Here is a 144,179-nt window from a genome sequence, read left to right as displayed (position 1 = left end):
TCCACCAATTTGGCTTTGTGCTGTTTCCTTGAGTCCTGTCACTGGTCACAAGAGTGAAAAGATTGGTACCTGCCCTTTTGGTTCCCCTCATGAGGATGTTGAAGACCACAATGAGGTCTGTCCTCAGCCTCCTCTTCTCCAGGCTGAACAAACCAAGTGACCTCAGCTGCTCCTCATATGGCTTCCCCTCCAGACCCTTCTCCATTGTTCTAATGAATCAACTAAATTCCTTGCTAGTGCAAATTCTTGAAGAGTCAAGAACTGCTGTTTCCCAAAATAGACTTAAACAAAATTGGAACTGATCTTGGTTTCTGGAAATGAACACTGCAGGCAAGGCAATGCCATCATTATTCCAAAAACTCAGGCAGTGTATCAACAGCTAACCAAGGCCTTTTCTCCCAGGTAGAATATCAGTGTTTGGTCTGGAATTGATTTCACAAAGTACTTGTGAATGCAGACCATCTATTGATGCCAATGCATATTGTGAATTCATCTCTGTGTGCTGTTAGAAGAGCCAGAGGATAGTTTTACACAAAAGGTGTCTACATCTGGTACTGTTCATGTGCTCTTTCCCCTTTTCCCATTCAAAATAAAAATAGCAACATAGGGAAAAGTTGGGAAGTTTTCAAGAATTGCTATGAATTACATGAGAAGGAAAGTTTTAGTAAGTCTGGAGATTTGCCATGGACATCTGCCCATTGATTCCAGCAAATTTGTCCTGGTGGCAAAGCAATTTGCCAATAAGTTGAATGAAGCAACTGAGAGTCTGCTTTGTATTTAGGAACAGACTTAAAGCTCCTGTCATACCTGAGGAGGGCAACACCACCTAGGGACAACTTGCAGATGCCCTCTGAGGGGTGTAAAGTGCCCTGTGCTTCCCAATATTCCTTATAAGGGAGGAACTGCCTTAGGACACATAGAGCAGAGAACTGGAGGGACATCTATCCCTTTCCCAGTGGAGGTCAGCACTTGCCCACCCATCTGGGCAGAACTGCAAAGAGCATCAGACTGACTATAGTCAACTTCTTGAAGAGAAAGACCATCGTAAGAAAGAAACTTTAATATCAGTTTCTTGATATTTTGCAAAAAATGTCCTCTTTGGGGGAGTGCAAAGGGAAATAATTACATATAAGACAAATATAAACAGTCACTTGCCTTTGATGCCAAAGGGGTTTTTGTTCTGATTTTCACATTTTGTAGATTTTAGGAACACAGTAGTTGTAGATTTTTAGAGGGTTAATATTTCTAACAGTTTAAGTTTAATGCCTTTCTATCACTACCCCTGTCCCAGAACAGGGAGCTCAAATTCCTTTAGTTAATTAATCTTGTTTAGACTCCTTTCCAAGGTAAAGAGCTGAAGGATATCAGAAGGCCTACAGAATGAAACATAAACATAGGTCAGAGTGACCCAAAAGCCAGGATTGAATGAATTCCAAGAGACCTTTGTGTGCCTGAGGAAGAAGAGTTGATGAAGACAGAGGGTCTTGATGACTCCAGACCCAATTCCAGGGGGTTGGACCAGGGGTGGGACTGGGGCTGAACTGAGAAATGTGTAAAGCAATGATTGGAGGGATCTTATTATAAAAGCCATGGAAACAAGAACTGAGACACATGCATGTCACCCTGTATTCCTGTGGGCTGTAGGCCCTGTGTTATTAAAGGACCTTTACTTTTTATCTTACCCTACACTAACGTGGCTCGAAGTCCTGTTTTTGGTGGGAAGGGTCATTCATGGCATCACCTTGATGTATATTCGTGTGCACAAACACCTGGAAATATCAATCGTGTTTTAGCCAAACTATTAATACAGACTTTTCTGTCACTTTTACAAAAGGAGGACTCTCCCCTGTCTTTAAATAAAACGTATCATTTCTGCCTGTATTTCCTTCAAATGACTAGTCTTTTTCTGAAACCCACTGATGTGACAACAGCATTCTAGATCTGGACCCAGCAGTAGTAAAAAAGGCAGGGAATCTCTTGATCCAACATTAAAACAAACCAAATGCATATCAGTATTTTCCTCAGAACACTATATTTATTTCTATAATGCCCTTTTCTTCAACTACTTTTAGTTTGCAAGGCCATGCAGCTTAAATAATTTGACTAAATTTTCAAATAACATTTCCTGATGCCATAAATGTTTCCCTTGAATACAAAGGCTCCTTACCCCTTCCCTGGAACACTGGTATTGCTGCCCAGTGGGGCTTGTTAGAATTCCCTGGGCACTTTTTCACTGAGAGAAATTCTGGCGATCACCCCATAGTGAAGTACTCAAAAATGAAACCCAGAGAGTTCACATTCCAATAGTTCTTAATGGAAACAAAGCTGGTATGTGTTTTATACTAGCAAATACAATACTGCAAAAACAGAAGAAGGTGCATTCTACCATGGCTTTAATTTCTTCAGTCAAGTTACTCCTGATTTACACAATATCACATGGCCAATACAAAATTTGCCCCAACAAGCAATAAGCTCCTTTGAACTTTGTTTTCAAAGTTAGCAAGAAAAAGATACTACCTTAAAAACAGCTCAAAGCCCTCCAGTTTCTGGCACTGGCTGGGCACAAACCAAACATCAGCTTTGTCTTCCATTTTAGGTGCATGCCTAAGAGTGACAGCACCTCACCCAGCCAACAATCCTGCAAGTGCCCATCACTCTCCAGGACCAGTTCCCACACCGAACAGAGGGTTTGGCGCAGTCCAGTCCAGGAGCTGAGCTTTGCAGGGGTGTTTAGCAGGACCCACCCATTCATGTAGTTTGCTGTTAACAAAAAAAAAAATGGATGAGAAAAAAAAAAGAAAGAGCCAAGTAATATTACTATCAATATAACAATAGGAAAAATTATCCATAACATATAGTAAATGCAACCTTTATTCATTCTGTTGAAGGGTGGTAGACACTTACTAGTTACATCACAGATTTTGAGAAACCTAAACTTGACCTATGCAGTCATTAAAAATGACTGATCATCACTGCTTTTATTTGTGTGCAGGCGGAGATTTTAGCTAAAATTTGCTGACTTCAAGGTCCTGCTTACAAACATGTACTAAGAAGGTGACTTGATGCTTATTTGTTTTTCAGACAATAAATGTAGTACTGTCTAATCTACCAGTGTATTTTAGTAAAGCTGATCAGTGGAGACTCCCTTTGTTTAATGCACATATTTTCATGTTTACCACAGATCTACTTCTTTTTTTTTAGGCTTTCAAAAACCAAAAATACATCTGACTTCTCAAACATCATCAAGTTTGTTCCCATTACTTCACTTTCTCTTTTGCACATACAAATGGTCATTAATCTTTTCCTTTCATTTGTAAGTTCTCCAAATAGTAAGGAAGTTGGCGTAAGTCTGGACATTGCATAGTCAGACTTACAGATATGAAAGCTGGAACAGAGAATGCAGCTGAAGTAGTAAGCATGATGGTACACCAAATAAACAGACATGTTTGCATAATACCATGGCAAACTCCTGAAAGACAAAACTATATAACGTGTCAGAGCAAACAGATGGTCACACAGCGTGTGAGAATATATTTCTTCTGCACAAATTCAGCTGAAGGAATATAAAATAATGAGCTCACAGTTAAAGAATAGATAATGGATGAAAAATAAACAATGAACAAAAAATGTGATTAGCTAACAATTAATTTCACTAGACCTGGTATTTACATTACCTAAATTTGTGATAAAACCAACCTTGAGAGTCTTGAATCCATTGTATGGGCCTGCTGCTGATGTGGGAAGCTTCTGGCTGCACCTGCCAACATGCACTTGAGCAATTCTTACAGAATTGGCTCAGTTTGAAGAAAGAGCACACACAAAGTGGTATGATTTTAAATGTTAAAATATGGTTTATTAATATTTTAAATGTTAAAACCAAAGCTTAAAGGCCCCCTACCATATTTGATACTCCAGTTCCTATGTTTCTCTTCATTTGTTTGTGTAACACTGCTGCAAGCTGACAAACAGGAGTAAGTGTGTTTTAGTGGTGGATACAGAAAGCCCCTAAAGACAGATTGGGGACTTCAGGATGAGAAAGGGAGATGTTAAGGAAAGAAAGCAAAAGGGCTTAAAGACCTCAAGTGAGGAAGTATTCTTGGTTTAATTTAAGGTTATGAGAGCTTAATCAATTACTTCAGTAGGATCAGTATGGAAACTGTGGTTAAAGTGTACTTGGATCTTGTGCAACAAGCTTCATATGAATGTCAGGTATCGTTAGTCCACACACAATTAATGAACAGTACTTTCTTGAAATTGCCTTTGTACTTGAAATTCAACATCAAATTGCTCAGATTATCAAATTACAAACCTCATTCCCATAAAAAGTAGGTAAATCATCTTTCTAATAATCTCTTGAACAATTCACTTAATAGCATAACTGAGTAGAAAGCTGGCTGGAAATAATGAATTTTGTGATAAAAACAAATAAGATAATTTGCTTCTTCCTCATTGAAATTTTGATGATCATTCCAGAAAAAAAAATATGCTTGGACTGAGTAGTTACCTCTTCAAATTTTTACCACAAGATCAATGAAATTAAAGTAACATGATTAATTCATATATATATGTGGGGGGGAGGGGATGGGTGTTTTAGGAATGAAGAGAAAATAATACAGAATATATGAAAATATGGACCAAAATACCATGAAATGTTAAAATATATTCTTTAGACTATTTTCCATTCATGAAGTCGCATGAAGTCTGCCTGAATCCCATTCCTGCATTTTTGTGCCAAGTGTTTCCCTGTACTACACTTTCCACTGGGATAGGATTTCTGTGATACAAACAGTTTGGCATGAAAGATGTGGCTCTTCCAGTGAACCCAGGCCCTGCAGCAGGAGCGACCGAAGGCACTGGGAAGGTATCATAACAACAGTGGTCAACACAAGCTAATACGAAGCAGATCTAAAAGGAACAAAATTGGCTTAGATTTACACACTGATGTTTTCAAAGCTCTTCTGGCAAAAAGTAAGTGCTTTCTTCCCAGCTGCAATTTCTTTTCCAGTAGCAAATCCAGAACTTCAGCAAAATAATTTTAAAACCACTTCGTTTCAATTCCCACCAGATGACAGAGTAATATCTACGAGCTCCCACAAAAGGGCCATGTTTTCCACTTGAAAATTCATGTGCCTGACATGAAGCTGTCAGCTGCTGTTGGAGTGAATGAGTAGAGCTGTCTCTGTTTAGACAACAGGTAGAAGCAGAAGGAGGTGGGATGTGATGGTACTTATTCAGTCAGTGGCACTTTTCTCTGTGAGGAGCCAGTCTGGCAAGAAGCCACAGTCAGTCAGACCCCAGACAACAGATGTATTGTCCAAAGGTTCAGAAATGGAAAAATGTTTTGGTATTCTTTTTTTTCCCCTGATGTTTTTCACTTGCAGAACATAAACATGTGGTGGATTTCAGCTGGCCCTGCCACTGCTGATTTACTGTGCTCAGAGTATAGCCTTGTGACTGGCTGCAATGGGAGGTGCACGCTGATGCTGGGGGCTGGCAAATATTGTAGTGAAGCCTTTTGTTTGGTGTTCTCACCAAATTCAAACCTTGTCAACATCATTGTGCCATCCAAAAGTATATTCAAGGTTTAATTTGGCTGATACATTCTCTGTGTGCTTTGTACACATTTCTTCTCTCAGTTGTTATTTTGGTTAGTGTGGCTGCTTTCCAGGAATGGAGAAATTGATCTCTGGATGCAATTAATAGAGAAAGAAAGGAAAAAAAATACAACTGAATTCACAGTTCATCTGACACTATTGTTAAAAACTTGGAGGGGACACAGTACAAAACAGACAGCACTATAGTTGCCTTCCTTTAGAAGAAATATCTCCCAAGAGTTAATTATGGACCCAGAAAAAGGACTAACAAAAAACCCCAAAACAAAACATGTGGAAGGCATCAAGCCTAAATTTCCAACATAAGCAACACTAATAGACCTTTTCTATAGCCAGGCACAACCCCTGTAATTCTACAAATTAGGCTGAGCCCCTGGGAAGTATGTGTCTGCAGCTGCTATGCAGATGTGTGGGTAGAATATGAAGCAGATTCTTCCAGATGACACTGGATGATTTTGAGGCTAATAAAATTACCACCGATCCAGTGTTAATTGGCAATCTTCCTTATATAAAAGTCATGTATTTTATCACATAGCAAAACTCATTCCAACCAGAAAAGTATCCTCCCATGGATGGGCAGCAAATTTAATTCTCACTCCAGACTGATTCCCATCTTGTAACACTAATTTAATGTTAAGCATCATTCTTTGGCAATGAGGGAAGTTTTCCTTTGTGCTTACTTGGGAACAAGAGTTCTTCCTCAGGAAGCTGGTGTTTGTCAAGACAGGTAAACATACAAACTCCTCCAAGTATGTATCCAATATTTAAACACAAACTTAGTTTCTGTTTATGGAAGATGAAGGAATAGTCCCAGACAACCTACATGGTTGGCTGATTGCCAAGACCAGCTAAGAACGAAATTGCAACCACAGGTCTAAGAGCTGAAGGACTTGACTGTGGCAAGCATAGGTCTGGCATGGAGCCCACCAGATCCTTCAAACACCTTTAACAATATGATTTTTAGAGTCTTATGAGCATGACCAGCCTTTTGTAGATAAGTCACAAATGTTCAGGCACTGAATTGACCCTCAGTGACCTTTACAGAAATCCCAGTTGATAGGAACAGTGACAGCAAAGCAAACACCTCAAAATACTGCTCCTTTATGAGAGTTCATGTGTAGATTCTAAATTCCTCTGCATTTGGGGAGCAAGAATCAAAACCAGACAACATGATGATGGATATATAGGGTCAGCAGGAAGAGGCAAGAGACAGAGGCAACCAGAAAGAAAAAGGATGACAAGGATTGAGAATAAAGAAAAATGGATGAAGGTTGGGAGGGAATGTCACTGGTGTGATGAATTCACAGGCAGGCAGCAGGGGCAAGAGGTCTTTTATCTGTTAGTAAACAGAAGGAAATGGTCAGGTTAGAAAGGAAGCAGAGGTATCTGACAGGAATTACTTTAGCAAGCATTTTTCCTTCCCTCTCTCACCTTTCTGCAGAATTGAAATTTATTTTAATCAAAAAGATATTTTATATGCTCTTTTTGGAACCTAATCAAAGTTGTGGCCCCTAATTCAATGTACTTTTTCAAGTCTCCAAATGTGCTTAAAATATTCCCCCTTTGCTGTAACTCAAATGCCCTACAATCCCATCAAGCTGTGATCTCCTCAGTTAGGATAAACAACATTGTGCCAATGTTTTGATGGTGAAAACCTCCAGAAACATGCCAAAAACTTAAAAGGGAGACACTGTAATTTTGCAGAGGGCACTCCTCCCTGTGAATTACTGTTCTGTTAGCATCCCACCATGCCATTAGAAGACACCACTCCGATACCAGTGGTCTAGAACGAGCTTTCTTAGGGCCTATTTACAATGCAGCCTATTTGCTAAGGCATCTCCACACCAACATAACTATGTCCTTTCTACTACCCAACTACTATAAACCTCTCAAAACTTTACATTAGGCACCATAAAAATCCCAGAGATCCCTGCAATCTTCCATGGAAGTGAACAGTTTAACAGGAACACCCTTGCCCAGTATACACATTGCTAACATCAGACTCATAGAATCACTGAATCACAAAGGTTGGGCAAGACCTCCAAGGTCACCAAGTCCAACTTTCAACATCTCCCTACACAGTTTCCTCAGAGTGTAGGGCATGTTTATCCACTTCCAGGCCAGAGCTACTTAGTGGAGTAATGGCTCAGCTGCAATTTTCCACTAATGGATTAGCTGCAATTTTCCACTCTCAGAGACTGGTGCCTGGAAAGACTTGCCTATAACATCCTGGTTTTAAATCTCTTTTCCAGATGAATATGTGATCATATTTTTAAGGCTTTTTTTCTCTAGCAGTTTAAAACATTACAGGCTCTGACACCTACCTCAGGGGAAATGTACTCATGGCTGATGCCCAACACGGCATTCCGGGCAGCATCATGAGAAAGGATCCCATTCCAAGTCCCTACCTTGCAGAAGATCCTCAACACAAGGCCTATTCTTTGCACCTTCAGAATGAACCTCCTGTCATGTCTGTTAGCACATACTGGAGAAAGAGACACTGGTTTGGCTGCTGGCCCCACTTCCAGCTCTTGGGGACCACTGTCACTAGGAGGACTTAGGCATCAACTTGATGATAGAACATGAGGAGCAGCTCCTACTTCTTCATTTCCCTTTCAAGTAGTGAAGGGATAAATGTACAACTTTACTTGTTGGTTTTTGGCACTGACTCTTTCTTTATACATGAATAATTGGAAGGCTAGATGAAACAGGGAATTGGTAATAAGATATAAAATAGCTTTTTAGGCAGTACATGTGCTTCTGATCAGGCTTGCTGGGACTGCTTTCGCTGCAGAACAAGTCTGCTTTGTTTTTTATTTATTACTGGTAACATGGAGGCAGCTATTGGCCCCAGCCAAAAGTCAGGACCACACTGTTTCAAGTGCAGTTCTGTAAAACCCTAAGTAAAAATGTTTGTCCTCAGAATATTGTACGGGAGGCGGGCAGTGGGAGGAAGGAAACGATATCTCTGTTTGCTGTGGCAACTGACACACCAGGATGTTTGTGCAGGGTCACAAGGGTAGGAAGTCTGCAGCAAAGCCAGAATCTGAACCTGCATTTTCTCCATGCAATCACAACACCAGTGCAACAGGTCCTTCCTCCCTCCCTCTCAAATATTTTTTTCTGACTTCTAACTAAGGGTTTGAACCCAACAGCAACAGCAGCATGGATAATAAGCCTTAAATAGTCATATGGAGAATGCAAGTCAACCAGCAACAGGCAGTCCAAAATTCCAACTACACCAACAGATCAGAAGAGAGCAGTTGTTCCACCAGCTACTGCAGTCAGGCACAAATTAGCTTTATTTACAAGGCCTAACATTGCCTGTTCTAGGTAGCATCTTCCTGAGCCAAGTTTGAAATCAATCCATGAGGCAGAACACCAAAACTGGTTTTCCTGCTGTAGGTGTGAACACAGGGCCAGGTGATGAAAATTCAGACCACCTCTGATGGCAGGAAGAGATGGACAAGTCTTAGGATACAGTTCAGCATCTCTACCAGTTCCACATTCAGTGCTGATACCTTTGTTTTCATTGAAAAGCCTTAACTAAGGTCTTCAGAAATAACTTGTCCTTTCCTAGGGTGCCATGGCAGTCCCAGGGGAAAGCTGTGCAGGTACAGCATTGTCAGGGCTAATGCTTGTGGACTGAGGTTGAGCTTGTGCAGAACAGGTTTCCAGATCCCAGAACAAGAATAACAGCAGAAAAGACAAAGAGCAGAAAGGGAAAAGCAAGGAAACTGATAGCAGAAAGTACTGTGAAGTTGATAGCCTTAATTTACTGTGCATTCTCCTCAGAAGTTACGGAGCATTTGACTTCATTTATTCACAGGTTGGAAATAGAAAAAGTTTATGGGCAGACTAATAGGACAAATCCTACTATTAGCCATAGCAAATTCTACTTCAGAAACTGAAGCTGAGGTGCATATTGCACTATTATTCCCCACTCAGTTATTGCTGCACATCTGTGAAATTCAAAACTTTCAATTGACACCATTTTTTTTTAATATTCCAGAAATCTGATAAAGGACATACATTTGGTGAAATATCATTTAACGAAATTGTTAATGCAGCTTTGTTGCTGCTGGTCTGGGAACCCATATGCTTTTACAAAATGGCCTTTCAGAGCTGCTTATTAGAAGTTTTTGGACAGCCCTGCTCTCTCACTGTTTCAGCTGGGCCCCTGGGCCCAGCCCAGGCCATGGGCATCCCAGCAGTTGCAGGCTCTACAGCCTGGGGAGGGTCTCCACTCAGAAGGACCTGGTGAAGGAGAAGCCAGCGAGGTAAAGAGAACTAGGCTAGAGCTCATTAAACACCTGTGTGGGAGGTGGTGTTTCACTGCAGTTGTACTGCTGGTCAGAAAATCCTGATTTCTCCCAAACTCCATCTTATTCCAGCAAGTTACCAAAGAGGCAGCAGTCCACATTCTTGTTTTCTCAACAGAGGCTGGGAATGAGCCAAATGACAAAAGGTCTGATTTTTTAGTCTGCCCAGTAGTACAGCTTCCAAAGTTCCTCAAAAAGATGGATGAGAGGACTGTGGATTCATTGATTTTCCTGGAGGCACTTTTGGAATTTTTACAGTGACTTGAGAAATCAAAATTTTGATGATTAAAATGTGGCAAAGAGATTTACAGGAACAAACAAACTGCACTGTATGAAGCATCATACAGAGCTTCCAGCCTGAAATTCAGATGAAAAAGGGGATAACATGGTAAAAAATCAAAACTAATAAATGTTAAAATAGTGGAGTATTCTTTGGACCTGTAAAGGAAAGGAAAGGGTGTTTGAAAACAAAAGGATACATTTCTATATTATTCTCAAGTCTTTTCTAACACACCAGGTCATTTACGAAGTTTTACATAAGCCTCTAAAATGCCTTTTCTGAAGCTAATTTTGGCATGCCTTTCCCATTAACCTAAGTGGGAAATGCTAGCAACTTAAAATTTGCTCTGAGGCTATCATAGGGAATATTCCTGCTGCTTCCACCACTGGCTCAACTCCATCCACCACAAAAGCTGTAAGGAGAGAGCTGCAGTAAAAAGAATGTCAGTGACTCTGTGCACACTACAAGCACCTAAATCAGAATGTGCAAGGATCTGCTTCTCAGTGCTGGAGAGCCCAGGGTGAGATGTTATTCAGAGCCTGATTTATCACTTGTGCTTCCAGCATGGGTACCTGGAGGTTAGCAAGTCTTGGAAATACAAGAGATTTTATGGAGCAAAGCAATGAATAGCAGGAAAGGTACCCAGGCAGTATTTACTGTATCGCCCTGGCATGTAAAATTAGGGCCAATATCTGGCTGTACTCTATGTACTCACAGAGTTCTGTGCTACTCATGATTTGGAAATAAAAAGTGAGACTTTTTGGACTTCCCAATATAATTTTTCACCAATATTTCACTAGTTTGACTACAGCAATAGTTGAGATAATTGCTGTGAGTCACAGGTTGATATGCTCACCAGTAAAAACAGTGCCACTGAAACAAACTGTCTCACTCATGCTGTAAGGCACCGATATCCAACGTGAGAATGCAAAGGAAAACTGTTCCTAAACTTCAACGGTTAAAATAGAAGAAAACAAACCCATATTTTTTCAGTAACTATGAGACTCTTCAATTATAACTGCTTCTCATAAGACTAAACAGTTAAGTGACTGATTTAAAATTGTTAATTGTTAATACTGCTATTAAAACAAATGTTTGAGAATTTGTTCTAGTAATTGTAAGAATTTATTCATTGAACCATATCAAAAATGGAGTGAAAAAAATTACAGTTTACCTTTTCACAGCAGCAGAACTATTATTAGAACTGAGAAAAGCCTTTTTAAAGCATGAACTTTTGTAGCTATTTGTTTCCAAGCTAGAAAAAACAGTCGAACAGCTACAGATATAGGACATGATGTAACTTGGAGTAATCATAAAATCATAGAATGAATTGTGGAATGCCCTGGGTTGGAAGGGACCTTAAAGACCATGTAGTTCCAACCCCTCTGCTGTGTACAGGGACAGCTTCCCCGAGATCAGGTTGCTCAGAGTTCCACCCAACCTGGCCTTGAATACCTCCAGGGATGGGGCATCCACAATGTCCCTGGGCAATCTGTTCCAGTGCCTCACCACCCTCACAGTAAAGCATTTTTTCCCAATATTTAATCTAAAGCTACTCTTTAAGTTTGAAGCCATTCCCCCTTGTCTTGTCATGACATGTTCTTGTAAAATGTCTCTCTCCATCTTTCCTGTAGGTGCTGGAAGGCCACAATTAAGGCACACCTAAGCCTTCTGTTTTACAGGCTGAAATAACCCAATTCTCCCAGCCTTTCAATTAAGCCAGGGATCCCTAAAAACACAGATTTCACCTGAATAATAGGGGATATTGGGTTTTGATCCCATGCCCCTGATATTAATTTGTCCCCCATATTCCTGCCAGCAAACAATTACCAGCCAGTCCTAGAAGGCTGATAGAAGTGAAGGGAACTTCATGCCAAGCAAAGATTAGCAAAGTCTATTTTTTCCTGTTTACATTGAGCATAAGCTTTATATAATTATCCCACTGGTTAGGATTAACTGGCCAATTATCCTGGCAAACAATGGGACATTGATGACAGCTGAACAAAGGCATCTCAGAGCAGCTCCTCAACCAGCACCACCGCAGCAGAGCCCCACTGAAACGCCTCAGTTCTGGCTGCCATCCCAACACCAGCAGCCCTGCAACAAGGGCTGCACAGTCACAGGGGCAGTAGCAAGGGAAACAGTTTTCCTAACCTGTCAGCATTTAAGAACTCAAATATTTTTCCTTACCAAAAAAGGAATTGAAAATTTGGAGGTAAAAGAAGACAGACTGAGAGTATGAAGCGGAACAGGTTGGCCTTTGAAATGTTTCCATTAGGTTTTGACCTCCTTCGTCCAAGTGAAAGCAGCATTTCAATGCCGGAATGGAAAATGAGAAAGTGTAAGAATGGGACTGTCAAAGGGCCTTTTTCTTTCTTAGCCCCAAATTCCTATAAGCAACAGCCTCATCTAGCTGAATCTTGGCAACAATTCCAGTCCAGTGAATTGACTCATTTTGTCAGAAAAATTTTGACCAGCGACATTCCTACAGTTGTCATGTAGTCTTTGTTCATACAAGACAAAGGAATAACACATCAGTCCATTGCCATGACTCCGTTTCTAGCAGATGGGACTCTGCTCAGGCCTGGCATGGCAGGCACTGGGATCTGCAGTGGCATTGCTGCATCTCTTGCCACACCAGACCTGAAGACAGTTGTCTTGGTTTGAGATAAGCAACTGCCAACCCCCCCAAGCACAGAGAGAAAAGCCTCCCTCCTAACACCAGGGAAAGGGAGGAAAAGAGAGGGGAAAGAAAAAAAACACTTCAAACTGCATTTATACTAAATTACATATATTTTTCACAGAAAGAAAGAGACAATTAGAAGAGAGTACAAATATACACTCACACAAGTCTACAACAACAAGTTCCCCACCTCAACTTCTTAACGAACACACAAATTCTACTGTCCTAACTACACATTACTTAAGAAGAAGCTTATTCCCCAGGGAGACAAACTCAAGCAGAAAGGAGAGACCCAGAACAACACAATTTACTTTCCTGAGGTACCCTGTGAGCCAGTGGTGGGCCTGGTCCTCTCCATCCCCCCTGGGACAGCATCGTGCGTCCTCCCAAGAGGAGGGCTGAGAAGCGACTGCCTTAACCACTCCCACACTGGTTCCTACTTCCCTGGAGATGATGTCATAATGTGGTATGGAATACAAAGTTACTGGCTAGAAGAGGTCAGCTGTTAGCTCAGCCCAGCTCACGTCAGCTGACAGCTTCGGCCTAATCCAAACTTCAGAGCCCAACTCTAGGCCCACCTGGGTGAACCCATGACACAGTTACCATAGGTGATCACCCTGACTACCAAGTTGAATGTTAGACAAACCCCTAAACCTACCCGGCCTGAGCAGCCGTACAACACAATTTACAGAAATTAAACTGGTCATTCCAAGTTTTGACACTGAATTTTGCACTTTTTCGGCATGTTTCAGAGACATCTGAAAACTGCTCTGAAATGCACTGGTGCCTGCTGGTCCCTTGTTAACCCAAGATTTCCAAGACAACAGAAGCTGAGACAAGTCATAATCTGGCCAGTTATGTCTAGCCCTAATCTTTTCTCTCTTGTACAAAGTAAAGGGAAATTTCTCTTATTTTCTGAACAGAAATAAAAATATGATTGTGTCTGTAGAACACTCCACACTAAATCTTAAAATAAATACTTAGAAATTCAGATCTTTAGACAGAGATTCAATACCCAGAGAAAAATTGATCTTTGAAATCCCCAGCATCCAATTATTTCAAACATTCTGTGTCTATAGCAATACCTATAACCAGCATCTTGAAGGAAATGAGAGCTGAAAATGTCTTCTGACTGTCCAAATTCCAGTTCCATAGGCACATATTCTTCCAGAAATTGTAGAAAACTGTGAGAAGATGATATTTGTCTTTTTGTGTTTGATTTTTGGTGGAATTTTCTAAAGGTGAAGAAGAATCATGAGGACTTTGGAAAAAAATAATTTGGAATCTGTTCAAGTTAGCAAAATACACCGAAGGAAACAAGAGAAAGGGTTTTAGCACCTTCACAGCATTAAGCAGGAAATAAGCAGAGGACAGATGCTTTTTAAGGAATGTGATTCTACTTTTACCTCCCTGTTCTCTCTAGAGACTGGTACACACTTTTTAGTTTTGCCTGGCAGTAAATAATTGGTTTCCTGCCACTAACAACAAGGTTCCTCTCTCCCATCCCAGCCTACCTGGGTCTGGCCAAGAGATCTGGCCATCCACACACAACAGCTCGCTGGCTGCAGAGCCCCTGCAGAGGCATGACAAAAGCACACACAAAAATATTTCTTCTGCTCTTTTCCTGAACTTCTTAAACTCTAGCTGACCTAGAGTGAAATCTGTTTTAATGAGGCCTTGGATAAATCAGTCAAATGAGTCCTTGCTGAGCTAGACAACTGTGCAGAAATAAAAATTAAGAAAAAAAAATAGGAAGAACTCAGTTGTTTGAGAGTCTTAGACAGAAAGGAAATAATATTTCCAGTTTTAATCTTTATTTCACTGTAAAACTAACCAGAATTATTCACAAACTGTCCACCACATGTTGGTGCACCTTGGTTTATGGCAATACTCCTCCAGTGCCACAGCAGATGAGGTCCTGTTACTCCACTAAACTACTCAACACATGCTTCTGATCTTCACTCAGTAATGGTGTCCCCCTCTGGTGGTGACACAAGTCCAGCAAGCAACAGTTAGAACTGAGAACTGGTAAGAAACACATAAAAGTTGGTTTTAATGTAAAAAGAAAGTAAGACTATGTCTCTGTATTCCACCAGAACATCAAGTTTTTATCTCTTATTTCAGTCTGGTACTGCAACGAGAGAAGCCAGAGCTACTGCAGTAGATGTATTACATTACCACTGTTGTGCTTGTCTCTGGAGCAGAAGAGTATTATGTTTAATTGTACTCTAGTAACTTTAAGACTAGTGAATAGAAAAAATACAGAAGACATGAGATGTCTTTGAGAACTTATTAGTAATGTAAACCTCAATCTTCACACACCCAAACTCCTGCAAGTAAGATAAATCCACCTTACCAAAACAGCACATTCTTTAATCAAGTTTTAATTTGAATTAGAGAAACAGTGACAAAAGAGATGAATTTTGCAAATAAAAAAAACCCAAATCTCAGCTCATGTGTATTTAAACACAAACAGTTACACCAAAAGAATCAAAGTTAAGAACACACCTTTACTGTAACATGAACAACAAGTGCTCTAGGAAGTGTAGGAGATAGATCCTCTCTAAAGTTTTATCCTCTAGTTTCTCACAAAGGCTTTCAGTCTTTCATGGATCTTTGGGTGCATCCCTGTGAGATACAAACCAAAACAAACCAAGAGTGCTAGGTCTGTAGCATCAAACTTGTGTTGAGTGGTTTATTTGCAGAGTCTGAAAAGCTTAACTAAACCCTGCCACATTCACTGCTCTTTCAGGCCACAGTTCCTTACACAACTGCTTGTTCTCTCCATTCTTGTGTGTATAACACCATGACACCATGACTTGCAAGACTAAGCACACATTGCCTCACATCTCTCTTGCCTTCTAATATTTCTACATCAGTGGCCACAGTCTCTACCAAATTCACAGCTACACAAACTGCACTTCTTTCATTCTGGCATTTCATTCTATTTTCACAAGCATTTTCAGGAATAAATCTGTGACAAATGAATTTTCTCAAATATTAAGCAGTTTCTGGTTTTGAAAATCTTACCACATTGTTTAGGCAGCCAGCCTATAAACCCCTAGGCAAATTTTCAATACTGTGACAACATAGGAGGCACACTCCTTTGAGTACCACTAGTACATCATTTAAACAGCCACATACATTTTGAAATTAAGTCCTTGGAATTTTTACTCTACCCCCAAGCACTTTTAAACAAAGGGTGCCTACATTTGCTGTACAGAGGTTAGGAAAAATCTCCTACATTGAAAACCACAGAAACAAGAAAAACACCAGTTTGAATGATGAGCCACAGCTGGGAATCATCTTCACCAGAAGGGAATCCCTCTTCCATTCCTTGTATTTTTTATCAAACTAATTAGTGGACTTTACTTCAACAAGAACACTGTTTCTCCCATTTCAGTTTTGTTTGCCTCTAAATTTTGAATAGTTTAGCAACAGTTGGTCTAAGTAAGAAAGTTGCTAAGGGCTACTGTGACCATAAGCACCTCTATTTTCTCTGTGCCTCTTTAACCCAACAGCTCACACCAAACTTTGCTCTTTCCATTACCCGTCACTTAGATACAATTTATTTAGATTAAACAGTCCCAGTCCATAGAACAAGATACTTATCTCCTTTCAAAAGCTCCAGTCTAAAAGCCATCACTGTCCTCAGTCTTTGTGAACTTTACAACTTACTGGATTTTTCTTGAAATGTGTCTGTTCTTAAAAGCCAAACCCATGGAAAAATAACTGAAACCAAATGCCATGTGATCAGGGCCAATCATAACACATGAGAGCCCTAAAATAACAGGAGAGATACTGCGGCGATGCCTGACCTTCTGAACTGTGCATGTGGCTTGAAGGAAAACAGCCCATAATCACATCTTAAATGGTGCATACTAGTAGTTTATTTGTAGCTCTGAAGACCCCAGTTTACAGAGCCATGATTTTAAAGCTCCATGGACCAGCTTCAGATGCCAGAAATTACTTCACTTTTGGAACAAGCTTGAACAAGGTCACAGTTGAACTTTTTTAGCTTATATGGTCAAAATCAGTTCAGCAGGCAGTTCAGCAGGCAGTTTCAATGGCTGCAGACGTTCCCTCTTTCTCCTACCATGTTTCCACCTCAAAAAGGAAAGTATACCAGTGGATTTTCTGTTCTGAACATCTTGAAATACAGAGTTAGTCAGGCTGGCCTGAAACGAGGAGCTCAAAAACTTTTATTTGAAATAGACTGGCAACACAACTTCAACACGAAGGTTCTTCTAGAGATGTTATCAGCCTGCACCCAGATTCTACACCTGCATCTGTATTCAGATATGCACCCAGCCCTTAATTCAAGTAATCATGTCTATCAGTTACATTTAGATCACTCCTGGAGAAAGTGAGCACTTGTAATGCTTGTGACCTAATCATGTCACTGCTGACACAGACACCAGAGCCCTTCATATAGACCCATATGCAGAGCATTATGCCACCAGCATACTGTCAAGACATAGTAATCTTTATGAATATAAAGAATGAAGCCACAATATGTCAATAAACAGTAACTTCAGGCAACAAAACTATGGCAGTGTTGGGTAACAGCCCCTTGGATAACTATCCAAGTTACATATACAGTCAGTCAGGAGGTTCAGTAGCTGTTACTGCTGCAAGCTGAGCTAAATCTCTGTGCAAACTGTTAATGTAAATGCTACCCTCAATGCAACCTAAACACTTGAAGTGGCCAGACACAAAATCAAACTGCAGACACCTACACTTTTAAGAAACTATATTCAGGTTTTTTCAGGAATTAATAGAGGTGTTTCCTGGGAAAGATTTTCAACAGGATGTGCAACTGTGACACCAGGAAAGGAAAAAGCAGAGGAGGAAAATCCTGATCCCACTCTAGCTGAAAGTCCTTCTAATGCCAGCATCAACACGGACAGGATTTTCATTATGAACAGACATTTACTTCATTAAAAATTTTCACAGGAATAAAGAGAAAAGCATTACAAGATCTACGGAAGTTAGTTTTCTCTCTTGCTCCTTCTAAGTCTGGAGACATACCTGCATGCTCATCCTTACAGGATTCTTGCAGCAGAAGTTACCAAAGGTGCTGGTAGAGGTGGGCAAATCAATAGGTAAAAAATACCAAAACTGTGTGCAATTTGCCATTCTCTACTGGACAGGTAGAGTTATCTGAAACAGGTAGTTTTCTGAAAGAAACAGCTTTTACGGTAAAGGAGAGATGTGGCAGTCAGATGACAGAGGAAAGAACAGTAAAATGTCTGTTAATGCATGAGGAATTCAAACATAAAAATGGAAACACTTTTTGTACACAGATAGGATAGAATGGCCAGAGGATGAACTGTTACAACAGTTGATTTTGGCATAGGATCATACTTTACTGTACTACTTCCTTCAGGTGAACTCCTGCCAGAAATGCTGCTGGCCAGAATCCAAACTTTCATCTGACCAGACTCACTGAGCACCAGCACAAACCATTTAAACTAAGATGGAGAGAAGGAGATTAAAAAAATAAACAACCACTTCCTCCAGGTTTCACAAAACAGGCATGCCTCCTTTGTAGGACCTTATTTAAAATCCATGGAAGTTGGTAAACTGGATGTTTCCAACTGTTAACAGGGATACTTTTGTGTATTGGTTTGGGGTTTTACTATCATCCTTACAGAACTCTGATTTCTTTCTTCTCTGTTGGTTACAACCATAAGAGAGATAAACACGTGGAGATAACAGTGATTCAAGGCATAGGACTGACCCCAGATGATGACAGTTGGTACCAATATACTGTTCCACCACCCTGTACTGTATCTTCTGTTGGCAGCATTCATAATGCTCTCATTGTAACACTGCAAGACATTATTTTGCAGAAATGTGACCCTGCAGGGTTAAAAAAAAGAACAGTTGCTGCAATGTCTTTCTTCTGAAGTCTCCTAAGGAATTAACTTATAATGAAATGTCCAATAATTTAATATGACCAGGACATAAATCCTTCAGCTTTGACATCTACCCAGGTGTATGTCACGAAGGATGATTCTGATCTTCTGACAAAACTTCATGTGCCTCCTCTCCCACCCCATCAAACCACCAAGCTACTACCCAACACTTCTATAAGCAGGAAGAAGAAACAGAACCAATACCAACACCCTCAGCTTCAAAAATTATATTTCTTCCTTGTGTTGTACTATTTGCTTCCTTATGAGTCCTGATGACGTACAAAACATAACCACATGCATAAGCTCTGCTTAGCCTTAGTTCTTAATACTCAGCTTTAATTCAGAGCTTGAATAAAGGGACCTTACTTCAGAGAACTGAATTTTAGAATTGTCAAGGTTGGAAACCCCTTTAGGATCATCAAGTCCAACTGTCAGCTCGGCACTATCACTGTAACTCCTAAACCACAAAAACATACCACCCAGGAATTTTTCTCTATGCAAGATTTTAAATGCTGTCATTTCTGATTTCAGCAAGATAGTTTAGCTCCTCTGTAAACTGTGCCTTCTTTCTATAGTCTTGAGTTTCCCATTTAAAAACTGGTCTGGTTTCAGACACAGAAAGAGGATGATTGGAAAACGTTTCCTCTATTGATCTGATACTTCCATAAGTTCTAGAGAGCAATAAACAATAGCACCACTTTTCATAATTCTGATTATATCAATATCTTATGAACTAAAAATTAATAATAATGCAGATTAGAGTTGCATAATGACTATTAACAGACAAAATATGATACCTTTACACACCAAATCAACTAGGTTGGAAGTCATCAAGTCCAACCTTTGACCCAGCATCATCTCATCTACCAGACCCTGGCTCTGAGTGCCACATCCAGGCTCTTCTGAAACACCCACAGGGACAATGGTGACTCTACCACCTCCCTGGGCAGCTCATTCCAATGTCCAATTACTCCCTCTGTAAAGAACTTCTTCCTAATGTCCAACTTAAACCTTCTTTTGAGCAGCTTAAGACTGTGCCCTATTTTCCTGTGAGTTGGTTGGTAGTGGTGTCCCATCCTGCACAAAGATGGCTCAGGGAAGGAAAGACCACTCAGGTTTAACGTGGTCAAGAAACACTTACTGAAAATTGTCACAGTTATGCTTTTTCCTAATAGACACAACACTCCTCAGAGCAGAAGTGCACAATTTTGTGTCAGCATTCTGCTTCATTAACTGCATGTGAAGACGACTTTGTGATTACAGGAACTTGGATTAATTGGCTCATACACTCAACAATATGTCAGTCCTCTCCCTTTACAGCTGGCTCTCTCTTGGTTTCCTGAATATGTTTGGTTTATGTGCACTGCTTGAACTGTCTGGCTGCTCAGACCCAAATCACCCCAAATGAGATTTTTTCTCCCTGTAGCATCTTAATTACAATCATAAAACCGTTTGGATTGGAAGAGACCTAAAAGACCACCTACATCTAACCTTCACTGCCATAGGCAAGGACATCTTCCACTAGACCAGGTTGTTCAAAGTCCCACCCAGCCTGGCCTTGAACACCTCCTGGGGTGGGGCATCCACAGCTTCTCTGGGCAACCTCTGCCAGGGCTTCACCACCCTTGCAGGAAAGGATTTTTTCCTAATATCAAGTCTGTATCTACCCTCTTTCAGTTTAAGGCCATTCCCCCTTGTTCTATCACTATAGGCTCTTGTAAATAGTCTGCAGGAAAAATTACCATGTCAAGAACAAGGCCAAGCAGGAATTTGCAATGCAGAAGCATCTGGTTTCCCTAAAATGCAAAATGGCAGGACAGACTCCTGAAGTCTTTTATATGAATCTCTCTTCTGCTGAGGTCCTTGGATCTCAGCTATCCTGCATGTTAAGTCTTCCTACAGATATCAGACATAAAATGTGCTGACAGCATAGATATCAAAGACGGTATACCTTCCTTTCACCTCAAAAATTAATCTTTTTAGTAATAACAAGTTATTTTTATGGACTTCTGTACCTAGTTCATGACAACAGCTAGGAAACAGAGTGAAAAATGCACAAAAGCAAGCCACAAGAAATGCTGTGGGCTGGGAACATCCCAACAATTTGGGGAGCACAATGAAGGGCTGCCTATCTGTAGCTTCCTTTTGCTTGTTCTATCAAGTAAACAAGCACCCAGAGAATATTTTTTGCAGTTTCCATTTTTTCCCGAACTTTGTAACCAGGAGTGACAAGATACATGTACATATACAAGGGATACCTACATATAAAAGGTGTAGCTGTGCTAGCAGGGGATCCTGCAGAGCATCAGCTAATCCTGAAATGCTGAATGGTGTGAAGTCTCCTGGCCTCTGCTCCCTGGATGTGTGTGCCAAAGGTTAGACACCCAACTCCACAGCGTTGTTTTCATTCTTGGAGCTTGGGGGGACACTAACAAGCAATGCCAAGACAAGACGAGGATTTACAATTCAAAAACAGGGTGAACAATTAACACCTGCATTTATGTGTTTGATTTTTTACAAGCTGAGGCCTGAATATTTGCAGTCTAATGACAAATGTAAAAATTGAGATATGGAATTTGACATTTAATCTTCACCACATATATTTAACACACAGAATATAAGATCTTGTGTTTCACACGTATATCAGATGTGTGAGAGACACTTTGGAAAATACAGCCAGATCCTTTGCCAGATATTAAACTGCTCTTCTCAGCTGCTTTTAATTTTTGGAACATCTTTCAAATGTGCAGATTAGCTCTTTGGTAAATACTTTAGCCAGTCATATATATTCAACATTATAAAGAACAGTAAGGTCAAATTCTTGCTTTCCATAATAGTTTGGTCTTCCCACAACAATTTATACACAAATATTTTGTGAAAATCAAGCATCTGACAATCAAATATCAACTCTTTTCCTGCTTTTGTTAGATTAAAGCACACAGATTGAGATTAACAAAAGTGATGAAAGAAACCTTGGGCAGTGTTGAAAAGTTGTCTCCTTAGAAGAAATGTGCAAAAGTTTAGTTGAAAGCACATACACCAACACAAAACTTTATATGTAAAGTCTTTGAGAAGCAAACTACTTTCCTGAATAAATCAAACAGAAAGCCACAGCTGTATTAGTTATCTATGTAATTAAGACCATGCCAAACTAGTTGATATCTCAGAATTGACTGCACCTTAATGGTTGCACCTTTACCTTATACTGATCTGGTGACACAAGGAGGAAAGGCAAGTCCTCACATTCCCTTTAACTTCCAGTAACCAGCCTGTGCTATCAAGACTTACCTGGAGGAGGCAGAGGAGAAATAAGAGATAAAGAAGATATGATTAGGGGGTTAAGAAGTCAAGTGCAGGAGAGAAGGCCTGGAAGGCATGCTGTGTGCTGCATCCCAAAGGTGAAACATCTGCTTTCAAAGCACTTGAGGAGAATGAGCTTCCAGCAATGACAAGAGAACCTGGAGATCCACCAGGACCCAGAGTTCAACTGGGTGAAAGAAAAATCCCACTCGTTGCTCTCAGCATTTCCATCTAAACAGAAAAACTGAAAATGTCTTCAGAGCCAAACTCTTTGCTGTTTGTCAATGCCCTGATTAATGGATATTTTCTTTGAATTATTCACTTCATGATCTGTTATTATTGAAATCAAGATGAACAATTATATACTATAAAAAACTAGAGCTAATGGAAACAGTAACATTAATTTTCCACTGAGTTAAAAATTGGACAAGCATCACAGACCTTCATTTGACATGAGGATTGTTCTGTTTGACAGGATTGTTTTCAGATTCAAAAGTGCCCCTTCCTCCTTAAAAAGCAAAATTAATGGTACAGGGTGTAATTATATCCCCATCACACAGCAGGCAATAAGGAATGTACATTCTAGATCCCTAAACCCAGAAAAGGTTCTCAAAGGGGGCTGGGGGGGGTGCTTGTGCTAACAATTATGGTACCAAAAATATTGAAGAATCCAATTATATCTCCAGTTCTTTTTCAAGACTCAGTTTACCAAGAATCATACAATGTCCAGTGTATCACAGAGCACCAAGACATCTAGTGAGTGAAAAATATATTGCAAGTAAAATTATTGTATGTTATGTAAACCAAGCAGTGTTGGGTTTAGTTATTTGATGTAAGAAGTCTATGGGATCATTGCTAGAGGTGAATTATTAACATATGATTTTTTTCACTGTACATTTACTATTCTTACAGTTCCCAGGAAAATAAATGAATGGATCAGATGCATCAAAACCCACTTGTGTGGGATCTCATTCCAATGCTCTGGTCTTTTATCAGGTTCTTGCTTTAGTAAAGACCTGTTATCATAAGAACTCAGAAAAATCATGTTTATTGGTAAAGTGCAGGTCTGGCATTAAGCCCTCCCCATTAAACACACACCTGGTATGTTTATCACTACAGACCATGAGTATTTAAATTACAATTCAGAAACTGTGATGAAGCACATGGCACCAGATGCCTGAGCTGTCCTTTCTAAAGGAAACACAGGTTTTCCCACAATTGTATTGAAGAAGTATGACAAAAACCTGGAATGACTTAATTCCTGATTCAATGCAAAGATCCATCTAATTATTTTCCCTATAAGCCTGGCAAACACAGTTCACTTTTCTTGCAACAAATAATGCTGCTGGGGACCAGAGGCATAACACATACATTGATTTTTGACGCATTTTGGTCCTGCTCAAGAGATGCTGCAAACTCTTTAAGGACTGGGGATATTGAGGCTGCTAGTGACTCCTCTGTCCTACCCAAAAACCTATACAACCAAATAGACAAATTTTGTCTTTTTACTTCTAGAACCTGCTTCTCCATCTTCTCCAGCTGACTGTGAATTAAGTCAGCTATGAGACACACTAACAGCTACAATCTGACAGACAGGGGCAACTTATACCTGGAAGGCACTGGAGCCCAAAGAAATAGAACTTTAGTTTTTATTGAACAGTAGTCTTTCTCATAAAAAAGTGCAAAATTGTGAGGTTGTTTCTCAGTTAGTTGTTGGAACATTAGTTTACAAATCACAGCCCTAAGCTTTCTCTATTTTCATAGCATTTTGAGGTTTGGTTTTGTTTGTTTTTAATGAAAGTGAGATTTAATCCACGATTTAAATAAAAAAAGGACCAAATACAAGACTGAGAATAAAGTTGTGACAGTGACTAATAATAAACACAGTTTATCTCCAGACACAGCTCATGCTACAAAAGCTGTGGACTGAAAAGACAGATAGGACAAACCTGATGAAGTAGCAGACCCCTATGCAGTAGATACTCTTCAAGGGAGTAGTTACATACAATGGCAAGAAACACACACTTCTAGAGTTTAATTTGCCTTTCTCAAAGACCATTGCTGCACCCTGAGCATGCCAATATATTCTTGCTGATATAAAAGAACACAGTGTGAGAGTAGTTTACAAGGCAGGGATCTGAAGTTAGACGAGATGAAAGCAAACCCAAATAACTTTAATTTTTCCTTTGTCTCCAATTACTTGTGAGAAATTTTAGGAAAGGCTTATCTGATTTAAACAGATAAACAGTTTCCAAAATTGCCAAGTTCTCAAATTTCTCAAAATTCTTCCACTTTGACACATACCATAACCTGAGGGGAAAATAGCCTTTAAAAATCACTCTTGAAAGTACACAACAGCATAAGCAATTCTTGATGCTGCAAATCAAATTGCATTTAAAATCCATGACACAGACTTTCATCCTTCCCCTCCCTTCTCCAGCAACAGGGAGAACTTGTCTTTCCAGAAAGCTGGATTCTAAACTATGCCTCAAGCTGTCGTGAGTCAAGGTTTCATATTGGATTGGTCGAGCCACTGTTGCTTTTTTGCCTTGTGGTTTTTGCTTTGGATTCCCCTAAAAAACTACCAAGGAGATTTAGGTTGGACCTAATGAGCAGAAAAGTTACCATCTTTTGGAACTGGGAAGAGAGAAGAAAACTTCTACTAAGTAATAACTGCTCTGTACATAGTATTTATTTGTGTGGTATTGGACATGACAACTGGTTAGGATTTCTTTTACTGCCAAGGGTTTTTTTGGGTTGTGTTTTGTTTTTGAAAGGGCGAGCACTTCTGACTTTTAATGTTAGTTCCAGACATTGTCTGAGCTTGGTAAGCTTTTATTACATTTTTTACCTTTTAAAAAAGTTCACATTACCAAAGTGCATTTAGTTGCCTAGCAGAGAACATGCCTTTAACTCATAACCAACAATGACATGGCAACAAAATAAGAAACAAAATTAAAACAAAGTAATAGAAAACATGTCACAATATGGTTTCTAGATAATATTTAAGTGCATCTCCTTGAGACAGTGCCCATCACAGTGATGGATCAGTGGTGCAGACAAAGTACTCCTTTACATGCTGACCATGACCAAAAAACCAGATGACTGAAGGTGTCCCTTCTCACTCAGCCATGCAGTGTAACTCAGCTTCCTACAGCCTCTGTTTCTTACCTGGCAATCAACAGTGCTAATTTATGAAAGCTTGTAGCTTTCAGACATGCTAGAACTTTGGCAGGGAGAAGTTACTTAGCATGTTCTTGATCTAACAAAGAGTCAGAAACATAACTTGGGAGTTTTAAATCACGTTCTTTGATTTCATCACAGGGCAGCATTCTTTACCCACTCTGTATTGCCTCAATGTTAATTAAAGAGTATACTGTGTAATTCTACAAGCTATACACAGCTAGAAAAGAATTCTTTTTTGAGATAATGATTCAAAACCTCCTGATTATTCATTTTACTTCCCTTTTGTGTTATGAAACAGAAGCAACACTAAATCTTAGCCAAATGTTTTTCATATATATCAAAATACACATATTATATAAAGACTATGAGAGTACTTTTGAAATCTTTATGCAAATAAAAATATAATTTCATACATGTTTCTACTCTTGAAAAAGTCCAAAGATAAAACAGAATGAAAATGCTTCATAGTATCAGCAGAAAGAAGAAAACAAACAAACTGCTGGATAGACTTTGTAGATAGTATCGTTAACTCATGAGGTGTGTCTTTTGCTTGCCAGTGATTTGGTCCAGAAAGTCTACATTGCAAACCCTTCTTGTCCAGGACTTAAACAAAATTTATTACTGAAGATGTGTCAAATTAAAAGGAAACAGTGGCACAGTATTGCAGTACTGGCATTACAAATAAAGTCAAAATGCCAATTAATGCTGTTTCTCTTCCCAGCCTCTCTGTGGAACACACAGGGAAACTCAAGTTGCAGTGCACAAATATGAGTCACCATCCACACATTCATGTCCTGCCAACTAGCTGTGTGCAGTGAAACCTTAACTGCAACTCAGATGCTAAGGGACACAGTTGTAAAAATAATCAGGGTTTTAACATCAGTTGAAGAAGTACATTTTCCCACCTCAATCCTTTCCCCCAGATATCATTCAAACTGCATCCAAACCCAAGCTAAAACTGCCCTTAAAGAGCAAAAGTCTAAAATACTGTTAATTCAACACTAAACTTTTAACGTGAAACAATATTTACCATAAATATGTTTAAAAGAGAATTTTCACAGAACTTCTGGAAAACAAACAAAGAAACCTAAAAAATCAAAACATTTTATTTCCCAGTAGTCAACTAGAGATTTCCATTCATTTTTCCCATGGGTACTCAGCTGAGTGACCTAGTAGCCAGTTGAGGATTTATTACCTGGAGCTGTTTAATGCTTTCTGCTGGAAGTATTTTACTTTGCATATATAAGTAAAAATTCATGGATCAGAGACTGAAACTCACATATCTTCTTTTCTAGCCCAGTGGCTCTGGAATCATTATTACCTGTAAACTATTGTAGAAAAATCACAACCATTTCAAAAAGAATCTCTGAGGGAAGTCAAATTCTATGAATTTATTGGCAAGCATAGTAAATGAACAACAAATCACTGATCTAACTGAACTAGGGACAAAGTAGATTAATATTTTAAGTGAATGCACCAAACATTTGAACTGTTTTACAAGATGATTGTGCTTTAAAAGTATCAAAGGCTTAAAGGTAAGTTGCAATGACACTTTTCAATAGTTTTAAAAGGCATAAAGTTGAAGCTTAGTGCCCTTACTCCTGTTTAAGCACTTTAATGCTGAAATCTTATACCTCTGAAGCAGTCTTAGAACAAGCCTAAGAATTTTATGTATGAGCAACACACCCAGACCACCTGAAATAACAAAAAAGTTGGGAGATTTTTTTCAAAAATCTGTTTGTGTTGGAATCTCATGAAATATGATAGGCACATAGTTCATGAATGACGGGGAGGGGAGGGGAGGGGAGAGGAGAGGAGAGGAGAGGAGAGGAGAGGAGAGGAGGGGAGAGGAGAGGAGGGGAGAGGAGGGGAGGGGAGGGGAGGGGAGGGGAGGGGAGGGGAGGGGAGGGGAGGGGAGAGGAGGGGAGAGGAGGGGAGAGGAGAGGAGAGGAGAGGAGAGGAGAGGAGAGGAGAGGAGGGGAGAGGAGGGGAGGGGAGGGGAGGGGAGGGGAGGGGAGGGGAGAGGAGGGGAGAGGAGGGGAGAGGAGGGGAGGGGAGGGGAGGGGAGGGGAGGGGAGGGGAGGGGAGAGGAGGGGAGGGGAGGGGAGGGGAGGGGAGGGGAGGGGAGAGGAGAGGAGAGGAGAGGAGAGGAGAGGAGAGGAGAGGAGAGGAGAGGAGAGGAGAGGAGAGGAGAGGAGAGGAGAGGAGAGGAGAGGAGAGGAGAGGAGAGGAGAGGAGAGGAGAGGAGAGGAGAGGAGAGGAGAGGAGAGGAGAGGAGAGGAGAGGAGAGGAGAGGAGAGGAGAGGAGAGGAGAGGAGAGGAGAGGAGAGGAGAGGAGAGGAGAGGAGAGGAGAGGAGAGGAGAGGAGAGGAGAGGAGAGGAGAGGAGAGGAGAGGAGAGGAGAGGAGAGGAGGAAAATATTTTCCTTATTAAATTCATTTGGGTTATATTACACACTTCCTCTACACCAAGAATGCTGGTAGAGTTTTACCTTCCCATTTTCCTTCCTAAGAAGTACAAGAAAAAATACCAGAAGATATGAAACAAAACTAAGGTCTGGAAAGCCATTTGAGGTTGAAGTATGCACAAGGAAACAAGGAAGTTTCATACAGCTTATGGGCTGGAACAGTACAAACAAGCGCCAGCCAAGAGCTTTAATGTTCAACCCCATGCCAGTGCAGAAGCCTTGGTACTTACCTTAATAAATAAATATCATTGCCTGGGTTTTACTGATGAGGGTATTTCAAGCTGTTGTCATCCACATTTGGCTTGGGATAATTTTGGTACACCCCTGACGACTGTGCAGAGGGTGGCACAGGAGAAGGTGCTGGATGAGCACAGTAACTCACTCATTCCAGTTCAACACTCCATTTTTATGTCATGTGAAATAAATAATGCACCAGAGGTACCATGTTCTGCCCAGTCACAGCTGCAGCCTAAGCTGCCATCCACCTTTCATCTTTGTTTCCAGCATCCTGGCAGTTACATCTGCCATGGAAATTGTTTTTGCAAACTTCACATGTCCTTTTATACATCTGCCATTGTGTTACTCAGTGTGCTGGGAGCTGTGCTCAGCTGGACCAGATATTATAACAGAGAGAGGAATCACTTCTGAACCGTGGAAATGAAATAAAGCCACTGGTGTTAGCCCTTTAAACCAGTGCATTGGCATGAACAACACAGGAGTTCCTGGGACACACCCTCTACACCTCGATCACAATTTTGTCAGACAAGACTGAAATGTGGATTTATAGCAGTATCTTTGAAGGGCTCTTTGAACTTGGGCATATCATGGTCATCATGCTTTCCTCATGGGTACCAATACTGTACAGAGCTTTCAGGAACAGCTATTTAATAATGGATGTGCCAACATAAAGCAAAATTGAAGATCTTTCTTCTTATCCTGATCAACATCTTACCGAAAAGAACCTCTATGTTCTGGACTTCATACCTGTACAACCACATATGGGGTTATTGGATAATAAAACTCATAAGGGTTCTTTTTGTTTTAGTCAGACTGCAGTTAAAACAAAACATTCTAGCATCAATTAATATTTTGGCATTGCTGGATTACTTATTAACAATTTGTTGTCTTAATCCCAAAGCACACAAACTCACATTGTTTAAATGAATTAGCTGTAAAAGTCAAAGACCCACCTGCCACAGGATCTATACACAAAAAGCATTTATGATATTTATCGAGCTGGGCTAGGCACCTATCATTTTTTAGTGCTAATAATACAGAAATAATTTCAGTTTTAACTTCAGTAAAACAAACCAAAGCCTGAGTTCTTTGTAACAGAGTCTTTAACATAATTGAAACATAATTGAATGCACCCTTGCATCTCGCTACAACATAGTTCAATAGGTTTTAAGAACTTCAAGTATCTCACTTTCCAAATGACCCACCCTGCCAATTTTCTGTAAATTCAAATTTGCCTGTGAACTAAATACTTGCAATCCCTGTTTGAATCACTGAGCAAGACCAAGTAAATATTTAAGTCTGTATAATTAAGAAAAAGTCTTTGCATTTTCCAAAAATTTACCTCACTCAACTACAATTTTCAGAGAACTGTCTAATGTCATTATAAAATGTGTTACATGTATAAAAACATGGACACGGCCTTACAAATTAAGGCTTTGCTATCTGAACAGGCTTTAGGTCTGAAGCCTCAAATCCCAGAGTGTGACTGCTTATCCCTTCTTTATCAGTGATACCCCTGGCATATTTCAATTTATTCATATGCTTTACTAGTTCAGGGTGATCAGATTTCCTTTTTTGGTATTGAATTTAAACACAGTTCCTGATGCTGCCCAGGGAACAACACTATGCAACACTCACCCTTTGACCACAGCAATAAAGGGTGAAATGTTCCACATTTACTCACAAAAATCCACCAGTGAAAATCATATCAGGACTACTGACTGCTCTTCAAACTGACTTTCAAAAGGATAAATTAAGGAATTAATTTTACAATTAAACATTACACTGGCACGGACATTATTAGAATCTGATGCAGTTACTGGGTTCAGGTGAAGCCCTGGCTCCACACTGGAACCACTCTCAAAACTTCAACAGTGAAGTTACATTGTGATACATAAACCAGGCTGCTCCCCACAATGTCAGTGACCTCTTACTCTCTGTACGCTCTTCTAGAACTTTTGATCCAGTTTACCACTTGTAGACTTTCAACCCCCAAACACATGTGTGAAGATCCACACTGGAAAGACAATCTTCTTGTCAGAGCACCTAGACAGTAATTTTCAAATCCAGAAAAAGCTCACAGGAGATGGAATCCTTCACAGCGAGGCTGAATGCGGGACTCTATTTCTGACCAACAGATGGAGAAGAGAAAAAGCTGTGAATCCTACAAGGATGCAACAGTCATGGTTTTGAAGTAGTCTATGGAATCTTACAACCAGAAGTTCTGCAAAAACATGAGGATGAAAAAAGCTGATGTCAAGCCTCATGTTATTTTAGCAGCATAGAGATCAAGATGCAAAATCTTGGATTGGTTCCAGTGAGTGACTTGAGATTCTGGAACTTGATCTACTGTGAAATTTTGTGAGTAGAGAAATTTAGGAGAGACCTTAATAACAGAACAGAATGCTGTTTAAGCTACAACAAAGTGTCAAGATTTTATCTTTCTAACATCTGAGAAAGAATGATGTGATTTTTTTGCCACAACAGCATGAAGTTATAGCCTTCCATAGCACACAATCTAAAATCATGCTACAAGGCCAGACCCTTTCAGTGTGTGGTTGATACCTTGTTGGAAAAAAGCCAAATGCTATTACTCTTCTTCAGCAAAACAACTATGTGGATTGAATTAGAGCCAGTGTGTACACTCAGGAGCTATTTTGCCTTAACCTTTTTTGTAATTTATTTGGGACAAACTGTGTTTAAAATGCTATGGATAAACTACAGGAAGGGCCTCATCTTAAAGCCTCTATTATATAAGGGTTGTAAGTCCACTAGGTCTTTTTATTTCACTACAAGCAAATAAATGATAAAACAAATACCAAGTCACAAATATACATGCAGGTAATTATGTCAACACAACTTACTGGTGGCCAGACACTATTTCAGACAACCTATTAGAGAAAACACTAACATGATAGTATGTGACTCTTCAACTATATCAGTCCTAAGTAACCTCTGTAAACTAATCCAAAATAATAATTTCTATCACAGTAAAATGCTGTCCCTTCATCTAAACACTCATGAGCTTCTCAGCTTACATAATTATCAAAATTCAGACACTGATTAGACATCTCCACATAGCAAGTTCAGATGGAGATATTAACAACTAATCTATTACTCTATTAGTTTCACACCAATCTATTGCAGAGGTTCTTACAGAAAAAGCTGGGCACAGAGCTCTACATCCTGATGATAATGAGCAGACTTCTGTGAAGCCTGTGTGCTCCTACTAAACAGAAACACAGTTTGACACTCCAAGCATTTTATAGAGCCCAGACTTCTCCTAAGCGTGTGCAGTAAAATTCAGACTTTGTGAAAGCCTAAACGCAAACACAAAGCAAATAATCTATTAACACTAACTACTGCAAGGTCTTGTTAGCACTTGCCATTATGTAGAAAGAACAGACACAGGCATCTGGTATAAACTGATTTGCTCAAAGTAATGGTACAAGTAATATGTTGAATATAAACTTGGCATGAGATACTTCAGTATTGTTCACAACTTGCTCTGAGAAAATTGAAATACATAATTAAGACTAGAAATAGAATCAATATATTAGAATACTTACGTGCCACAATATACCTTGTGGGGTTTTTTACCATGTAAATTTTATAATATGTAATATACTTTTTAATAATGTCACTTTTAAAGGATAACAAGGTATTTCCCAAAGTGACACAACTATGATAACAGTGAAAAAAGTCTTCTTTCCTTCTGATTTCTTCTTTCCACCATTAATCATAGAATTCTTGAGATCAGAATGGACCTTTGCCTATTCTCCAACTCCTTGTTCAAAACAGGCCTGCTAGAGTAGGTTTCTTAGGGCTGTGTCCAATCAGATTCTGAGAATCTCCAAGGATGGAAACTCCACAATATCTCTGGAATATCTGTTCCAGCATCTGATGGCTCTCCCTTTAAAAATTAAAAATGTTTGCCTCATGTTCAAATGTAATTTCACTGCCTCTTCTCTCACTGGGCACTACTGAGACAGGTTTGCTCTCTTTCTCTCTCTACCCATCAGGTATGTACAGACATTGGACAGACACTACTGAACTTTCTCTCCTTTATGCTGACCAGTCCCAGCCCTCTCAGCTTTTCTGTCAGATGCTCCAATCCCTTAATCATCTTGGTGGCCCTCCACTGAGCTTGCTCCAGAACGTCCATGTCACTCTTTTACTGTGGTGCCCAGGAGTAGATATTGCACTCCAAATGTGGTCTCAAACAGCTGTGGTACAGGGAAGAATTGTTTCCCCTGACTTACTGGTCAATGCTCTTTCTCATGCAGCCCAGGAGGCTGCTGGCTGCTTTTGCCCCATCCATCACCTTTCTGGGTGACTAAGGTGAGGTTGGCTGGCCTGTAGTTCTACAGATACACCTTCTTGCCTTCCTTGAAGACAAAGTTGACATTTTCTTTCTTCTAGTCCGTAGGAAACTCCCCTGATCACCATGACCTCTCAAAGACAACTGAGAGTGCCCTTACAATGACATTTGCCACCTCCTCAGCATTCTCATGTGCACACTACCAGACCCCATACACTCACTGAGGCTCTCAGAGAGACATTGCAGGCAAAGCTGCCCCAGCCTTCACATCCCTGGTCAGTTCTCTCTGGTTCATACATACCAGGACCAGCACCTAAAGAGCCCATCCACTCACCACAGCACTCCAGCACTGTGAGGTATCCCACTGCATCTCTGCATTCCCAATGACATCATAACCCTGGAACTGCACGTAGGCCTTGAATTCCTTCTGCATTAAGTCAACAATTGTTTTAAAAGCTGATATAATTAGCATCTTTGAAATAACTCAGTAATACTGCTGTCCAAAAGAATCACCACATACATAAAAGAACTCCTTCAACAACAAAGAGAGGAAACGAAGAAACAATCCTGTGCATTTTATTGATACTGAGGTACAGTCCCATTTCAATCAATTAAGGATTACTTTTTCTTTTCCTTTTTTGTTTTTTTGTTGATGTTGTTTTTTTTTTACTAAAATGTGACATAGAAAAAACATTAAAAACCTGATTGGTCAGTTAGGTGTAAATACAAAATCTGTTCCCAAAAATGAAAAAAAAAAAAAAATAAGCACAAAGCAATCTGCTTTAGACATATAACTAGACAGAGGTTCACATTTATGGCCCTGTTTGCTCCAAATCATGAGAACAGTTTCTTATTGAACTATAACTTCTTTCTGCATGAGGATCTAATATCAGGGTTGCTCTTGGGCGCAGAAATCACCGCAGGCGAAGATGCACGTGGCTGACAAGATACAGGTCTCCTACTCTTCCTCTTGGTAAGGACACCATCTTCTTTTGGGGGAGGTACATGTATAGGTTTCCAAGGAATGGGGTTACAATATGCTGGGGCTGGATATGAATTTCTATCAGCACTCCCTAAAACATGGAGAAAATACTTGTAACTAAAAAGGAATATTTACACTACAAGCTTTTATCATAATAAACATGCAGTTATAATAATCATCTGGAGTAAAAAAAGACGTAACAGCATCTTCAGAGAATAAAGGTTGTTCACCTGCTTTATACACGTTTAAATATTCAGAGACCAAAATTTTGGTCCCAAAATTATTTCTGTTGTGAATTCAAATAAAGACCAGTATTTAAATTGGAAAAAAAAAATAGTATAAAGCACTCAAACATGTAATGCAAAACTATTTCTTGCTGCTCTTCTGTGGGATGACAAAACATACAAAAATAGTGAGACTTGTGAAACACCACACTATCAACAGCATTCTCTTTCACACCTGGCTTTCAAACAAAAAAGAAACAGGATTACAGAAGCCAGGTTGATTCCCTTGTCTCCTTTTACAGACGGGACTTCTGTCAGACTACTTGTGTCTCAGAACCTCACCTCTTGTCTGAGGGGGATTCATGTGTGCTAAGGTGGCACATACCTTTGTCAACACAAAGACTAACTTTACAAGGATGATGACATAATTGATTTGCTTCAAAGGAACCAGTGATTTGCTCTGGTGATTCCTATGCCTGACAAGAAAAATCTCAAATAACGTAAGTTTCCTCTGAAATGACTAAAGAGGCTAAGAAAATTGCACAAAAGTCTCAGAATATATTTCTCTAACTTATACCACGTGAGGTCATCCCTATGTGCCAAAATTAGATATGAGGCAAGTATCTTGAACAGGCTTCATTTTACACTAAAATATTAGAGGGAAGGAACCACAAACCTAAGTCACTACTTATTTGTGTACTAGAAGTACAAACCTGTAGACTTTCCATATGGGAAATCATAACCATTTAAAACAGGGCGTGGTTTGTTTCTAGCATTTTGCAGCCATTCGTTAAAGATTTTCTCTGATCTTGTTTTCTTCTCCTGTAGCTCAGCTTCCCGTTCTTTCTCTTTTTCCTGAAAAAAAACAACCAACTAAGATATTCATAGAAAAAGCCTTGTACAATATACTCAAAATGGTAAATATTTTTTTGCAGATTTCCAGACTGCTGAATGTATTACAAATACGTCTTCAAACACGAACACGTTTCCCCAATGACGGAAATGACGCATTTTATTAAGTCTGAAAAAAAAAAGTTTAAAAAACCCAACATCCATGTTACTCCAGTGTTTCTGACAAAAAAACCTCAAACACCATCAACAAAAATGCATTAATATACATCTTGCTTTGCTGAACATACCAATATCTTCAATGCGATAACATTGCAACTTTTGGAATTTTTTTTCATATACAACACTGCCATTTGACATCAATATATTTAATACAGGTTACAGATTAAGTAACTCCATTGAAATAAAAGATCAGTTAATACCTTCTCTTTTTTCTTCTTTTGTGCCTCTTCAGCTCTCTTCTTCTGTAACCATTCTTTATACTTTACCTCAGCCTTTTCTTGTAGCTGCATTTTTTCTAGTTCCCTTGTGGCTTTTTCTGCCATTTCTTTGTTCAGCTTTCGTTCCCTTTCTCTTCTTTCCTATGTGAAACATACGAAAGAAACACAATACAAACTGGTCAGTATATTTCCATGAGCAACTATTTTGAGGAATACAGTTAATTTTACTACATCATTACAAATAAAATTATCATAAACCTGAAAAAATATGTAATATTGCAGCCTCCTTTTTAGACATAATAAACCTGTCAGAAAACGCGATAAAAATTTTACTTTCAGGTCTCCTTATACTGTTGTATTTACTATTCTGTTTTATTTATTCAGACATTTGTTAAAACACACTCTCAGTATTCTCTGGGAAATAAATACATGTTGCAATTCTTGACAATGGTCTGTTAAGTTTTACTTGTCAGTGAATCCAGAGCAAACTACAGTTCCAAATGGAAGACAAACTGCCTCCTTCTATGTCATTGAGATATGCAGATTGTTCAATACACTTTAGCACAAGTTGATAGGAAAATAAAAAGTTCACATGAAAATCCAGTTCATGTTTTGTGGTATTCCTAATTTTGTTTATATTCTTTAGTTTATTCACATAGGGGCTACACTTCATTGAATCAATCCACATATTTCTCCTCTCCAAATTACAAAGGCAAAAATGAGAAAACATTCTAGTAGGGTAGGAAAAAAGTGGTAACTGAGTGTGAAATGCAACTGCTACCGGTATGATTTGGAAGACAGAATATACAAAGGTATCATTCACTTCTACATCTTTTCCATGTGTGTGTATCCAAGTGTAGCCAACAATGTTTAGGGGCCCTTTCTCTAAGCAAACAACCACATATCGATGGCCTGTTCTTGCTCTGGAAAGGGAGGCATTTTCATTTGAAGAGTAACAGTAGCTCTCACTTCCCTTCCCTGTAACCTTTAGGAAATGTCTGGAATTCTACTGATTCCATACTACTTCTGCTTGGCTTGCTTAGCTCTTAAGCAGCTGCACACACGTGTAGAACTAAAAATCTACCAGACAAGCTGCGCACATGACTTGGAGGAGAGGCAGAAGACTTAAGATCAGTTTCATGTTTACAGAAAAGAGCTGTTGAAAAAAAAATGTTTTCTTAAAAGAAATCTTTTACTTGCATGCTTCCCTGCATACTCTTCTTGAACAAAGTAGATATGTAGTTTAGCAGAAACTTATACTGACTCAAAATCACCACAGTTGGCAGTATGGATGTAAAATGCCTGCAACCACAGCTGCAAAGTATAATAAATAAATGTAATAGAGGAAAAACACATTCATGAGAAAACCAGAAATACATTCCCATTCCCATTTTACCATTATATATTACCATTTTTCCCATTATATACACAAAAAGGCAGAAATTAGAGCTGTCCCCCTGTCTCTCTCCCCCAGATTTACTGCCCTTCTGCAAAATCCAATTATGCATAATGAATCAGAAGCTGGAATTCTGGACACCAATTCCCTCAGTCTGGTCTAAACAGGTATCTGATGGTTCAATGCTTGTCCCCCATACCAAACTTACCAGTAAGCCAATAAAGTAACACCATACAGAATAAAAACTGAAGCTTATATTGCCCTGCAAAACACTACCCCATTTCTGCCAGAAATGCAGGCAGTTTACAGAACTGCTTGAGTTAGTGTGTCTTGTTCTGTGTTTGCCAACAATAGAAGCATTACTACAATTTTAACAATCAGCAGCCAAACTATGCACTGTGGCATTTCCCCTCTCCCCCTTTTAGAAGTGATGCTTTATTAACTCTATTTACCATCATTTCTGAGGTTCTTCACCTAAAGAATAATGATACTTTCAGTACTACTGTTTTGGTACACTCTCATCAAATATTCTTATTTGACAACAAAGATTTATTTATGTACACACTGCTCACAATTTCACAAAACTATTACAATTAGCTCCTATATTTTCTCCTGGTTTTGTTGTTTGGTGTCTCTTGTGATTTTTTCCATTTTAATGCTACTACATTCTAGCAAATATCATCTGAATCTGGTCTGTAGTATAGGGAAAATGGTCAGATATGAATACACTCCAATTTCAATGCATATTCTGGAATTTAGAACTCCATAGAATTACAATGTCATTGAAGTCTTATTAATATGACTTCACAGCACTGAGACCTGTACATGTAATAATATTATTTACAACTAAGACCAATGAAAAAGATAATTTCATTTTGGGTAAAAAAAAAAAGTTAAGACTATGAAATGTTTTTGTGCTAGTAGAGAGTGGAAACAAGATCTTTCTTAATATGAAACAAATACTTCCATACTTTAAAATGATGAAAAGGAAATTTAGTGTAGTCTAAGTATCATCTTTTTGAAAAAAAATCAATTGTCCAAGCTTTTCCTCCTTCGTTGTGTAAAATTCATCTTAATCTGATTTATTCAGAGCTGTTTCTCTATCTCTCCATTACAAATATTCCCCACATGCATCCCTGAACAACTCCTGTTGCAAGACAATGGCAGTGTGTGACACAGAAGCAGCACTAATGTAGATGAGAGATCTGTGTTAAATCAATGAGTCAAATCGTTGGTGTAGGTGGCTTACAAACATTCCATGTATTTCGTTGTTTGCTGACTTACCTCTGATGTACTTACAAAACTAAGGATCTTCCAAAACTACAGTCTTTAGCAAAGGGTCTTAGCATATAAAAGGCATGAAAACAAATACAGGAGAGAACTGAAAAAAAGTTCCCTTCCATACCTACGGAAATTGTTCAATAATGGAAAACAATCACAAGCAGAAAATAGACTAAAACCATTTCTAAATACTCAAAATAAAATGCAGGGAAGCTTCTTAAATGATGTATCTTTAATCACAATATTTCAGATGGGTTAAGCTATTATCTAGGCCAAGCCAAAGTTAAATTAGGTTCTATGTAAACAGTAATATGCCACGCACACTACCATGAAAGCCACAACTATTGCTAAGTTTTACTTCCAGCGAGACATCCTTAAGATAGGGAGACTCCCTGCAGAATTGCAGACTTAGCAGCTGCCTAGAAATTATTCTGCAGACAAATCAGAAACGCTTCCTCTTTCTCTCACAATCAGAACAGCTTTTCCTTCATAAAGTTAGTGCTCACCACATTCCCAGCTGCTTTAGTAACCTGGTTCATGTCAAGCTCCTGTCACCCTGGCCTTCCCAGCTTCCCCTCATCCTCATTACTTTCCCTTATACAAGTCTATAAAAAATGCTATGAATGTACATTAATATGCACGTTCTTCAACCCTTCTTTTACTTTCCTTCCATGTATATATGGGAGGGAGAAATTATTTGTTTATGCTTGGTGTTGTCAGATTGGGTTTTAAAAATTCCCCTTGATCTTGTGCTCAATACAGACGTGATCTATTCACTAAACCACTAGTAAATTTACATACATTAAAATATGATTACAGGTATTACATAAATTAAGGTATTGATTGTAAAACACTCAATTACTCATTGCAAGAAAGGCTTGTTCTCCTGCCACCCTATCCAAGGATGTAATTAAGGAGAGAGGATACAAATCTACCCGGAGGGTTCACTGCTCTGGGCTATGATCCTATCAAGCCTCAGAACCTAATGAAGTCTGGGCTAGGTCTGTACTTGGGAATCCCCCACCCAACCCAAATCATTCTGTCCCACAGAACAGTGACAGTGACTCAGTGGGCAGCATGTGTCTCACTGAGTCAGTACTAACTACCAACTTTTCAAGAGAAATCAGACCTACATGTGGTGAATGGTCAAAGGATCCTAAAATTTGAAGCAGCATCCTGCTTTCTTCCTGACAGAAGGAGAAACATTAAATAATTTTCCATGAAGGAAAAAAAGCCTAATTGCCTTGGAAACAGAGGCACTATATCCAGCTGGAAGAAAACTAATAAAATATATATATATTTCTGGATTTTCATATCAATGATAAATGAGAGGCTAGAGAGGGTAAAGTGCAGAGATGCTTCTGTTCTGGACTTTCTATGTAGATTGACAATGAGGAGAAATATTTCCAGAAATTAATGTTGTGATTGATATTTTTAAGATATTTCTCACAGCAATCCTTTTCCATTATACGTCTGCAGAATGTGACAACATTTTTCTTTTCACAGATAATGGTTCTATTTCACAGCTGTTTGCTCTGACATCTGATCCACCATATTCCAGCATTAGTTAATGCTGACCAGTGGTGAAATATAGGAAAACTCCACACTGCCAACATCATAATATACATCCAAATTTTCTTGTTTATCCTCATAATCATCCTGAACGTCAACCACATTTAGCAATCTTGGAACTCTGCGTTGTTTAGACAATTGTTATCTTTTCTATTTCAACCTATAACACAATTCAGTCATCAAACCAGCCCACAGAAATACTTCTCTAACCTCTCCAGAACTGGCAAGTGAAAACAACAATAGGCTAGAAAAAAGGTAAGTGAACCAACACTGTGATGCAGTTGTCTCCTGACAAGACTTACTGCTCAAGTTCACATAAAGTCAATGCAGAGCCCACTGCAGTCCAGGCACAGGAGGAACAGGAGTTACTGCATCTTTCTCCCAAACCATCCTCATTTCATGTGGGAACTCAGTGTATGTGATAAGCAGAAAGTTTTAGTGTACTTGATCCCTGGAACACTCTCAGGGTCTTCAGAAGAATGCAGACTCCACAAATGCTGCTGAAACACAACGAGCACTCATACTTTATTCATCTGTCACCCTGAATTCCTCCTCCACAACTCTATCTAAAAGTCATTCTAACACTAACCATGAGAAATGAGTCCATTCTTCTCAAAGAAGTCTAAAGGCAATTAAGATTAATGTACAACCTAAAATAATAACTATGGCATTGGTTATGCATGACAGAAAAGTTTTGTATAAAGACACTCCAGGTTCAGAGGGTGAAAGACCCACAATATGCAGAAGAAAAAATCCTTAATAAATTTATTTCAGAGTCACAAAAAAGTTAGATATGTAAAGACAGACTTTTATGCAAACAGAAAATTTTAATTCTTAAATGCAGTTGGTTCTCAATATTGGAAAGCATTTCTTCTAGAAGCTGCCCACACGAACACATTTCTTGAAAGGGTTCAGTCTTGAAAAAAGTAGACATCTTAGCACCTTTTTCAAGTCCAAACTGTCAGCAAAAGTCATAGTACATCAGGGTCTGCATTAGCAACCACAGCTTTGACTCAGAACAATAGTTCAGCTGTTGGAACACTAACCTAGGACAGGGAAGATCTGGATTTCATTACCTTTCTGCCTGAGGGGATTCCAATTACCATGTCCCACTGAGAGGAGAAGACTCCATCCACCATGGTGCAGGCTGGGATGACAGGATTCTCCACCCTTGCTGTTGAAGTAGCCCCACTCCTCACAAAATAATTAACAACTCGTTGGATGAAAGAAGAACAGCATGAGCAAGCATGGCTTTTGAACTTGAAAGTCATGCTCAAGCTGTTGAACAATCTGGGCTCTTTATTAACAATGCTGAGATAAAGTACACATTAAACAAAAAGTCTTTGGAGTAAGAGTTGGAATGCAGGTGTCTCCTCTGGGAGGAATCACACAGCACACCAAGAAGGGAAGTCTGCTCCAAGAATGTTATTCATTACTATATAGTGTGTTGGTTCTAGGCTTTCATACAACCTACTGCTTTCTGTTTCTCATAAAGACTATCAAAACAACACCACGGTAAATTGTAAGAACAAAATTTACAGTGAAAAAGCATCAAAACAGAATTTTCCCATCCTGTACCTAGTTTCCATTAAAATTTTATTCTTCAGAGACTAAAGGGGTCTTATTGGAAAAAAAAAGAAAGACATTAAGCTGTTAGAGAGTGTCCAAAGGAGGGCAACAAAGGGGGAAGCCATATGAGGAGTGGCTGAGGGCACTTGGTCTGTTCAGCCTGAAGAAGAGACTGAGGGGAGATCTCATTGTAGTTACAGCTTCTGTAAGAGGAGAAGAAGGGCAGCAGACACAGATCTTCTCTGTGGTGAGCAGTGACAGGACCCGAGGGAATGGCCTGAAGTTGTGTCAGGGGAGGTTTACGTTGGATATTATAAAAAGTTCTTCCTCCAGAGGGTAGCTGGGCACTGAAACAGGCTCTGCTGGGCAGTGGTCACAGCACCAAACCCGAGAGAGCTCAAGAAGTGTTTGGATGATACTCTCAGGCACATGGTGTGACTCTGGTGCATGGTCCTGTGCAGGGCTAAGGGTTGGACTCAGTGATCCTTGTGGGTTCCTTCCAACTCAGCACATTCTGTGATTCTGTGAGGCCTGGATGTCTATCCTAGTGCCGCTGTGATATTTTTAATCAATTTTCATTTGATTTTATTCAGAACCAGAAGTACAAAACAGCAAACAACTGGGATGCTACAGACTATTGGACAATGAATGCATATGCTCATGAACTGCCAGGGACTGAACATGCCCAAGTCTCTCAAGCGTTCCCATTTTTGCAACCCAGTGCATATGCTCAGATCTTGTGAGACAGAGCTAAACAGAGCCCCACTGAGATCAGCATTCTGTCTGCTTCTAATCCTGGACTAAGGCATCCTTCTCAAGAGAACTTAAAAAATCTTTTGATTCCACTCTGAAATTACTTTTTGGATGAAGGAATTCCCAATTGCTAACTGCGGTCTATTGAGAATTTCCTGAATCTGGATCCACACCTCAAATATCCCTCTAAACTTTACCATGCTATTTGCCTGTCCACAACAGTACTTAACTAAATCCTTCTTCTGGCTCTACTTTGTGTACAAGATATTACACACAGCTGACACTTTACCCAAAATGCTTGGGCATTGAACCTAGGAAGTCTGAAAGAGTAGGGAACATTGAAAAACCACAGCTATAATGAGCAGAAAGCTACTGCACAAGATGTAGGCCAGTTGCCAGTGATCTGACTACTCAGAGAACAAATCCTGTTATACCTTAACAAAAAAACCAAATCAGTCTTGGAAAAACGTTTAACTTTTTTGGTGTGGTTTGATAATTTTCAATTAAAGCAAGCATTCATTCAGCAAACTAAAAACATGGGTAACCAAACAGAGTGAGTAAATTTTACATAAATTTATTTAAGCATGGTATGTACTAGAACATCTGCAAGCAAAGAAGTATTTACCTCCTCTCTTTTTTTTTGGACCCATTCCTTGTGTTTCTCTTCAGCTATCCTTTTCCTCCTTTCACATTCTTGCTTTTGCTTCATCTTCTCAAGCTTTATATTCATTTCCTAATTAAAGAAAAGGTATACATCTTAAATCCATGATGACCATTACACCAGTACTGGAAATAGTCCTGCAGTTAAAACAATTTAAGCATTAGATTTTGGTATTTTTCCTTCATTAAGACTTTGGAAAAGATAGATGACAGTAAACACAGAAATAGTATGAAATATAGTCAATGGAAATGTATAAATTTTAGAGTATTAAATGGAAATACATACTTCAGTCAGAAAAATCTTAATTTGCAGCAGTACTTTCCTACAATACTTAAAATTTAGATTGTGCACTGCTCTGCATTGTGGCTGGTATCAAAAGCTAAGTGAATTATAACTCACTGGTCATTTTTAGTACCAGAGCTAGAGGAACATTAGGGCTTAACCCAAAGCTTATTAAAACCAAAATTATTGTAGATTTTACCAAACTTTGAAACAGGAGCTTTATTTTGAAGATGAGAGAAGAAATTCCAAAGTATCTTTATACAACATACAGTATATATGTAATCACTTTCAAGTCTGAAGTCAATTGATAAAGCTAAAACATGACCAAATTGGGAAGTGTGTCTTCTCCAACAGTAGCATCAGCACAAAGTGCTATTTTTCAATGAATATTCATACTTTCAAACATAGATAGACGGAATTATTTCCATGAAACTCATTTTATGGTCCCTACACTGCAGCTCATCTCAGAGAGAACCACTTTATCTTATGACACTGAATTTCAATTTAGTAGGACATCAGTAGGAGCCTACAGAAAGCTCAAACACCCACAATACAAACAGTTTGAAAATACAGCTGTTGCTGTATTGAGGCAAAGTTACAGCAATGAGCATCTCCTTTGAGTTCTGAGACATCTGTACTGCAGGGATCCTGGTTCCTGTAAAAGCTGATGGCATTGTAAGTACCTTAGAAGACCCAATCCACTATCCACTCCAAATGTTTATCTACACTTTTGACAATCAGGCCAGACTTGGTGCTGCTGTCAGCAAAAGATCTATAACTTCACAGTTGTTTCTTTTAATTATCAGTTTAGAGTACTTTTTACATGCAAATGTAGTGATAATTTTTATATCAATACTTCATTCTCTTCTGGTGTGTTACAAAAGTGCTGATTTCATTTTTCCCCCAAATGTAAGTTTTTTGTGCTGCCCATGCTGCAGTTTGCCTTATGTTTTCAAAATCTTACAACTGAAAAATAAAATATTTACCTATATGACCATATTCTACGTGGCTTTAAGTAATGCTTGTCCCATGACTCCTCAATACACTGCTGAGAGGTATCTGCTATATTACATTTAGCATAGTGTAAATGTTATTGTGTGATACACAAGAATAAACTGTTTTGGTTCCACAAGAGAGGTCCATACACAAACAACATTTTCTGTATAATGCCTAAAATTGCTTTGGCTCATTTTTTATACTTAAAAATCAAAATAGGGAAAAATGATTACCAAACTAGAATATAAAGGGCAAGTCATGAAACATTTGGTGGATTTCAGCAGATCAGAACATATTTCTCAAGTTTAACAAACTACTTTGGTGTCCTGCTGACCTCTAAAAGACTGTTCCAGAACCTTCCACCAGTGGGTGATTTATAAATAACATGACATAGCCCACATAAAACAGCTGTATGCCATATGCACTTTACAGATAACCACAGGAAGGCTAGGGCATCATTCAAGGTCAAATAGTAAATCAGTAACTAAAGTTATCTAGCTTTTATGGGATTGTTCTAATCATTACCCAATACTTCCAATTTGATTTTCAACAACAGTATCATTTAATCAACTGCAATTACAAACATATTAACCAGGAAAAGATATAGTGGTCTCACTTAATTGTGACCCAGCCCTGGTGTTCAACAATTGCTCATTTGCAAGAGGGCAAAAGAAGGAAAGAGGGGAAAAAATGCTATAACAGGGAACGCTGTTCTGGGAAAGGACACCAAACAGCTGTAAAATTAGATACTTAAGTGGGTAACAACACTGTGCCTTAAATCTAACCAAGTAGCTTGGCATACTTGAACCAGCACACACCCTGTTGTGTTTTACTACCTACATGCAGGCGTGTGTACCCAGGATGAAAATTGAGGTATCAATTACATAAGTATGTTTTAATCTTTTAAACTCGAACCATTGACTGACAGTTGGATAAGCAAAATACTACACAGCACCACTACAATGAAGCATAACATTTAGTAAAAGAGAATGCACATAACATGAATCATACCAGCATGGTCAAACAGAAACACTATGGAGGCCCAAGACACGGAAAAAAATGGACAACACTATTTGTGTTTCCGACAGAGATAAAAAACCTCCTCAGTGTCTTCTATTAGATTTAACATCAAGCCAATTGGATGCATTCACCTCTGCAGCTCTAGCTTGGAAGCGGGCACGCAGTTCCTTCTCCTTGCCAATGAACCATTCTTCCCATGGTGAAAGGTTATCTTTCAAAGGTGAGACTTTCCCCCCCACTACTATTTCAGAGGCTTCAGCCTTCCTGAATTAAAAATGAGAAACATAAGAGAATATTATCTGTAATGTATTTGATTGAAAGGTTAAGCAGTGCTACTGCCTTGAAAAACTACTTTACTTTTATGGGATAACGTGACAACAATGACATAATTTTTCTACTTGCTTAGTAACCTCCTTAATTGATAAATGGCATTTATAGTGCACCTCTGACCATATCCCTTATATTCTACATTATACTTGTTAAATTCTAGCTTGTTAGTGATTTGCCTGCTCCTGGCACACCCCCTGCCCTCCCCTATTCCAAACTATGGAAGAGATTCAGTCGTTATCTTTTAGAAACTGAACAAAAAGAACACCAGTAATATGAAGTGTCACCTTCCTTCTCACATATGGAAACAAAGGAAAAAAGAGATTAACAGTAACATCCTGTCCTTGGCCACAGAGAGGCTCCATGTATCAAGTAGCCTCTAGCACAATGCAAAGCAAGAACAAGTTTTCTTCTTTCAAGTCCCATGATATCAAGCAAGTTCATGATATCAAGCAATCTCAGCATTATGAATCCATTCACTCTAAGAGGTAAAGTTTTTCACCTTAAAAAGCTTTGACAGGAAATGTGCTTAAGAAATGCCAATAGAATACTTGATGATATTACACAAGGTTCTATTAGACTTTTAATAGAATACCTTACATAACTCACCCATAACTTCTTTACTCATGAATAATGCAGCAGTCCTAGCCCTAGGTCAGAAATATCTTTTATAATATTCTCTACATGTACTGGTTCTTAAGTAAGACAGCATATTAGGATCCAAGTCAACACAAACTGAAAACATGCCGATAGATTTCTTTAAAAGATTTCTTCTGACACAGAATTTTTTCTTAACAAAATAGTGAAACTAGACTTCACTTCAGTATTTTACATGGATGTTCGGGCTCTGAAATACCTACCTATATATATACACCCTTCATGACAGTGAGTAATTCTGTTTGCTGAATTTCAGCTACAGAAATAGCATCCAAACAAACATATTATGCCAATGGATCCAGAAATAAATCATTTGAAGATATCTGGATTTTATCAATATAAAAGTTGAACAAATTCACAGGAAACAGCAATACTCCAGTACTATGTTGCAGAGCTATTTTCTGCCCCAGTCATCTTTAGAATACATTTCTGTGATAGAATTTGGGGACAATGTCAACGCTAAGGAGTTTTACCCTACTCTTCTCTGTAGTTTACCCACACGTGGCTGTGCTAACATGACTGCTTGTTGGTCAGGTCGTGACATGTGCAGGGGAACTGATTCACGCTGCAACTCACCTGGAAAAGGTTTGTTTCTCCTCTCATCAGCCCCCAGCCCTCTTTTATACTTTGCTGCCACAGGCATGTAGCAAAACACAACTGCCAAGGACACCCTGACACACAGACAATGTAAGGACAGAAGCAGCACAGGCCAAACACTCCCAAGCCCAGCATTGCCCAACACATCCTGCTGCACCCCAGAGCTTTTATGCTACAGCATTAACAAGGACCAAAAGTTTAACAGAGAGCGCTTTTAAACACGTACACATAAAAAGGGATGCAACTTAAGAATGCATAGTAATACATTTTGTTAGAAAATAACTCTCTGAAAGTTTATTAAAGATAAGGATAAAAGTATTATGCATTCAAATTCAGGAAAAACCCCACAACTTTGTACAGACTTGAGATTTTGGGCAGGGATACTTCCTCAATGCATTCTTTTGCTTTGCATGATTTGCATTATGGCACCTAGTACTGGAACAAAGCTCACATAGTAAACCAACCTTAGAAAAAGTACTAGGAGAAGGAACTAATTAAGAAAAATAATATTTCCTACGTGCTTTCTTGTATCAGTAATTACAAAGTCCAAGCTGTCAGCTTGCTTCTCAAATAAATGATTCACAGTGATAGATTAAAAACATATTGTAGACAAATAAGAAGTAACAGAAAATGAAGCTTCAACAGAGGAAAATACACTCAGTATGAAGACCTCAATATGAATTTAGGAGAAACACCTCCCCAGTACAGTGTCTCAAGCTCTCTGAATGCACCAGAATGCAGGCTGGAAATCTGCCCTTCTCAGTGTGCATTCCAGCCACTGGTCACACTCTTTCTGGCACAACAGTGACGTATTTTGAGTCTCACACACCTTGAATTTCATGGGACTGTTTTCTGAAATGCTAGTATGGTCGCAGCTATGAACTTCCCAAAAAAATTACAACAGACTTAAAATACCCTATTCTCAAGTGCACATCTAATTCAAAATATCTTAAATCAAATTAGACACATTTGGCATTAGAGGTGAAGTCTAATTAACAGAAAACACTGTGATTATCTTTTGCCATACATTCACTTAGGTCACACCATCAAACACAACACCGGTCCACGATGAAAGTATGAAAATGTCTCACATGATTCCATAAAGCTTTGTTTACATCCTTTTGCAAATACTGCATTTCCCACATCGAATGTTTGCCTCCAGCTAATTTTTGTGTACTTTCAAGAGGACAAACAACAACAAAAAGATTCAGAGTGTGTGCATGCATGGGGAGGGCAGTGGCCACGTAAGAAGTGTGTGTTTATTATTATGCTTTTGAGATGTTGGCACCTATCCATGGCATCTCCTATATGAACACTTGGAAGGGACTTAGTACAACACAGAACAGTGTTAGTCAGAAGCAGTGCCTGCATGAGTAAAGTGTATATAGTGCCCATAGTTTAACGAGACTGTGCTAACTCAGGCCCTAAGAGAGGTCATCTCCAGTTGCATCTCACTGCTGCCAGAGAGCACTGCAGCAACAGGCCCAAAAATGGAAAGCTGTTTCAAAGAGCATCTCATGCAGTAAAGACATGTTGTAGCTTGAACAAAGTGCTACTGAACTTCAAGGTACATAAACAAAACTGCTTCTTGGGAAGAAGAAAATTGAGAGGTAACAGAAAGCCTGAAAGGGCCCATAAACTGGATAATACTTTTTTTACTCTGAAGCTTCTCACTACACTTAGAATCATAGAATCAGTTGAGTTGGAAGAGACCTCCGAAATCATCAAGTTCAACCCTTAATCCAACCCCACTTTGATTACTAGATCATGGCACTGAGTGCCACATCCAGTCTCACGTTAAAAACCTCCAGGGTCAGAGAATCCACCACCTCCCTGGGCAGGCCATTCCAATGCCTGACCACTCTCTCTGTAAAGAACTTCTTCCTGGTATCCAACCTAAACCTCCCCTGGCAGAGCTTAAGCCCATGCCCTGTTGTCCTACTGTTGGTTGCCTGAGAGAAGAGACCAATCCCCACCTGGCCACAACATCCTTTCAAGATGTTCAACCCACTTTTGCTGGACTTTTAGCGCCTTTTTCAAGAAATGCCTACAAGTAACGTTCAGTGTGGTTGATATTCCTTCACTGCTCTCCATGGGGGTTTGAGAATCGTGCTAGAGCCTGAACCCTCACTCCACGGGCACTTTCAGCTCAGTTCAGCCTTGCTCGTTACATCCACCACCACTAAATGCACAAGCCTGTGGGGCTTCCATTGCACAGGGTGTACTCCAGAATAAGATAGGTACTGCCTGCTCTTCCCCCTTCTGTTTTAAAGGGAGGAATAAGAACTATTTATTATCCTGTCAAGTTGGCGAGATCCCAAGTAAAAAAGGAGACACGATAAGTTTGCATATCATTGAAAGAGAATAAAATTAAACCACCAGAGCAGGAACTGTGCAATGCATACACACAACACCGACTCTGGACACAGATATACACGCCAGGCAAAAGAGCCCCTCAGTTTCCAAAAACTTTCAATAGGATGACAGCAAAGCCTGTAGCTTTTTATCTGGCAAAACCCCCGATGCTCAGGTCAACAAACCCCCAAAAATACTCAGCTGCCCCCTGACGTTCCAAGACAAAAAAAAACAAAAGAAAAAAAAAAGAACAAAGCGCTTAAAGCACTTATCTACGCAATCAAGTCTATATTTAGATAAAATAATCTTCTGTCCCCAGCGGAGGGAAGGGAGTGCAGGCGCCCGGGGTTACCTATGGCCCGGCGGGCTCCGGGCGGCCGCCGCCCAGGTCTCCTCCCCGCTCGGGGAGCCGGAGCGGGACGCGGGGGAGAACGGGGAGCCGCCGGAGGGGCTGAGGGGCTCCTCGTCCTCGGAGCCGGGGGAGGACGGCGAGCTGAGATCAGTGCCCGGGCCCGGGGCTCTCCCCGCGCCGCGGCCGCCGCTGCCGCTCATGGCGGGGCGGCACCTGCGGGAGCGCCGGCGGTTACAGCGCCCAGCCCGACCCGGCCCGGCCCGCGCTCCCGGCGGCACCCGCGGCACGGCCCGTCCCCTGGAGCCAGGACACGCCTCCCGGCGAGCGAGACACGGTTCCTGGAGCCCGGAGAGAGCGGGACGCGCCTCCTGCAGACCGGGACACTCTTCCCAGGGGAGCGGGACACTCTTCCCAGGGGAGCGGGACACTCTTCCCAGGGGAGCGGGACACTCTTCCCAGGGGAGCGGGACACGCCTCCCAGGGGAGCGGGACACGCCTCCCAGGGGAGCGGGACACGCCTCCCAGGGGAGCGGGACACGCCTCCCAGGGGAGCGGGACACGCCTCCCAGGGGAGCGGGACACGCCTCCCAGGGGAGCGGGACACGCCTCCCAGGGGAGCGGGACACGCCTCCCCGCAACTGGGAGGGCTATCACGGACACGGGTGTGCTAATCCACAATCCATAGGCGCTCGCCACAGCTGTTCTTTATAGTTTTTGGTCATGTACCAGTTCAACAAACAGAAACCTCATCTGCAGGTGACAATCCCACTGTAGGAAGAAGGCAGGTGAACATTTGCTGACAGCCAAGTCAAAGTTTGTAACCTGGCCTTGGATTAAATTGCAAAATCCCATTTTAGTCCCCACAATTATTATGTTGTTTCTGATTTAAAGTTCTTAAAACTGTTGGTTTTCATACATCTCTGCTAGGCAAATGGTGTCCTTTCCCGAATTCTCTCCTCTGAGTTAATTCTCCACTGAAGCTACAACTATTTGTTATAAATAGATTAGATTTTATATATATATATATATGCATATGTGTGTGTATATATATGTATATATACATATATATGTAGGCAGTTAAATGCCTCCCTGACATCCGATCCCGTCAGATCTCGGAAGCTCAGCAGGGTCAGCCCCGGATCAGTACTTGGATGGGAGACCTCCTGGGAAATGCCGGGTGCTGTAGGTTCTAGTCCTGAGGACTTCACTGGCACTGTCCAAGCTCGCTCGGCCGTGGCAGATGAACCTCAGGACCGAAACGGTGGGGCCAGTTCTGTGCACGCTGAGCCTCACCTAAAATCCACTGCGCAGGCTGGAAGGGCACACCCACGTGGGGACAGCCCTTCCCAAATCTTCGTTCGTGAAGCTGAGCCACACACACGCACATATATATAGGTGTGTATATATATATATTCCTACCCTTGTTTGCCACTAGATTTTTTGTCAATATTCCAGTGTGGCTCCAAATCCCATGAACACAGTCCCCTTTCATTGCTGATGCTGGGCCACCTTGACCTCCCCCTTTTTTGCCAAATCTTAAGCAGGATCAGCAACAAACATGTATCGCCAAAGCTTTTTGTTGCCTTCAAATTTCACCAGCCAAGGGGATAACTGCTGACTAGCAGTGGGCAAATTTTTGTAAAACTTTATTGAGTCATTTTGCTGTGGCTGACTAAGCAGAAGCATTACTGATTTTAACATAAGATACAGAACTTTGAAGGTGATTGTAAATTTGCTATGTTAACTACTCTTACCAAGATTCCCCAGAGAAGTGAGTTTAATAAGAAATATATATTTCAGTTGGATAAATGTTAAACGTAAAAAACGCCCAAATAATCATACTTGGAAATTTTAGGATAGGCTGTTTGGTGCTTGGGCTGCAGACCCACAGGCACCCCAGTTCATAATTTCTCTGCCAAAAAGGCTGCATCTCTCCTGTCTCTCAGGAGCACATACCTCTCCCTCCCTCTTGCTCACCAGACCCTTCACTGACCCACAAAACTTTACTAATGTAGCAGAAAAATCTTTAGCCAAGCAAACTCTTTGGTCTGAGCAAGTTAAAGCTCAAGGATGTACCTGATCTTTGCTGAGGTCAAAACCAGGCAAGCACCAGGAATGCACAGCCACAAACTAGAAGGGAGAGGCAGAGGTGAGGTGTCAGGGATTCTCCCCTTTCAGTGGTGGAGCTTCTTTACTTACCAGCCCATGGGAATTGCAGTTTTGGCTGGAGAAGTATCATTATGGTTCCTGTAAGACAAAACCCAAATGTTATTCCACCACTGATCATATGTGCTGGTAACCAATTGATCATCTGGAATGGTTTTCCAGCAAGCTGAAAAAACCCCACAAAAAAAGCCCTGAATGCATCTCTGATCTAAGCATCCCCAAAATATTGACTATATCACTATGCAGCAAATTGATGCTGATGATGCTAAAATAACTCCAGCCACTTGTGGTAGATGTTGAGCCTGATTATCATCAAATAAAGAAGCAAGTATGACTAGCCACAGTGTCTAGCAAATGAATTATACCTGTTAAAATCATTTAAGCTGATGATTTAAGTATTGGAGACAACAGAATATCACTAGAACCTAAGTTTCATGCCAATTAAAGTTCAAGAAGAAATTGTATTGAATTCTTAGAAGTTACACAATCCAATGCCTCAGCTTTGTTGAGCACAAAGCACCTATAGTTTAACAAGAAGTTTTGTCTGTGCTGCATGCAGCTAGGAAATAAAAGTATAGAAGTTGTTTACTCCATGGCTACACAAGCACTGTAAGCAAAACTCCATGCCATAGCAAGCAGGAAAATTTCAGGTGTTTCAACAGGTTGCAGACCAACATAATGTCAAAACATCTTAGGAAGGCTTTAAAACCTCCCTGACCTTAAAGCCCATCTCATACTGAAGACTAATAACAGTCTTAAATGGATAGAAAAAATGCTGCCCCGTCTTGCCTCACTAAATTGAGGGACTCTGGAGCTCACTGCACTGGGCATTTCTTGTTTCTGGTGGAGGCCCACATCACATCATCTGGGATAGCCAGCAACCATGAAATAGATGTCTCAAGCCAAGGCAGAAGCAATCTTGCCAAAGACAAACATTTGAGTTCATCTCTTCCCTCCATTTACTATTATACAGAATAAGAGAATTCCTTGCGATTCAGGAGCAGATATTGGGCAAATAGGTTATATTAACCAACCTTATCATTGTGACAAGCTACCAGTGTTTATGAACCAAGACTGCCCATAGAGAAGGTGGCAAAAGCCAGTTCCCCTTTCAGGGAATTAAAGCATTGCTAGTGGAATAGCAGAAGCATCCACTTTTTAAGAGGTGTGAAAGTATAAAATAATATTGTTATTATACCTCATACCGTTCTGCCCAACTTGTCAAGCCAGCTCCACAGCACTGTGTCCTAGTTAACACAGGCAAGGTATGAGCCCAAACAATGTAATTTTATAAAACACTAAGGATTGAAACAACAATCCCGCAGGTTCAGGTACACAACTCCTGTGGCCATAGCAGGACAGAGAAGCAGGCAAATGGCATATTACAAAGACAATGTTTAATGACAAAACCTTAATTTGGTCAATTGAGTGCCAGAAAGCATCTGCCCTGGCAAGAATTAAGCGTCAACAGTGCTAAAGCCTACAGGCAAAATCAAACTGCCACAATGAAGCTCAGAAGTTGCCACAAATAATTGAGTGCAGTGAATAAATATATACACACATCCCTATGGTTGATACCAATGTGAAAAATCATCTTAATTTCTCATAAAAGAAACTATAAAAACCTATGTTTAGTCTTTCAGTGCTAACTGAACCAACACCATCACAGACTATGGAATAAGCACTTAGAACTACCTAGCAACAGGGAGTAAAATTCAGAGTATACACTGCATGATGTATTCACAGACCTATACCTTCTGTCTGTTTGGTCATGCCAATCAGTGTGTCTGAACATCCAAATGCTCCTGACAAATTTCTCACAAATACTCCCTAACTGCCAACCACAATATTCAAGAAAACCTTTTACACAAAAAATATCAAGAAAGCAATTTTACAGGTAACAGGCATAGAATGAGTTAAATTCTAGGCATAAATCAACCAGTGTGAATCACTAAGTGCCTTGATTTGCCAAGTCTTCTTTATGAAATAGTTCAATTTTAGAAATTCAACTGTAACATGATAAACAATCTCTGAAAACATGAGAGCTAGAAGAAGGAAACTTCTCAGCCCAGCTTGATGACTACTACCCAGATTTAATGAAAAGAATCATATTGGATGTAATGTCTAGTTCCCCACTTGTATTCAGGAACATGAAGCATAAAAATAAACCTATGGGAAAAAATTACTAAATTTAGACAGAAACAGAGGCTTAGACAACATGCCTTAAGCTTGAAGGAGAATAAAAATCTTAGTTTTACTTGCAACCTTAAAGAGTAGAAAATTTGAACCAAATTTAAGAAGTTTTCCCAGATCTTTGTATTTTCCAGTGTGACAAAAAATAGTGGCAGGTATGGGAGTGAGGGAGAAGGCTACTTGGCTCACACTCCCTGTCGGAGCCGAACAAGCACTGCCTATACTTGTCTACTGGCTATTTTTGTGCCTGAATGTGTAGTTCTGCTTGATTAGAGGCTGTGAAACCTGAGACATCCTGGATTGCTTCACTTTCCCTCACCGGATGGCGTATTCTCATCGTGGCAGTACACTGCTAGTCCCAGCCAGATTCTGCTGACTGCAGATGTGTAGCCAACTCTTTCAAGGAGCAGGAATTGCTCTCTTGTTTGGGGAAATGTGCAAGAACTCTATGAAATATATTTAAAATCACACATTTTTTAATCACTAGCAGATTCCCAGTCAACCCAGCTGTTTTATGCAAGTTGGAGATCGCAGCCCTCCTGCTTTTGAACAGCCTTCACTTCTTTAGCTAGTTTAAGCTTCTGCATAAAGTCTTTTACAGCATCAGTTAGTAACAGATTAACTTGCTCACTTTTGGGCTGAAATTTTCAAGACATAGGTTATGCTTTTGTTACTGGAAACCAGTGAGATACTTCATATTTTGAGACCCTCAAATCAAAATCATTTCCCTACAGGAAACATCACAGTGACCAGTAACTAGCATTTCTTAGGTAAAACATATCCAATATTACTGCAGTTCCATGAATGCAACATATGAACGGAGTCCATTCAACACTCCAAGTCCTCAGAGTACCCAACAGTACAGAAAATAGCAATTTGTGATGTATTACCTCATTTCAGATTTCATTTCCTTATTTATTGAATCGTCTTCAACTGAAATCTAGTGCTAAATCAGTCAGACTCTATAGTACAATATGTGAAAGGTAATATTAAAAAAATGTCCTGCTAAAAAAATAAACTTATGCCAGCAGTAAAAGATCAAAAGAGTTCATGTAATTAAAATTAGTATGTATGAAACAAACTCTGCATTGTGCTTTTAATTTAAAATATTACCCTGTAAATTAAAGCCGAAGGCTTAAAAATAGCAATCAAAGTGAAAAGAATTACTGAGGTATCTGTGTAAGTTTGAAATTTCTGAGTAAATTTTTGAATAAACACAAGAAATTCCACTGGAAAGAAATGAAAAGAGGCAAAAGGCATCTAGACCAAAAAGTTGCAAAGCAAATGCATTATTTTTGTAAGAGAATGAAAATGCTCCATTTCCCCAGTGTACTGCCACAGAACAGGCTAACAGCCATCTGTAAGAAATTACTCTTAATAAGGGAAGGTAGGGAATACCTTTGGCAAATTTGTGACAATGTCTCCCTGCAAAAAGCTGCTTACTCAAAACAGCAGATGAGGAGGAAAAACAACAACTAAAATGCTCTCCTTGCACTAATTTGTTCATTTAAAGTCAACAGCAAATCCTTTTTGACTGCTAAATCCAGCATTGGAGCTCAGTATGAGTTGTTTAGAGAGGTCTAGGAGCAAAGCATGTGACATTGCCACTGTAAGAACAGTATCATCTAGCTTTAGACTCTGGAAAACTGGAGGATTTATTTTCTGTGGACATCTAGAAGGCTGTAACATTAGGTTTTACTTGTTTGAGTCTCAAAACTGAAAGTAGGAAGCTTTTGCCTAGCTGAAGAGAGGCTGCTGAGGTGACAGCTCAGAAAGCCATAGGTAACAAAAATCCCACATGTTGCTAACACAACACTGCTTTAAGGCATGTTGTCCCCATATATTTGACCCTGCATTTGGAGTGGAAGTGAGTTCCCAGTAGATACAAACATCTGAATGGTCCCTTGTGCCCTGGCCCAAGATCAGCTTGACCAGCAAAGACACAAACAAAGGTGACATTAAGTACCTGGCAGCTGGATTTGTCTGGGTTCTTCTCCTTATGTGATTGTCCATGGGTGATCAGGCACGTGGTCACGTTGAGAGAGGCAAGTCTGGTAGCACTGCTTCGTGGTGGGCTGGGTTTAGCAGCTGCTGCCTGTATTCTTTCGCCTCTTCCAGCAGCAGACAGAACCTGTGTGTCCTGGAAGACATTGGGCTGACTGCAGGAAGAGTTAACCACTAACAACTGAACTCCACAAACATACTGATGCAGTGAAGTACTGGAACTTCAAATGGTTCACATCTGACCTTTTCAACAGTATTTCAGTGAGGGAATCAATTGTAAAATGCAGAAGAAATAAATTGATTCTCAAGAACATTGTTTGAAAACACAACTGGGTTTCTGGAGGCTTCATGGTTGATTTCTCTCTCTATTGATTATAAATGGCAGCTGACATTTATAGTCCTTTTTTGACAAGTGTTCTTGTTACCTTTGACAGGTTGGCCAGCAGAGGGAATGTGGGACAGACTGACTCTTACAAAATCATAGCTTAAATAAAACCCCACCTCTCAACTTAAAAGAAGTACCAATATGAAAATTATAATCTGTATGATTATCCAAGCCATACTAAAACCATTTTAACTCAAATACAATATATAACATCTTTAATCACAATATTGCTTTGCGAGAGGGCAAACACTTTGCTGAAGGTTTTAATCTTTTGAATGCCAATACTCAGCATTAGTCCAAGATCATAAATCCACATGTAAATTGGTGACTTTCTTATTTTTCTGGCAGTTCTTTCCTGAAACTCACCACATGTAGCCCAGAGCAGATGACACATTATTTATGCTCAATAATTCTACAGGTGCACCATTTTCAAACTTAACTTTGAAAAACAGAGATAAATAACAATCAATATTCATGTACCCTTTATTTGCTTTCAGTGTAACATTCCATGCTAATTTCAGATGTACTATTCATGAGTGTAAATATAAGAATTAACAACTCTGGGTTGGTTTTCTTCCCTTTTACACGTGGATATTTTGGCTTACAAAATTAACAGCATACAGTAAATAATCCTCCCATACTTTGTACAAACTACATGATTTTGATATACAAGGATTCTTTTTTTATTACAGTGACAATATACAACCACATCTATTTACAATGCAAAAAGTATATAAACCACATTTTAAACACTCTGCTACTGGCAGCCACTATTGTTTAGGAGGTAGCTTTAATTAACAAAATGAACTGAAGCCACATTTTCCATCATGGGTTCTATCAAATAACTTACAATACAAAGATAAAAATTAATTGTATGAACAGTATATACAGTTTAATTCTAAAAACAGCAATCTAGCTTTAATTCTTAATGAGAATGTCTCCAGAGTGACTGGGACGGCAGTGGATTTGCTCTTGATTTAGTGTATTGTTCAAGAAACATACATAAATACTTAATCATGCATTCATAATTTTATAGCGATCAGATTTCAAACTAAATACAGAAAAATGGATCAGTGATTGTACTTAAATCATTTGGGTCTCAGGACTTCAATGGATTAAAAAGATTGCACTGATTTATGTGAAAATCAGTGACTTCACAGAGTGTACATTCACTCAGTAAATAACTGGAAAAATGCTTTTCTTCATTGCCAAATTGCTTTGCATTTTCACTCCCTTTGCTCAGTCTATCCATAGGTATTACTGGAGTGCTGTAACATTCAACAGACTGCAGAGTATCAGTCAGTCTTTCTGCAAAGACAGGAGCTGTGTACGCTGACAGCACTGCTAACACCCTTGGATACATCAACATTCTTTCCAATGGTATGACTTGACTGCATAATACTGAAGAAACTTGCTGTGGTTCACCTGAAGTAATGCATCATCACTGGAAAAAACGTGTTCAACCATATTGTTCCTGACAACTGTTTCAGAAATTCTTATTCTGCTACGCTATAGAATATTGTGGATTACAAGTGCTTTACTGCAACAAACCCTTTTTTTAAAAAAATTGAATATTGGCTTAAAATACAAAACAAACATAGTATTCCTATATTGCTGTCACAGTTACGTATGGGAGAATTAATCCCTTTTTTGGCCCTGCAATAAAATTCATCCTGAGATTCAATGCTGAATACACTATACAAAGCTAGCAAGAGAATTTTTTGCTTAATTATAGAAAAGTTACATTTAAAAATAATTTCTATAATATTAAACAGCTGTCCTTTATATTGTGCTTTGGCAGAGGAAGAGGGAGGGGAAATCAACAGAACTTACCTCGCCAACAGCAGAAGCAAAGTACAACTGGAGTATAACATGGAAACACACCATTAGCATGTAAAAACTGTATAAAAGAAACCACTATTGTGTGGAAAGAGTAAAAATATTGAGTAACAAATTTGGTTTACCAATTATTTACAGTCAGGACAATTGGTTTATTTAATTTTTTTTTAAAATGTATGGCTCAAGAAGTTACTGCCCGCTTCCCTTCTTTACAAATGACACTGAACAATGATTACAAAAGTGCTTCCTGCTTGAAAGGTCAAAACAGGCAACAGTCTGCAAAGCATTATACCTCTTTACTGAAACAGCTGATGGCAGAAAGCCTTTTCAGTCTTTAATTCTTGGTATGTTGTAGGCATAACGAACCAAAGGGAACCCTCGGCTTTGGTAGAAACAGGCACGGCCACAGGCCTGCACTTGGTCTGAGCTGTCCGACACAAAGGAGTCGTCCTCGTCTGCATAGTCAGAGTGGGCTGACTGGGTGCCACAGTCCGACCAGTAGCCATCAGGCCTTTGGCAAGGCACCACTGCCAGTGTGGGGCAGCTCTGAGATTTTATTAAATGTTTACATGGCAGGGGCTTGGATAAGAGGAGTGATTCGCAACATTCACACACGGCAATGTTACCCTGCAGGTGGGTGTAAACGCCGCAGTCATAGTAAAAATCCTGCGTCACGCAGCCCCCTTGAGAACTGACAGCCATTGGTACTGCCCCGTTCTTCCTGGTCAGATGGCACCTGAGCAGCTTCCAGTCTTCTTTGAACTTTGGGTTGAAGAACACGTACAGCACTGGGTTCAGGCAAGCAGGCAGCGGGAAAAATATCAAAGTAACAGACTTCATGATTTCAGGGCTGATAGAAATCGCAGTGATCAACGGTGCAAACGAGAAAAATGCAACAGGGCAGAAAAAGATGCAGTTCGTGAAGATTAGCCAAGCAACATGCTTAATTGCGGCGGACTGCGAGTTTTCTGAGAGATCCTCTTTTTCCAAGTTGCAATACAGTTTAGTGTAGATAACAGCCATTAGCAAAAATGCTAATGAATTCAGGAGCACTAGAGTTACCGTGAAACCTAATGCAGGTGTTTCTCCAGTGGGGAAGGGCAAGCAAAGGGGTGATGCTGAGTACTCTGCTTTATAAAAAAGTGGTAAGCATCCTGCTACCACAGCACACAGGAAAGCAAAAATTGCTGCAATCTGAAATTGTTTTTGGTGATTGCTTTTCCCCTTTTTAATGAACTCCTTCGCAGAGAAGCTCCGTTCAATAGCTGCCAACATCAGGAAAAAAATGGCACTTTCTGATGAAAAGACTGCAAGAAACCCAGCAATTCTGCAACCACTGCCCGTTTCCCACCATATGCCAAACTCAGCAAATCTTCCCCAAGAGACAGCATCCAAGAAAGTTAAAATACCAGTATAGACTCCCATAAATAAGTTAGAGACAGAAATCAGGCTTATGAACAGTTTGGAAGATGGCAGTGTAGTACAGGATGCAAATATTGTTAACATGACAAGCAGGTTGAAGAACAAAGCAACCAAAAAAATAAACCAGACAGTAAGTCGAATCATCCAGCTGCCCAGTAAATGTTCACAAGGCTTGAAAGCACCTAGAAGAAAACAAAAGAGAAGGACAACCAGTTTAGGAAAATCTCTGCCTTTACAAGCAAGATTTTGAAAAGGTATTACAAGAGTACTCATTAATTCATGAATAGAGTACACAGCTGAACTGCTAAATAGGTCAGTTGAAAGTAAATTATTCTGCTGAAGCTATTTACTAATTAATTATGCCTGAAATAGTAATTACCACAGTGAATGGTCACTTGAGAACACTACAAGCTAGCTAAATAAACTTAATTACCTTTTAGCTACTCAAAATAGCTTTTATTAGTACCACCTAAATACTTCTTAATTTTATTTAGATATTATACTTCATAAAAAAGGTTGGCAAAAAAATGTAAAAGCAAATGTTCACAACCCACTTATAATGGGAAAGAACTTTTTTAGAAAGAACATGTTCTCTAAAAAAATGATTCACAAACATGCCTTTTGGAGTAACCTTTGGTCAAAAGGAAACATCTGTAAAACAGCCAACAAATTCAATTTAATCAGCTTCAATAAAGACAGGAATTTACCACATGCCCTCTCCTCATCCTTGTCACTGAAACGCACTGTAAGCTTGAAAAGTCATACGGGGAAATTATTTTTTTCTTCTTCTTTTGCCGCCTGAAAATGCTTAAATAATAAAAAAGCCCAACAAGCAAAATAATAGGAGGCAAGACAAGGAAAAAAGGTCGCTAACTATTGCCTACCCTTCTAATCCTTCTAATTGCTATTTATTGCATAGGGAAATCCTACTGATATTAAGTAACAATTAGAAGAGTTTAACCTCTCCTATATCCCCATTAGGCACTGCTAATTGTCCAAAGCACAATAGCTCGGGTTCCCTCCCTGCAGTCAGAGAGCACTTGGACAGCTGAAGGAAAATGTCAAACTGGGCAAAGGCTGAAGCTTCTGAGCTGGATTCAGCCCATGGCCCTGGTTCTGCACAGCACATGCCTTCCCTTTCGGCAGGGGAAAGGAAAGGACAACCCATCCCTGCCACGGGCTGAAACCCAATTGCACAGAATAATTAAATGTCAGTGCGAAAATCTCCCCAGGTCCTAAAGCAACTTCCAGAAATTAATGAACTGAGAAGTCAAAAAATACTATTTTGGTTTAAATAAGCAAGCTTCATTTATGGGGAAGAAATAATGGTGCTCACTGGATTAATGGACCAGTAAAATCAGCAGTAATATTCCTTTTTAGTGTAAGTATTCTCAAGTGACACCCATGCCAGAATAATTAATTTCACAATATACATGACACAACAAGACCTGCTAAGCTGATCTACTTAAAAACAACTTCCTACTTAGATAATTTAAAAATGTCAATTCTATGCCTCCAAGAATCAACTTGAAGCCATTTTTCTATTAGATGTACTTTACACAAACAAAACCCCCCAACCCTTTCCTATCTTTTTCCAAAGTCTAGCTATCCTTAGAGTTAAAACCTACCCTCCTCTCTCACTGATATTTGCAGCCCATGTGGGAGGAGGGGAAAAATTCATGCTTTCAGAAAACTTGAGCTACTTGAACACCACTGTTCAGCAATCCATTCTTGCCATTAGGCAAAGTGGAAGGAAGGTGGATCTACGAGTTGAGCAGTGATTCAGAACTCACATGGTGGGTGGGGTATCTTACTTATGACCAGATGACAGCATGGCACAGAAACTTGTTAGTATGGGAGGGACTGGTGAAAAACAAGACAAATTGTGAACTTGTAAAACAAGCTCTTCATTCTTTTTAGATCTAGTACAACATTTCTGGCATGGGCAAAAAGAGCTGAAAACTTTAAGGATTCAACCCATGTAACACACCATCTGAGTTCTCATTCTGTGAGAAGGAGATCAAAAGCAAATAAGCAGCACTAACAAATTAACTCTCAGATTATGTACAATTACATTAATAATGCATTTGACTGTCTGGCCACAGTTCTTTTTGGCTGTGATCAAGAAATCCTTGTGATATTCTGGATACTAAAGCTGGAGCTAGCCCAAAAGATGAAGAATGAATAATGTAAAATACTTGTTAGGAGAAGAGAATGAAATGAGACTTGGAAAACTCCTGCTCATCCAGAAGTAATTTTACTGGAAGCATACTGTTTCCCCCATCTATGTGTTCCTCTTTATGCAAACAGGAGGGTACAAGATGTGTGGAAGGAATTCTCTGGAGAGGCTGTGGCAAAGGCAAGGAACTAGGAAGCACCACCATAAGTGCCTTAGGAGCTGAGTGGAACCATGTACAGAAATTTGCAGTTTGAGAAAGAGAAGCAGAAAGGCAGAAACAAAGCTGCCTAGAATGGAAATATTCATTGCGAAATCAAACACTTGCAACACTCATAGACTGTTCAAGCCTGAATTGGAGTGTTATGCCAATAGGACTATTCATTGCACAAGTGTCTCTAGCAGTTTAAGATGCTACTGCCTACTCCAACCACTTAACAACAGCCCTCTGCTCGCACTTAATGCAGCTACAGCAGGGCTTGGGAACAGATCCTGTGAGTGTTCTTTATCTGCTGTCCTGCAAAGACATCAGGCTTCGTTCAAACCACCAGTGACAGCACTTCGAGTTAAGCTTTTAAAGCACTGGCTGAACTCTCACTGAAACAGATGAGAATTCATACAGCCTGCTCCACAGACATCTCCTTGGCAAAAATAAAACAGAATTAGGGGCAGTGCATGAAACACAGCAGACTCCAAAAAGTACTACAGTCTTGATTGTTCTGCTTATGGAAAGAAACTTCAGTATTTTTCCTAGCATAGCTCTCCAATAAAGTGCTGTGTTTAAAGCTGAGTCAAATCTTTGTGATTGCTCATCCAAAACAACACTGACATCAAGTGATGTTTCACCCAAAGCATTGTATAATTTAATCTTCTGTGTACAGAATGATTACCAGGAATAAAATATGTAATTCTGCAGCCAGCTGTTTGCATAACACCATGCCTAAAGTTCACAGTGTGACCAAAGCCCATTATAGTATTTACCTGTTGCTGGTGTACAGTGAATAATAGTCTGTCCCAGTTCCTCATTTTCTTCATTTCTCAGAACATCAGCTGTAAAAGTGAAAAACATGTTAGTCATAGAAAGTGAAATGCAGTGAAGCTGCCTAGAACAGAAGTAGTCTTTTGACAGATCAAAGACCTAACAGTTCACCAACACTCCAGCCTTTAACAAGTGCAGTTCTTCTGGTTTGCCACATAAGGCTGAATGCTCAGTGCAGAAATCACTGCAGCAGTTTGAGTTACTACTGCCTGTCCCAGGTACTCACAATGCTTTTTAACAAAGCAATATCTTTGCTCACCAGGGAAAGATCTGTGGACCCTGAAACAGACAGTGGAAGGACAAAGCCTGTCTGAACAGGAAGGCTGAAATACTGAGAACAATAAAGAAGCAATTTGAATTGTTTTAAAAATGCTCCCCCCCGGCAAGTCTTACAGAGTCCAATAAATACCCTTCACATGTTTAGAAAGAACATGGTACTGCTGATTTTTAAGCAATTGCTAAGCACTTCCAGTGACTGCTTTTGTAGCCCTGCAAAGATTTACATTTTTCATAATCCCTTAGTCAAAGACAACACACACTGTTGATTCAAGTCTGGCACAAAACAACACTGCTGGATAAGTACAATGTAACATTTACCCTTCTCACGATCCATCAAGGCACCTTGATCTTGGTGACTGGAATCTTCAGCATTAGAGTTTAAATAAGAATCACAACCCCAAAATGCACAGCACTGGTAAGCGTATGGTACAGAGAGAGACCTGAAATACAGGTAGAACAGTGAAGACTGTTAACCATTGTAACAAAAGTTAGGATTAGCAGCTATTAAAAATATTTAAGTAGCACACTTCAGCCCTAAACTTAAAGCTTCATTTTGTCACAGTTGCCAATAAAAAACTATTTCAATTCGGATGAGGCATAACCATTTTTTACGAGCTCTTGCACTAAGATAAAGGACCAGGTGATGCATACAAGTCTTGTCTGCTGTGAGAAGCACAGACAAAATATTATGATGTTTAGCTCTCTTACTATTCATTCTATGCCATATACAAACCAAATTCTGTTCAGTGTTTGCAGCGTTGCTGTACAAATTAAACTGAAAACCAATTAAGAAGCTAATTAAAGAGTAACTGTTTTGTAAGAAAATTAATTCCCAGACATCTACAAGCTTTTAAGTTACATCTTTCCTTCTCACTCTGCATTTGTGGTACCAAAATAAGATTTTTCATTTTCTTTTACATGTATTTGGCTGAAATGTTACATACTGGCAGAGAAGTAGTACACCTGCACCTCGAGTTGTAAAATCCACGTAAGCAATGAAGTAATAGCAGACCAGAAGCTAATTTTTCTGACTCACAACTACAGTATCAACTATCTGCAGTATTGCTCCTCAATTCTCTTCTTGCAAACCATTTAGGAAGAACACAAGTCTAAAGAATCCCAGAAAACATAAAATCTCAAAACAATCTGCTGTTTCCACAGTACTGCTGAAGCCTGATTCCAAAAGTGACATGGATTCCTTTGCTGGCCTTAGACAAATTAACAGTTGCTTCATCTCCACTTTTTCCATCAGACAGCACAGGAAACAATTTTTAGCTACTTCTTATTGTGCAGAAAGATCTTTGAAATTGGAAAGCAGTTAATCACTGTCTCTGATCCATCTCTCATGAAATCAGTTACAAGTTTCCATTTGAATGATTGTTGTTACTCTTACTATTTGCCTCCAAGAATAAATAGTGTATAGATAAATCATGGTGATAATGGCATGAGACACCTGCCTGTCTGTTCCCATTTTCCACAGTGAAAGACAGATGTACTCAGTTCAATAAAAAATGGAAATCCACCCAAAACACTCATCTCAAGTGAGATGGTGTCTGCCTGGAAAGTAGTGGAGGAAAAATGTAAAAGATACCAAGAAAATTGTCTGCAAATGGCTTCTATGCCAGAACAGTCAGATGCCCTTTTATATATACCAACATTGAGGCCCTACAGGCCTCAGCAAAGGGCTTGATCATTTGTCATGAGTACTATCTAAGCTGTCTCCATTTATTGCCACATTGCATGTTACTGTGAAAATAAATGAGGCACTCTGTGGTGTTATTTACCAACGTACCGGAGCTTTGCGAAGTTCTTTGCTGCCAAAGCTTCTTTCAACTCAGAATTGCCTGTGAGTTTAAGCTGATTTAGTCCACTCAATCCTTCAGTTGGAACTGAAGTGAGTTCATTGAAACTTAGGTCTCTGGAATGTGAATATTAAGACAGTGTTACAACAAAGTAAGTTTGAAGATCCTGTAGCATACATTTCATTGAAGTAGGAAGGACTTTTAAAGTCTCATAAAAGGCTGTGCTCTGGTATATACCCGTCAGTGCAGCAGGCACTCCAAAGAAGTGTGCCCTGCGTATCTTCAGCTAGCAAGGGTCTTCCTGATTGACAGGATGGGTGTATATCAGTTTTAAGCTAAAAATATTTACTAACTCAGCAGTTTAATGATAGAGATGAGGTGACTGCACAGGATAGCCTACTTACAGGTTAACAAGGGCTCCAACAGAGATAAAGGCTTCCTTGTGGATCTGATTAATCCGATTTCTACTGAGGTCCCTGCAATGAACACCAAAGGATTTTAGCAGTTTCATCAAATTTTTGTAACAGCCACTGTACTGAGAAAAAAAGCTAAGTGACAAATATATCATGCCTTTGTCGAAAAACCAGATTATTTCCCCTCTATTCCCAGTCAGCCAGGTGCAGTAGCAGCCAAATCCCTTGGTAAGGCAGCTGTATCCTGCTTCATCTCATCTCTGAAGCAGAATCCAGCTCCAGCTCCCACTCCCTTCCTTTCTGTTGCTAGCAGCACAGCCTGTGCTCCCAAGGCAGAGCCAGCTCTGACATCACCTATTCCTGGCACAAAGGTGACAAGATGACCACTTTGCTGACAACTGCACCTGTAGCAAGGCACATGAGCAGAGGTTGGGGAGACAACAAAAGAACAGGCAAAAGAACATCTGCTTTGATGCATGTCAAAATCCAGCTCCAGCTGGACCACCATGACTTATATATTATAAGGCTCAATTTAAAACACCTGTCAATTTGTGGAAATTTAAATTTTTCTTCATATAGCTACAGATGTAAGGGGAAAGTTTAATTTTGTTTATTCATCTGCTCCTCCTGCGGAAAACAGAGAGGATCTCTCCAATAAAGACTACATAATGGAATAATATAGTTATAATGCAAAACACTGGAGCACTGGCAAAAAAAGTCTCATTTTCAGTCTCCAGATATATATAAAAATACCTTTATAGGCTAGAAAAACAAAACTGAAAATAGAAAGGATTGGGCTGAAACTGGCTGCTGCTAGTATCTCTTGTACTTGGTTTACTCCACCACCTTAGGATCCAGCATACGTGGCCTTTTGCCAGATTTACAGATTTACAGCACCAAATTAATCAGATTTACAGCACCAAACCCTGACATCAGTTACATGGGAATCAAAGCATGATCTTGTTTTACTCAGCATTGCAGTTATGTACACTTACAGGATACGAAGGGAGGACAGCCCTTGAAAGGTGTCCTCTGCAATTTCATGTATTTGATTATGTTGTAAGGAACTGCAAAAGAAAGAAGCAGAAAGAGAACTTGATTAGCTAACTGGGCTGACTTCAAACCAAGGGATAGCTTGGTACCTCCTAATATGTGCATTTAGCCTTATCAGTGGCAGGATTGTTCTCATTTCCCCTTGTAGGCAGACTGTTACAAGTATTTTGCATTAGCTACAGTAATACAACCACGAAGCACTTTTGTGGCACCTCTGCACAACTCATATAATTTAGAAAAGACTGTTAAGTATGGATGGAATTACCTTTAAGCTAAAAATAACACTTTGTGAATGTTGAAGAGTCACACTAAGATTTAAAACAGCTCTACTCCATTCTGCAGGAAGTCTTTAGGCATATTCTAACCACAGGTGCACTTTCATTTTCCAAAATGCAGATTTATGAAAGGAAAATACTGATGCCTCAAGAGCTAGTGGGCAAATTTTAATTCCAGTTCACTAGCTTCCTTTACAATGAACAGTGTGCATGAGCCTGGAGATGTCAAGAGCATTAACAGCAAAGGTCCATAGCCCTGCTAGACTCATTCTGATTAAAGGGAAAAGAGGTAGAAGGAGAAGTAAGAACATGCACAAGTGGAAAAACTCTGTAGGGTCTGTAAATTAAGCTTAACAAGATTTAAAGCAATGAAGTAAGGAAAAAGATGAGTTTTAAGTGTGTCTTACAAGGATGAGAGGAAAAAACCCAACTAACACAAGCATGGGCTGATGGCTGGAGGGAACTGAAGGGTGGAAGAGATAACAGGCAGGAGGGAAAAGACAAATGCTCATTCCATTGACGTGCCTACCAGTACTACTATGGCACATGGGATTGAAGTGTGTCTTTCATTTCTTCTGTGCCACAGGAATAATTAAACATTATCTAGTTGAGGAAAACACACATAGTTGAATTCCCTCCATTCCTCACATTAGATGGTCATATTTTTCTCTGTCCTTAATTTTAGAAATTTACAATCAAACACGAAGCAAAAAAAGTTTCTAGGGACATGGACTCAGCATACTATGGAGTTAATAAAGATAACACTTATTTCCACTTACATTTCTTCCAAGGAGTGGCAGCCCTTAAAACTTGGGAGGTCCTTTATATTGTTATAAGACAAGTCCCTTCAAAACAGAAAATGGGAGAAAGGTGCTTAGTTCAACTCCTTTCTACATGAAACATCCCATCACTGGTAACCATTAAACAGAGTGACAGACAAATCTTCCTGTTAGTACCATTCTGTGGAAAAACTAAGGGTAGTTTAGAGAAAATCAGAGAGAAAACTCCTAGTGTTGATCTCTACATCTGCATATGCACATAGCCTAAAAACATACTGTACAGGTTCCCTGAAATCTGAGAACTGTAATATAAAAAAGCTTATTGATAATCTGCTTTTTTCAGAATAAACTGGATAAATTGCATGTAATGCAGGAATTTGGTGCCAATTTTGATGTAGTGTGCTGGTACCTCCTTAAGCAGAGCTAGGAAAGCTCAGAGTGTTCTCTGAAACTATGGAGCAAGAAAAAGAAACTAGAAACAAGCTAAAATTTCTATTCAAAAGACAAACTGCTGTTTGAAAATAAATCCCACTCCATCATTCTTTCTCCCCATTTTTTCTTCTATAAAACAGAATGTACTTTTTGTCCTTCCTTTTTCAGGATTTGCTTTTGTTCCCCATTTTCCTGCATGTATCCTTCCCAAACATGGTTTGTCCCTACTGTCCTGATGGCTTTAGTTATCAATTTGGGTGTTTTTGCGTTAATTTTAACACATTCTTACTGCTTTTTCTGTCTGGACTTTGTATTGCTATCTTCTTCCTAATCCTCATCTTCATTTCTCTTGGTTCCTGATGCTCTCTCCTGTGTTCCTGGACACAAAACCCCAAAGCACTATAACTAAACTCTTCCTTAACCTGTGAATGTAGATGACTACACTACTGTTGTGTTAAGGATGAATGGTGGCAGAGTGAATCAGGAGATGCAAAGACTGTTCTCTGCAGCACCACCTTACATATCTCTTACCACATATGAAATACAGTGCACCCCTTAAAGGGGACTCCATTTGAGGAATGGAAGGTGTTACATCAACTCTGCCAAAAGTCTTGATATGAAGAATCAAGAAACCAGAATTTCCAACTTTCATAGAACTACTAGGATGAGCAATTCAAAGTAAATCTTTTGCTTAAAGTTTCTTTCAAAGCATTCTGATGCAGATGAAAAGAGAGACACAACATGTATACTTACAAAGTTCGAAGCACCTTTTGCTCTTGGCATAAATTAACAGGAATACTGTTTATCTTGGTCCCTGTTAGAGTTCTGTGGAAAAAACAAAAACAACAAAGTCATATATCAAATGCTTGTATTGTTGATGGCAGATGGTATAACAAGCTTATATAAGACCAGAACAAGGATGCTGTCTCAGCTATCAGGGTGCTAGATTCACCCACCAAATATTTTGTTTGGTTTTTTGGAAGAAAATAGATTTTCTGTTTTTCAGTTCTGTGAGAGGAGGTTAGTACCAATGGTCTTTTCACAGGCTTTTCCCAGCTTACCCTACTGAAAACAAAAAGTCAAGAGGCACCCAGGTATCACAATAAGGAAAGCCATATCATTACATTTATTGACAGGAAGAGAAATATATGCAGCTGCTCTCCAGATCCACAAATTGTATTTCAATTACTTCACAAGAGGCAAACCCAAGAAATTACTGGAATTTATTTCTGTAGAAGATACTTACAAGCTCTCCAGGTTTACAGTTCCTGTCAAATTAGGAAACCACTGCACCATGCTGGCTCCCCGAATGACCCTAAAAAAATACCCATGGAAGTTAGCTGCAAACTGTTGTGAAATTGAATTGTGACATTCAATCTTATTAACAGGTAGATATTTACATTAAGGAGACATTTTAACACTCTCACGGATTTTGTTTAAATTTTACACTTGAATAGTGTGTGAAAGATAGTATTTTCACTGCTTTTTATACTACTTATTTGCTTGATAAATTAATCCTCCATGAGCAAACAACTGGAATTCATTGAACTGGAAAGAGTGATATCAATATACATATGAACAGTATAGTTTTTAGTTCGAAGTCTCCCTCCATTTTGCTTATTTGTCACCCCCTGAACTGATTTCTTTTGAGAGCATGCATGCACTAACCTGCAAAACATTCTCACAATGTGCATCTCTGCTCAAAAAAACACTGAGAACATATTGCAGTTTGTTTAAGTAAGAACCAGAGCATTTGGCCTGGAGTTATACGTGTTATGAAAGGCAATTTAAAAAAAAAAAGAAGATTATAGGGCATATTAACTAGAGCTTCTTAAGAAACTGGTATTTCTAACAACAACAGTGTTTGTTAAAACTTAGTGAAAAAAAATTGTAAGGTAAGAAGGCAGTCAGAAAAATTGAGTTCTTAGCCACAACATTTCATAACCATTTATTGCACTACGTTGTCAAGAGGGTACTTACAGGGAATGCAGGTCTGACAGATTCTGAAATGCTGAGTTCCCCACAAAAGACAAAGGATTATCATACAAATGTCTGGGAAATGAAAAAAATGTTTCAATGGTTGTTCTTCAAGTCACTGTCTGCTAACAGCTAAAAATAGGTGCATGAAAATCACTTACATTGTTCTTAGAAGGGGGTTTCCTGCAAATGCACCATCAGGAATTACAGAGATGTAGTTACTGTGAAATCCCCTAAAGATATTAGCAAAGAAGAAAACATTTAAAAATACATTGCCAGCAAATTCAACCAATAGTCATTTTCTTCACTCTACTCAATTCCCAATCCTGCCAAAACCAAGACTGCAATTAAATAAGGTCAAACTGTAGGAATAACTTTAAAGGTATGATTTCTGTCTACTGCACATCAGCTAAACTGAAAATATTGCATTAGAAAGGAATTATTCCGTCCAAACATGATGCTCTACTTTCACTTTTCTTACTCCTCTCTTAAGGAGAGGACCAGGAAAACATGTACGATCAATGAATACTTAATTCTGCTACTGCAGGCCAAAACCAGCTCGTGATTAAGATCTATGCTAATGGTTCTCCTGAATAAATTGCTTGCTTATGTAACTCCAAAATAATTTTCAACACATTCCCTCTCTAAATGATGATTATATTTTCCTTTAATTATAGCTTCACTTAGCATAACCTAATCTGATCTAGGCTGCTGCATAATGAGACAAACACTCTTAAATCCAGGAATTTGTTTTCTCCTTTTATTTATGGAAAGGAGAAAGAAAACTGGTAAAAAGGGAGAATAACTAATACTCACAACTCCTTTAGACTTGGGAGTGCTTTTATGGCTTCAGGGAACTCTACCATATTATTATAATTTAAATCCCTAGAAGAAACAAAGCAAGAGCATTATAAAATTTTTAATAGTAGTCGTGAATTGTCAAAACAGTTTTTGTTTAAGACAGTCCAATGAAAGTAAAAAGTTCTCAAAACACTTTTAACTAGACCACAGAATAACTTCAACTGAGATTTAGTCTTCTGATGTTTTACATGCTTTATAACCAGCTAATAACTTAGGTAAGATATTTAATATTATCCAGAGGATTATTCATATTAAGTCAAATCTTATTTCCTTATGGCAAAGCTCAATATTTTTCTATACCTCACAGATTTTTTTCAACAGAATTTACATGAAAATTAACTATGATTTCGAACATTATTAAAAAAAAAAGTAGATACAAATGATTACTCTTTATTAGCTTACTAAAAAAGATTTTCTGTCCAGGTTTTATAAAACACTAAATAAGGCATTAGGTACCAGAAGACCCCATAGCAAAAGTAATTATAAATACTGATTAGAAGCACAGAGAAATCTCATACACATCAGTGACAGGGATTTGTTGAATTTTCAGTTAACATGTCACTGTTCTAGCAGTTTTGTCAGGACCCGTCACAGTCTTTTTTTCTGCAAAAGGGACTCCTTAAAAGCAGCAAACCCCATTTTCAGTCTTACATCCACTGTGCCTGTGTACACAGAACCTCATTACTTAACCTGGGTTCTAAGAAAATGACAAGATGGACTAAGCAGCACTTTTGGACTCATCCAAACTCCTCATGTTAACAGGTATTGTCACTGGTTTACCCTTCCCTCCTTCATTAGTTTTATTTAACATTCTCCTAAGCATAACAAAATGCACTGCTCAGGGAGATATCACTTATTAGGTATTCACTGACTGAGCTGAAGGGAAATGGGGAATGTAAGCCAAGCAGCTGAAAGCCATTCCTTGCCCACAGGGCACTCTGGAGGCTGAGGAGGAGCAGTGGAGAAATAGTACACTGGGGCCCTTTTGGAAACCTCCTGTTGTCACACAACAGTTTTGGCAATGTATCTTAAACATGTTTAATCCTACAGCAAATCTGAGAAACAAATATTTGTCCCTTATCACCCATGGGGCCACTCAAACATTTGTGATATATCCACCTGACTCAGTGGAGTGCTATGCAAAGACACACCAGCTAGATCAGGGCTAAGAACATTAGAGCCACATCATCCAGCCTGACATTTCACCCAGGCTAATATTTACCTGCTTCTCAACATAGTTAATTAGTTTTGGTGGAGCACTGCACTGATACCAGCCTTCAGTTCCAAAACCTGAGCTGGACCTAAGTATTAGGAGCATGTGTTGCACAGTGCCTGATTTGCAAAACCTTCATCACACCAGTAGAGTAACCTTGATTAAGCTGAGAACGAGAGGAACACTGAACGAGAAACTATTTTAAGAAACATACTTACAAGGTTTCAAGGTTGTCTAATCCATCAAAACAGTGCTTTCCTATAGTTTTTATTTTATTATTATGAAGATGTCTAAAAAGCAAAACCAAAACAAAGTGAATGATTTCATGTAAACTAACAAATTACCAGCTATCTCTATGAACTCTAGAGAGTTAAGTGGTTTAGAAAAAAACATTGCATGGGGTAGATTATGTAGAAGAATGTCTTTCACTTCCAGACAGAAATGTTATACTCATACTGCAACAGACAACGTATTTTAAATCTTTATTCACTATCCAGAAGTGTGATAAAAATATGATTTAAACATATAAATCAAACTAATTTTTCATATTTTTCATATTAATTCTTTGAGATTTTTAACACAGAAACAGGTTTCAGATAAAACAGATAAATTTTTCTTATTTAATATCTCTGAAAGCTTTCTCTGACAACCATTAGCTTGAAATACTCATTACCATAATGAGATGTCAGAAATATATAAATCAGTCTCACTACCCATGACACATTTGACTTTCTGTTTAGGAGAAAGTCTTGAGCAAACCTTCAGCAGGTTCTCAAGTATACATGGTATCTTATGTTGGCAGTACAGGCTGTTTCTAGACAACTGAGCTGAAACACAGCAAAACAACCATTTTCAGTGTCAACCTAGATTAATCAAAACTGTGACTGAGGAGAACAGCAAAGTAGCCCACGGAATACAAATACTCACAGAACGACAAGACTTGAAAGGTTTGTAAATGCATAGTCAGGAACGTGTGTTATTTTGTTGAGAGCCAGCGTTAGTGCCTGCAGAGAGGGGAGATTGCTCAGTGGATAGATGGGAACTTCTGTCAAGCTGTTGTCATCCAGCCAAAGGTGACGCAGCTGCACCAGGCCCTCAAAACTGTCTTCTGGTATGGCAGTAATGTGGTTGGCATCCAAACGCCTACATTAAAACAGAGAGAGTTCATGTAGCAAACTCACAAACTAGAGATCAGCAAAAATATCAGTTGAAGTCCTATTACTCATTAATATTTTTTACCCAAGTTTGTGTAAGTTTTACTGAAATAACCTGGAGGTTATTCTGTACCACATGCTGCCATTGACAGGGGTGGGAGGAAAGGGTTCCTGCCAGGTCGACATAGCGTGAGGCAGGGGAGCAGTTGGGTATTGTTGTTTCCATGTGAAACATTCGCCTCCTTTCTGTACCCTCTGTCATTAGTATTATTGTTGTTGTTACTGTTCGTTTCATTATCTCGTTCTAGTTTCCAGTAAATTGTTCTGCTCTCAACCCATTATCTTTCCCTTCTGCGCCTCCAGTTCTCCTCTCCAGCCCACTGCAGAAGAAGGAGTGAGTGAGCCACGTGAGGTTTCAGTGGGAGCACCGCATTGGAGAATGCCATTCTTAAACCACAACAGTAACATACATGGAAGGTGACTTGTCTTTCATAGAGAAAGTCAAACCACATGTAACTGCTACAGTTACCAGCTTACCTATGCTATGGGGTTCCACCTCTGCTTCAGGTTTCAAAGCATCAAACAAAAAAACTCCACACCTGGAAAGCTAGATTGCTAAAATGCATGTGCTCAGCTCCAGATGTGAGGAGGCACAGGTGTTACTGTCAGACTCTCACCCAGAATCCTGATCCATGACTGCTGACAAACCTGATACTGCAACTTGGTCAGGCTTTTGCAGTGACAACCGAAACTCTCATGCAGAATGACATGTGCTTTTCCCTCATGCAGCATGTTCTGAACCCATTTGTTTTTTCATCTTCCTACAGTAGCAGTGCAGTTACTTGGACAGCATCACTGCCAATCAGGCAGGCAAAGGACACAGACAGAGACTGGTTCAGATTTGTCTACACTATGGCATGTAACCAGATGCGTTTGGGACAAAAGTGGAAAACCACTCTACTAAAAGCCTGAGCTTGGATTTACACAGATGGAAGCCTCAGGAATGAGCAGAGGAAAGGGATGACCCAGGAGGAAGACAAACATTTATAAAGCAGTGATAGCCCATGCGATTAAAACAATGGAATGTAATGGATCTGAGAAGGTGTAGGGCTGAGAGCACCAGGCAACACTTCATTGTCGTCTGACCTAGAGGCTACCTTCTTTAGGTCAACATACAGCCAAACCACGTCGCTGCACACACAGTAACTTCACTGCAAACATGGAAGAAAACATCTTGCATAACTGTTTTGAAATGACTGCTGTACCAGCCATGGTTGTGTGCTGCTGTCTGGGGAGACAAAAACATATACCCTCTTCCTCTAGCATTGATGCTTATTATGATCCAAATCAGCACAGGTTTGGAGTTACACTAATCATTCACTGTGTTTCTAAAGCCATGATCAGACATGCTTTTGAAAGTCTAGCTGGTTAGATTCAGAAGTCATTGCCTCCAGCTATTCATCTCATCCCATCCCTCTCAGGGCAGGCAGCATGGACCAAGTGACCTGTGTTTGTCCCCAGGCACAGTCACGACAGACTTAACAGCACTGGAAGTGGTTCTGGATCGCAACACTTAAAGGATATGCAGAATTCAAAGGGAGAACACAAGCCAGACCAAAAATTAATGCAGAAGACAAGCCTGATCATGAATTAACACAATCTATTTCTTTAAAATAGACTTTTGTTGTTGTGATGCACATGGTTTACATATTTCAAATTATTAGAGAAAAAAGTCAGCAGCAGAATTTCCATGTAATAAAAAGTAAAAAAATACATCAAATTAAACAACAAATATACCAATACAAGTGGGAACTTACAAAACTGTCTGCAGTCAAAACTCTCTCCCAAGATGAGTGAGGTGCCATTAGCTTTAAAACTGCACATCAAAGAACTATTTCCTATGGTTCATATACTGGCATCCCCTTATCATTTGCACCATGGTCTGACAGGTGTGTATGATATTCTGTTTGAATGTTCTTAAGCTGCACTGACACTAGAACATTTCAGAGAAATTAAAATCTGATGATAATAAAGGGAAAAAGGGGGAGGGGGAGAGAGGAAAAAAGCCTGCGGCTCTGCTTCAATAAAAAAAGGCAACTAGAAATTACCTGTCTTTCTACTCTCCTAAATTCATACAGCTCCCTGAAGATCAAAAGAATTATTTCCCAGTGGAATAAACATATCCGAGTCTTCTAATTTCTCCCTGCCCTGTCCCGCCCCCCATTTGTTAGGGTTTTTTATTGTTTTGTTCTGAGAGGTTTTTTTGTGTGGGGCGGGGGGTGGGGGGTGGGGGGTTGAGGGTTTTTTAAGAGAAGCAGCATACTCAAAAGGCAGGCTTCAATCATTTTGCCTACTTGTCTAGTCCATTTGTATTTCCAGTGGCTCTTTGCTAAATTGCATTTATTCTAGCAGAATTTGGAAAACAAAAACACAAAAAGAAGCCCCAAGTCCTGTTTCTCTTCCCCAATCCTTAAAGAAGAAGAAAACCAGGGGAAGGATGGAAGGATGGAAGGATGGAAGGATGGATGGATGGATGGAACAAGGGAGTCGAACTTTCAGCCAGGAAGAAGAGAGAGGGTCAAGGAGATGTCAGACCCTGAATTCTTAGTTTGCTGTGCCGAGACCTCTGTCCCCCAGCACACGCGGATTGAGTACCCAAGTTAACTGCACCTTAAACTGATGGGGAGGCAGGGAGAAGAACACCATCACCCACCACTGCCATTGAGCAGGGAGGTTTGGAGGGTGAAAGAGAAAATTTTAACTTATTTGTCCATTTCTGTCTCATCCACACTTTTTTGTGTTCCTTCATGTCCCTTAGTGTATGCTTAATATGCTATTGCTATTTTTTTCTCTTCCAAAGAGTCAAAACTTATCCACATCATGTTCAATGCACAAAACACAGCTGGAATGCTTCTTTTTAGTGTGAAAGGCACTTAATGAAGCACTTAGTGAAACAACAGAAAAGCAAACCTAAAATATTTGACAACTTTCACACAATATTAACAATTAAGGACCACACCTTTTCTTTAAGGTGGATAAGGGAATATTTCCTAGCTCCAATAACTAACAAAGTACAAGTAATATTCTTTCCTTCGACTGAACTTTGTACGAAGACTGTGTTTTTCCATTACAGTGTTAAAGGTAAGACTACAGTCTTTAAATTAGAGCTTGCAGCATGTACTTAGTTCCTTAATCTTTCAGAAGTTACTCCAATTCCAGCTTCCCTATAGGCATGGGCTTGTGAGATACCTTTACATTTTAATCTGTAAATTTAGAGTTCACTTGGGGAGCTGCTCACTTCTATTATCTTTCAGGTTCCTATCTTAAAGGTTCTATTATTTTTCAGGTTCACACAAATACCAAGTCTACAAGAAGAAAAGAGCAGGGGGATAATAGACACCTATCCATTCAGCAACTGTTATATCAGTATTCGATATATTGTTAAAACAAAGACATAGCAACTTCAAGGTGTTCAAACAATTATCTCTGCTTTAAGGAAACTAGGACTAATATGAACTCCTACCTCAATTCAAATGAATAAGAGTACCAAGTCTAAGACACAAATGTAAATGAAATTTTGCGTCTATATACACATACACACATGCTGCTTGGGGCAAGTGCCCTGCAGCCTGTGTCCCCTGTGAGTGGCACCTGAGAGGCCTCCAGGACCAGCTGATCAGCCTTGCTGGCTCTCATCTGTGTCCACAGCAGCCTTTCTGAGAGATTTTAACAGCCTTGTACTAATAGCAGGAGTTTACTGCTGATGTTGTTAAAAGACAAATCACTCCCAACTCTTGTGTTAAACCACTTCTACTCAATGGCAATTACTGAAGGACTTTTAAGTGCTCCTTCAAAAACCACAAAGAAATCAATCAAGTAACAGTGGAGTAGATTTTTAAGTTTTGAAGTTGAGTACTGATAAGCCTGGTACCTCGGAAATCCTGCTACAATGGGAGGCAATAACCCCCATGTTAACAGAGGTACTTTAAAACACTCTGCAAGTTTGCTCACTCTGTCAAGCGGTGGCTCTCTCTGCATTACGTGTTGAGAACATCAATAAAAGGATTTGCTTTATTCAAAGACAAATTTACAGCAGCTCTCAGAAACTAATGATCCATGCCAAAACTATTTCAATCACCAGTACTGATGTGCCAGCACATCTGTGTCCTCCATCTAAGTGTTTAAGATGGTACCAGTCAGAGATCATAAAGTTTGCTGCAAATTACCCACAGAGGATTCAGATAATCTTTGCCCACCTGCTGTTTAACTTCCACTATCTCAATTAATTTTCTGATCATTAAATTTCCAAATAAGTCCCCCATGTTATTTAAACATTAGCAATTCCTTAAGCCAGCCCAGACAGTTAAAAAGAAGAAGCTACAAAAAAAATCACAGAAATTCCTGAAGCTCACAATACTCCTACCTCACTTTCAAGTAAATCATAACAGCTTCTAAAGGTGAACATGGCACAGAAAAATAAGACTCATTCAGCAAGTATGTGAAGTATATGAAGCAGTATATTTAAACTGCTGTATATTTGAAGACTTTTCAGCACAATCAAACATGCTTAGGAGAGCTCTTATACATACTTTAAACATTCAAGGAAGAAAAACATATTGAGCATCTTTAAGTTTGTATTGGCTTTGCAGTTTAAAAAGAAAATGTGTGAATTTCTTCCTTTCCCATTCTGATTAATTCCATAGTTTAACACAGACTCAGCCTGATGTCTCATCCCGTTTAACCCTTTCATAACAGCAAAGAGAAAAACTAGAAAAACCTCTGAAGACAACCCATAAAATTTGCATAGCTGAAAAACCACCTGCCACTGTTAAAGGTGCATACTACATATAAAACCATCTAATGCTTAATTTCATCTAGTGATTGCTGTTGATGAACACCTTCCACAGCCTTCCAGACAAGACTATCCTTAAAAATACCTGTGGTCCTTCCAAACTCTATAATCCAGAATCAACAGAAGCCAATGAACACTCTTTAAGAAGAAAATAGCAGAACTGGAACAGAACTGTGTGGTTTTGGTATAAGACTATGTTTGCATTGTCCTCTCCAAATTCAGGGATCTTCTTTTCTGACACATTTCAATATGCTTATGGCTTACATTATGGAAATTGTCACCAACATGAACTATGGCTTAAAAATGGGTAGTTTCATTACCAGCAGAACGTTTCTAGGTTAGATTGGGATTTTTACAGATATAACTTGATCTAACACAAGAAAAAGCTAGAAATGAAAGGCTCTAGCAGATATGGGCTACAGTACATATTTTAAATATGTCCTGACTGAAATATTCCTCCATCCTCTGTCCCCATGCTTTTACCACACATCCTTAAAGCAAGATCCAGCTTTCATTCCTTTCAGTTCCACATTAGGACCATGAAGTTTCCTGCCTGAGCCAAGATGATTCCCAGCCTCAGAAAATAGTTGTATCCCAGTTAAGCACACTCATGCCTCCTGCCTCATCTTGCCTCAAGGCTGCTCCATTCTCCTGAGATAGGAAAACAGACTGAAAAACTGGTTATGATCCTGCAGCAGAGGCTGTGAGAAGATCAGGCTTTTCAGGAGTCAGAACAGCCACAAGGTACAGTAGAAAATGACTGCTGACCACACGCATGAAGACGCCCTTGTAGCTCAGGTGAACACCCACACAAGAAAGGCAGGAGCTATCACAGTTGAGTACCACATTGGCATGATGCCAGATCTCACAATTTGGGAATCTGGCAGAACAGCTAAGCTGCAGTGCTTTGAACTACTGCTGTAGAATGCTCTAATATTCCCTGCATGTGGACATGTGTGCACACATGTTGGGACAGTAACTTGGTCATTCTTGAACTGCAATTGCAATAAACTGTCCCCAGTATGTTGGCAGCTATTGACAGGCTTTCAAAAATGACTCCAGGTTTTGATGGCAAATGCACAGTGGCAATTAGGGCGTTGCTTTGGGTTTTTTTTAACTCAAGTGGAATAAAGTCTCTTTACATAGCATAGTTCCATTGTTTGCCACCTATTGAGGATTGTACTAGAATATTCTGTGTTATGATTTAAAATTCCTATGTAGCTGAATTTTTGGGGAGAATCAGAGCAACTCTAAAAGTTGCTGTAGTTTACAGACCCATTTTACAAATCCCCAGATTCTGGGTCAAAACTCAGAATAAGCAGTGTTACCAAAATAAATCCTTGCAGTCACATTTGCTAAGGCATTTAAAGGAGTGACTTTCTTTAATGGCCCCTTGGTCCTACCAGCTCTGCACATCCTGCTAAGCCACCCATGGCTCCCTGTGTGATGCCTGGATGGCCCATAAACGTCACCATTTCCAGATCTAAAATAGCAAGTACACCACTTCATCCCTTGTGATAATGAAAACATGCTATTGATGCTTTGCAGTGATCGAAATGCATCAAGACTGTTGTTGACATTTGTGAAGCTCTTTATTTGTCAAGTTTTTTTGCTACCAAAAGGGGCAGGCACAAGTGACAATTAGTGCCTTGTCCTTCAGTAGTGCAGTCCCACAGTCCTACCTACCACAGTGTCTTGCAGTGCAAGAATACATCCTGCCACATAAGCTTTTCTGGGGTGTTACACAGTGAGTTTCCACTCAGTAAAACTTTTTAATTTTGCTAAATTTCACCTCGATTAAAAACCCCCTCTATTCTAACTCTTTTTTGGAAGCCAGAATTGAGAAAATACCAACTGCAAACAGAAAATAAAGAGCTGTCATTTATTATTCTGAATCAGGCTGGCTACTCACCAGCTGCAATATAAACATTAGAGATTGTAAAATAAAGTCCTATAACCATTTTCCTTCTTTCCACCCAGGTATGTTTACTGAACTTGTTAATACATATAGTCTGGCAACTGTCTTTCTATGGAGTTAAAAACTGGAGCACATTAAGAGAGGAAACAGTTCTAAAGGAGTTTCACATCAAATTATTATCAGTATACTATAAAGTTTTATGAGCAAGCAATGTGTGTCTTTATGAAGAAAAAAATCCCCCATAACCCTATTTCAAACTGGAAAACTGCCAAAAGAAAGTCACTTCAGTAGAGTTTAAACTTGCAGGTTTGGGGTGGAGATTGTATATTAAAAGGGTAGAAGCAGGTTTTCTAACACATATCCTGAAATGAGTTACTTGTTTTAAAAGAAGGTCACAAAATTTTGGAGTTTTGATCCACACAAATTCCTTTGGGATGGGATTAAATAACTTTTTTTTCCTTTTTTTTAATAAATTAAAAAGCAGCAAGCTGACACTTAGGTTTCCATGCTCAGACACAAAATTCAGAGGACCAGTCCTACATTCCTCTGCCAGAAGGTTCTACCTGCATTACCTGGGGATATGCATAAGTAGTGTAATTATGCATGAGTAATTCAATAAACAAAGTTTTCTGAAATTTGTTAAAATCACAGAAACGCATTCTGGTGAGTTAAATTGCATAGAAAAAATGCTTTACATTTCTCACTACATTGGTCTCAAACCTCAATTTGTTCTCAGATTCCTGCCCATTCTAACAAATTATAGCAGTCTTGTAATACACACAGATATCCTTCTCAGGAACAGAGAAAGGAGCAAACCAAAGCCTGATCCACATCAGTGGATGGAAGAAAACCCATAATGAAATCTTTCTGAGCTTCAGATTAGCTCTGTTGGTTAGAACATGGTGCTAATAACACCATGGTCAAGGGTTTGATCCCTCCATGGGCCATTCACTTAAGAGCTGGACTGGATGATTCTTGTGTGTCCCTTCCAACTCAGAATATTCTGTGATTCTGACACCAGTGACTTCCAGACTGGATTTGTCCACTGTATTTCTAACAGCTATTTGGAAATCTGAGTTGGGTTCTCCTCAGAAATAGAAGTCACAAGAAGCTCACTACTACTTATTAACCCAATTTCCTCCTTTTGCACCATCCTAAAATTGCTATAGTTTAGCATTTGCCCTTGAACAATGAAGGTGCCAGAAACAGAAACCTCACCACACCTTAAATTGTTACCATTATATTTTAATTGTAAGGATGTTTTGGTCAAGTGATTATACTGATTACATTATACAATATTAGAAATAATTGAATCGTTATGTTTCAACAACTAAAGTGTCTGAATTTTTTTTAAATGGCACTAACAATTTTCTTTACTATAATATTAAAAATATATGAATTTAAAATACATATATATGTGTGTATATATATGATGGCTTAATTTATACATTCATTATTTTTCGCTTAATTTAGTCCCTTCCCTTTTGCACATAAAATGATTGTCAAATCAGCAACTGGAGATTTAGTATTTTAAACTTTAATTAGAACAAACATTACTGTAAATAAGCAGACAAAAAAGAATACTCACTGAAAATGAAATGGATGATTCGTGGACAAACATATTTACTAACGCAGTTTCTCTTTTTGGCATCACAGAAATGCTGGAAGCCAGGAAGGAGTTTTTGGGTTTTGTTTTGGAGGTTTTTTGTTGTCTGGGGTTTTTTGTGTTGTTGTTTGGTTTGGGTTTTTTATTACTAAAGGGTTATTCACATCATGCAATTTGAAGGATTTTTATTACAATGCATAATATTTGCACCAAGACCAAGTTCTTCTCTCTTCTACACACATGCTAAAACAAGTGGGTAATGTGGACATGAAATTTGCTGCTTACTGTATTTTCTTCAGATGGAAAAGGCAGGAATATCCAAGCAGCCACGAGAAGGTGGTAGTGGCCAAGATCCAGGCTTAGGGAATGCAGAAAGCACCTTGGCAAAAGTTGCACAGGAGTCTGGAAAGCTATTTCACAGAACTAACTTTTTCCCCCCCACAAAAATCCATAATCTGATGCAACACCGAAAGAAACAGGATCTGAGAGCAGAAAGCTGAATTTTGGCACAGAGGGAAGAGATAATCTACCCTCTCTCTCTGTAGGTAAGCAGAAAGGAGGAAAAATTTAGAGGCCCTTCCCACATCCACCTCCTCATCACAGTGATAAGCATCTACCACCTAGAGAGCTGTAAGTAACTATTAAGGTCTGATTAAGATGCTTTATAAAACATAATAAGCCATAAGATAGTACAAACACATATGAAATACCTTATGAGCAACTAGCAATAATGGCTGAGGTATTCATAACTGTCTGTGAGATTTCAACACCTTCCCGTAAAACTAATACTATGTATGTCTCAAGAAATACTCCTTCCCAGAAACCCCTTTTGTCCTCTGGATACAAAAGACTTGGGCATCATTCATTTTTGCACAACATTTCAAAATTGCTTAAACACCTCAGGACATGCAAGAAGGATGATAGTTTAACTACACCACCACTGCACTTAACAGCAATCTTGTACCTGTGCTCGTGTTTTGAAAGAGTTTGCATTTGGGTCACCCCACCAAAGATTACAAATAAAATTCCTTATGAATTTTACTTGTGAAACTTTGTTCCAGTTGCAATTGCAATATCAGAAACTCCAGGTACATTATTACACATACATGATTATACTTCATAACTCTACAGAATGAAGCTGAGGTTTACACAGGGTGACTGAAAGTGGAACTTGGAGAACAATCCAAAACTAAAAGCAAAGTAAAAATACTTACAAGGACTGCAAACCGCTTAATCCTCTGATGGCCTCATTAGGTACAGTCTTCAGCTGGTTGTTCTGTAGGGTTCTGTAAAAATCCACTGTATTAATAAAGTAGAATTTGACAATCATCTTTATCAACAGTAGAGGTGACAGAAAACCCCATAGTCCTGTTATGGTTTCACAGATTTCTAGTGTACATAAAAGCACGTAGAATTATGAAGACCAGCCCAAAGGCAACAATGAAACAAGAAAATAGTCTACTTCAGTTTTATTTACAACTCATTAATCACATTAATTAAGAGCATTAATTTGCAGAGAACAAGCCTCTGACATTATATGCTGAAATTCCCTTGGGAACTCACTGAAGAAGTTGAGCAACTTAACATTAGTACAAATTTGCTACAATAGATGATATTTTCCTGTTGAATCATTCTATACGTGCTTACAAAACACACAGACCTCTATTTTTTCCTGAAGTTGCATCAATACACAAAACATCAACAATCTAATTTACCAAGTGTCTTCACAACACAGCACCTTTGGGCCAAGCTGAATTAAGCTTTGCTGTTGGGGTTTTTTTGAGAATTCTCTTATGGGACAATGTATTATAGCATAATGAGTTCCTTTATGAAGAGAATGTAAAGAACACCTTATAAAATCTTCCTTGGTTTTGGTGCATAATGGAGTAAAACACAAGTGGGCAAGTATGCTAATTGTTAATTAAGATCCACGTCCCAGATTTTTCAAGAACTGTTAGAATTTCAGGGATCTCCAGTGTTGAGTTATCACAATGGATAAGCCCTTCAAGAGCTTTGACACTCTGCATTCAATTTAGAAAATATCATATTAAGAAGTATTGCAGATGGGCAGTGCTTACAGTGTCTGTTTATGCTTTTTTCTCTACAACCTCAGAATCCACTATTTTTTAAAAATATTTAATGAACTACCTATTACCCTGCTAGCATTTAGAAATATTTACATCATCAGAAATACTACAATTTCTGAATAGAGGTTTTTAAAACCTCAAACAACAGAAAGCTCTTTTTATTCCTAAGTATTGGAGAAAAAAGTTGGCATGAAAATTCCTTTTTTTAATACCAAGCCATTTTCACCTAAAGAAGCCTCAAACTATAGAAATTATGTCTCTCACCAGTAGAGAATAAGTCAAAGGTCAATGTATTAAATCTCTAAGCACTAGTACTACCTGATAAGGCACCTGACAGACTGATCTGAAGGTGTGGAAAACAACAAAAAGCTTTACATGTCCTTTTTAGGATTTCTCCTCCTTTTTTCCCCCCTACAAGATACACTTCAGAAGCAAGTAAGTGTTCTAATTAAATGCAGTAATTACAGTTTAGTCAAGTTCACCAAGGCTCATCTTAACCACTTACAGCAGGCTTTGTAAAAAAATAAAAAAAGTAGGAGGACTATAATTTAGGGGGAGGAAGGGCAAAAAAATTTCCTCCAGCCTACCAGTAAACAATCTGGCTGTGCACTGAGAAAGCATACAGCTAGCTATGAAGCTCGAAAACCCAATTACTTACAGAACTTTGAGTTCTTTCAAACCAGACAAGGCCTTTGGATGGATAAAAGAAAGGTCATTGCCAGCCAGTCGCCTGGAAAAAAATTGCAATAATAATTTCAGTCACAAAATAATACAGTACTTCTACAACCATCTAACAAGGAAAATCACTGATACATCAAATCTTGCAAGCAATTATGCATTTTGCATTCAATTTTGCTACATTAATGATCTTCCAAGGGTTTAACACTTATTTTAATCATTGCACATTTTTAACCATGAGAATACATTACTCAGCCTCATGGACATTCTTTTGCAAACGTGCCAGAAAACAGACACCTCAGAATGATAAAGAATCTTCTTATAGTACTAGGTTTGAAAAGTACATTTACCAACACGATCCTCTGACTTTCAGCATTGCTTTGCTGAAACACATGTTCTTGTACCCACGTGGTTTTAATCTATGCAGCAGTTTCTAAAGAAACCATCAAGTTAAGTAAAAATAGCCAGGTGCTACAGCAAAGCAGGAAGTGTCTCCATGAGAATCCCACGTGTGAAAACAATATTCACAAGCAGGTTGGACATTAACAGTGCTGACAGTTGACAGGATGCCTGTTGGTATGACCAAGATATTATCTTGGTAATATTTCAACTTTTTGGTCAGTTATTTGGAGAACTTTTCAGGAAAGGAAACTAGTTTGGGGTCAGGGGAGAAAGGGAATAGGATTCTCATCCATACTCACTCTCTCCCAAGATATGGTTGGTTTCAAACTTGGACTGCTTGACACTAACACAAAGTAAACTGTGAAAACTACCATGATATTAAAAGTAATAAATACAGGAGAATACACTGCAGAATACAAAGCAGGAAAGCAGAAACAGCAGCCAAAACAGCTGCTTCCAAACAGCTCATTCCTCCTTCCCCCACTCTTTTTTTTCCTTCAACCTTTTTACCTCTTCCCTGACCAGCAGACCCTGTGTGGTCCAGCCTTTGTTGAACTGCTAATAGTTGTATTTTATGAAGGGTGAAGACAATAATGCAAAACACCTGGTAATCCGTAACTGCCAAAAGATGCTATAATTTCAGCCAAAGAACTTGCTTTCAGACTTGGTTTCATATTCAAGACTAAGCAAAAGCAATGTTGGACAAGGTTGTGCAATGAAATCATCTGTGGAAATACTTTGTACAGTCCAATAAGTGTTAATAATTAAAAAAACAATCAATGGGCTTCAACAAAGGTTACAGAATAGCAAACCCCCCCTCTGCTGTTCCAGGGCAATGTGAAGCAAGCCAGACACACCGAGGGGAAAATATTATTTCAAAGAGGAGAATGAAGGAAATAAGGAGAGCAACATTTAAAGTATCAGCTTGCCAGAACATAGCAACGTTATTACATTTTTATCTCAGTCTCAAAGTACATAAAAGAGATTACCCAAAGTATTTAATGCCTACATAAATCTTCTTGCAACAGAATTAATTACTAAATAAAACACTGCCTGATAAAGAGGGTGCTGGCTATGTTTATCAAATCCATTTCTCAAAGGTAGATAATTTTATTTATAAGTGAAGGGAGAAGGGGATGGATTCTCATGCAGGAAGGTGACAGTTGCAGATATGATTTGTTTTTAGAAAACTGTGTTACTCTTGCTTGTTAAGATAGACCTTAGTACTTAGACCTGGTATTTTCACCCCCCTCCCCATTGCCATAGCTATGGCTCTGACATCACTACAGGCATACTTAAAAAACCCCCACATATGATGACTGCTGAGAAGTTTGTTTGCATGGATTGTGTATAACCAAATGGCTCTGAAAACAGAAGAAAAAAAAAAAGATTCTATCAATACTTATTTTTGAAATCTACGGTCTTCAAACAACCTCTGAATTTCAGAGCTGGGATGTGATTTTTCAAATACTTAGAATTTTTAACATCAATGAAAAATTCCAGGTGGCAACTAAACATTCTCCTAAAATTCACTTTGTTGTCAGTAGCTGTCCAAATTAACTTTATTAACTTTTTCTGGGGTGATGGGGAGGGAGGTTTGCAATATTTCATGATTTTCTTTTAAACAATTTCCTATAAAGTTCACTGTGAACAGAACGAAACAGTGATGAAACATGCTGGGTGTCTCTGCTGAGAACAAGTGATCTGTGAAACACATTTATTTTCAAATGTATTTGAAACAGAAAAATGGACAGAGATTTAACTGAGGTTGTAACACAGCATTATTCTGCACACAAACTGTCCTAGCTGATGCTGATTACATATTACACAATTCAAGGAGTGGCAGCCCTGGTAAATGTGTGTCAGGCAGCCCAGCCAAGGTTCCCCATTAATCCGGTGGGTGTGTGGCTTCTCAGGCATCTGCTGTAACTGCTCCCTCTCCCAAAGAGGCTGGGGATTATTAGGTTAGCTTTAAAAAAACAACTAAATACAGTTAGATAGCCTCCTCCAACCCCACTGAGGGTCACCAACAACCTAAGAAGCACTGGAAACAAAATACAGCTGAGCCAGAGCAAGGCTTGCGTGACTTCAAATAGCAAGACTTTACCTACCTCAAGGCAACTCCTGTTTATTCAGCCTTTTTGCAACCAACCAATAGGAAAAAATAAACCCCAACCCTTGCAATCCATCACATTTCCGTTTTTCCTCTATCTGGCAGATTTCCAGGAAGTGTGCAAAGGCTTTACTAATCAGTTTGCCAAATATACATTTATCATTCACATCCTGGCCTTGGGGAGCTGCTTGTGAGGAGGTTCCAATTGCAGCTCTCAAGCAGGAAAAGACCAACATATCACACACTGCTCTCAACATGCTTCCCTCTGCAGCAACATGCAGCAACTGTGAGGATGGAAAGGTTTCTCTTTACATAACCAGGTTTATTTTAAAGAGATAATTGAAAAATTAATAGCATGTAGTGTAGTGCACATACAGCATTATAAATCAAGATGTCATTGAAATCATCCAGTCGGGTTTTCTATGTTACCTCCTTTCAGCAAGTCTTCACAATATTTATTATTAAATATTTTAATAGCACCTCTCTCACACACACAAACACACATGCAGAGTAAGTGGGCTAAGGGAAATCAAAGCTTTACCAAGAGCAAAAATAGCACAACAGAAAGGGACACAACCTTCTTCTCCTTGTAGCAACACTCACTAACCTGCTTGGGAACAGCCCTGGAAATTGCTGCTCTGTGGTGGGACAGCTTCACACTGCCACAAAGCAGCACCTGGAGGCAGCCCTACATTTACACTGTCAAGAGCCAAGTATCCATCCTTCCCTTCATTCTGAGTGGAAATGGTTAGAGACCTGGTCTGGAAGTCTATCTGTTGCTACTGAGTCAAGAAAAGATACAAAGGCAGTAAAGACCTAATCAAATAGACCACTGGAAAGTGTCCTGACATGCCATAGGGACACAAACTTTATTTGCTGTCTCCCACTTCTCAAGGCGCAGAGACACAGCAGCAGGCACCATCCAAAGTGGAATATAAATGACTATCACACTGACCAAGAGTTTTTCTGCTCAGTCCTGACATCCCTTGTTTGGAGAACCTGCCAAGGACTGCAGGTATCCTGAATTAGTGCATCCAAGTTAAACCTTGGAAGTTTCTGCTGTCTTATATGACCACAGTAGGTATCTTTCTTCTAAGTGGGCAGTCTTGTAATTGCTTTGCATTCAATGTGGTAGTCTTCTATTTTTACTTTAAAAAAATAAAAATTGAATGTTTCAATGGGCCAAAATTCCGCAAATCTGGACAAATTCAAATTTACAAATTTGCAGGATAACAGAGTAGGACATATGGAGGACAAAACACTTTTGCTATCCTGTCATACAGTGGGGAGCAACACCCTCTAATCATTATTTTAAGTGACACAGTAAATGATTTCCAGATGTAGAAGACACCTTGTTGTTTACAGACATCAGGATACAATCTGGCCAAGGACTAACCTTCCATGGTATCTCATTCCCAGAGTACACAGCAAGCTTAGCTTCTTGCACTGAATCTACAGCTAAGACTGTTCTCCCTCTTTTGGGAAATTAAAACTTCTGCAATTATGAGCCTGGCAACACGGCTGCATGTTAACCAAGCCAAGTTAATCACTGGTGTCACTCCAAAAATTAGGGAAGATGTCCCAGGGATACATTTTTGTCTGTAACAATTAAAACCATCACTCTCATTATGACAGGATGCAACACAAACTTGTTGGAAACGGTCCTGTTTGTCTTGCACCCCAGATGGTAGTGAACCTCAGGATATTTGAGCAGAATTTTGCCTCCTTCTGTCCTTCTGAAGGTCTTATGCTCATACAGAGAATGTTTTTGCTGTGGATTCTGCAGTGGGTTGTTTTTTTTCATCTTGCTGGTATTCTGGGATCCTAATAACCTCATCTGTCTGTCTTGTCTCCCAATAACAATACAATGGCTACTTTTTCAATGGACCAACTGTTATTTTACTTCCTCACTGAAAATTCCAATAGTGGCACGGACTGCAATCCTGACATGTCATAATCAAGCACCTGATTTATTATTTCTACATTAGCTGCTTTCTGGTGAGACCCAAACCTCCTATTTTAGTCAAGGTTGAACCTTCCATATCCCTCACAGACCATCCATCACTGTCTCTCTGCCCACCCAAACTCTCCTTTTAGGTCTCCAACTTTTACCAACTTATTTTCATTCCATTGGAAAATATTCCACTGCTTCCCCACTTGTATTTTTTTGCTGTCTTACATCAAACTATTTTGCCAATTTTACATGCCTGTCCCTAAGATCCACTTTTTCCAAGTTCTCTGTGCTTCCCATACAAAGTCTGACTTTCTTCAAGTCCTTCCACAACAGAATTAACCTTTGAAAATGCCTCACAGGTAAGAATTGCTGGTCATCATGGATTAAGTTTCCTCAAACCTAAGAAAAGAGCTTCAGTTTCCACCTATTCCAGAACAGCAGACATTTTGGAACAGAATTCTGTTTTTCTTAACAGTTGTTGCATAGTTAAGTGCTACAATTTATTCATCAAGGTTTAAAGCTCTACAGGAAAGGTACAGCCATTTGCAGAACACAGGGGCTCACTGCATCCCCTGTGCAGGGATGGATGGCCTGCCTGGCAATGGCACACACCTCTGCAGACAGCTCCTACCCCAGCTGGGCAGCTGCAGAAGGGGGAGGGCTGGCAAATCGAAGCTGTGTCCCCAGACTAAATTTGGCTTTGCTTATCTGTGATTAGAAAACAGCCCCTGTGGGACTTTTGTCAGCTGCAGCCTAATGCACTGCTGGGAAACCAATCAATAATCTACAGATTACTCCAAATTCTTCTACACCAATTTAACAAAACTAAATGGGTACTTTATTCTGCTGCTGCTGCTAATGGAAAACACATTTGTCTCCTTCTCCTTTTCTTGCAGTAGGTTCAGTTTTATACAACCTCAACCATTATTTATAAAATTCTGAGTATGTACACCAAGACACATCATGACTGAAAAAAAGATGACTGTGACTACAACCAGCACAAAAATGCACCAATTCCATCCAGCAGTTCTTGTCCTGAGGCTTCCCTTTCCAGCATTTACATCTTTCCCAAAGTTACACTGAACTTTAAGGTAGTTGCTAGTTTTCCAAATGCATCCCTTGTCTGAAAAGCTAAAATATCTAAGTAAACTAAACTGATGGATTAAAAAAAAAAAGGCTAAAGCCCATCCATAAATTCTATGGTTAAATTGTCAGGAGTCACCAGCATCTACCACAAGACAAAATACGACTCTATGATATTGCTTTAAATGGACTATCAGAGTAAAATTTTTTTTTGTTAACAGGAAAATAAATTACTATGGATTTTGAAGCAAATAAGTATTTCCAACCATGCAAAATATGCTCTATCATTCCACTTATCAAGCAGTATCTATATTTGGGTAAGACTTTCCTGAGGCAGACCCCACAGGCTACAACACATGTGCATTGAAGGAAATTATATAAACTAAAACAATTATTATACAGTATGAGCTGTTGAAGGTGACTTTGTAGTCCTAACTATTATTCTCCTGCAAAAAAACCCAGAAGTTTGCATTAATTTTGAATATGGACATACATGTCTTAAACATAACCAACTGTGTTGCCTTGAAAACTGGTTAACAGCTACTCTACAGTAGTAATACTGAGTTGTTGCTGTAAGCAACCTTGACTTCTCTCAGTTCCAAAGCAGATTGCAGAATAAATTTTATAAAATATGTTCTCTTCTCCCTACTTGCCTTTGCACATCTTGCACTATGTCGGGGTAACTTTCCTCTGCTCTACCCCAGGCCAGGTAGACCTTTCCCTTGATAACTATCTCATGACACTCAGCTGATAATACATTTCACTTACCTAGTCTGTACAGCAGACACACAGAGATGAAAGCCACCAAGCCTGGTTTTGATCAAGTGGGATGCAACAACTGAATGAACTACAGATTTGTGCTTTTAGCAGATAATGCTGTTTGGATGCTCTGGTTTCCAAGACCATGAAATATGTTGATGGCCAGATATAAGGGTAAAAAAATTACTGTTAATACAGTAAACCCTCAGTGTTGCTCTGGTCTGTTCATACAGCCTTGTGTCTTGTCCTGGCATTTATTTGCTATCTAGGCATAGGCTCTTTTGAATGACCAAGTGACAAGCAAGTGACACAGCAAAATGGGGAAGCGGATTAAATTTACATATATTTGGCAATGAACCTTCTATTACTAGTTTTCTAACCACTTCAGATACATACTGGGTAACTGCAAGACCCAGGTTCTGTAGACAACTTTGTAAGGAATGACCTCAGAGACATAGGAGTAATTTTCAGCACGATTCTTTGATTCAGATTTAGGTCAACTGTTTACTTTTTTCCACTGAAATAAGAGCAATTATGTTAATAGAATCATCTAGAATTTTGCTTCTATATAGGAAAGGCAAGAAAAGAACTTTACAGGAGTGCTGGTTGCTACTTCTGTGCTAGATAAGATCTGCTCAAGCCAATTAGGCAAGAGTACCTCTGTACTAACAATAAAAAATACAAAAATACAAATACCCAATAGGAAGGGAGAAAAGGAGGCAAAAATGACATAACTGTGCCTTTTTATGGTAACATACAGTGTCACATTATGATACTGTGAGGACAGAATGCATTCAGTTACTGTCTCTGAGGATAAGGCATTTACCTCCAACATACAGGATTGGGTTTTTTTTCCTTTTCTATCTGACTATGTAAGGTTTCTGCAGAGCTCATGTGGTTCTCTTTGACATCCAACCCTGGAACTGGCTACCTGCTCACTCATGCACATGCATCTTTTGCCCCACACTCCCATTTCTGAAACCTGAAGGAGGAGAAGGACTGCATGCTGTGAGTACCATTTGGGGAACTTTATCTGGAGAGACCCAGCCTGAGAGTTTCTCAGGCTGCTGCTCAGCCTCCAGAAGCTTCTTATCTGGTTTATACCTTCAGACAGCCCCAACCTGACAGCTCAGGCAGCATAATAAATTCAGGCTTGTAAGACTGGTCTTGAAGTGTAACACTGCAAGTTCAGCCTCCAGGCCATTTAGCTAAGCCAGCTCCTGCATGTGCGTGTGAATGCAAACTGAACACAAGCTCAAAAAAAGGACAGATAAAGTTTCCTTGTCCTCTAAAAGTACTTGCAGCAGAATAACCAGTCTTAGGATCCTTATACACAATCATGCCAACTTTGAAAATTAAGATGTAGAAGCAGAAACTGGAAAGAAACGTCCTCATCTTCTAAAACCAATGGAATTTACTCAATCTACTAGCATCTGTCCCCACAAACAGGAAAAAATATGCAACTGTTCAGCACAGCAAGAACCTTCTAAGCTACAGAAATATTACTCTCATATCAGCATGATTAAAACTCATCCAGAATCAAACTCATTTAGGACTTCCAGAGATAAGAAAATGCTAAGTAAACACAGGTTGGCCAGCATGGTTTTAAACATCATTTAGCATCTAGTGCAGACCAAATAAGTGATGTTTAAAAATATCTTAGCTGACTGTGGTTAATTCTACTTGGGAGTCTTTGCCTGAAGGTTTGTCTTAACTAGAATTTGAAGGTGCAAGTTACAACATGCCAAGGCACTTTCTAAAGCTCCAGTGCACACAAGGCAGCAAGCATGTCTAATGTGTGCTGGCTGGTCAAGTTAAAGCTTAAGCTCTTAACTTGCTACCACACGTGAAATCTACACCTTGCATTTTTTTCATTAAAACTTTACATCTTGGAATTCAAGCTGGAGCAACAGAGGAAATCACCTCCTCCAGCTGTTCAAATATTCAGAGCTAGTAGATGGATGAAGGGCGTTCATGGGCTTCCAACACAACATCAGACAGCTATTTTTGAAAGACCAACAGAAGGTATCTACACTGGCTGTCTTTGTAACAAAGCAGCTGAAGAAAGCGCTCCGCCATTCCTCAGACTCTGCAGCTGGGGTTGAATGGACAAAGATGAGGTGGTAATGTCTCCAATGGTGCCAGCCTGTTGTACCAGAGGATGTTTAACCACCACCACCGTTTCAGTTACCACATAAGGCATCAGGACAACTTTCTTCATAAAGGTTCATCCTTTTCTTTTCTACTGAAAACAAGTCCTTCATCTCTAGCTTCTCACTGCAGACCTTGGGACTACTCATGTTTATGAAAGAGAAAGGAATTGCATCATCTCATCAACATTCTACCTTAAAAGACTTAGCTTTAAAAGACACCGAAAGACAAAAGGAGGTCCTTCTATCAAATGTTCCATGTTCAGGTGAGGAAAGACACAGCATCCTGAACTAAATACTTAGCCTTGGCATAACTCCAAGACATGCCTTATTCATAAAACCCAGGTAATAAAAAAGACATGATAATCCCCTTTCCTCCCCAAGGATAATACAAGTTGATGCTGATGCAGAAATTAGAAGGAAGGTTATCATCTAAATTAAACACTGAAATAGACAATACAAAAGCAAGCAGCTGTGCCATTTCAGCCAGGTGGTCATCTTCAGCTGCAGTTGAGAGGGAAAATAACTCCAGACGTTTCCCTTGCAGATACTTCCTGATTACAACCTTATGGCAAAAAACCACCTCACTTTCACTGCCAGTACACATTTTATTAATCCTTATGTTCCTAAAATATACTTTGTCAATTAAAAGCCACAATCAGAGACTCTGGCTGGGGGAGGGGAGCTAAGGAGATATTTAAGCAAGACCTCTTAAGTGTTGTAATCAGCATGGATATAATTAAATAGCTGAGCAAATACTTAGTAACAATATTCTTTCTTTTCTTTCAAAAATTACAGTTGCATGTGTGTGGTCTCTTGCTCACTGTTGATTCATCTCTCAAAAAGCAGATTAGCATTAGCGTTTCAGAAAAAAGAAAACTTTCGTTGATCTAAGTCTTCTTTTTATTACTTTATTTCCCCAACTATTTTCAACTAGCCATTAAATAAAACTCAAAGTTTTGCCCTTGCCTGATTAAAAAAAAAACCAACAAAAAACCAGTATCTGAAGGTAGTGTCACAGAAGAGAGCCTGTTTTATATTATGTATGAGCAAACAAAACAGAAACAAAACAGACCTCAACAACAGATCTTGGTATCAGCACACATCTGAAAGTTAACTCAGCACTCCTATCTCCTGGTGCTTTCAGGAGGGATTATTTTCCTTGCAGTATTACTGGGCATGATATGAACCTCAAAATCACAATAGTCTGAGAGCATCCTCCCTAAGCCTTGTTGAGAAGGTCAGAATCCTGCCCTGAGGCTGACTGGTTGGGAAATGGCCAGTGCTCCCTTTAGGACAACCACATCCTTCTGTCACAGACAATTCACACACATGGGACAGCTTGCAGTCCTCTACCTCTCATATGGACCAGCAGACAGCCAGCCAAAAGCTTGTCATCTAAACCTTGCCTATGAGTGCAGGGCAAATAAGGCAACAACATTTTAAAGGGTTATGAGTGGAAATCAAAACAAGGTTAAAAGATGATAAAGTCAAGGATACTTCTGCTTTATTCAAGTGGTTCAGGTTTCTTTCTGAAGAAACTTCTGAAGACTGGGAAACTGGGCAAGAAAAAAAAAACATTTTGATTTGCCCTCCTCAATTAGAGAGGGAATGGAAATCATAAAGTTAAAATCCTTCTGACTACTTCAAATAACTAGAAGGGACTTCCACCTTTCAAAAGGCCATCAAACTATAACACAGCCTGGAAAATGGTCTTTGCTTTCTAAAAACACTGCATTATCTGGCTATATTTCCCTCTTCTAGCTTTCTATAAATATTTTAAGGTGTGGTTAGAAAACCACAGCCAAGTTCTTCAAGGATTTTTAGTTTCCATATCATGTTCAGGGCTGCAGCATATTTACGTTAGCATTTTCTGGAGAATACACGTCATTAACTGCTGAGGCAAAACCCTTGGTGGTCTGCTCCTCACTGACTCTGGCCGTTGCCATTTCAATAATTTGCAAATTACTTCCAGATGAGTATCAGTTACACAGACATGGAGAATTTCTATAACATTTATAAATAGTGCTAGAATCCTACAGACATATGATAAGCGTGCTATGCAGCGACATGCATGATGAGGCTGTGAATGGGGTACACAGAGCACACCACCCAATGGGCACATTCCACCCATGGACAGGCTGCAATCTCTGCTTGTACCTGCAAGTAATACTCAGACAGGATACCATCTCAGAGCTGCAGAACCTCCAATTATACATGCAAATTGGATGCTTTTCTGGGGAGTCAGTTGCCTAAACACAGCCACTTAGTGCCATTGCAGATGTCTTCCTCCACCTGGCCCCAGCTGCCATTCACAGCAGCAATCGGTCTCCCGCCTGCGTCAGACCCATCAGGCTGGGCCGGGTGTCCCAGATAACCCAGCACATCTGAAAACAGCATGGGGTGCACACACCGAAGCGTCTGATTCGCTCCCCCTTTGGTGACGTGGAAGGCACCTTTGAATGGAGCAGCCAGATTTTCCAAATCTGGTACTTTGCTTCTTTCATTAGTGTTCTTTTTAGGATTCAGAAAATGATCCTCTGAAGTCTCTCCAGACTACCAAATAATTCATTGCATTGAAGAAATGACAACACTCGTTTTAAGCGGCCCCTGCTGCATTTTTTTAATCTCAGCCGCTCCATATGTGCAACTCAGTTGCCTACATAATACACTTAATTGCCTCCTATTTACATTCAATTAACTTCTGTGATACTATTTTGCAATATTAATTAACTAACTCTACCAGGGGCTAATTGGCCCTAGCATTTGACAACGGCAGGGCTAAAGCACAGTATGAAGATAAAGGTGTCTAGAACTGTCTCCTCGATGGAGGCCTACTAAAGTTCAGGCTGGTGTGGGTACTTACTGCATTCCCATTAGTTTATGGGACTTTCATTTGCTGTAGACATGTCATTCTTGGGAGAACTTGATGGAAAAGTCACTTCTACCACAGATTTCAACACCACTTCAACCTTTTTTTTTATTTTTCATTGGCATAGGGACTCACATCCAGCTTTGTGTGCTGAAAAAGCAACTTTGTTAATGCCTGACTGTCAGAATTCAGATCTGCTCAACTATAAATAAAATCCAGGAAGAAAGTTTGAAAATCATAGAGTAGAGAAGAAAAACTGTGGTTGTACAGTGGGAAGTACAATAGTTGTTTCTGTTCACAACCAGCAAAAATCAAGACTGAAAGATTTTTGTATCCTGTCCCATAGCAAAAAAGGAAGGGGCAGAACAAAGCAAAACCATGTCATATCTGGTGCTGGTCATTTCTATTAAAGAGGGAAGCTGCTTTTATTTGAATCTACTTCATTATGTTCCCATTTAAGATGAACGTGAACTGCAACGAGGGAACCTGGACTTGACTTCTTGGGGTGTTTTTTTGTTTGTTTGGGGTTTTTTTTTCGCCCCACAAGTTACTTTAACACATCAAGTAAGGATGCTAAGAGAATGATTTACAGTTTTTTGATGTTCACACATAATTCTGAGCTTAATGCTAGACTTTTTTTTTCCCCCAGAAAAGCTGGATTTAGAGGTACATGCAGCAAATGGCTCTTAGGCAATAAGCACAACAGATGATGGCTGAAGGCTCTGCCTTTTCTCTTTACCTCCTGACACACCCCAGGGTTTATGGAAGTTACACAATATGCACACCCACCAGTTAGGTTTTATTGCTTAATTACTTATTGGGAAAAAAAATTAAGTCTCCCATAGTCATCTAAGTTGGGAAAAGAGAATTGTTTTATTCAACTTTTGGTGTGAAATATGACTGTGAAGAATTAAAAAAAAAAAGGGTGGAGGGGAAACTACAAATCTAGTCTAACAAAACACATAGACATACTGCAGCACATGTTGTAAAGCACACAGGGAATGTTGGCTAGTATATATTCTGAAGCCAACTCAGCCTTCCTACTCATGCCATGGAGCCTTTCTTAAATTCTGTCAATTACACAAATGCACCCTCTGAAAACCTATTTTTCTTCATGAAGCATTCTCGGCTGTATTGCAAATTTAAGCAATACCTAAAATCAGAGGGAATAAACTAGAATCTGTCAAGCATGAAATAAGATATTGCACACCATTCATCTCACATAAATAAGCTCGACTGTGCTTGACAATTGTACTGACCTGAGTCAAAACTACTTAAGAACCAGGGAAAATGGAGGTATTTAAGTGTATTAGTAATGGTAGCTGCTACTTTGCCAGGACATAAGAGAGATCAAAACTGTAAGGAGAGGGTGAACACCGTATTAGAGCAACCAGTGAGGCTGAGGTGCAAAAAAGAAAACCAGAGAAGCTTTCAGGAACCCAAGCCTTTCCTCAGCAGCAGACAATCCATCTCTTATCAGTTTCTCAATATCTTTGTCCCAGCGAGGTGCAGTGGTTGTATTGGTAGATAACCGGAGTCAAAGGGTGCAGAGCTTTATCTGCAGTTTTGCTATAGGGTTAATTTATCCTTTTGCCTTCTACAAATGGCTTTCACTCTTTGCTTGCTTCCTCATTGGTCAAGTCAGAACAACACTTCCCTACCTTATAAGGGTTTGTCTCTTCAGGGAAACGAGCTGTTCTTTCCCTAAAACCTCTCAACACAGCGTTCAAAGTCCTAGTCTTGCCAAAGTCAGAAAGAGAGACAGCCTTACTTTGCATATTAAATGCTCTTTAATATACGAAATGTTACTTTATCACTGAAAATGCAAGAGAAGCCAAGCAAATTGCAGTAGTTTTGTCTTATCTACTGCTTAGTACTGCAGGTTCTCAAAGCCCTTTAGCAAAGGTTGAACCATTACCCTTACCCTCTCTTCACAGATAAGGAAACAAAGGCACACAAGTCCCTTGCCATATAATAGTATTTACTAAAGTAGTATTTGAATGTCAAAGCTGTCTCCCTGTTTATTGACTCTGAAACCCAATCTAACTCAGGACCACGCTGTGAAAGGAAGCTTCAGCTTTGCAAAGGCATCTCAGGTAAGACTGCAGTTCAGCAAAATAATAGGCACATGAGCCTCGGTGCAGCTCAAGGATTTGGAAGTCCAAGTATCACCTAAGTAAAACAAAAAAAAGCTAAAGAGAGAGTGGGACAAAAGGGGAATGGGAAGTGGAAAAAAAATTCTGCCAGAGAAACTAAGAGCAAGAAGCCCTGAACTACAGAAGTTGAATTTCTGATAGAGGTCAGGATGGACTTGTGGGCACTGCATCTACAGCCTACAAGGACAATGGAAGTCAGCTACTCACTACATGAAGCAACATCTATTTTATGGAACTTATGCAACAGCTATACTGTAGCTCCTTCAGAAACAATAGTAATTACACACCTCTTGTGTTATCTTTGGGTAACACTGTAATTAGTATGTGTCATCACTCTAGCCATGATTAAAATAATTACTGTAAAAAGTCCCTTGTAAGTAGCATTTACTGTTCTAGTTTCCAAACACATACAGGATTATATTTTTAAAGTATAATTGTTTTTTCTGTTCACAGCTCAACTCGACACTGTTTCTCCACCCACCCTCCACTTTACACAGCCATACAATGTCCTAGCAAAACTTTAACATGTGTGAAATACTTACAGTTCTTCCAAGTAGGGAAAGTTCTTGAAAGCATCTTCTGGTAGCCTTGTGATGTTATTCATGCTGATGTCTCTGAAGAAGAAGAAATACAGATTTATCAATAACAAGTAAGGAATTTTTACAGTCTATGAAAAGGATGAGAAAAAGAAAGCACAATCAGATGATATGGTAACAGAAAAAAGTATTCTAGCATCACACAGTAGTATCTCTTTGTAGAAATTTGCATCCTAAACTTTCAAATCACTGCAATTTGAGAATCCAGTTGCAGCCAAGACATATAAAAAGGGAAGTTGATAAAATAAAGTTTTATAAAACCTCTAAACAAAAATAAATACTGTGAAACTACAGCGATGGTGTGCATGGAAGGGGCTGTACAGTACTGCTGCTCCCAGTACTAATTTTTACCAACTTAGATGGGCATACAGTTTTAACTCAGATGATGAAGACTGCTCTAAAACCACAGCATATGAAAAAAATTTAAAAAAACCAAAACAACAAAAAAACCCCAAACAAACAAACAAAAAAACCAACTGTGACCACCCAGCATGCAAATTTTCATCCCACAGCATCATTAGGAAAAAAAAAGAATACATGCATTAGGACTTAATAAATGGCTTCTGGCAAATATGGCTCCTGGAACAACTGACAAGAATAGCAGAAACATGTCCTACCCCTACCACAGGTTTTTTTGTTTGGTTTTCTTTTTTTTGCAGGGGGTGGGGGGGCAGGGGAAGCAGGGGGCATTCGTGCATGTGTGTTTCTTGGGTTTGGTTTGGTTTTGTGTGTGGTTTTTTGTTTGTTTGGGGGTTTTTTTGCTTTCCTTTGTTTTCCTTCTACAAAATCTATGAAAGTCCTCGAGGTAATAGTTTTAAGCAGATTTCATTCTCAGTCCATGAGCAGAGACAGGCCAGCAGCAAGTGCTTACATGACAGGTATGCAGACCTGCTCGGCTTTTTTCTTTATAAAGGAGCACTAAGCGGCAAATTTGGTGCCATCACCTCAGTTCACACCTACACAGCCATCACAGATAATCCAGTCCTGAAGCAAGTTATTACTCAACGTGAACAAAAGCAGCATGAAAACAATTCAGTTTGATAATTAAAGTAATAACTGCCTAACAATTCATGACATAACCCAAGTTCTTACTTTCCACTTTGTTACTGCCTTTTTTTCAATAGTTTTAACAAGCAATTCAGTAAGATTTGTTACTAGAGCTCTGCCTTCTTGCTGTCTTCCACACATTGTCCTCTAGCATCTACATGCTACCTCCCTATGTAATTCAGTAAAAAGAGAACAAACAAACAAAGCCAAAACACTTGTGTTATCACACTGACACCCAACCAGTACCACTGAAGCTCCTCCATGAAGATCTGAAGGGCTGGCGACTTCATGCAGGACAGTAGATGTTGGTTGACACCTAAAATGCTTAAACTTGGAATAAAGTACCAGCCTTTGCCTACTGCTAGGGCAGACATTCTTAGCCCATCCATAGCCACCACTCAGCTGGAATTATCACTGCTTCTGATGACACAGAGAAACATCAGTTTAGACTTTCCCTACTATCCTGGAAGGGCACAAATCCTTCAAGAACTATTTTGTGGTGGAAAAAACAATCACATTCAGGCTATCTTCCATGGATCCCAGACAGGACTCAGTGCTGACCTCAGGAGGTTCTGAGTCAGGCCCCTAAGGAGAGCAAGGAGCACATGGAGGGGTTGGTGCTCCTTCTGAGGAAGTGTTTCAGGACATTTGTGCCTTCTTTCATGCTGTGATGAACCAAATGCCCTGTCCAGTGCTATATAACCTGCCAAAAACATTGCACTAGCTATTTGAACCACTTTTTGCAAAGTTCCCACATTATTTCTCCCATTGCATAATGTCTAAAATAAGTCTTAAAAAATATATTATTTACACTGACAATAGAATTCAGTTTGTAAAAAAAAAAAAATCCATAGTTATGGGGGGGAAATTATTTTTTTCTCGACAATGTCAACTGATGTCAGTGAATTTGTGTTGACATTAACAAGTAACTGGCAACTGGTCTGCTGCCCCAATTTTGCAGCACAGGTCGCCAGACACTGCGCTCTCACATTAAATCCAGAGGCAACTGTTTCTTTAAACTAAATGTTTATTAAATAGTAGTCCAAAACTTCATTCCTCATTTCCCAGTGTAAACCAAGAGAGTTATTCCTCAGCAGCTGTTAGTAGTAGACTAACGTAACTCAAGAGCAATGAGATCAAAATAAGGTCCAGCACAGACAAAACAAACCCAACTGTGAGAGAAGCCCAAGAAAATCCACTACAGCACAAGAGACTCCTTTACTAAGGTCCAGAAGAAGCTGAACTGGAGATGATTTATCCCTGAACTCTACAGCTCACAGGCTTTAAGAGGTGCTTTGTGTCTCAGCAGCAGCCCAGTTACCATGAGATGCTGCAGTTGCTGTGGGGGACATTTTTCTTCTTGTGCAGAAAAGTAAATAAAAGTATCAGATACATGAATCGTCAGCTGCCTGCTCCATGGGAGACTGCAGCTTCTATTCTCTCTACCCCCATACACATTTTTCAAATTGTCACAAATACATGCATTTCACACATCCAGGCTCATTCTCTGCTTCTCAGAGGACTGCAAATCCCCTTCCAGTGTCAACTGGGAAGCATTTATGAATAAGGCAGAAGGGTAAGAAGGGAGTGGAGACCCTAATCCTAAAAACTAGTCACCTGTGCAAGAAAATCACAACTCTCTCAAAAGACTATCCAGGTGATATAAAACCCTACTACCGTACACATGATATTAAATAGGAGTAGTAAAAAATAAGCCCACAGTACATATAATCAGAAAGTACCTTATGAATGTCTATGCATCACTTTGGCAAAGACTTTGGCTGCAGCCACATTTGTTGCATTACATGATAGCTCCTTAGGACAGCTGAGGTAAAGAAACCACATCCACCTGAAAGAAACAGTCTTCAGATTCACAGAGCTAAAAATGCCCAATTTCAGAAGTGTCATATGCAATTCTAGACAAAGTCAATGGAAACCATGCAGTCATACAGCATGGCTGACATCCAAATTCTAGGCAATTTTGGCTTTCTCTGGGATCTGAAATTAGCAAAGAATGTTTTTTTGCCTGTAGCTCCAAGTGTTAGCCTCTACAATTTTAATATGGGAAGTAGATTCTTTAGATGTAAACATGAAATAGATCACCATAATAATAAAGCTTTGAGAACCATCATCAATATCCTCAAATTCTACTGAAATTTATTTTCAGTGAAGCTGAATTTATAGCAAAAATGGACACAAATATGAATTGTGATTGTATTTATCATGTGAATTTTTAGGGACTGCTTACCACGATGCCTTGCTAAAAAGCTGGAATTATTACAAAGTTTCTGTATTGGCCTTTGTAACTCTGACTCAGTAAATAAGCCAATCTTTATAGTACTGATTTGCAAACTTTGGGGAACATCAAAACACCAATTTACAAAGTTTCTTCATGATCACCATACAAGTTTTAAAGCAATTTTTGTTTAATTCAAAACATTATGTAACATCAGCTTTGCTCAGATATATATACACACAGAGATATATAGATATAGGTATGGAATATTTTTCCTTTAATTTCGCTCTACAGAATAGCCTCAAAGAGTGAGTGCATAGGCAGTATATGCTGGTAATAAAATATTAAATAGTTCCTGGGCTTCTGTGGAGTAATGGATAGGGTTAAAAGTTAAAGGAGAATAAGAATTACAGAAGGAGACCCAGCTGCAGCTTCTCAGATGAAACATGGACATGATGTGTCACAGAGGTTCCCTAAACACTGATAAGCACCTGTTACAGAGGATGCACTGGAGAGGGGAGTGATGTGAAGGCACTGGGGCCTCCCTCCATACACGTCCTGCAGGAAGGGGAACACGGTGACACTCTGACCGTGCCATATCTGTGCACCAAGAAAGATGCCAGGGACAACTACCCAGTTAAGCACTTATGACTAGATTCACTCCAATTCCACCTAAACCTAAAGAAATGGTATAAAAAGGAAGAAGGAAAGAAATGGAGAAAATCAGAGGAAGATTTCCACCAGAACAGCTGGATCAGCTGATGGGCTAAACCTGTCTTTCCCCTTCTTTAGGGACACATATTGGCTGAGAAACTTTTGCCATATGTGCTAATTATTGCTTCAAGGACTAGAGGTTGTGTTTTGCTCCATAATGTATTAGTAGATTGTTTTGTTTTAGAGGTTGTCTTTGCTTGCTTTATAGTATTATTAGAGTTCTTTAAGTGTGTTCTTTCAAATAGACCCTGCCACAGACAACCTTGAACCTTATTAATTTGTCACAATTTGGATCAATACAGAGTGTTATTCTGTAAACTGTTAGAGTGACCCCTTTATCAGGTGCTGACATTCTGCCAGTGGTGGAATAACATGTGGGACGACCTGCTGAGGGGTTCTCCCTTAGGCTGTTACCTGGCAGACCCCGAAAAAGGGCAATTAATTACCCTGATCTTGTGAATCTGTTTGAAGGGTTCCTGTGTGGGATACCTGACAGACATCCATGGGTCAGAAATCCATGGGTCAGACATCCATGGTTTCACTTTCCCTGCAGCACTGACAGACAAATCTCCATGGGTTGAGAAAATCCCCCCAATCAAAGGGCCAGGCATAACCCTACCCATTGCACATGACAGCTTCAGTGCAAGAATTTACAAATATTAGGAACAACATGTCACTAAAATTAGAGAGCTTAATAACTACCCTCTAAGAAGTGTACCTAGTTAATTTAGGAAAATACTTTTAATAATACATGCTTAATAGAAGAATTGCAACAAAAATGGACTAACACAATATATTATGACAAAATAATGACAAATAATCCCCCAAAACCACCAAGAAGGCTGTCCATTTAATAAAGATAAAAATTAGCGTTTGCCTTAGATATGTCAAAGAAATCTCCACCGAGAAACTGTCCTAATCCATCTGTACCTCTACTAAAAAGACCTCAGGTCTATGAGCCCAGAGCTCATTTAAGGTCCTAATATACAAAATAAAGTTCTAAGAATGAAAAAAAATTAATACTAACAGTTCTTTCCCAACATCTAGTAGTGTCCTTGGGAATGATGCACAACAGAAGGACCATGTCAGCAGTTGCCTAAGGCCCCATTTCAGCAGGACTAAGCTAAAGGACCCACTGTGGATTGGGGGTTATTACATCCAGATGTAAGTCCCCTAAAAACAGCACACCACCTCCAAACCTTTCAAATGCCAATGCCACAAACACACATGCACACAAAACTCCCAACAAACAAAACACCAAAACCTCTCTACATTTGCCCTAAATTTTACTGGTATGCTGATGTTCAGACTTAGTATCTGAAAGACTTACATTAAGTTTCTTTTTCTTCCAACAACTCTCCAGTATGGTCTGTTAGCCCAGCAAACTACAGCTCTGACTATACAAATTCAGACCCACACTCGTATTTGAGAAGTTTTCCCCAGAAAGCGCAAAACAGACACAACAGCTCTAAGAGAGAAAAAATTACAGCAATGCTGTGGTTTTACACTGTAGATTCATCAAGAAAATGAAGGAGAAGCTGTGGCAGAGCTGCACCTTTCAGCAGCTAGCCATTAACTAGGTTTATCTATACTAAGCAGCCAGGCTAACTCTTTACTCACTAACCTACCTTAACCAAGGTAGAGTTGGTAGATATCCCATCCCTGGAAACACTGAAAGGCATGATGGGGCAAGAAGCTGGCACTGAAACTAAAATGATGAGCTGCCGAAAGCGGTAACCTCTTTAGCAAGAAGAGGCTTCATCTTGGGGATAACATGAATCACAGCCTTATAGTTACAATTAGTTTCGCCATTTCGGGTAGAAGAGAGGTAACACCAGAAAACAAACACAACTGCACTCCCCCCTGCACTGCTATTGCTGCTGTGGCTGCACTTTTGAATGTTAAATAAAAGTTTCTCTCACTCTTTCAGAAGCTTTGCACTTCTTCCAGGAAGGTACTACAGAAAAGAATAAAAATCAACTAAAACTAGTGGCTTGAAGAAACCTGGTGTGAATGTTATTTTACCATCCCAGGCACTGCAGATACTAAATTTTAAAGGCAAAAGGTGAAAAAATCAAGCCATGGTGCTCCTCCAGCAGTCATTTGCTGTCTCCATCCTGCTCAAGTATATCCCTTCAGGTTATTTTGACAACTACTTGAATCTTCATTTCTAGCTTTAGTGAAAGCAGGGAACTTTGCTAAATTAACAAAGAAACAATTTAAAGTTTTTAAAAACACACTAACTAAAAGCCATGATAACCTCTCTCTGTTGAAAAAAGGCATCGAATGAGATTTCTGCTTTCTTAGGAAAATGAAAAGTTGGGGTTTGCCCCATTTAAAGCTGTTGTGTCCATTTTCCTTGAAGCCTGGCATGAAGCCAGAGATTTAATCACTTTTAAATCAACCAGCAGTGAAGACTTCAGAAACATGAACTAGGAAATATAATGCACCTAAACTTATTATTATACTCCTCCTATGCAAGAATTCCAGTTTCTCATGTGAAGTTTTGGTTGTTTGGATTTTTTTTTTAAGGATTCTTTATTTTACCACTAACCAAAGTCAAACTTCCCCAGGCTTCAGGATGAGCAGAAACACTTTGTCTCTTGAACAGCAACTTACTAATTCTCTCACATTTTAAAAATAGAAACTCTTATCTTTCAAAAGTGGCTTCAGTCACAGCTTTCATCAATGGTGTCACAGAAAAGAGAATCAGATGCAATGCAAAGCATGTCACGGTGTCTCCTGCATGCACAGGTAGCCTTCTCTCTCATTTTAAAGGAGGAGGGGAACAATAAATCTTGCATGAGAAGAAAAGCTGCAACAACAAAGAGGGACCACAAAATGGGAAGTATAGACTTCCTGTAGGACAGAAAGAACAACAAAATGATAGATAAATAGCCCAAGATGTAAGCAGAGAATGAAAGCAAATTACCCACAAGAACTCATGGGCATTGAAAACGAAAACAATGCCAGCCTCTCTGAACTGAGGGACATTTACTTGCAACAGTGTTTCTGACAATACTTACCATTCTTCACTGCGTCTCCCTAGCCAAAGGTGTGCACATTTTAAGCAAAGAAACCTTCCTCATTACCCAGCTCTGGTATGCTGTCATGTCTCCTAAAACTCACAGCAGATGCCAGTGATACACCACCTATCCTGTGTCGCAGCCTCATCCCTCAACACTGGGAGCTGCACCAAACTGGGGGCACACTCACCGTCCCACCACACCCACACACGGCACCCAAAGGCAAGCCCACCACCTAAAATACACCACTTTGTAACAAAAGATACTAGCTGAAAAAAAACAGGAAATACCTAGCTACAGAAAAGCAGAATTTTATCTCAACGAAACCAAACTGAGATTGGCTGTTTAAAAAAATAAAATCAACATACACCACTGTGTTCCCCTGCACTTGAGTAACAGCTTTCTACTTTTTGACTCTGTGAAGTTTAGAAAGGATGAGGGAGAAGGAGAGAAAAAGAGAGAGGAGTGTTGGTTGAAGGAAAGAAGATCATGTTTCAACAAGGCACCTTTAAAATCCTATAAAATACTGCCTCTGAGCAAGCTTAACCTGTTTGCTGATAGACAATAGCATGTAATACTGTAGGCTCCATTCAGTCTTTTCCAAGGTCTGGGCCCTCTGCCACTGAGTTATTTAATTATAACACTTAGAAAATTACTTAGGCAGAGCTATCTATATTTGAATAAAGCCCTCCTACCTACTTGTACAAAACCATTAGGTAATAGGTCTTAATCTTATATAAAATTCCCCAGGTAGTAACTGTGATCTAGTTTCAGCAGCACTAGGAAAAGCTGAGGCTGTTAATATTTTTAGAAACGACATTAAATAAGCTAGGATATTGGAAATGCATGTCAACAGGACCCTGGAAAATACTCAGCAGTTACTTTTTACCATTTGGACCACTGATACACAGAAAATGATCTGATTATTTTAACATTGGTGAAGATAAAGACAAAGCAAGATATATTCTTAGAATATGAGAGCAGTGGTTCTTTGCCAATTACAAAAAAAAAAAAAAACAACAAAAAAGAGACAGAAGTATATGCAGCTGTATGGCAATGGTCAGTGCTTCAGATTTGGTCCAGGTCACATCTGTGTTAACCATGAGAATTTCCTGGTGTTGTGGCAGCAGGGAGAGGCAGAGAAGCTGGAGCCAAGAGTGGGCAAGGGGGAGACAAGAAATCAGGGAAACTCAAGGTTAGACTAATATAAGCTGTACTGCAGAGCTATGGTCTTAAAGAAATACATTCAGCACTGAACTCCTTGTAGGAACATGTTCACGTAATGAAAACCAACGTAATTTTCATCCAAATCACACCCTTCAGCAGCCAGTCCCAGGGGAGAGCAGTAGCTGAATTACATCCCTGGTTTAGATCTACCTTTCCATTTAGCCAGTTCCTTCAGGATGAAGATAAAATCACTGAAGGGACAGAAAAAATGATTTTGCATTAACACTGTCCATGTCTCAATTGTATTCAGTATGTAATAAAAGCATGGAAAGCCTAGAGGATCAGCAAGAAAATTCTAATCCAAGTCATTAAATTAAAAAGAAAGGATATGGTAGTAGTGTTTTGCTTTATTTATCCTGATGACAAGAAACAAACAATTCTCTTCTGGAAGCACCACCTCACAACTACTGCTTGGAACAGTAACTGCACTGTGAATCCAGTGAGTGCAGCTAAAATCCAAGGATATACATTACATGCAGACATGCCAACCCCAACAGCAAGAAATCATGAACAGAAAGCAAAGAAACACTAGACAAAGATGATGTTTACAGAAGAGCCTATACTTGGAAAGTGCTTGAGTTTACAGCAAAGTCTGAGTTCAAAATACAGTTTAAATACCATGCTAGGAAATTATTTTTTTACCTTTTGTATACTACCTACATCTATTACAGCAAGGTAGTATTATAAGAGTACAAAACCTATACTAACAAATATGGTAATAGGACTCCAATGTTAGACAAGTATTGTACTAAAAATGTACATTCTCTCCATTTCTGACAAGGTCTCCACAGCTACCAGTGCCCATCTCCCAGTGGGAAGGGCACACTGGGTATGCCAACAGCCAAAACTCTGCAGTATTAACTACTCCTTAACTCCAATCCTTACAACCATGTCAACATATTTTTCTCCTTCTGATATTCATCTACTGTTCCTTTTCATATGGGCAAAGCTGTTAATGATAAAATGGAAGATTTTAAACCAATTTTTACATTAATACAGATTTTTCTCCTTGTGATTCCATCTCTCCCCATCAATCTTAAGCACGTCTCTACTGACTCTGACGTGATCACAGAGACCTCCAAAACTTAAAAAGCACAGAAACATGTTCTGTACTCACAGCCCATTCTCCAGTCACAAAAAGCCTCAGTTAGGTCGTGTTTCATTCATGAGTATGTTTCATTTTTCAATTCTTCCAGGAAACACTCTTGTAAGAAAGGAAATATCCAAATGCTTAAAGCCTTAGTCAATATCTGCTGTAAGAAAGACACAGGTTGCATTCCCACCCAGCAAACACACTCGCCACTTCCTAAGTGCCCGTGTTATCTCACTAATGAGCACAACGTCTTATCACCTGTTGTTTGTACTGCAAGAAGCCAAGGGCCCTGTTCAACATTTCAACGGGATTGGCGCTGTACAAATACACAGTTGGAGACACTCCTTACCTGGAAGAGCTTTCTGCTTAAATGGACGAGACGGAGGGAAAACAGGCACGCAGAGGTGCAGTAAGCTGCCCAAAGCCACCAACAGAGCCTGAAGCCCCTCCAGTTACCCAGTTCTGCTCCCATGTTCTATGTCCAGCTACTACTCACCATGTCCGTTCCAAAACAAATTAATTATCTTTCTTCCCTTCTATCCCCTTGGGTTTTTTTTATTTTTAGCAGGAAAACAGGACAGAAGATCGTTCTGAAAGTTGTGATTTGCTAGATGTATAACTTTCTCTCCATTTGGTAGCAGCAGAAAGACATTAAGATCTAACTGCTATGCAAGCAACTTATATGCAACCTTCTCATCCACTTTTCTGTGGCTCTAACTGGAAAGCGTGTGGCAGCTCACTTGGGGATGAAGCACTTAACCTGCTTTTTCATGGAAACAAACTTCAGATTACCCACCGACCCTGGCTGTTAAAAGGGATTTTGATTATCAGAGGTTTTAGGGAACAGTGGTATAAATAAATGATTTTTAAAACATATAAATCCTCTTGATTCCAGTAAAGCTTTTAGCAGTTTGCTGAAGCAGGACCTACAACATTTTTACAGACAGCAACAGAGAAACTTCAAACAGGTCTGTTCCTGCAACAGAAGTAACATCCCCCTCTTTTCCCCACCATATCTCTAAGTTATTTCCCCTGCCTCCTCCTTCCCATGCTACATCAACCTGTTGTTTTGGTTTTTTTTTTTCTTCCAACACGATGTCTTAGCTTTCTTTCAGACACAGTAACTAGCTCTAATGTACCCCATTCATGTGCCAATCAAGCCATCATCAAGATCTTAGAGAGAACAATACTTGTATGCAAAGCCCTATTTTGAGCTGGTATTTGAGTCACTGCATGCCAGCCATTAAGCAATCACACATACGGTTAATGGCCTATGTTGACACATGGTGGGGAATCAACCGAGAAAAAATTCCACTGCGTTATTATGAAAGCGATCCTATCCCAGAATAGGAATATAGTGCAAATTAACATGCTTTTCTGTTAATTTTTAAGAGCCACACTTTTGGTGCACATTACAGGCTATAAAGCAAGGGCTTGTTGTAAGCTGGAGGAGGAAACAAAGTGTCTTTCAGTGCAGGAGTATTTCTTTTACATAGTTAGAGATTTACATAGTTAGAGATTATTTACAGAAAAGAGTAAAACTACATATTATTCACGATTCCATAATTATTTACTCTGTGGAATACAGTAATGCCAGGGAATTGAGCACAAAAAAATCAAACCATGTGACAGGCACTTTAATCAAGCAGTCTGAGGGCAAGTCCATGGTGAGATGCTCCTGTACCAAGGAGGGTTCATCACCAAATGCAAATAAAAACTTGTGTAAGACCACGAAGAGGTCCACGGACAAAACCAAATGGGAACTCATCCTTGGTCTGTAATCAATTTGCATTCCTGCTACCACCCACACTCCTAGTATGGGAGCTTTTGGCATGGTTACATCACAGCTACCCTCTGACTTTAAAGTAAGATCATCTTCACTCAAAACATGCATTTAAAACCATGCATTACAATCACCGCTTCTGGCAAACCTTGAAATTATTTGTAAAGGCCTATAAAGGAAAGCAAAAGGATCTCTACTTCGTTTTTTTTTTTTTAATTTATAAGTTTCCACACATAGGGAAAAAGAAGAATGCAGCAACAAGCTACATACTTAAAGCTTTAACCAGCTACACCCTGCAGGTGTATTTCTGGGCTTTGGTATTTTTTCTTCTTTTTTTTTCCCCTTTTTTAAATCAGGGGTTAGCTGCCTACCACACAGTATGGCCCCAGAGCAAGCCATATCAGCCCAACTATGAAGAAGCAGACTCCTGTGGTAAGAGGAGAGAGCAGAAGTACTGAAGAAGACAGTAGGAATCTCACACCAAGAGAAAATATAACATGTAGCTCCGCCTGCAATGAAATCAACACCAGGTGCCCTAAAGGAGTTTTATGGCATGAAACCTGTCATGTTTTAAGTAAATACAGTTTAACACTACATTTGCACCTAAGTTAAAATAGGGCAGCATTGTCAGTTGTACCAACTGTCCTTACCACCATGGGAGTCATAGTGAAGGCTAACTATGTCATTTTTAAACAATTCTAACTTTGATTTTTCTTCGCTGAGTTGTCAGTCCCAAGTTCAACACATATCTGAGGTAAAGTACAAATTGCTAAACCTGACACCGACACTTCACATCAAGACAAGATTTTTTCATTACTATTGAGGAAGTTCTCAAGCACTTTTTTTCCTTATCGAAAACCTCCCGTGAACAACCAGTGCTGAAACACCAGGAACATCAACAAAGTATGTAATCTAACCAGTTTAATGAGAACTGGGTCCCCCCGCCCTGCTCCAGTCTCAGGTTTCTGCTGCATAACCACCAACACCTACAAGGCACATTTCATTCCATTTAACAGCTTCAAGGGCAATTCCATAAAATTTAAACGGCCTCAACAGGAGCATCAGGAGCCACAGTCGCCCTTTGGACTACAAGGACACATCTCTCTCCACCTGGCAACACTGTATTTACTAACAACAAATGTTTCACACCAAAAGCTCCTGTTACAATTCCGGATAAAGACCCGGTGAGGTTGAGCAACTTGCCCCAGCAAAGACTCATTTCGTGGGTTTGGGCAGGTTGCTATCCCTTCCCAAACCTCTGATTCAAAGGAGAATAATCTTTCTGCATCTCTGTGAGGAAGGAGGATGTTAATGCTAATCCATGTTTCGGAGCTGTCAAGACAGAGCCCGGCATTTAAATCTGTTTACTGATAGAAAAGTATTGCTATCACTACGCACATATATTCATATAAAAATCTTTTGTTGCAGATTCACTGAGTGTTTTTGCTGTTGTAAAAAGAGAACATAAACAGCTAAAAATCCAGTTTCATAAAAATGCTATCTTTAGTAACCCTAAGTATTTTTTGAATTTTATTCACTTTCTTCTGGTTTATTTTGGTCTTCCAGTCTGTCCCACCCAATGTTTAGAAAGCAACCAGAGCCTCAAGTTTGGGCAAGAGCTACATTTTTAGAAGACTAAAAGCAAATAAGCAAAACAAAATTGGTGCATGAACACAGTCACTGATATGATGAAGCCAGATGACAAAATGTAAATGACTCAATCAATACAAACCTATACACAACAGCTTTAGCATTTAAGAATATTTTTCAATTACATGTAACATGTAACTTGGCTGTAACTAAAAATTATTTCTGGCAAAAAGCACTATAATTATCTATACACTGTGGGAAAACTAAAAGCACATAGTACAGCTTCCTAGTGCCACAACAGACTTCATGGCAGCACCTGGAATGGCCTTTTTAGAACCACACATGCTTTTGTGTAGCAATTTTCAAGGTGTCTTAAATTAGCTGACAAAACACGAGTAGCTTTCATAAGATATAAAACTTAATTTTGGAAATTCTTGGTCATCAATTGTCGCACATTTTAACATAACTGTAATTTCCACTTTATGACATTTAAAGGATTAAAGTCTGCCTGAAGCTTCTCATGCAGGAGAGTTCATGTGTGCCAACAAGCAACCCCTGCATTTCTCCCAGGAAACCGTTCCTTTAACAAACAGAAAAGTGAGCGTTACTGCCTATTGACAAGGACTGTAGATGAACCAAAGAATCTAGACAGCCCCAGTAGCTTGGTACAAGCTTCCTGATCTTTATTCTGGTTTCAGCTGTGTATCTCTTTTTTTTATTAGAAATGGACATTCAAGTCCCTTATAGAATCATAGAATTGATCGGGTTAGAAAAGACTTTTGAGATCATCAAGTCCAACCCTTGGTCCAAGTCCAGTCCCTTCACCAGATCATGGCACTCAGTGCCACGTCCCATTTCAGTTTAAAAACCTCCAGGCATGGGGAATCCACCCCCTTCTCTGGGCAGTCCATTCCAATGCCTGATTACTCTCTCCAGAAAGAATTTCTTTCTGCTCTCCAACTTAAATTTCCCCTGGCAGAGCTTGAGCCTGTGCCCCCTTGTCCTATTGCTGAGTGCCTGGGAGAAGAGACCAACCCCCACCTGGCCAGAACTTCCCTTCAGGTAGTTCTAGACAGTGATGAGGTCACCTCTGATCCTCCTCTTCTCCAGGCTAAACACCCCCAGCTCCCTCAGCCTCTCCCCACAGCACTTGTGCTCCAGTCCCTTCACCAGCCTTGTTGCTCTCCTCTGGACCCGCTCCAGCCCCTCAATATCTTTCCTGAACTGAGGGGCCCAGAACTGAACACAACACTCAAGGTGTGGCCTCACCAACGCAGAGTGCAGGGGAAGAAGGGTCACTGCCCTGGGCCTGCTGGCCACGCTATTTTTGATCCAGGCCAGGATCCCACTGGCCTTCTTGGCCACCTGGGCACACTGTTGGCTCATGCTGAGCTTCCTGTCAATTATGTTTATAAAGACATGGGTTGGGCAACCACCTTAACTTCCAGTAAGCTTTAGAAGTGAATTTAAATGAAAGCTGCCCAAAACATCAGCCAGGATACTCTTAGAGAAGAGCTACAGGTTGAGTTTCTACTTCAACACTACAGGATTGAATAAAGGACATCAAGGGAGTATTCCAACCCAACTTTATTTCCTTTTGTATAACAAGTGCCAGTGTTATTATCAGACTTAGCACAGAGCTAATCATTTCATTTCAGGAAGCACAACTCATGCATGCTTTCTGCCTTGTGAAAAAACACAGCTCTTCTTGGTTACCCTGAGAGCCGGGCTGCTCGCTTGCTCCCTGTGCCTCAGAGTCACCATCCTCTAAGGGTTCAAGAGCCTCAGGCAAGGCTGCCCTGCATCACACTACGCTCATGGGGGGCCTGACTAACTCCACCCAATGTGGGTTGGCAATACAAAGGAATCCGGCAGGAATGGTCCCATCTGCAGGTAATAAGCCATTCAGCAAAAAAATTTGTGAAGGAAAATAATCAGTTTGGATGAAAAGAAACCAACCGAAAGCACAAAACCTCCTCTTTATTCACTATGAAGGAGGAGTGTACTCATAGCACTTCTACCTCCAAAGGTCTGAGGACAAAAGGCAAACTCTCACCTGCAGCAGAAAGATGAGGAACATCACCTTTTTCCTTTCATTTAGTACTGTTATTATGAACTATGCCTAAATGCAAAGAGGCTGCCACAAGCACCCTACACCAGCCATTGACAGGTCTGCTGAGCAGCTGACATGACAAGGCTTCCAGTGTAACAATGATGGATCAACAGAGATGGATCCTTGCTCAAAATTTGCCCCAAACTGTAAGAGACTTTCCAGAATAGAAACACTCGGTGTACCTGATTCTTAATCAGCTGAGTCTCTTCACACATTTAAGTTATAACTAGAGACTGAAACAAAGAAAATTTGGGGGGAAAATAATAAATTTTGAATTATAAAAGAAAGAGTTTTGGGAAAAGAATTAATAATGTACTGGACCAAGCAATAGGGAAGTCGCAGAAGGGGTGATAAGTTTCAGGCACAGAGACACTTTCTGAGGTCCTTAATGGCATGCAGACACGTATTTTGCCATTTTGCCACTAACCTGCACAGGTTGTCCCTCCATCACTGTGGCACACAAAGGAGCCAGCACAGCCTGAGCTGGCAGTCATAAGAGGGTTAATGCACACTGCACACCCATTAGAAAATCCCTACAGCTAAAATCAACTGCAATTTCAAAGAAAAAAAAAAGAAAACAAAAGTAGAAAAAGAAGCCCTAAAAACCTCACTCACTCACACACCCGCATTAAAAGCCAAGTACTCTGCAAGCATGGGGAATCCAGGCCCTCCTACATTCCCATTCCATACCAGCATATTCACAGTCGTTTTCAATAAACATCTACACAAGTCACTGTAAGGAAAAAAAATATCTGTTTTCTTTCATACAATTCCACAAAAATAACTGTCATCACAACCATCCTTGTGGCAGAAGAGTCCATATTTGCCTGCAGTGAAATCCGTCTGCAGCTGCCCTGTGGAAAAGACAGCCAATAATTGGCTTCTTTCACCTCTGTTAACCACGAACAAAAGTGTCATTCAGCTCCCAAAAGGACAGAAGGCACCAATGGATGGTCAGCTCTCTGAGCCAATGGGCTGGAATAACAATAACCCTGTAGCATTTTCTTTTCCCTTTTGTTTAGTCTTTCAAAGCCCTTAATTAAGACCCTCACAAAGCACCCCTACAGGCTTCTTTCAATGAGGCATTACACGCCTGTTTTCTTGTATTTAAGGAAGAAAAGTAACAGGGATTTCTGAAACACATTAAGCAGTACACACAATTTCCATGTATTCACAACTGAAATACTGTTACATTTTAGCTTTTAAATATTATCGTCAAAACCAAGAAGTTCAAGCTTACTGTTCCCAATCTCCGCTGCACATTCCTTGCAATGCCAAGAAAAAAAAAAGATATAAGGGCAGTCATAAAACTGGCCCAACTGCAACAGCTCGCTCGAATCCATCACAAGACAGCAGCTCCCAAAGCGAAGGCAAGTGGAACAAAGCACATTGATGAAACATCCCTGGGCATCCTGACGCAGACAGCTGAGAAAGGACTGGGTAATGCTGAGACTGCTCATGACACATTGGCATTGTTTGAAAATACAGCTGGTGAAGGCTAAGGGATTATATCTTGATGGGTAAGTGGCCTCGTGCACAATTAAATATCTGCTTGCATTTAATATTCATGAAGGTAATCTGTCCTCCATTACACCAAACTGATGTAACACTGATGTTTGTATATAAAGCGTGACACTTGACGACTATCTCTGCTTTTCAGCAGCATAGGCAGACTCTGTTTAACATAAATGCTATAGAAACTTGCAATATTTGAGCCACAAATAGGAAACAAAACAGAAAATACCAATGAAATATCATCCTCACAGATGCAGGCTGGTTGGGGAAAACCTAGCCGTCTAATCCTTTCCCACTCCTAACCAGCCCAAGCAGCAGGATAACGCGGCTGCTGGTTTTGTGGTGCATCCAGGGCATGTGGGGAAGGGCACAGGGGTGGGTGGAGAGCACCAGGTACAACCACCACCTAACAAAGCCATCCATCAGATGCCCAACCATGGCCTGAGGCCTCCAGGGAGCCCCTGCCTCAGTCCATTCTCTTGTAAATGCCCTGCTCCTGGGAAAAGGCAGCACACAGGCAGCTCCCTCACAGGAGGAACAGCCGGGCCAGTCTAGCCAAAAACTACCAAAATCATGAGTAGAGGGTATTTTTTACATCAAAGAACCACAGGCTGAAGCTCTGGTAATCTCTAAAACACTTTCCCCCCGTGAGAAAACTGGAATAGCCTTTTTATGATTGACAGAAGCCCCACAAAACACAGAGAACAGAACAAAGATGATTTCATTACAGCCACCAATCTGAAGGAACACAGAAAGCAATAGTTTAAAATCCTCCTCTCTACACTACCTATGTAACCAGCAGGCAAACTCTTTAACAAGCACCACGTGCCATAAAGTAAAAAATTGCATGTGTCTAGGCAAAAACTGGGAGTGTTCAGCCTGAGAAAGAGAAGGATTTGAGGTGACCTCTGAGGCCTTCCATACCTGAAGGGAGCCTACAAAAGAAATGGAGAGAAATATTTAAAAGAGCATGTAGTGACAAGGCAAGGGGCAGTGGCTTCAGACTGAAAGAGAGGAGGTTTAGATTACCACCCTCACAGTAAGGTGAGGGTGGTAAGGCACTGGCACAGGTTTCCCAGAGAAGCTGTGGATGCCTTATCCCTGGGAGTGTTGGATGGGGGGCTGAGCAACCTGATCTAGTGGAAGGTGGGGTTGGAACTCGATCTTTAAGGTCCCCTCCAACCGAAACCATTCTATGATTTTATGAAAATGCAACTAGGTACAAATCATCTTAGACTTTTTTTTTTTTTAGATACACCAAAGAGCCAGCTTCTTGTAATTCTGTTTCATATAATCAAGGAAGTAACTTGCCTTTCAGGAATGGTAATCTAATGGTATTCAGTGATTTTGCTTTTCAAAGATCAGATTGCCTACTTAGGTATTATTCACCACAATATCTTTCTAGTCTTACCTTAGACCACTGAATTAAGGCCTCAACAAATAACATATAATATCTGTCCTACATGGTGTTCCTTCTTCCTCCTACAAGAAAATAAAATGTAACTATACTAAAAGATGAGGAGTAAAAACAACAATGTCTGCATGCCTTGGTTTGAAGGCTTAAACCCAAGCACACGTTTTTGGAAAGCCTGTTCACAAGCCTTTATCAGAACATCTTGTATCCTGACCTTGACAGAGTTCAACATTGATCAAGGAGGAGTTTGCACTCTAGTTCTGTTACATTATTGACAATTTCTGTGATTATTTACCACAGCATGAAATGCCATCCTAAGTGCATCCAATGCATAAGCTACAGGCCAAATTCATACCAAGCTGGTAAAAATGTTGCAAGACTATATGATAAAACTGCAAAAATATGACATTGCAATATAAAAAAGCAAAGCAAGACACAGCCTGTCCATGCATCCTAAAGCCCATACAGGGGTAAGGTTTTGCCTCTCACTGGTTTCATGGCTCAGTATCTAAACTGCAGAGGTCTAAAAAAATCAAAAAAACCCTAAGCAAACAAGAAAATATAGCCATAAACTAAAACACAAGAAGTTCCACCTCAACAGGAGGAAGAACTTCTTTCCACAGAGGGTGGCAGAGCACTGGAACAGGTTGTCCAGGGAGGTCATGGAGTCGCTCCCTCTGGACACATTCCAGATCAACCTGGATGTGTTCCTGTGTCACCAGCTCTAGGTGACCCTGACTTGGCAGGGGCGTTGGACTAGACAGTCTCCAGAGGTCCCTTCCAATCCGAACAATAATGTGATTCTGTGAAAAATCACGAAACCAAACAACCCTCCAAAAGCTACCCAGACATCAGAGGCACTCACCAGCATAACTTTGTTACTTAGGAATGGCACCCCACACTGAATAGCTGTCCTAACCAAATTTAGTAGGACAGCTCTGGATTCAGCTCTAGCATTAATAAAAATTATAATATTTACCATTGCTGATCAAATATAAACCATTAAAAAATTTGTATTTTTCTAATTTTTAAGGAAGACATACACAAGCATATGAAATCTTTCCAGAAACCCTCCATCAAAAAGAATCTAGAGCCATCACTTGCAATTATAAATAAGAGGTCAAAGAAGCATTTATTACTAGTAATTTCCTTGAAAAGGTTAAGTTCTCTCTTCAGCTTAACTTTGTTCTCAGTACTCAAATGACCACCCCTATTTAAAACTGAGCAGATTTTAATCACTAAATTGTCAAAAAAAATCAGCATACTTAATGCAAGCAGAACATTACAAGTATTTACATGAAAAACAAAGACCTACCACAATAACTATCCAGTCCACACTCTTTACAACAGAGATTAAGGCTTGTCAAGTTTAATCACGTACATAGGATCAATTTTTATATCAACACATCTAATTCATGTGTGAGGGAAAAGCAAGTGACCCACAAAAGGCAATCAAGTAATCTGCCTGTATTTCTGGCCTGCTCATAGATAGAAATAGCACATGCACCTTTCCAGTAACTTTACAAATTGTCCTAGTTCAGCAGGAGGGACCAGTTAACACTGTGTGGGGGTGACCAAAGCTGTGTATTCTACCCCCTCTATTCATTCCCCAAGGACAATGGGCCATTAGCAGCAGCTGCCCAGGGCGCCATTATCACCTTCACACCCACCCTGGGGTATTGTGGCTGCTAAAGGGCCATCAATAGTTCAACAATACCCCCTGGCTCCCAGAGTTAATCACCCATTGTGTGAGTCCCTGCCCTGGGGGAGGGACTGGGTGCTCCCTGAGTGTACATAAGTGGTAGGTAAGAAGACCTCGGGAACCTCTCGTCGGATCCAGAGGAGCAGCAGGACCTCAACAGGAGGAGACCACCGCTCTAGACCAGACTACAGCCATCACCTGCACCAACAGGTTTCTCACTTCTTTTTGCTTTGGACTTGGGGGGAACCAGGCGGGTCTCAGCACAAGGGCTAACAAACCCCTTTGGATTTGTGCCCCAGGGCACTGGGTTATACTGCCAGGTTTTGTGAGTTGAAAGCAATTTCTCTTTGTGTCACTGTATTTATAGTAATATTATTAAATTTTAGCCTCTGACTTATAATCTCTCTCGTGGTGAGTTCATTTTCCCTGCTGGTTCACCTTTAAACCAGCACACATATGAACTCCAAGAAAAAAATTTGGATCCTGCACCCTTATCCTTGACAGAACAAACATGGGTATATTTTTACTTCGTCACAGCTATCCTATAGGCAAGGAACACACTGTAGCTCTTCCAAAAGGCCACTGATCAATGTAAATGGACATTGAGACAACTATAATGGATGCAATGTGGACAAAGCATATCCTTCCTGGGCTCCACTACTAAAAAGTCTGGTTTGTCTTCTTGGTTTTTTCAAAGAAGTCTGGTTTCTTCTACCTAGAAAGACTATGAGTGTTACTGAATCAGTAAACTGGGGCCAGTAAAACTTGCCATGCAGCTTGAAACCTGCTCCTAATACAGACACCTTAGTGCTACTGGCACCCTGTTTCCTCATTAACTACCACTAACACACTGATTCTTCCAATTTATCACCAGCAAAATCATGACAATAATATTTAAAAAAAAATTAATGCCCTGAAATTTGAGAGGGTGAAAAGTGTTTTTACTGAAAATAGCAAACCATAACCTCTTTTTACTTTTAATACACCTGTCTCGGTTTGAGGGGAAAAACCAAAATGTTTTACCCACAAGCAGGGGAGGGGCCTCCTCCTCAATAATCACACCACTCTTTATCAAATTTAAGAAAAGGAATTTTAATACAAGAAGGATAACTGCTATATATATATATATATATATGTAAACAGACTAGTGCAACCCACTTCCCCAACACCATAAGAGGAAAAAAAAAAAAAAAAACAACAACAACAAAACCCAGCAGGTTTTCCTCCGGGAGAAAAGGTTATACTTAAGTGTCCTTGTCACAGCCCGCTGGCTGCAGAGTGAGTTTCAGTCCCTCTCCAGCGAAACAGACGAGCAGTGGGCTTTCAGATGGACTCAGTCTCTTTCCCCTGTGTTCCCCGTCCAAGAAGCAGACAGGTACGAGCAACCAGCAGCAAATCCAAGGCAGGTAGCAGCACGGCAGGAAAAAGTAATCCGAAGTAGGCAGCGGCAAGACAGCCAGGGAAAACCCCAGCAGTAACCAGCAGGGCAGCCTGCCTCCTTGGAGCCCCCACTCCCCCGTTCCGCCAAGACTGAGGAGAATATCCAAAAAAAAAACCTAAAGAGACAAACCTGCCCCCACCCCAGCGATCACAGTTAACTACTTCTTTTGTTAACCGCTGGCCTGGGCAGTTAAGTGGCAGGGGAGAGAATTTACATAATAATCCCAAACTACAACATTATCCACCCCTAAATTCTCTTCCATGCCGATACTCTACATTAAACTTAAATTTTCTTTCAAATAATTAAGTGTTTACAAATACAGTAATATGAGTCGTTTACCCAGAGATAAGTTCCCCTTGAGGTACACATCGTGTCTCTCCATCTTCCTGCATCACCCACCAGGTGGAACCAGATCCTTGAGCAAAGACAACCCCACGAATGGGTTTGCCTTTGCCTGAGGCAGGGTTGATCCAGACTGTTTTCCCTAGCATACCTCTCAGGTGTATTACAGGGACTTTGTCTCCATCTACAGTGTGAAGGGGTTCTGATTGGGCAGGGCCGGCTCAATTGACAGAGCCTCTAGTGTTGACTAGCCATGTAGCCTTTGCTAAGTGTTGATCCCAGTGTTTGAAAGTCCCTCCACCCAACGCCTTCAAAGTGGTTTTCAACAGTCCATTACACCGCTCAACTTTCCCGGCAGCTGGTGCATGGTAGGGGATATGATACACCCACTCAATGCCATGTTCTCTCGCCCAGGTAGCAACTAAGCTGTTTTTGAAATGAGTTCCATTATCTGACTCAATTCGTTCTGGGGTGCCATGTCGCCACAGCACTTGTTTTTCCAGGCCTAGGATGGTGTTCCGAGCAGTGGCGTGAGGCACTGGGTGTGTCTCCAGCCACCCTGTGGTTGCTTCCACCATGGTGAGCACATAGCGCTTGCCTTGGCGGGTCTGTGGCAGTGTGATGTAGTCAACCTGCCAGGCCTCCCCGTACTTATACTTATCCCAGCGTCCACCATACCACAGGGGCTTCACTCTCTTAGCCTGCTTAATGGCAGCACATGTCTCACAGTCGTGGATAACCTGAGAGATAATGTCCATGGTTAAATCCACCCCTCGGTCTCGTGCCCATTTATAAGTGGCATCTCTGCCCTGATGGCCCGAGGCATCATGGGCCCATCGAGCCAAGAACAGCTCTCCCTTGTGCTGCCAGTCCAGATCTGTCTGTGATACTTTCACTTGCGCAGCTCGGTCTGCCTGTTGGTTGTTGAGATGTTCCTCATTGGCCCGATTTTTGGGCACGTGTGCGTCTACGTGGCGGACTCTCACAATCAGCTTCTCTACTCGGGTGGCAATATCTTGCCATATATCGGCAGCCCAGATGGGTTTCCCTCTGCGTTTCCAATTGGTTTTCTTCCATCGGTCTAACCATCCCCAGAGAGCATTGGCCACCATCCATGAGTCGGTGTAGAGGTAAAGCTTTGGCCATTTCTCTCGTTCAGCAATGTCCAGGGCCAACTGCACAGCTTTAAGCTCTGCAAACTGACTCGACCCACCTTCTCCTTCAGTAGCTTCTGCAACTTGTCGTGTGGGACTCCATACAGCTGCTTTCCATTTGCGATTAGTCCCTACAATGCGACAGGAGCCATCGGTGAAGAGGGCGTAGCGTATTTCCTCTTTTGGCAATTGATTGTATGGTGGAGCTTCTTCCGCACGTGTCACCTGCTCTTCCTCTTCATCTGCTAGACCAAAATTTTCACCTTCACTGGGCTAGGTTTCTGAATGCATTCTGGAAAAACCCTGGCCCTACCTTCAAACATTCTGTAAGCTGCAGGGATACAACCCTGCAGAAAAACCATAAAGAGCAAGATATCTCTGGCATCCAGGGAGAATTTAAACATCTCAAAAGCTGTTGTAGCAGACTTGAATGGGGAATGGACAAAGGGTTGGGAGAAGAGATTCCCCTTTGTTCCTTCCCAAGGGTCCGTACTATTATCACTGAATCCCCAGAGGTAGCAGCTTAGGTTGCGGCAGGAAAACAGCCTGGAGAGCACCACCCACATGACATCCAAAGGCATCGAATTCATGGCACCATAAATCCAGAGTAAGAACTCAATAATAATTGCGGCTATTTGAGTTTTGCTCATTGATTTGTTGATAAGACTTAAACCTGCCGCTCCTTTTGGCATGAATTTGTACCAACAAAAAGCCAATATATTATACAGGATGGTCCTGATGAACCCTAAGCTCAAGACCCACATGGTGCCACAAAATAGCAGTTATCCTTCTTTGTTTACAAGCCCCACACGTTGGGCACCAAGAAATGTCTCGGTTTGAGGGGAAAAACCAAAATGTTTTACCCACAAGCAGGGGAGGGGCCTCCTCCTCAATAATCACACCACTCTTTATCAAATTTAAGAAAAGGAATTTTAATACAAGAAGGATAACTGCTATATATATATATATATATATATGTAAACAGACTAGTGCAACCCACTTCCCCAACACCATAAGAGGAAAAAAAAAAAAAAAACAACAACAACAAAACCCAGCAGGTTTTCCTCCGGGAGAAAAGGTTATACTTAAGTGTCCTTGTCACAGCCCGCTGGCTGCAGAGTGAGTTTCAGTCCCTCTCCAGCGAAACAGACGAGCAGTGGGCTTTCAGATGGACTCAGTCTCTTTCCCCTGTGTTCCCCGTCCAAGAAGCAGACAGGTACGAGCAACCAGCAGCAAATCCAAGGCAGGTAGCAGCACGGCAGGAAAAAGTAATCCGAAGTAGGCAGCGGCAAGACAGCCAGGGAAAACCCCAGCAGTAACCAGCAGGGCAGCCTGCCTCCTTGGAGCCCCCACTCCCCCGTTCCGCCAAGACTGAGGAGAATATCCAAAAAAAAAACCAAAAGAGACAAACCTGCCCCCACCCCAGCGATCACAGTTAACTACTTCTTTTGTTAACCGCTGGCCTGGGCAGTTAAGTGGCAGGGGAGAGAATTTACATAATAATCCCAAACTACAACAACACCACACCTACTAACATCAATATTTAAGCTACCAGAATTGAAGCAGAGCTCTGCAATTACAGTGTTAGATTCCACAATAAATAACAACACATCTTCTATTTGCTACCAAATCTGAAAGGTATAAGCCAGATGCAATGGTTTATTTTAACCTTTATTTGAAGGACAGGTAATCCCCTCAACTGATCAGATTAGAGCTTTAAGAGACTACCTTAAGGAAAAAGATGAGGAAAACTTTTTGGCTGTTTTTGAACAAACACCAGGAATATAATGAAGAGGGCAATGTAATCTAAAAACATACATAGATTTCTCAAGTTCGGAAGAGTTTATTTTTCCCATATACATGAAGATAGTCCATTTTACAAATACTGTGTCATTGAACTGGAGTTATTTAATTATTCTATCTTAATTAGAGCATTAAATATTCAAAAGTCCAAAACAAATGGAACTTTTTGCTACTTTTCTTTATATTTACCACAAAATAGCTATAATGAAGTAAGGACTATTTACAGTAAACCTAGTAGAGAGAAAAGCACCCTATTCCATTGACATATCTGATTGAATTATGTAAAGCTTATAGATTAATAGAAGTTTCAAAAGCAAAAGCTTTTAGAACTAGTTCTGTACCAAGAAATGATCAGTCATACCACTTCTAATTGCCACTGACTTCAAATAAAAAAGGTTTTAACAAAGAATGCATGCACTTTATTCCCATTAGTCTTTACTACTTGTATTTTCTTTTCTTTCATCCATACTATGTTTTAGGAAGGACAGTATGGGAGGCAAACTGAGGGACATAATCCTGAGAAATTTCCCCAAGATTAAATATGTATTTCTTTGCTATCACAGGAGCAATCAGTCTGGCAGCATTGCATCACATTCATCTCAGAAGGAGTCATTCTCTTTTGGCATTTAAATACTGTATGACTAAATTGCTGCTAGTAGAAAGTAATGGTTGAATTAATGGATGTTATTTGCTCACTTGAATGTCTTTTCCTTTGTACCCGTATTGCCCGACTACAGTATTGAAGTGCAATATAAACTGGTACTTCCCTGCTGAACTCATAGGGCTTTTAGTTAAGGGAGAAATGTTTAGAGCTTGCTAATTCAGTACCTCTAGTAGTTGAGTTTCTGCAAACTGAAGCTTAACATGCTATTTAAAAGGTGTAATTTATGTTTTCAAGACAGCTCCAGGCACTGCCTTGTTTGGAGTTGCTTACCGAGCAACTCTGTTTCTCCAAACAAACTAATGTGCAGAAGGGTAAAGGGCAGCGAAGGTAATTATTGGAAGGAAATCTCTCTCTAGGCCAGAAAAGAATAATTAAGGCTGTGCATGTTAAATCACACAGGGGAAGTGAACACTGAAATAATCAAATGTGTTAGCGAGATCTATCTACAATCTTCTTGGAAGGAAATTAAGGCAGGGGTAATCTACAGTGGGATTGTTTAGACAACACGACAGCACTATCCCCAAACTTTATTCACCGTTCTTTGTATAAACCTTCACGTTTTCCCTACACAGACACATACACACTCCCCCTCAGCAGACAAAACCTTCAGTAACCCAGTAATTAAATGAATGTGCTGAAACCTAAAGCAGTTAAACTGCATTCTGCAAGTATGGATTCAACACAGTTTACTTATTGCTCATTATTCTCTTCACAGACATTATCTTTTTAACAGTTAAAAATGCTTAAAATTTGACCAAGATTTTCAGTGTTTGAGATGCCTCTTGTACTTCATTCACTACGGTGTTTTGGAAACTGCCTTGTCTAAATGCAGGTAACATATGGCAATGTGTGATAAGTTTCCAGTCCAGTCCTTCCTCAAAAGCCTTGGGCTATTGTGTGAAAACTTAATGAAAGTCATTTGCACTGAAAGGCTGGTGGAGAAAAGCTGTAATAGAATCTCCTCCTTCTGACTTGCATACCTGGGGAAAAGAATCTTTCCAACAACGCACTGTTGCTGCTGATGTTTCTTGGATGATCTGCATATATTCTTTGAAAATTATACTATGTGTTAACTGCTTTTAAAATACAAAGCAAAGGAGGAGCAATATTCTGTATTTCTAACATCCTATGCACTTCAAGGAGTCCAAACCCAAAGAGGGACTATTTCATAAAGAGAGGTTAAGAAGCAATCCCATTTAAGGCCATGCTTGTATTTGTGAGCTCCAAAAGGAGATAAGCAACATTTTATAACATTGATAGATCTTATGGCTTTCCCAATACTTTTGCAGATATGAATCATTAAGAGATCTGATGTCAGACTCAAAAGAAGCATCTGCTGGTGCTGTTCTGCTGCAAGAACCCTTCGACCTCCTTTACCAAAGTTTAAGATTTTATAACTCGCCTCTTAACCCTTTCAGCAAAGAAAGGGTTTAGATTAAGCTGCTAGGCTGGATATCTGTGAATTCCAACAGATTTCCATGCACAGCAGAGCTAAACAGAACTCACCACTATCATACATAAGCCTTCTACTTCAGCATATGAGCGGGGTACTCAAATCCCAAGGCAGGGTGCTACTTCTCAATGCTTTTTCTTTGAAATCAGAGGTGCAAAAGACTTGCAATGCTGAAAATGGTCACACATAAAACTACCTCTGCATATTGACTCGATTCACAGTGACTCACCTGTTTTCTTAAGAAGCTACTTGTCAATTTGGTAGTTTAAGAAGGACACCAACTATTAACTTACTTAGCACATGGGATGAGTGACAGCAGGCACTACATACTTCTTGTCCTTTTTTCTCTGTAACAGCACAACACAACTAATCTATCATCTTTTGAATGATGTGGGGTTTTATAAACACTGAAGAATCCTCAATTTCCCCAGTACTGCTAAGATGTCTCCTGCAGGCAGTTGCAGGCTGGAGATGAAACAGGAGCTGTCTATTCCCATTGAACATGACAAAGGAAAAACTGGTGGGAAGGTCAATTTGCCAGCAAAGTGGCCAACAATATCAATCTGACCCTTACAGCAAAATAAATCTGACTGGACACCATATTCATTGAAAAATGGCATGAAGGAAGAATACTTTTTATGTTTACATTATTATTCCACTATTCTCTGGTTTTGCTGACACTGAATCAACAAGACCAATTGATGTCCTTTGCCTGAAGGACATAAGGAATATATTTGGTGAGACAAATATCCAGGGTATTTGGATATTTATCTGATGTACGTTACAGAATTTCTCCCATTGATGCAGCAAGTTATTAAGGAAAAAAACTTTGTCGTACCTAAGTGAAGATACAGTGACAGTGCAAGCAATCCTACTCTCAAGCAGGATTTCTGATATATTATTGTTGTAGCAATAGTCTTTTTTGAATGTGTAGATTTATTTTACTGGCACAATTACTTTGGAGAGTTGAAGAATTTAAGGAGGAAAAACTGGTCTTGCTGCACGACTCTAAAGGATACTGCTGAAAATAAACAACTACCATTTATTATCCTGAAAACAAATTAAATTCCTGCATAAGGCTCCTAAACATTGAGATACTGTATGTTTTTGTTCTGGAAACTAGAGACCTGTCTTTGCAGTAAGCAGTCAAAAAAAACAACCAACATGCAAACAAACTAGCTGAAATTTAAAAAAAAAATGTCAAGCAAGAGCAAGTCAACTCTAAATCAATGATTGACCTGGATATTGAAGAGATGTAATGCCTCCAGTAAACACTTAGCACAGAGCCAGCAGATATGCCCTTGGAAAAGACATGGATTTTCTACACCTAGTAAGACGCACACTAGTTCTGTAAAATATTAACAGTTTGGTCAACATTAGCACATCCATTTCTTTTTTATTTTTTTTAACCCAAGTGTTAAAACCAACAGCAGTAAAAAAATTATCAAAAGGCTGTGTGGGCCCAAACCACCAGTAACTGCATTCTCAGAGTAGCCTTCCTTACACAGGACTATATCCTTTTCTGTCCTCAGCTCAACTATCTCCATCTAATTCCATGAAGGCCACCAATATCCCATGGGGACACCCAGCACAGTGAGCATTTAATGCCTCAAGAGAGCAGCTACTCTGAATGAAACTGCAGCTAAAAGATGAACATAACTGCTGCTGGCAGTGGCTTTGCAAAATTACCTTAAAGAATGTGTAAGTCTGGCATTAAGCTGTCAAATAGTACAGGGCTCCCTTCAGTGGGTTCAAGGGCTCCTAATTTGCATGAGCAGCTCAGAGAACTGCTGAGAGTACTACAATCATGTGTTCTAGTCTGAAAAAGGTTTCCCCTAGTTAAAAAAAAAAACCACAACACATTCTAGGGCTTCCAATCATAGCACCTGAAAAAGATGACAGCGCCTTTACAGTTTTTTACATGCAATAACAGAATGAAGACCAGATCCACCAGTTCCTCTGTGTGAAGAACACCAGGCACCTTTCCAAATGGAAAGACCCTCTGCCCCAGAGAGAGAGGCCTGCACTCTGAAGTCACAGGTTTCACAGTCTCTTCACTTTTCCAAATGAACCAACCACATCAGCTACTATTCTGGATCAGCATTTAGAAAAACAGCAAGGAAACTTCTGAAGTAAGAGTTATTTTTAAAATAACACAAGACAAAGTTTTTTAAAAGACAGTCAGGACATCCCTTACATGAAACTCTAGTAACAAAGAAAGGATTGAAGCTAGACCAAGTCCTTCTGACAGGCACTGACCAGCAAGCTTCCCCAAATGTCCTTTCCTGACTTGCAACCATCTTCTCTTGCAAAAGGAGCAAACTGTCCTGCTTTCCTTCCACAACCCCAAAGCCCTGAGTGCAGGAAAAACAAACTCTCATTTTACAAGCCAACACACTGCCATGTCCTGTTTGGATAACAAGGAACACTGGGTTCCATTTTGTGCTCTGAAAGGGGAAGTAATGGGCACAGGAGGAGTTTGACCCTCAGGCACCTCCCAGAGGGAGCCCCATATCTGTGCTCACATCTTTCACATCTCCTGACACCAAATACCGACCACTCTGAGCCCAAATGTTTGACAAAAACATTGCTTAGTATCACATATGTATATATGGCCAGACTTCAGGAATGAAGATTTGGGCAGGGCTCTCCCCACGTGGGTGTGCCCTTCCAGCCTGCACAGTGGATTTTTTAGGTGAGGCACAGTGTGCACAGAACTGGCCCCACTGTTTAAGTCCTAGGGGTCCATCTGCCACGGCTGAGCGAGCTTGGACAGTGACAGGGAAGTCCTCGGGACTGTCACAGCACCCGGTACTAACCGGGGCTGACCCTGCTGAGCATCCGAGATCTGACAGGATGGGATGGCAGGGAGGCATTGAACTGCCAGGGGACGGTCCCACTGAGACTCGAACTCAGGACCTTGGGATTCAGAGTCCAGAGTGCTCTCCGTTAACACCACGGGACCGCCTTAGTATCACATATAGAGAAGAATGAAATGCAGCCTGGGTGAGCCGTACTGCATGGTCACATTAGTAACACTCCAATGCCAAAGCAGTGTCGTTCTACATCTGGGGTTCTGGTGCCACAGCAAAACACAGCACCAGGCAAAGTGTGATGCCCTCAGCAAGAGCATTTTGACTGCTCCTGGCAAACCTTGTGGCTAGCTCACCAATCTACCACGAAGTTTGAAGTCCCCACCCCCCTGCCCTTACAGCCCCAGACATGGCTTGCAAAGATGAGAATGAAATATTCCGTATGTTCCCTTTGTCAGTGGCGTGCCTATTGAAAGCACAGCCATGCTGCTCTCCCCGCTGGGGCACTGGGGCAGCCTATTCAGCTGTAACCATGCAGATGTCAAGAAGGTAATGGGAAAACTCCCAAATAAAAACACATTTTCGCAGAGCAACCTTATAAAATGCACAACTGCATTTGCAGCATTATTAAACTAAATTAAACAGGTTTAGGCCTTCCCTACATACCTTTGAAATTGCACATTCATTTGTGATTCACTGCTAATTCATGTACCATTTAAAAGTCCAGACACATTTGCTTAAAAGTTTTAGGGTGAAAAAGGTCCTTGCAAGATGCAGCATTCCACCACGATTGGTTGGAGAGAAAGAAGAAAGGAGGAAGCACACCACTTTAAAAGACAAAAAAAAAAAAAACAAAAAACAAAAACCAAAACAGTATCTTTATATTTTAGTAAGAAAATGCTCAACTGAGAGCTGCAAAGACAGCTGTTTACTCTCTGAGGTCCTGGCTTCTGAGGGTGCTCTCCAGAGTCCTCTCAACAACTTCACCTGACTCTGGATTCTTCTTCATCTTTTCTTTAAGGTAAATAATTAGCACATGCTCTCTTGGAAAGATCTCTTTTTCTGCCCCAAAGACAGCACCTTCTGTGTCTTTCAGACTATGAGGCTCCTCCTTAACTTCTATTGCAAAGCTTAAAGGAACTAGTTACCACCTTAAAAAAAAGTGATAGTGTTCTTAATTTTTGTAATAGTTTTCCTAGCCCTAGAGAAAAAAAAACTTTCACAATTTTTAACTTCAATTTTGATTTTCAGATCAAAACAAACAAAAAAAATCCGGACTCGGAAATTAGTTCAATTATATCTTCACTGTGCCAAAGTCTTGAGGTTGAGTTGTCAAGAGTCACCCACCACTGTGTGAACTATGAACAGATAACCAAGTTCTAAAGCAAGACTTTTAATGACATGTGTATTTATCAACATTAGATTTGAACAATATCAACAGAAAAGTAAATTTCAGCAACAGACTTAAGAGGTTTTAGAGTTATCTGATGTTATACCAATAAACATCTGAATACATTTAAAACTCTTGTGACTTGAGAAACACAAGAAACATTTTCCTATTGTAAAAAATCTATCGCTCATCCTCCACACACTCATTACTAAATGTCCTTACTAAATTGTACTCATCAGAGAAAAATGCAAAAAAAAAACACACAAGGAAAACTTAAGGAATTAACTTTCATTTCTGCCTTGCTATGGAGACCATTCTTCCTTTAAGGAGACAACAAATTAAACAAGACCTATTTAATAATATAGTTTTTAATAGGTTTTAAAAAAATAAATGTCCAAAGCATAGCCAAAGTTGTACTAACTCCAAAACAGGCCACCAAGCAAAAACAACTTTTCTCTAACTCAGTAAGTATAAATAGCAAATATGAAAAACACACAGAGAAAAAGAGGCTGATAAAACCCCATGAAATTATATTCTTATTTCCCAAAAACAAATACCATGCCTCACAGTCTACCAGAAATATACATGAATATTACCTGTTCAAAACTAGCTATCTGTACTTTTTAAAATGTGTTATCATATTGGCTGACATTATGTAGGATGCCATCAGTTGGCTACTACACATTCAAATTCAACAGCAGTTTTCAGACACCAACTTTAAACTGTTATTTTTGAGATCACTACAGTCCTCTCTGTTGTTTTGCAAGAGGTGTATAATATCAATCAAATTTGTGGTGAAGCTGAAATGCAGATTTCCCCTAATCTTTCAGCAACAGCAATATGTTTCTGGGAAGTGGAAAGTTCCGACCTTGTCACAATCCTGTAACAGTTAAATCACTCAACAGTGAAATAAAATGGATTCTGCTATTTCAACTATGTATTTTAAAATGAATGATGTATGATTTGAAGAGATTGGAAAATTTCAACTTCAGTGAAACTCACTGACAGGTACAATAACTCAGCATTTGGGAGGGGGAAAAAAGGCAAAAAGGTCAATTGTTTTGCCAGGTAGATCATAGGCCATTCTTTCATGATTTAATTACACTTTCCAGGCACCCTTACATCTTCTGTTACATATTTCCAATTTGGACATACCAGCTTTATTTGGAACAAAAAAAATTAATAAATCTGGGCCTGATTCTGAAACAAGAACTTTCAAACATACTTATAACAAGGACAGTAACTATATAGTAACACCAAGATCTTCCTCTCTCCCCTGCAACACCCACTGCTGTGTGCAATTCCACATCAGCCAAACTGGTGGCCCATCTATCAACAAAGGTACCTCTGCTTTTCCAAAAGAGTTGAGCAGGGCAAGCTAGTGGTGGGAGAGCATTCAGAACCAACATCACAAGACTAGAAACCTCTTTTCAGACCAAAGTTTGAGAAAATCTTACCAGAAACCTGCAGCAGGTATGAAAGACTACAGAAGAGCATTTCTCTGTAGCAAAATCCTAGGTCTCTGCTGAAGCAGATGGTGAGGACAGCCAGGGACCTCTAACCCATGAAATGCTGTTGATACCTCTGGTAGCAAAAGTCTTGTAACATTTAAATCTCTGATGCTTCAAAATTTACAAGTTTCTTCAAATAGGAATGGCTGCTTCTCCTCATCTCTTATGCACCCTTTTCCCACTTTTGTCTCCTATTTCTAGGATCATCCAGATCTCTGTCTTCCTGAAGAGATATTTTTTTTTTACTTTCTGCTTCTTCTGTAAAGAGTCCCCAAACCACAGTTTGGACACAATCCTGCTGCCTGAAACACATTCATCTCTTAATAGAATAACTGCTGGCCATGAAGTTCAGGAAGCCATGCTGAAGCTAAACAATCCCATCCATTTCACTCCCGTGCTTGTTTGCAAAACAAGGATCAGGCAAACCTGGGTTGTTGGCAAATCCTCCAGAACATAAACACAGCATCAGCTCCTGCCCTTCCCAAAAACAGGCTCATCTTTAGAGCAAGCTTTTAGGAAAAGCACAAGGGTGGCCGAGAGGATCTCTAACATTCAGAGACACTCCTGGAGCACCACAGCTACCATGCTCCCTAAAATGTGATATGGGTGCTCAGCCCTTCTAAAATCTAGGCCAGTAATTTTCTCTGACTAAATATGAGCTTGTGTTCTACAAAAATTGCTGGCTTAGATGTGGAATACAAAACAAAGATAGATCCTTGCAAAGGAGGTTTCTTTGGGTTTTGTTTTTCTGTCCTTATATTACAGCTTCCATATTTTTCCCTCTCAAGCAAATAGTTACTAGTAAATTCCTCTCAAGAACTGAAACGGTAATTATTTACTAGCATAAACTTGCTTACACTGAAGTCTGACTTTTTTCCACGCTGCAGACTTATCTTAGTATTTACTCCCCAAAGTCACACTTACAAGCCTCTGGCAGTTAAGCATCAAACAAGAAATTGCATATTGCTGATACAAATGAGCTCAACATACAAAATAAATGCCAGATACCTGAGAAATTACATGCAACATCAGAGCATTGGGGTTTTTGAGGGGAAGGATAAAAGGAAAAGAGGAAAACACCAAATTTGTTATCAACAGAAACATAAAAAAGGTAAAAATATTTAATAAACTTTGAAACAACAGCTTCACTTTTGTGTGCACTGAGAGCATCTACTTTTTTATAAGACTGACAGATAAATCAGCCAGTTTAAAATGAATCATGAAGACTCCAATCCCTGTGTGATACCTGCTGGAACCATTGGCTGCTGCACCAAACTCAAGTCTTTCTCCTGCCTGTGGGATTTCACGGGCCTGTAAAAATGTAACAACATTTCTGCTAATAGGAATATTCATATTGAAATGACACAACTGTTTCTTTCCGAAAGAAGCACAGAATTATTACTTGTGATCACATCACCAGTATGTGGCACAGGCAAGTGAAAAACTAAATGATTTAACTACAAAACCTTCAAACCTCTAATTAGATAAGTCCTGTCTCAGGAGGACTGCAATTATGCCACATTTTCCAGAATCAAGGTCACGCCTGGACACCTTCACTTTTCACCATAACAACTCTGTTAGACAGCATTCACCAAACTCAACCAAGTCCTTACTGTGCTTATCTGACCATAGCAGGACGCTGAATATCTGTCTTTGTACCAGATGTATGAGCAGACATCTCACATCCCCCTACTGCATTTTATCACCACACTACAGAAAAAGAACAGTGACAGATGAAAAGACCAAAAAATTGGCAAACTCTGCTCAATCCCAACAGAATCACAACATTTTGCCATTTATATATAAATGAAGCAGGGTATCTCACTCAAGCATGAGAGCACGTAGGCACTTCCACACAGCATTCATACCAAAATACAGATTGCTGACTCCGTGGTTGCTGAAGCAACCTGGAGTACAAAATAAGTGAAAAAAGGATCTTCTCAGCTGCCACATCTTGGTCTTACACAGCTAGAGCATAACAGAGCACACAGAAAGCCAGCACTATTAGGTTATGTGAGTAATAAAACCCAAAAGACCAAGATGACTGAAGGTCTGTATTTTAGTCTAGGGCAGCTAGAGCTCACAAGCCTGCCTTTTTATAGAGAAAGTAAAATTAAAGCAAGGGACCCTGCCATTCCCTGAAAATACAAGCAAGAAACACTAGAATGATAATGATCTGTACTGTTTTCTTATTTCAAGTGCACTGAGATAGGGCTACATTCCTCATAGTTGTCAGGCAAGACCCTAAACCAGCCAAGCCCACAGAAGATGTCTCCAAAGTAATTACCTAGAATTATCTGCTTTTCATCTCCTGAACAAGACTCACACATGCATTAAACATCCCAAACTGGAATCTGAGTTCTCAAACTGACATCATGAGAAATACCAGTGTACGTATGCCCTATCATAACTTTTTTTCACTAGCATGTTTTTTCATCATTGCAAAGCTCAGGAGGATACTGCATTGAAAAAGCCCAAACAATATTTTCACACTCTAGCACAAGCACCACTTGCAAGACAACAGTTATTTTGCAACAAAGAAAAATCAACCTTCATAAACAGAAAAATAGGTAGATGGTAATTAAGAGTTACATAAACACCTACCTAAATTATACAGAACAGATGGTTGCCTACAGTAAAAGTATCAAGCAATTATCTCTGGTCATGTCCTCCTGACTCCCTCTGTGTTCCTCCCCATCCAACCCATCCTATCCCATCCAGCCCTTTAGGAGAGTTTGGATATAGTGCTCTCGCCTCTCCTTTCTGAGCACTTCTGTATCTCTCAAAAATCTCTTTACCAAGATAACTGTGGTTGGGACTGACATACTCACTTTTCTTTATTCCAATTCCACCTCTTGAAGTGTACCAATGACTCAAAAATAATGATCAGATACTCTGTCTTTCCAAGCTGCTGTCTGATGTAACTGACCTCACCTGACCTTACAGTACTACAGTGGTAACCATATAACACCCTGCCACTCTCTCCCCGCTTTCTAACCACCACAGTAGGCAAGGAATCCGACAGGATCAGTCAAGCTGAATAAAAAGAAATAAGGAAAGTGAAGGTGTATCTGAAAGGTCATGCCTTTAAGGCTCTACATAAACTCCTGCCCTACCATTCATGGTAGGACCTTGAAGTTAGGTTAAATTATTAGAATTAACAAAAAGAAATTAAGACTGCAGGAAAACAGAAGTAGTAAAAATTAAATATCAACCTCTTTCCATGGTTCTCAACTAGCCTGAAACTCATTCACTGCCAACTTTAATTGTAAGCAACTTTTCTTCATTTGCTCTCTCCTGGTGAAAATCTAAGCACAGCTTTGCTTTAGTCTCACAGATCATCACTTGTGACACTTTTTCCACCATCCCTAAGATACAGGCTCTCTGCTGCCATGGCTATAATCAAAAAGGCCCACAGAAATGCTAAGGGAATTTTCTGGCATCATTATAGTGCCTGACACAGAGCACAGAAAAGCTTTCTTCTCTTCACATAGCTAAGGTGCTTTGCCATGACACCAACACATCAACTGGGGGTGTGATTTTATTTTCAGGTGTTTTTCCTCCACACAAACCAACTCAGCACCTCTGTGAAAACTCTACATTGCCCCACCCCAGTAGGTCAGAAGTGGGTTTTTTATTGCCTCCAAGACTGTCTTCTACATAGCCTAAACTTCTAGTGGCCTCCCTGCAAGGGAAACATCCAGCTCAGAAGTGCCAAGAAGTCACCCATTTTTTCCTTCTGTAAATAAGGAAACAGGAACTAAACATAAATGAGCTTGAAGAGTATCCTTCACTGCCGCGGAATGAGATAGCTACAAAGTTTCTCTTAGAGTTTAAAGAACATAAAACTAGCAGGTACAAAACTCATCCCAAAGTGCACTGAAGGTTATGGAGGTCTCCTCTCGTTTTTGCCCTTGGCTTTGGGAAATTTACCTGCACAGTAAGAGGGAACTCATAAACTGAAAGTCTTTGGCAGCATTACCTCTAATGGGTGTGTTGGTTATGGTGACTTGTGCCCATCAGACAGTGAATGCCATGTTGCAGACACGTAGGAATGTACCAAGTCCATTACACAAGACAGCCAGACAACGTAGTAGCCATAAAACCTTGAACTTAAAAACGTAGCTTTTATCAAAAAAGCTTCAAGCACTTTATGAATTTGGGTAACTTCCCTGTTTATCTCTGGAGGAAAGAGAAGACAATTTACCAGCAAGTCCAAGGCTTCACAATGGCAGCTCCTGACTTCCTACCCCAAACACTCACAAACCACAATTTCTGACAGAAAAAACACCATAAAGTGAGGTCCCAATATCACCATGTGAGCACAAAAAAAGGAACAAAACGTTTAAGCACACGTTAAAACGGAGACCTGCAACTTCTACCACTCATGGAGTACTACACAAGAAAAAGGCCCAGTAATCTCTCTCCACCCAGCCTGAACAATTGAAAGAAAACAATCCAAATAGGTAGGAGAAATTGGAAACCTCCTCAGTAAACAAAACCTCCAGTAACCAAGAATCAGACTCCCTTTGCATACTAAGTGTAGACAAACAAAGGGAGGGGGGAAAGTGCAATTTTCGAAAACATACACCCGTGTTGTATTCTGACAAAACAGCAATTCAGAACCGATCTGAAACCACACGCCATCATTTGCCGTAGTGTGCAGTGGAACATGTTGTAAACGCAGCGAAGCTTTAGTAATACCAGACTTGACCACTGGCCCATACTAGACCTCGCTCCACCCTGTGAAATCTGCGCTGAGAAGTGGGGCAAGACTGACAGGTTTTATTGTGAAACTTAACAAGTTTGTGGATTAGCAAAGCTACCATATTGAAAGCTGAAAATCCCTCTTCGGTCGTGTCTCTACAGAACAGTGTTCATTCCTCAATTAAAATTTTAATAATAAAGTTACCAAAACTCAGCATAAGATCTACCAGTTTGTGCCTCCTTTACAACATTATCATAGAACACAGGAGAAAGTGTTTTAAGAGCTTGTATTTTTCTCCATCGGCAAGCAAAACTCGGTAAACCTTCGACGCTTGTTTATGCTGGGCTTTTTTCAAGGTTCCCCTGCACTTCATCATAGCGAGAGATTTTGTAACAGCGAAGGCACTTTATTTAACTAGACTCATGCGTGACTCGGACTCAAAACACCTTGACTTTTGGGAGAAAGCTGGCTAGCCCTGGCACTGGCTCCTGGGGAGGGAGGCGGTGCAGGGCGAGGACCTCACGCCGAGGCACACACATGTGCGGCAGCAGCTCCCCCCCGGCTCAGGACGGCACCGGGACTGACCCGGGCCCCAGCGAACCCCCGCTCACTGCCGCAGCACCCGAGCAGCCTCCTCCCGGCCTCTTACACCTCCGGGGCCGATCCCTTCGGGGCCGGCTCCCGCCCGCCCGCCGGAGCCCAGGGGTGCCGCCCCCGGCCCCGCCGCCCTCACCTGCCCCAGCGGGGCCGGGCCCTGCGTGCGGCCCCGGCGGCCCCGGACCGGAGTCGGCCGCGACAGACCCGCGGCAGCGACAACACGCAATGGCCGGGGGCCGCCGCCGCCACAGGTACCTCCCCACCGCCGATACCTGCCCGCCCGGCCCCCGCCCCGACTCACAGGGCGTGCGTGAAGGCGCTGAGTCCCGGGGGCACGGCCGCCAGCCCCCGCCCGGAGCAGTCCACGCCGCGGTCGCCGTCGCAGCTGCAAGAGGCCGGGCAGGGCGGGGGGGACGCTCCGCCGCTGGGGCCGGCCCAGCTCCCCAGGCCCCAGGCGACGAGGCCAAGCAGAGCGAGGCACCGCATCGCCGGCCCCGGCCGCCCAGCCTGCCCCGGCCCGGCTCGGCTCGGCTCGGCCTGCCGCTCTCCGCCGGCGCCCTCGGCGCACCGAGCCCTGTCGGCTGCCGGAAAAATGTATAAAAAAAGAAAAAACAACAACAATGAAAAAAAAAGGAAAAAAAATGAAAATAAAGAGGCGTCTCCGTCCGGCGCTGCTCTAGGGCTGCCTCAGAGGGAAGTCAGCCCTCCACCGCCCGCGCCGTGCACAGCCCGCAGCGCCGCTCGCCGCCGCTCATCTCAGACCCGCGGGCAGCGCGGGGACGGCCGCGGCGGTCCCGGCCGTGCCCCTCGGCGGCCGCGGCTCGGGGGCTGCGCTCGGCGCGCCCCTCCCGCACTCGGTCCCGCAGCCGCGCCGGCCCCGCGCCCAGGGCAGAGGTGCGTATGCTAATGAGGCACCGCCCCCGCGCCCCCATTGGCGCGCAGCGGGAGGGGCGCGGGATATGTAAAGTAGGGTTCGGGCTCAGCCAATGGGCGCGGCGGGCGGGGCCGCTCCGCCCTCCCCGCGCGCCCCCCGGGGGACCGCCGGGACCCGCCGGGCCTCGTCCCGGTGCCCGCGGGAGCGTGACGGAATTAACAGCGGAGCCGCGGGACTGGGCCAGGCTGGCCTGGGAATGGGGACAGCGCCAGGCCCTGTGACCGCAGGACACTATGTCTAGCTTTGCCGCGGCAGGAGCTTGCGGGCGCCTGGCCCCGCATCTCACCGCGGCCGGCAGACGCCGGTACCCACAAGGCCCCGACGTGGATAAAGGCAGCCCCATGCCAGGTCTGGTACCAGAGGATCCCAGCTGAAATGTCACATCTGTCCCCCAGAAGTGAAGACAGGGGGCCATGCGGTGCTTCTGCCTCAGGGACATAAAGCATTTCATATTCCTGTACCCAAAGTAGCACAAGCTCTTCTCACAACTGGTCTGCTTGTAAGGAACTGTTTCCTTCCCTCACAAAACACCACCATGGATTCTGGCTTTTATACCTGTACATCGTAACCAAACCTGTGCCAGTCTGAGTCCTCCTTACTGCCTTAAAAGAGTACTAAACAAAACTAAAACCCCATCTATATCCTTGTCATCAGTGCCCTCAATCACTCTCTGTGTGCTACATTTCTCTTTAACCAAGTCTGGATATTTTTTCTAATGCTTCCTTTTGGATGTTTCTAACCTGCAGCTACCCCCAGGAATAAGCCTGCCAGGTGTTCAGCTTATCTCTCACCCTTGCACCGTGCTCCTTGCAATCAATCACCATATCACACTGGAGATGTCACAGCAGCACTTGGGTAACACCAGCTGGGACCTCTCACTGTTGGCTCCCCTGGTCCAGGCTCTGAGCCAACAGAACTGGCTGAAACAAGCACTGTGAAGGCACCAGATCTTGTCCTGGTGCACACTCACACCACCTACTTAACATGTCTCATTTGGACGCTCTGAACTTACCTAGGGAGTTGCCTGCCCAGCTCCAGAGCCGGCTCAGCCTGAGTAACACCCAGGCAGGTGTCTGTGCAGCCCAACCTAAACAGCACAAACACCTAGAGAGCACGCTAGAGATCTGTGCAGGTAGGCAGGTATCACTTTTTTCATTCTGTGGATAGATGATGGAGAAGCACAGAAAGCACAGTGACTGACAACCTGCCTCCACCGCAGCAGGGAAGATGGGATGAACCACATCACTGCGCAAACGCTGAGCTCCGCCATCTCCCCCAGAGCCAGGAGCAGATTTGCAATGCAAAGTAAAAGCAACTGTGCGAGGGTGTCACATGGCGTGGAGGCAGTTTCTTCAAGTTACTTCCAGTTCCTGCAATCGCTTCCAAAAAATCCCAAATACCCACACATACTTGGTAAGTCAGACACGTCAGGGATGAGGCAGGCCTGCTCCCAGCAGACACATAGTGAAGAAACAGAGCTCACAGCAACCCCAGCCTGGCACTGGTGCTCTGAGCACATGCAGGGCAGTCAGAAGTCGAAGAACCCATGGTTAGGACCTGCCCTGCCAGGCACGAGTAGCTTTTGGTTTTTGCTAATAAAACCTTGGGTGTGAATTAAAGTAAATCAATAATAGACGAATAGATATAGATATAGATATAGATATGATTTATTCTAGAACAGTTTGATGGCAATGGAAAAGAGGTAAGTAGCAATTTTGGTTGTTATTATCTATAGTAACATGGCAATACAAAAGCATAAAGATACTGCAAAGGAAAACAGGTATTTAGCTGTTTGGGTTGTAATATAGCAATGTAAAAGCATAAATGTATCACCCAAGAAAATGTGTAACAGAAAAGAGAGGAAGAAGTAGAGAGAGGGAAAATAAAAGATAGAGAATAAGAATTAAAGTTCATAGTCAGCACTCAAAGGTCTCCAGTGAATTTTGTTGTTTTTGCTGGTGTCTTGATCCATCAGGGAGCAGTGGGGAGAGAAGCTGAGGAAACAAAGTCCAATGGGTTCAAAGTGGTTGTTTGGTGAAAATTAAGCATCAGGCATGTAAAAAGTGGAGACCTGAAGAATTATAATCACCTATGCCCACAAAACTAGAGTTCACAGCAGGGATCCTAGAAATGTAGATCCTCCAGCCACCACTTCTACCTGCTGCATTTCACCTCCAGTTTTTAGAACTTCTAACTGTCTTCTAAAAGTGTTACTACTATTTTACCTGGTCACTAAAAATGTTATTCTCTTCCATTTGGGAATCCTTTTCCTGATGCACTGATAATGTATGAACATCATCATTTATAAGTGCAAAAATAAGGCCATTTTAATAACAGGCTCTATGTTTGTCCTGTACCTTATGAGAAATATGAAATTCTCAAAGTTGAATCTACTGATGTATGCTAAAATTCTGCCACACAAATATAGACACATATGGTTATCTCTTGTCCTTCTCCCTGGTTGATCTTGGCAGGGAAATGGATTGGCAAAGCTGTGTTGTTCTAAGAAATGTCAGGGTCAAAGACACTGCATTCATGTCACTCTCTATGCCTGTGCTCAGGGACAGCGATGGAGCAGCAGCAACCAGAATAGCAGGGGAAAAAATAAACAGAGTTATCTTGACATACTTCAACAAAACAGATTCAAACCAATCCAGGTAAGAAAATGTGCCCTTTTTCTTCTACAACTGGCAAAGAATAATAATAAAGCACTTATACTCACTCTGCAAATAGTCTCACTTCACTAACCAAAGATAATGGGAGCAGAAATGGCCCTCAGTTCCTGCTTGGCGTTTGGAAGATGAATAGTAGTATGGAGCTTATTTTGTGCTGCAGCAGTTGTGGCCTGCAATGCCCACAGAAACAGAACTCTTCTGGAAAAAAGAGACAAAAGGTCTTTAGTAAAAACAAAATAGCAAAGTTGGTTTGTTTTGTTTTCTTTTCTTCATGCTTCAAAACACTGGACTAGTTCAGCTTTTCCTCTCAAATCCTTATCTGATTTCAATCTTTCCATTTCTTTTCCCAGCATCGCTTCAAGTATATTTTCCATAGTGCAGCTCTCTCAAGTCTCCATGTTCCAAACTCCTGTCCTAGGAGCAATCCACTTGATCTTTCAGTCAATACTGCTTGGCTGTTTCCAATTAGTCTATAACTCATCCTGGCAAGTTAATTTTAATACTTGCCTTCGTTTTTCAACCTCTGCTTCTTCCTTGCTAGTATTGTTAGACCACTGCTCTCTTCTCTCCATCAACAACCCACATTTCTCTCATTTTCTTCTCATGCAGACACCTGTTTGTAGGCATTTATTTGTTTTATTTTCCTTTATAAGGAAAGCCCTAATAGTTTTTTCAGAGCTGGCTTATTTGTGTAGCAAAGATCTACATGCTAAGGTGTTTTAAGCTGGGGAAAAATGGGCACATTTTACTAAATGACCTATTTAAGTAAAAATTGTACCCACAGACTTTGAAATTATCATAGTTTAAAAATCTAGTCCTTAATGTCACAAATTCCAAGAAGCATCTTCCAAAATACAGCATAAGACAGCAATTAGCTTTTTTAATAAAAACATTACTTCAAAGGAGAGAAAAATCTCAAGGTGTGCTTTAAAGCAGGAGAAGGACATGAGGATCTAACAATCAAGTCAATTAAAAAAAAACTAGATGAAAGATTCACTTTAGCTGAGATGTGGAGAAACTATGCTCTGTTCTTTGGGGAAGGTAGAAAGCACCATAAACTGATCTATCACTGCCTAAGTTCTTCAGAACTTAGAGCTTAATGTATAAGGAGGTGTTTACAAAACTTTTGTCAGACATTTGCTGAAAAGACATTAGGAAAAAATACAAAAAAAATATGGACGTTGCATTTTTTTCATCTATTGCCACAAAACTGTCCAACAACATAACTGCTTCTGACAACAATTCTACAAAGACCTCAATTCGTTTGGATTTGATGGGAGTTTGATGTGGAAGAATTTAAGACCTGAAGCAATAAAAGACAACATCCATAGCCACCAACAGGTATTCTATGCATTTTGGCATATTTCATCAGATGTACCCAACTGAAAAGTAGCAGGGAGAGCACTTTGGATGAGGTGTGGGCAGGGGCAGGCAGGGGCTCCTCAGGCAGCATCTAGCATGGACTTAGCCACCCGGGAGCAGCTCCCATCCTGCCCATGCCCCCTTCTCTGAAATCTTCCACAGGAAACAATAAGAATCTCATTTTTTAGGTCACACAACCTATTATTAACTTGTTTTTATAAGCCACTGAAGTGCTGACCAGTATAAAATTGAAGGTAAGACATTATACCAGCAATCAAAAAACCCAAACAAAGCAATGCACTGAGGAGGATATCTGCCTCTGCAGAGGAACAACTCAAAGTTTATGTAGCTGTAAACCTATTTAAACACTATTTTGAAGAATTATAGTGGAGCCCAAGTACTGTAAAGGAGTAAATTTATCTTTGATTGTAAATTATTCCCAGCACATGCCCATGATCCTAAAATGTTTAGCAAAATATTATTAAATCTCCTATGTAAGAGTGAATAAAATCCTTTTGTTCAAGTCCTTTATCAAAGAAAACTTGATTTGGTACATTAACTATCATCACCACAGAATAACCCAAATGATCTGGAAAAATAAATACATGGGGAGAAATACAGGGGATCTTACAAGGGAACAGTTAATCATAATGTAATCATTTGGTAATGAACAATTTTCAGTGCAGTGCTAACAAATTATTTCTATTCAATATCAGAATGAAGACTGAGGGGATCACACTTTGTAAGTTTTGATGTGACTTTTCTATTCATATCAATTCACCCACTGACATCCTGGGTGCAATGCATTGATTTAAATCACATTGAACACACACCAGATACCTTTGGCACATTCTCTGAAATGACCAGGTCACTGCATGAGAATGATTTCTTCCAGTACATGGGACCTTAAAGATGAACAGAAGTGGTGGGTTTGCTTTCCTATAGCGCAAAATTCCTCATCGCTGTCCAACGTTTTGTGTTGTTCTTTTTCTCTTGCTCAAATACTGCAGTGGAACAAAAATATGTATTTTTATACATATTTTGAAGCAGTATAAACATTACTAAGCCATGGGTGTCATAGTTTTGGTAGGATTGACTTTAAATGGTAGTTTTGAATAGCTCTTATAGTTAAAAGGCAACTGACTTAACAGGCTCCAGCAGAATCTTATTACTGGAATAAATGAGGTTATCCCAGCCTTATTTTAACTATTTTGTATCTTGGGGGGAGAAAGCAAATTACCCTAGTTAATTAGATTTATCATCAAGTTGATCTATCAGATACACAACTGTCTTCAAAATTTGGAGCATAAGCATACACTAGTAATTTTGGAACTATTTTATTTTATTTTACCCTCTCTGACAATATTTTTATCCCTGTCTTTTTTTCTCACTGCCAAGTCATTTCCCATAATTTCTCTCTGGCTTTCCATGAAGAGAGGTTCAAGTATTGCTCTGTAAAACAGTACATATGTAGTGTTGATTTAAGAACTGACACTTGCTCACACTGATGCCCCCCAGGTACCTCACAAGATATTTTCAGTGGAGAGGAGCAAATGTGTCAGCCCCTGATAAATTTCTACATGACATGGAAATGAAAGTGAAAACTTTGGGGGACTCCTTGGACAAGCAATTTAGCATTGCTTAGATGACAGAAACTTTAAAGATAGAACCATCACATTTCTTAACTGCCATCCTTTAGCATGGTGATCCAGTATTTTTACTTACCTAGTTGCATTCTGCTTGACTAATTGGAATTACCCTTGCTATGCCATTTGAGTACATCCTCATATTTACTTAAAGTGATTGAAGTGTGACCCAAGCCTTACAGCACAGAAGCTCAAACAGACATACTGTATACAAGGATGTGTCTACCTGGACTTCAAGAAAGCCTTTGACACTGTCTCCCATGGCACGGTCCTGGCAAAGCTGGCGGTCCATGGCTTGGACAGGTGCACTCTTGGCTGAGTTAAGAACTGGCTGGTGGCCAGGCCCAGAGAATGGTGGGGAATAGAGCTGCATCCAGTTAGTGGCCAATGACTAGTAGTGTTCCCCAGGCATCAGTGTTGGGCCTGGTCCTGTTTAATATCTTTACTGATAACCTGCATAAGGGAATTGAGTCTGTCTACCATTAGTAATTTGCTGATGACACCAAGTTGGGTCAGTCTCAATCTGCTGGTGGGTAGGAAGGCCCTGCAGAGGAACCTAACGGGCTGGATCAATGGGCCAAGACCAATGCCATGAGGTTCAACAAGACCAGGTGCCGAGTCCTACACTTTGGCCGCAATAACCCAATGCAGCGCTACAGGCTGGGGACAGAGTGCCTGGGAAGTGGCCCAGTGGAAAAGGACCTGGGGTGCTGGTTGACAAAGGCTGAACGTGAGCCATTGTGTGCCCAGGGGGCCAGGAAGGCCAGTGGAATCCTAGCCTGTATCAGCAGGACTAGGGAAGTGATTCTTCCCCTGTACTAGGCACTCGTGAGGCCACACCTCAAGTGCCGTGTCCATTTCTGGGCCCCTCAAGTCAGGAAGGACTTTGAGGTGCTGGAGCAGGTCCAGAGAAGGGCAACGAAGCTTGTGAAGGATCTGGAGCACAAGTCCTGTGAGGAACAGCTGAGGTTGTTTGGCCTGGAGAAGAGAAGGCTCAGGGTGACCCTATTGCTCTCTACAACTACCTGAGAGGAGGGTGCAGCCAGGTAAGGGTGGGTCTTTTCCCCCAGACAACCAGCGACAGCGCAAAAGTTGCGCCAGGGGAGGTTTAGTTTGGACATTAGGAAGAAGTTCTTCACAGAAAGGGTGATCAGACATTGGAATGAGCTGCCCAGTGAGGTGGTGGAGTCACTGCCCCTGGAGGTATTTAAGGAAAGGCTGGATGTGGCACTCAGTGCCGCGGTGACAACGGCGGTGTTTGGTCATAAGTCGGACTTGGTGATCTCAGAAGTCTTTTCCAACCTAATTGATTCTGTGATTCTGTAATGCTTTCATGAAGCAGGAAGACAAATACAATATCTTAAGGACTCCACATTTGTTATGGAGGCAGGCTCTCGGCTTACATTCAGCAGCCTGCAAAAAACTAACAAGTTTTAGTAAATATACCAAGAGCTCTGCATCTCCAGCTGTTTGCTCATGCTGAGGGACAGGCTTACTTTTGTACTCCCTGGAGGAAAAAAGAAAAATTTGTAAATGCCTCAAACAAGATCACATAGGAAACTGCAAAAACTCTTATTTCATTTTCTTCTACTGTACTTTTTTCCATTTCTCAGAAACATCTATCTTACAGTGCCAGCCACAAAAACTACAAACCCACAGCAACAGATTGAGGGCTTCTGGAGCCAAACTACTTGTTCTGTCTTTGTACACTGCAGAATACAATGCAATCCCAGTTGTTAGAGGAGGTTCTGGACTGCTCTAAAAACCCTCTACAAGGATTTCAGAGAACAATTCTCAAATACTCATCAAAATGAATATTTGCGTTAGTTTCATTGTATGTCTAATTATGTGTGATGACCAATCCCTAAGGTACACGGTGCAGGCCTACAACAATCCCATGTCGCATGCTTCAATAAAGAAAAAAGTCTCTAAAACTACCTGAGCCTTGGATGTCTCTCAGGGTCCTTTATACACTTGTATTTTAACTACTCTTTCTGATGCTGTTCGGCTGCTCTGGCCTCTATTCCACCTAAATTTTGTAACAGCAAGGGAAGGCAAAGTGGGCCACTGTACTTCACTTACAAGAGTGAAAAATAACACACAATCAGAAAACGGTGGCCATTTTCAATCCCCGATTCAAACCTAGGACTTCTAGATGCCACTGCAATGCCAGAAATACAGTAAATCACTAACTTTCAATTTTTACTTACAGCCACTTGTAGCAGGTGAAAGGCCTGATGATTTATTTCCCTACTGTTAGCCATCCAGTCTCCAACAATGATTAGATTTTATTCAGACAATGCTCCTGCACTGCCCAGGCAGAGAACAGAGCTGTGATTAGATAAGAACCAGGTACAGGTGGTTTTACTTACCGTTGGATGTACATGACTCCGTGCACACCACTCACTGTTCAGGAACATGCCTTTTTGGGGGGGTTGTGAGGGTGGTGTTTATTTCAACAGGCTCCCCTCTGACCCTCACTTTCATCTATTTTCTATTAAGAAAGGAGAAATCACAATGAAACATGAAAGAAATAGGCCTGCATAAAGCAGATTATTTGATAGAAAACAGTAACTTCATACAAACCCTGACAAACATTTAGAGCTATGTTTGCCTTCTATATTATCAAATGAGATTAACCAGACAGAAAAATACTCTATTAAAAAATGAGGGGAAGGGGGCATTGCAATTTACTTTAGAAGGAGAAAATGACTCTAAGTATTATTTCTCAACAGGACACAATTTCCATATAAGGTTTTAAAAGACTGAACACAAACGCTCAGTAATATTGGAATGTATCCATCTTACTACAGCTTTCATATTAAGAGAAGCCATTCTTTGTATAGACAAGATTTATCAATATATCAAATGATACAATTAAACAAATACAAAAGTC

General features: G+C 40.3%; 2 protein-coding genes across 4 annotated transcripts; both read right to left on the bottom strand.

Moving 5' to 3' along the window:
• Positions 1–32,875: 32,875 nt before the first annotated feature.
• CCDC34 (coiled-coil domain containing 34) lies at positions 32,876–55,043 on the bottom strand. Of its 2 annotated transcripts, XM_071559098.1 has the most exons (7): positions 54,968–55,043; positions 50,842–50,889; positions 44,486–44,618; positions 42,021–42,128; positions 34,807–34,965; positions 34,249–34,390; positions 32,876–33,402 (listed from the first exon to the last, which is right to left on the bottom strand). In XM_071559098.1, exons 1-7 carry the CDS (start codon positions 55,012–55,014, stop codon positions 33,188–33,190), a joined length of 852 nt encoding a protein of 283 aa, XP_071415199.1. In that variant the 5' UTR covers positions 55,015–55,043; the 3' UTR covers positions 32,876–33,187. The 2 variants fall into 2 exon arrangements, with proteins under 2 accessions (XP_071415199.1, XP_071415198.1); XM_071559097.1 differs by lacking the exons at positions 50,842–50,889; positions 54,968–55,043 and adding an exon at positions 48,643–49,083.
• Positions 55,044–55,855: 812 nt separating this feature from the next.
• On the bottom strand, positions 55,856–135,558 carry LGR4 (leucine rich repeat containing G protein-coupled receptor 4). Of its 2 annotated transcripts, none has more exons than XM_071559095.1 (18): positions 134,968–135,558; positions 97,277–97,348; positions 83,226–83,297; positions 81,695–81,766; positions 71,878–72,093; positions 71,169–71,240; positions 69,693–69,761; positions 69,038–69,109; positions 68,880–68,951; positions 68,146–68,214; positions 67,653–67,724; positions 66,468–66,533; positions 65,356–65,427; positions 64,352–64,423; positions 63,938–64,063; positions 62,464–62,585; positions 61,809–61,877; positions 55,856–58,833 (listed from the first exon to the last, which is right to left on the bottom strand). In XM_071559095.1, the coding sequence occupies exons 1-18, from the start codon at positions 135,150–135,152 to the stop codon at positions 57,557–57,559; spliced, it is 2,847 nt and encodes a 948-aa protein (XP_071415196.1). In that variant the 5' UTR covers positions 135,153–135,558; the 3' UTR covers positions 55,856–57,556. The 2 variants fall into 2 exon arrangements, with proteins under 2 accessions (XP_071415196.1, XP_071415197.1); XM_071559096.1 differs by lacking the exon at positions 134,968–135,558 and adding an exon at positions 134,803–134,858.
• Between the last annotated feature and the right edge of the window lie 8,621 nt (positions 135,559–144,179).

Source organism: Pithys albifrons, chromosome 6, assembly GCF_047495875.1.
Source record: "Pithys albifrons albifrons isolate INPA30051 chromosome 6, PitAlb_v1, whole genome shotgun sequence".
NCBI lineage: Eukaryota > Metazoa > Chordata > Aves > Passeriformes > Thamnophilidae > Pithys > Pithys albifrons.
Note: the sequence above shows the minus strand (reverse complement) of the source record. Positions and strands in the feature narration are given on the sequence as shown.

Bases quoted from the DNA above. Each gene is read 5' to 3' on its own strand.
- CCDC34 (XM_071559097.1), bottom strand. From the start codon at position 48,842: ATGAGCGGCAGCGGCGGCCGCGGCGCGGGGAGAGCCCCGGGCCCGGGC. The intron at 44,619-48,642 runs GTAACCCCGGGC...TTTTTAATTCAG, and splicing joins CGGAGCCCGCCGGGCCATAG to GAAGGCTGAAGCCTCTGAAA. The intron at 33,403-34,248 runs GTTTGTACTTCT...TCCATGTTTTAG, and splicing joins CCCATATGGAAAGTCTACAG to GGAGTGCTGATAGAAATTCA.
- LGR4 (XM_071559095.1), bottom strand. From the start codon at position 135,152: ATGCGGTGCCTCGCTCTGCTTGGCCTCGTCGCCTGGGGCCTGGGGAGC. The intron at 67,725-68,145 runs GTAAGTATCTTC...TTTTTTCCACAG, and splicing joins ACTGTAAACCTGGAGAGCTT to AACTCTAACAGGGACCAAGA. The intron at 64,424-65,355 runs GTAAGTGTACAT...TGTTCATTGCAG, and splicing joins CTGTCCTCCCTTCGTATCCT to GGACCTCAGTAGAAATCGGA.